Consider the following 129,608-nt stretch of genomic DNA (forward strand, 5'->3'; position numbering starts at 1 on the left):
GGGAACAGTGCTCTTCTGAAGGAAGACTGGACAACTCCCTTTAAACATGCATACACTGACGCCTAGCAGAGATCCTGACAATGGTGGGGATCACCCTCCGAAGTCGTACACGCCTTAGATTTCCCACAGAGGCAGCGACGTGGCACGCTCTTCCGAACGACTTATGGCAGCACACAGATGCATCCTGGGAAAGATCAGGAAGATGCACCCTCCCCCGGTCCGGCATAAAAAGATGCCCCCCCAGGCCGGCACAAGAAGACGCTCCAGACCTGTACTGCATTCATTCATTTATTGCACTTCATAGCTTCCCTTCCACACACCAAGAAGCAGAGAACGAATCCAAATAACCCAAAACTGATAAAATAACATCTTCCTAGAAAAGAAATCCCAATTTACAGCAATTCAAGGCTGGAGTCTGAATAGATCATCTGGGAGCAGCGCGTTATATACAGTAAGGACCTTTCTTTATCTTCTTGTAGCAAATATATCTTATATACTTATTTTACAGGACGACCAAAATATACAGTCAAGGCTCCAGCCAGCAGTGACGGCTCTCTAGATATGTACACAACAGTGGCCAGTGCAGATTCAGCAGCAGCAGCAATAAAATAGGGGGGGCACAGAACGTGGAGTCATGGCTGCAATGCCCCCTCTTACCCTGTACAGAGACCTCCGTAGTGTGCGCTCCTCCGCAGCCCTATAGGAACACCGCAGGCAAAACGGAGACGCTGTGTGGTGCCTGCTCAAAGCAGCGGTGCATAGATCACAGTGTTGTTCGTTTAGTTGGAGTGTTCCTTTAAAGGGTTAGTCCGACCTCTACCTTCTATATCCAAGACAAAAAAAACTGCATCTAAGTCCCGGTCACCAGAGGACTGGGTCCCGGTCACCGGAGAGACTGGGCCCCGGTCACCGGAGAGACTGGGCCCCGGTCACCGGAGAGACTGGGCCCCGGTCACCGGAGAGACTGGGCCCCGGTCACCGGAGAGACTGGGCCCCGGTCACCGGAGAGACTGGGCCCCGGTCACCGGAGAGACTGGGCCCCGGTCACCGGAGAGACTGGGCCCCGGTCACCGGAGAGACTGGGCCCCGGTCACCGGAGAGACTGGGCCCCGGTCACCGGAGAGACTGGGCCCCGGTCACAAGAGGACTGGGCCCCGGTCACAAGAGGACTGGGCCCCGGTCACAAGAGGACTGGGCCCCGGTCACCAGAGGACTTGCGCCCGGTCACCAGAGGACTGGGCCCCGGTCACCAGAGGACTTGCGCCCGGTCACCAGAGGACTGGGCCCCGGTCACCAGAGGACTTGCGCCCGGTCACCAGAGGACTGGGCCCCGGTCACCAGAGGACTGGGCCCCGGTCACCAGAGGACTGGGCCCCGGTCACCAGAGGACTGGGCCCCGGTCACCAGAGGACTTGGTCCCGGTAACCAGAGGACTAGGTCCCGGTCACCAGAGGACTAGGTCCCGGTCACCAGAGGAGGTCAACATAACGGACAAGCGCAGCTGCACCGTTTGCAAGACCCCCATTAATTTATGTGGGATTTTTGCAAACAGTGCGGCTGTTTTAGAAGCCCCTCCACTGGTGACCGGGACCTTAAACCAGTTTTTCCCATCTTGCCATAAAAGGCAGACCTGGACATAACCTTTAAACAGGTTATCCACTTTTAGGGACTTTTTTCACTTAAATGCATGTATCTGGGGAGATAAAAAAAAAAAAATTGCAGTTGGATTTTGTTAAAAATTTCCCATAATTTGCCTTCTATATGCGCTGCATTGTATCACTGGCCGCAGAACGAGTAAACTGACATTATTAACTGAGGTCACTCACTGACCGATTCTCTGTTAACTCATTTTGCAGCCAACGATACAACGCAGCGCATATAGAATCCAAATTATGGGAAATTTTTAACAAACTCCAATTGCAAAATTAATTTTTAATTCCAAATCCATGTGGCTAAAAATTGTCAGCAAAGGTGGACAACCCGTCGATTGTATAATATTATTACAGACGAATGGGTCTTTTTTATCTCTAGGAAAACAGCACCACGATGAGCATGGTTGCATTTGGTACTGAAGTTAAGCCCAATTCCAGTGCTGCAGGGATGCAATACCAGACGCAGCCATTTTTACAGGAGTGGCGCTATTTATGGGGTTAAAACAATAAATAAAAGGAAGCAGACCCCATACAGCTCCATAAACCGTTCGCAGTAACGTTTCCTGGGTCTGTGTCCAACTCATCGTAGTGTCGGATTATTATTTTTGGTATATATATTACATATATCGACTCACATATGTTCACGCTGGTGAAAAAGTGAGTGCAAAGTGTCTGCAGATAACACGGCGCTGTCACCTGCCCCCCTCAGCTCATCCTGTAGGACACCCCTAAAGGACAGAGGATGCTCGGACCCATCCAGTGTAGTTCCATGTTTGCTTTCAGCTTTACCAGTGTCACGGATCTCGGTACCCCTGCACTTTTCGGGTTGTCAGTAATGGTGCACAGACTTATGTGCTCTATGCACGGGAGGCGTGGGACTTCTTCATCCCCGATGGACTGGTCTGGACAATTGTATTTCTAAGGCTTGGTTTGCAAGGTTCGCTTGGATCTCACTTTACGACTGCTGCACAATGATCGGGCAGATCTAGCATTCTCCACCGCACACTTGCTCCTCGCCACTTTAAGGTTCCAGCCATTTCCGGGAGAGAATATGGTAGCGTGATATCGACCTGCTGCTTATCTAATGCCCCAAAACGGAGAAAAGTATAACAAGGGTTAAGAGAAAAAGTATATTGCCCCAAGTCGCCTCCTGTGCTATAGCGCCCCGGTCAGGCACAATAGGACCATGACGTGCAGTCCTATCAGGTAAGTGAGGAACACGTAGCGGGATTTCGACCTGGAGGTCAGCAGCTTCGAGCAATAAAGACTGCGGCCGTGCAGCCATCTTCGTACAGACACGTTGCAGCTCTTGATCTGTAAGAAAAGTTAGAAACAAAGTTTGTTTTTATCCAGTGATGGTGTAAAGCAGATCTCTGCCGGCACGGACGCAGCGGGATGTAAGCGGCGCTGAGGACGGTGCATCGGCACGTGCCTGCCAGGAGGTGAGTACGATTGGCCGGCGTTCTGCCAGGGATCCGCTATCGCAATGCCATCGGCACCGCGGGCTGCACTCATATACTGGAAAACAAGTGCAACGCCACGTCCTAAAAATAATGTAAAAAAAGTAACGGAAGGATATAAAAAAAAAAAAAAACCAGACCCCGAGTGGCAAAATCCAGCACCGTAAGGTGGACCCCGACTTCAGGATGTTTGCCCCCATGGGAAGACACTTACTGTTCTCAGCGCCACATTCTGAGTGGGATCGATGATTAAAGCTTCCCGTTCATCGTCCGACTCCATCTGGAGAGAGAACTCGTAGTCTCTGGATGACGACTTGGTTTCGAGCCTAAAACAGACACAACACATTTGTAAATGAGGACGGCGCTGCCAGGTTTGGCTAATTACGGGGCATTTGCAAACATTACACAAGCAGCGATGAGCTGCAGAAAGACGGATGTAATAAGAGAGGAAAGGAGGAGACGAGGCCTGGAAAGGCCATTTATCTGGACTATAGTGAAAGTGACCGCCATGGGCTCATCGTTAGCTCCGTACAGACTGCAGGAAATGCCAACTAGCATCAAGATGGAGGATTTATACGGCAAACAGAAAAATTCTGCCACTGAAAAGCATTTCTATTTGTGACGGGAGCACAATGTAATGCTGCATCCTTTTTTTGCTCCATTTCATCTTAAAAACAAACGCAAAATAAAACGGCTTGATTAATCATGGACTGAACATAGGCAGCTCCGATGTGTCTTTAGGCTGGGGATACACGGCGTCTTCAGGCACGACAGTTGGCGCGCTGCTAAGGTTCGCTCGGTGTAGCTTTTGTAGTGCAATACAAGTGAATGGCGCCAAATTACAACCCAGGAGGTGCGGAGACCACAACAAGAAAGTCACAAGAAGCCAACTACGTCAGACTTGCTGCGATTTGCTTGTCACAGGACCATCCACAAGTAATGAGCTGCGATGTACCAGCTCCTCTTCTGATCAGTAGGCCAATGCTGTGTCATGTGTACATGGCTCCTCTTCTGATCAGTAGGCCCCCGCAGTGTCATGTGCGCATGGCTCCTCTTCTGATCAGTAGGCCCCCGCAGTGTCCTGTGCGCATGGCTCCTCTTCTGATCAGTAGGCCCCTGCAGTGGCCTGTGCGCATGGCTCCTCTTCTGATCAGTAGGCCCCCGCAGTGTCGTGTGTGCATGGCTCCTCTTCTGATCAGTATAGGCCCCGGCAGTGTCGTGTGTGCATGGCTCCTCTTCTGATCAGTATAGGCCCCCGCAGTGTCCTGTGCACATGGCTCCTCTTCTGATCAGTAGGCCCCCGCAGTGTCCTGTGCGCATGGCTCCTCTTCTGATCAGTAGGCCCCCGCAGTGGCCTGTGCGCATGGCTCCTCTTCTGATCAGTAGGCCCCCGCAGTGTCGTGTGTGCATGGCTCCTCTTCTGACCAGTAGGCCCCCGCAGTGTCATGTGCGCATGGCTCCTCTTCTGATCAGTAGGCCCCCGCAGTGTCGTGTGTGCATGGCTCCTCTTCTGATCAGTATAGGCCCCGGCAGTGTCGTGTGTGCATGGCTCCTCTTCTGATCAGTATAGGCCCCCGCAGTGTCCTGTGCACATGGCTCCTCTTCTGATCAGTAGGCCCCCGCAGTGTCCTGTGCACATGGCTCCTCTTCTGATCAGTAGGCCCCCACAGTGTCATGTGCGCATGGCTCCTCTTCTGATCAGTAGGCCCCCGCAGTGTCCTGTGCGCATGGCTCCTCTTCTGATCAGTAGGCCCCCGCAGTGTCGTGTGTGCATGGCTCCTCTTCTGATCAGTAGGCCCCGCAGTGTCATGTGTGCATGGCTCCTCTTCTGATCAGTAGGCCCCGCAGTGTCGTGTGTGCATGGCTCCTCTTCTGATCAGTAAGCCCCGCAGTGTCGTGTGTGCATGGCTCCTCTTCTGATCAGTAGGCCCCGCAGTGTCCTGTGTGCATGGCTCCTCTTCTGATCAGTATAGGCCCCCACAGTGTCGTGTGTGCATGGCTCCTCTTCTGATCAGTAAGCCCCGCAGTGTCGTGTGTGCATGGCTCCTCTTCTGATCAGTAGGCCCCGCAGTGTCCTGTGTGCATGGCTCCTCTTCTGATCAGTATAGGCCCCCACAGTGTCGTGTGTGCATGGCTCCTCTTCTGACCCCGCAGTGTACTAATGAGAATAGGCGGCGGCGATGCCAATAGGTTTATGGATATTTGCAGAGTTCTGTAGTTTGCAGTCTGTAGCCATGAAAGCCACATACACCTGCACAGGAGCTGCAGATACACAGATAGTAGATATTTAATCAATACTATGTAGGAAAATTGATCAAGGCTGGCCTTTCAAATAAATTGGATTAAGTTGTACCAAATTTATTAAAAAGAACACGCTTCTTAAAGTTTTTGTAGAAAATTTCAACACCCATCGCAAAAGGGCAAAAAGTTTTGCACCAATACCCAGTGCGACAAATTTTGCAACTCTATGAAAACTGGTGTAGAAGAATAAAAAATTCCTCATGTGCAAAAGTTGCACTAGAACAATAATTGCAAAACTATACATACCCGCGTGAGTATCAACTACTAGAAATGTGTTAATAAAGAACCCAGACCTCTTATTCTGCTTCTCCATGAGATGTAGCGCCTCCTCGGCAGCTTCCCTCTGCGCCTTTTCCTCCGTCAGCCGGTCAGACAGCGCGGACACCTCTTGTTGTGTAGCATCATGGCGGAGTTCAGCCTCTGCAAGACTAAGTACATAAAAAACAGTGTCTGGTGAGATTCCCAGTGTATTGGTCTCCTGTAGTAACTGTATGGGATAGCAGTGCACACGTCAGCCATTGTAAGCCGACATTCAATACTATCTAGTTGGGGAATCCTACCGGCGTCTCCAGCACATGTCAGAGCAAGACGACTGCCTGCAAATGTCACCGCGCATCAACCAGCAGGACACGGCCATTATGTGCTGCATTCACTGCTCTATCAAACCCATGATTCCACCTCTACAGCACATGGAAAATGAAATCTATCTCCCGGGGGGAGAAGGATCTCGCCCAGCTCCTCGGTTCTGTCTGAGCGGTGCTACAGGAATCAGGAGGCTTCTGACAGAACATCCCTTTTCTCAAGGACAGACAGATTATATAATAGAGAGGGTCTCCGGAGAGCAGGCGAGAACATTAACAAACCTTCTTCTCAGGTCGGCCAGTTCAGCATTGTCTATTTCCACCAGAACGTTCGCCCGCTCCTGGGGCGCTCCGGGGGGGACCTCCGTCAGGATGTCATTCTGCGAAAATGAGCTAAAAGTTAGCGATTCTGGAAAAAGTGGCCGGGGCGGCTGGAAATCAATAGGCCAATCTTGTGCATTTATCTAGAACGCTGCAGAAAAGGAAAAACGCAGAGTAATACAATATAGCCGGGGATACTACATGTCCTAGCGTGCCTAGCAGGGGCATGCTGAGAGTTGTAGTTTCACAACAGCTGAAGTGCAGAAGGTTATAGACTAAAATATAGCAGTTCCTAGATCACGTTGATCTAGCCAAAAAATAAAATGGCTTTGGGTTGGTTCATATCTGCATCCTTCCATATTTGAAAGGAAAAAAGGTTCCATTTTGCCGGTGAAAAAGATGGCCGCCTTGGCAGAAGCAGGCAGGGTCCACCACGCTCTGGGGGTGTCCATCAAGTAACGAGAAACAGAATTAAATTAAAGTTTGACACTTTATGATTAAAGATCGTTCCACACCAGATTAACAAGAAAGTTCCTGGATTCACGAAGGATCACGAGGTGCGTAGATTGTAGAACGACGCCGGTCATAGATGCACACATATTAGAGCGCGGACAATGTTTTTGATAAATATAACCATGTCATAAAGTGACGGCGTATTCCCAGTGACCCCCATCAATCCTGAGAATGAGGAAGCCGCTGGCTGACTGGTGCTGCGCTGCAGTCTTCTGCACCGCTGCTGGCCGGTAGTACCGGACTGCAGGAAAAATTAGCGAACTGGTGGCGAATCCAGAGGTTGGATCTACACCAATCATAGGTAGCGCGTCATCCGTTTATGAGATGTGAATACAGTCTGAAACACTGACACCCTGAAGATGTGATCCCCAAAACGATGCACTTAATTCATTTGCAGATTTTCCATTGTCTGATCTCCATTTGTGCGCCGTCATTAAGACCTCACCTGGTTTGTGACCTGCAGGTCTCTCTGCAGCTTGTAATACTGATTCTGAAGGTCCGTGTATCTCATCTGAGTATCTCGCAGCCCCTGTGATACGCCCTTGAGCTGAGCAGACAAAACCGCATTCATCTCCATTGATTCCATCGCCTAAAGGGAAAGGAGAATCGATGTCGCTTACCATAGAGCACGTCATATTGTAAAGGCCGACACCTGCTGATAAGAGCGAACAATGGCTGCGCGCTGTTATCTAGCGGCTGTTAATGGATCCTTCGGCTCTTTATGGAGGACGGCAGCGCGTAACACGTATAGGGCATGAATCTCGCCATTACCGGGGTATAAATACCAGGAGGCCGTCGTGTCGCGCTCCCTCACCTTCGTATTCAGCTGCTGAATTATCAGGTCTCTCTGCTGTATTTCATCAAGGTATCGCTGGATTTCATTCCTTGTCTGTTCCTTATCATCCCTCGCCAGATTTCCTTTCTCCGTGGCTACAGGACTCCCGACCAGCGCCGTCCGCTCCACACCCTGACGAGTGATAATAAAGATAGAATGTACTGAAAACCGGGAAAAAAAAATTCCAAGAGCGGTGAAATGGTGAAAAAATACAATGCCATTTTTTTTCTGTTAGTTGCGCTTTGTGTTGGGACTTTTTATTTTGGAGGACGGGGAATTACCATTTTGCGTTACATTTGATGTTTTGCTCACTTTATTGATTTTTTTTTTTACAAAGGAGTTTCAACCAAAAAATGGCAATTCTGCCATTTCAATACTACTGTAAAAGGTTAAATAATATTATATTTTAATAATTCATGTGGCAAAACCAAATAGGTTTTATTTTTATCTTAAACCATCTTTATTTTTTATTGGGGATCAAAACAGGCGATTTGAAAATTAATGTTTTATTTAAAACTTAGTATTTTTATAACACTTTATTTTATTTTTTATTGTACTCATCTGATCGCTTGTTCTATATATGGCAATGCAATTTTATATTGCAGGATGTAGAGAAAATCGTAGTCTCCTATGAAGTGGATCGGCTTTACAGCAGTTTCAACATGGCAGCCCCGGACCCCCAGCTGCCGTGACACTCTATAAGCCCCTTACAATCACATCAGCATGCTTTATTTGCCAATGTCGGACATTGACAGAGACCCTTTACTCACATCTGAGCACTTTAAATGCCTATGCTGGACATAAATAGTGAACATTTAAGGGGTTATAAGCACCCTGTAATCACATCCTCCGCACGCTTTAAAGGCCGATGTTAGACATTGACAGCGACATTTAAGGGGATAGCTGCAGCGAATGGAGCTCAGTTCCTGAGCCCGCTCCATACTCCTGCACCCGACATGCGGCATATATGTACATGGGTGCATGCAATAACCCCCGAGTATCACTGCGGGGTCAATTATGTGCAACTTGCCCCATGTGGCAGAATGGTGAATGCATTGCTAACTACAAAGTATTATGATCCCAAATTAAGAAGAGAATACAAACGTTTCCTCATCGCCTCTCACTTCATATTTTTCGGGTGTCCGTGTCACCAGTTGTTGTGCACGGCCGGCGGGTGTCATGCATGATGATAGGACAAGGGCTCGATACCTGTTGAATGTGCAGGACACCTATGGGTGCCACATCAAAAGCATCTCCTACCTCTGGATGCAGAAGTGATAAGCGCTGGACACGGACATCACAAGGTATTTAATCGATCTCTACACAGGCAGCTCATCTTAAAATCTGCACAAACCGGATGTAGCGTCTTACCCACTGCAAAGCACGAAGAAGGCAGAACACAACGAAGAGTCCCCGTCCTGTCCGCCCCTCCGGCTCAGCACTAGGCCCAACAGTATATCAGGTGTTTGCTTAGTTTCTCCAAACCAAAAAAAAACCCTAAATCTAAATCCATATCCACAGATCGTACCTTCTCTGCATACAAGGTGCGACTCTGCTTTGCAGTTTCCCGGATTTTCTGCAAGTCTCCGATCTGTCGATCTTTCTCTGCAATGATTGTGCTGAACTCTTGACGAGCAGCTTGCAGTTCGGCAGCGAGGACATTTTTTTCGGATCTTGAAGTAGAAAGTGAAAAAAAAAGCAAGAAAGAAAATAAATAAGTCTGAAAGTGTTTAATCAGTTTCTTGTAAGGCGAGTTCAGGTCTTGACAACCTTCAGAGGTGAAGCTTAAACTGAGCCAAAATCACATGCTCCATCCGCACCCTGGACCTACAGAGCCCAGGAAGCCATAAGAGCTGGTCTTCTGTCCCCTGCTAGTAGTCCATACACGAGTCGCTGGGAGAAATGCTCAGCTCTGGTAGAAAGGTTCTTGGTGTGATGACCCAAGGGTGCAGACGTCTGCAAACCAAACTGATCCGGCATTCCCGGGACATGGAGAGGCGCACCTTGCGCTGGTCATAGATAATTGTACTAATGGTCGTGCGAAGTATCTTTGTGTCTAACTGTATCAGCAAATCAATGACATACCTCAGCTCGGACAGCTCGGACTGGTAGCCGGTGATCTCCTTCTCCAATTTCTCCTGCAGAGATTTGGCTTCTAGCAGTAGTTTCTCCAAATCCTGAATCCTTGTCCTAAGTTTTAGCGATTCCGAAGCAGAATTATTGATCAGTTCTGTCACCTAGCAAGAACAAAAAATAGAGACGTAAATCGAAAATCCTCATTTTCAGCAAAAAAAACACATGCAAAGAGTCCGCACAAACCAAGATACATGCCACCGAATAGCACTATATCCACTGTCTGGAAAACCCCTATCCCCAGGCACAGTTTAAAAAAAAAAAAAAACGAAATCTTCTTTACTCACCCTTCCCAGGTCCTGCTCTAGGTCTTCAACATTGTTCCCGGTTTCTGTTATTGTCTGCAGCGCTGATGTCATATTGATAACGCTGCAGACAATGACTGAACTCGGCGGCTCTGCACAGGTAGACAGCAGGAGACAATCAGATTGACGGATTTACTATATCTCCATCAATGTGACGTCAGCGCTGTAGACAACAGCAGACACTGGAGACTTGGCCCTGGACCTGGGAAGGATGAGTAAAGAACTGTTTGGTTATTTTTTTAACTGCAGCTGGGGAAGAGTGGTCTTCTGAAAACCCCTTTTAGGTTGACCAATATCAGCTATTAGGATTGTGGACCAACCTCTCAATTTATTGTATATTAGTTTCTTATGACCAATATCAGCTATTAGGATTGTGGACCAACCTCTCAATTTATTGTATATTAGTTTCTTATTAGGGTCAGAGTTTACAGCTGCCCATACAAATTAGATAAAACTTGGCCAATATGATGAATTTTGACTGGTTCACCAAATCTTCACTTGAAACAAAAAGGTCTTGGATCATTCTGGATTTTTAGGCTGGTCATTAGATGAGATACAGTAGACCAGCGCTCCATTCTGAAGACATGCCAGCTGTTGAAGCTCAGATGGTCTTAATGTTGGTGGCTGATGTTAGTCTAAAGTGTAGGGCCTGCTTTAATTCTTCACTTTCAGCATGCAAAATTTCATCCAAAGCGGTTACGAGTGCAATACATACATAAAACACATATAATCCCAGCCAGGGATAAAACATACCTGTGATAATTTATCTGGCTGCGAGAAACTCATGTTAAGCTCATGCTCTGTGATCACCTTTTTAATAGAAGCACCACCTTGCATAGACTTTTGAACTATAGTTCCTTCCTTGAGCATCTGGAGTAATCGCTCTCGATCGTGCTGTAAGCTTGCCATCGCTTTGGAAAAAGCATCCATCTGTTGAGCATAAGTGGCGCACTCGGAGGATAGGCTGGTGACCTCCAAACCTTTGTTTGTTAAGGAATTGCACAAAGAGTCTATAACGGCTATCAGCTGGTCCATGGTAATCTGGGCTTCGATGGCGAGAAGATGTTCAGTAAGGAGGTTGTTATTTTTGAGAATACCATAGATCTGGGAATTAAAGCTACGTAGCTGACTTTCAAGATCGTCTCCTCGGATCTTCTCAGTTTTTAGCTCAGATGCGTAACGCCATTGCAGTTCTTTAAAATCATCAATCAAGGAATCCCGATTATTCTGTAAGGCTGCCATTGCTTTCCCAAAAGATTCATTTTGAGATTTCAACTGTTTATTCTCATGGAAAAGTCCCCAATAAGCTTCTTCAGCGTTTTCTTCTAACTTTTCACTAGCCCACTGATAGCTATTTTGTTCTAGAATATCCATGAAATCCTCATCAGATTTCTCCTGATTGTCCAAATACTTATTTTTTCTAGATTCATCCAGTATCTTTTCTTTGTTGATGGAAGCAATTAGATCTTCTTGATCTTTAACTTTTGTTATTAATTTCTGATTCTCCACTTCTAAGGCTCCAGCTGAATTATGCAGGGTCTCATTGGCGCTTTGCATTTCTCTACATCCCTTCTCAAGATCACATTTTTCTCGCTCGAGATTTTTAATTAGATCTAGTTTTTGTTTTAACAATTCCTTTAATTGTTCGTCTTTCAGAGACAACACTTGGTTCAGATCTTCCCTATATCGGATGAGTTGTGCTCCCAACATGGCATTTTCAGCATTAAGGTCATCAACTTTATTTAAAGCATTCCTAAGTTCTTCTTTAAGGCTTCCATTCTCATCGGCAGCAGAGGCGATGATGTTGTCTTTTTGGCTTAGGACTTGTTCATTGCGTTGATTGATTATTTGTAATTGTGAGCTAAGTTGATCTCGATCAGTTTGCAGTGAGGACATCGATTTCCTAAAGGCCTCGATTTCACTAGATAGCAAATCTTTGTCACTTACTGCTTTATCATACTTCACTTTAAGAGTTTGATGTTCTCTCTCAACCGCTCGATAATCCAAATTGGACTTTGCCTTTTCAGCTTCGACACAGGACAAACGATTCTCGTAATCTTCCACTTGCTTACGATACTGACCTTGGATTTGTTCCAAGTAGCTGGATACCTCTCCATCTTTGGAGGAGATTAACATAGAGATCTCCTTATCTTTATTGTCAATGATTTCTTTCATGTGCCGAGACATGGTGACCTGTTTCTGTATATCGATTCTAACTCTTTCACTCTCTAATTTAAGCAGTTGTATCTCCTGCTCGTTTTCTGTTATTATGTCCTTTAGTGCCCTCAACTCCACATCTGTAGGGATCTCCTGGGGTGACCTTTTTTCTGATTCCATATCCTGTAGGACTATTTCTTTGGGTTGATAACTTGGCTCAATTACTTTAAGATTGTTTCTTGTAATACCATTTCTTTCATTCATATGTTGTGAGAAATTATTAGTTGACTCTTTGTCTACTAAGTTATCGGAAGACGGCAAATACTTTTTGTCTACCGGCTTCTTGCTCTTTGGGTCTGCAGTTTTCCTGAGCTGAGCAGATGAGTGCTCAAATCCTTTTTTAAGGTTTTCATTTTGTCCATTTGATTTCTTCAAAGCTCCTTCAAGATCTAATATGAGCTCTTGAAATCTTATAGAGTCACGTTGAAGCTGATTGATCTCTTGTTGCTTCTCTTTGAGAAGTTCCTGTAACTCTTTAGATTTGGTTTTGGTTCCTCTGTTATCATCTTGAGCGTATTTAATCTTTTCTTCAAGATCTTGTAGAACCTTTAATTGGTGTTCTTCCTTTTCCCGCATAATAATGTTTTTCTCGGCTCTGAGAAACTCTACCTGCTGACTTAGAGTATTGGTTTGTGCCTGGAGTGACTTAAATTTGTCGGAAAGCAAGCTATTGTTTTTTCCAACTCTCAGTAATTCCATCTCCAAATTCTCCCTCTCATTTTTCACTTTACAATATTGCTCCTGTATATTTTCTATCTCCTCTAGAAGAAGGGCCTTGTCATCTTCCAAAATTTTCACTTTCTCGTCCAAGTTCATCTTATCTACTTCCGTGCTACTTATGTCACCCTCTAATTTCAGAACAGCGCTCTTTTCCTGTTTCAGTAATTGGTCAGAGCTGTTCAATTTCTCTAGGATATTAAGTCTTTCTATTTCTTTCTTTTCCAAACTATGCTCTGTGTCGTGAACCTTCATTTTTAACTCGGTCACCGTTTTGGACAGGGTCTCATTTTCAAAACAGAGCGTAGAGATTTTAACTTCCATATCAGATTTATACATGCTCATGTCCATCTGCAACTTGTCCAGTGCAGTTTTAATGACCGAAATACTAGTATTTTCCTTTTCTTTATTATCTAGAGAGATCTTCAAGTTCTCACATATTTCTCTTAAATGTTTATTTTCTTCTGAAAGCTTCCCGTTTTCTTGGGCTATTTCATTAAAGAGTGACAATTTCTCAGCTGAATCCATAAGCTGCTTGGTTTGTAATTTTAATTTCTGTATTTCAGTCTCTTTGGATTCCAGTGTTGTTCCAAGTGTGTCCATCTCCACGTCGCTATCTTCGATTTGCTTTGCCAAGCCTTGATTTTCAATCTGAAGGTCCTGATATTTCATTACAATGTCACTTTTTTCTTTCTTTGTTATTTCGATGACTTGTCGCATCTTATCAATTTCATCACTAATGTTTTCATACGCTTGAAGAAGGGACTCGTACTCTTTATTTAATTCACCATGTTTAGCTTTCCATCCGGTCAATTCAACTGTCTGGGAATCTTTTAAGGAATTCAACTGGAAAGAAAACGCTTCTTTTTCTTGGACAATAGATTCCATTGTTGATTTCAGGCTTTCACAAGCTGCCGAAAGATTTTCATTGACTAGTAAAAGGCGTTCTTTCTCAGACAGGAGATCGTTATTCTTCTCTTTCAGTAATGAAATCTCAGACATTTGGTTTTCCCGAATTTCAGAAAGTAAACGTTTCATTTCTTCTGTTTCCAAAGTTAAAGATTCAATGTTCTGTTTCAGCATTTTGTTTTCCTTAAGTAAATCTTTACGTGACACCAAAGCTGCCTGCAGCTTTCTCTGAAGTTGTTCTCTAGCGCTGTTATCTTCTGAAACTTTCCTCGCGTGATCTTCATTGAGCTGCTCAATTACTTTGTTGGTGCTCATAAGCTGCTCCTGAAGATCCTCTATCATGGTTTGCTTCTTAGAACAAGTTTTACACACTGGTGGACTATCACAACTTATATCTTGAAGATTATCAAAGTCTGATTTTGTTTCATGAACCACTTGGTTAATACCAGGGCTGTGCAAAGGCTGCATACTTGATTGTATCAACAATACCTCATCTTTTTTGGAGTCTCTTAACTTTCTTCTAAAATCTGATAACTCAGTTTCTGCTGTTTCTAATTTTGACATAGATTCTTCAAACTTTTCTTTCATATGCTTATAATCACCCTTCAGTCTATTTGATTCTTCTTGATATTCTTTCAATTGGTCACGCGTTCTTTCCATGTCTTCTTCATGGATTTTTAAGTTTACGTTAAGAGAATCTTTAGTTACAGCAATTTCTTTATCTTTTTCTAACACTTCAAGAACTTTTAGCTCAAGGCTAAGCTTCAGTTGGGAAATTTCAGACTGACTGACCTGGTAAGTTTCTATGCATGAATCTCTATTGCTGGTTAGTTGTTCAATTGTTGCTTGCTTACTTTCAATCGTTATTCGAGCTACTTCTATCTCTTTCTGCAGCGAAGTAATTTCATTTTCACAGTGTTCTAACTCTGCTGATTTAGACGCAACTACGCTATTTAGAGAACGTATTTGCTCTTCAAATTGCTGAATATCCCTAGCCAGTTTTTGTATTTCTGCTTTCAATAATTGCATTTCACTCAACAATTGCGTGTGTTCTGAATTTACTCTCAGCAGCTCTGCTTCCTTGTCACGGATAAGGCTGGTCAACTCGGATGCTACGTTTTCATGCTCCTTTAATTCTTGTAGCTTGTGCGAAACATCTTCAATCCTCTTTTTATGGTCTTCTATTTCAAGCTTCTTATTATTCAGCTCAGATTCTTTCTGGAAAAGCAACTCCTGTTGTGCTTGGACTTGCTGTTGCAGATTATGCACTTGTTCTTTTTGTTGTTCACACTCTGAAAACTTAGCATCATATGAATGCTGTAAGTCCGACTGTGCTTTCTGTAGCAGCTCAAACTCTTTAATGCTTTTACTAAGACTTTGTAAAAGGCCACCGTGTTTTTCTTTACTCTCAGAACTTCCTTGGCTGCATAAAAGCGATGCATGGACATTATTATGAACAATGGAATTTTCCACATGTGAAAATGAAGCCTCAGGGGAAGTCGAATCTAGATCGACGGTGGACATCTCTACAGACGGCATTGGACAGGTGGTCTGACCTTGTACTTTTTCAAGGCATATTTTCAGGTTCTCAAGACTTTCCAACAAGTGCACATTTTCTTCTTCTACACTTTTTAATTTCTCCTGGAGAGCATTTTTTGTCTGATGTAGATTTTGTTCTATTTCCTGAATGGTTCTTAAATATTCCTGGCACATGTTGTCTTTCTCGGAGAGGTTTTTCTGCAGTTCGGTGACGTTATTCTGGATCTCTACCAGGTGCTGTTCCTTTTCAGTGACAGTGCTGTAAAGTTCACTTATTTTTGCATCCTTCTCCAACAATTCTTGCTTGGCGAGCTGTACATTAGAATGCAGATCTTCATTCTCCATCCTAAGGGATTGTAATTTTCCATTTAATTCTTCCACGGTTCTTCCAAGTTCGGAGGATTTTAGCTCTTCTCCTCTTAATTCTTCTTGTTTATTTTGTTCAAGTTTTTCAATCTTTTGCATTAAATCTTTACGTATAACTAAAGCGGCCTGAAGTTTCCGCTTCAAGTTCTCCCTTTCTTTGCTGAATTTCTCGGATTGCAGATCTTTCTCTTTGGTCATCTTGCTTAAATATATCTCCTTATCAGTTAGTGTCTGTTCTGACACCTGTAATTTTTTCTCGCATGCCTCAAGTTTCTCAGATAGTTCAGATATTTGCAATAGACAAGAATTTTTATCAGACTGTAAACTCTCAAGTTCCATCCTCAAACCATTTTTTTCTTCAGACACTTTAACCATTTCGTTTGACACAGATTCCATAACTTGTATCAGAGAAGCATCTTTTTCTTTCACTTGATCACCGAGTGTGGATATTAACTCTTTCTGCTGACTTAGCTGTACGGTAAGTTCTTGGACAAGAGAATCTTTCTTATTAACATCTTCTAGAAGCTGCCCAATTTTTGTTCTTTCTTCATTCAACAATGTATGGACTTTTTGCAATTCTTCTTTAGATATCATTATTTCTTCTTGGAGTACACGTACGCGACTGTTCAACTCTACAATAACACTTTCTTTTTCTTGTAAGATGATTTGGACACTAGAAGTGTTAACTTCAGCGGTTTTAAGTTCTGCCATTAATGATTCATTATCTAGCTTTTGTTCTTTAACCTTCTGTAACTCTTCAAGAAGAAAGTCTTTCTCTTTCTCAAACGAGAGAACAGCCTGAGCCTTCTGCTCAATTTCTCTGTCTTTTCCCTGAAGTACTTCCGTTAACTCTCCTACTTTCGACTTGTAGTCTGACACAATACAAAGCATTGAGGAAAACTTTTCTAACTTGCTTCTATACTCATGCTCTTGGTCAAATTCATCACATTCTGAGAAATTATCATTGCACAAAGCACATAACCGCTTATCAACAAAATGCAAGTCTTTAAGCAAATTCTGTAGCGCCTCCTTCTTTACTTTAATGTCATTGCCTAAGCCTTCATTCTCCTCTCTAAGTTTCCCATTTTCCTCATTCACTTGTGTAACCTCTTTTTCTGATTGTTGCTGCAGTTCACTAAGATTGAGCTTTAGATTTTCTATATTTACTTTTAAAGCAAAGCTGTCTTCAGCTTGAGCACTAACCTGCTTCTGGAGATCGGTATTTTCGGCTTTCAACAAATTCAGGCTTTCTTCACCGGAGAAAATACGAGCTTCTGCTTCTTGTACTTGACGCTGAAGACTTCCTATAACCGTGTTTTTGTCCATTAACTCATTCTGAAAAGTGGCTAAGGAGGTGTCTCTGTCTACCTGTAATGATTCCAAAAACTTTTCTAGTTGCAATTTTTCCTGAACTGCAAATTCTAATTGCTGGTGTATCTGTTGTTTGTCATGCGCGGAAGTTTGCTGCTCTTGCAATAAACTTGCATTAAAGTTGTCCATGTCTTGCTTCAGATTTTCAATACATTGACCTTGTGAAGAGCATCTTTCCTCTAGGGTCTGAACGAGTGCTTTAGTATCTTCTCTTTCCCCTTTCAGTGCTTGCAGTTGGGACAAAGTCTCTTGGTTCTCTACCTTTATGGACTGTAATTCAATTCTTAAATCTTCCTCTGCTCTCTGATGTCGAGAAATGATATCATCTTTGACTTTCAAAGCCTCAGATATATTTTTGACATTAGAACTACCTTTGTCTAATTCTTCACGTAAAAGAGTAACCTCGCTGGCAAAAGCCTGAACGTTGCTTTCCAACATTTGAAGCTTAGCATCCTTTTCGCCTGTGGAGCCTAGAAGTTTAGAAATCTCGACTTCCTTATCGCTGTTAGACTTTGACAGCTCCTGGTTTTGCTCATACAGGGAAGCATACTTCTCCTGTAGATTTTGCATAGTGTTTTCTTTTTCAGAGACAGATTGCTCGAGGACTTTAACTTTAAGACTAAGTTCATCCACAGTTGTCTGGAGAGCAGAACTAAAATTTTTGTGTTGCTCCAATTCTTCATTTTGGGCTTCCTCCTTTCTACGATGTGAACTTTCTTGCTCTTCCAAAGAAGCAGTCAATTTGTTAATATCATCGAGTTGTTTTGTATTAGTTTCCTTTAAACTAGTTACCTGTATTATTAACATATTGTACTGCTCTTCCTTACTGAGAAATTTCCCATTTAATTCCTCAACCTCCAAAATAGAATTCTTAATGGTCAAATCTTTATCCGATATGGCAGCCTTATATTGGACATTATCATGCAGCAATGTTTCGATGGCCCTCTTCTGCTCTTCCAAAGACTCTTGAAGTTCAGACAATTGGGCCTTTAGATTTGCATTGCTGTCATCCTTCTCTTTCAGACAATCGTCTTTTTTAGCTAAAAACCCATTCAGTTCTTCTACATTGGCCTTCAAGTTTCTGACCTGAGAATGGAGATCAGAAATGATCTCAACATGCTCTACCAATTGAGTTTTTAATAACTCCGCTTCCTCGCTCTTATTTTTTAATAAGTGCATCTGTTGACTCAGTTTCTTCAGTTCCTCTTGTTGGTCTTCAAGTCTTTGCCGTTGTTGTGCACAGTCTGAAATGGAGTTTTGCAGTTCGTTTTGAAGGGTGGAGATAGTCTGCAGATGGTGACTTTCACCTTCTAATTTCTTTTCAGTTTGTTGGATAAGTTCTTCTTTTTGGAGGAGAAGTGCGTCCTTTTCTTCAACGCTACGTAACAGATCCCGTTTCTCTACTTGCAGAAGATCAATTTGATCCTTCAAAGACAAAATAGTATGGCCCTGTTGCGATGAATGAGAGCTAAGAACATTGACTTCTTCTGATTTATTGGACAATGTTGTTTTAAGCAAGTCAAGGTCAGAATTTAGTTTATCTTTTTCTGCTGTTAATATATTTAACTGCTGACTCAGTTTCTGCAGGTCCTCTTGTTGGCTTTCAAGTCTATGCCGCTGTTGAGCACAGTCCGAAACAGAGCTTTGCAGTTCATTTTGAAGGGCAGAAATTGTCTGCAGATAGTGACCTTCACCTTCTAATTTCTTTTCTGTTTGTTGGATAAGTTCCTCCTTTTGGAGGAGAAGTGCGCCCCTTTCTTCAACGTTACGTTGCAAATCCCTTTTCTCTACTTGCAGTAGATCAATCTGATCCTTCAAAGACAAAATAGTATGGCCCTGTTGTGATGAATGAGAGCTGAGAACATTGACTTCTTCTGACTTATTGGACAATGTGGTTTTTAGCAGGTCAAGGTCAGAATTTAGCTTCTCTTTTTCTGCTGTTAACATATTTAACTGCTGATTTAAGGAGTCTACTGCTGACTGACTTTGCATGACTTGTGACTGAAGTGCGTTCTGCTGAGTTTCTAAATTTGATATCGACAACAAGCAGGAATCTCTTTCGCGAGTTAACCTTTCCATTTCCTTGCTACCAACTTCTACTTCCTCCCTAATTTTTGTATTTTCCTCAACTTTACTATCAAAATCCTGCTGCAGTTTGCTAAGAGCTGTATTTAATCTTTCTACATTCTCAATGACTTTTAGATTGACCTCTCTAAGCGCCTGCTCTTCACCTTGTACCTTATCTAAATTCCTTCTCATGTCCTCAATCTGAGTAGACTGTGCAGTAAGTAGGGACTCTTTCTCCTTTAACACCAGTTTGTTACTCTCTACTATTTGTCTTAACTCTTCCACTTTTTTTTGCAATTGCACACTTTTTTTCTCATTTTGTTTTAACTTTTTACTCGTTGTATCGTAGTCCGAAATTTTGGATTTTAGCACCTCATCTTTCTGTTGCTCAATGATCCTGGATTCTTTCAAATCTTGTTCTAGAGACTGAATCTGAGTCTGCAATTTATGAACGACTTCTTGCTCTTCACGTAATCGATTCTCTAAGTTGAGACACTCCTTAGCCTTTTCTACTAACTGAGCGTTGGTACTATTCATATTCTGCACACCTTGAGCAGAAATTAACTCCATTTCCTTCTGAAGATCCTCCTTCTCACGTAAGAGACTTGATGATGTGTTCTGGAGATTTGACAGCTCCAGTTCTTTTTCGGTCACCTTTTTCTGGATATCTTGCATCGATTGAATCATAGCAGATATTTCAGCTTCTTTTTGGCCAACTTGAGCCTGCAAATTTTCCATTTCATTGGAAACGTGTCTATTTTGATCCTCCAAGTGATGAACCTTTTTTTCAAGTTCTTCAACAATATTCATCACTGACTTCAGAGAAGTCTCTTTATCGGCCAGTGAGTTCCCTAAGTCTTTGGTTTGCGCATGAAGTGCTTCTATTTCGGAGTGCAGTTTATTTATCATTTCTGTTTTCGTATCCATCTCCTTTTGAAATTCTTCATTCTTTTCTTGCAACGTTTTTACCACCTCCTCCTTCCTCTGCGTCAGCGTTGTAAGATTTCCTTGCAAAGACGTCAATTCTTCCTGCTTACTGCTGAGCTCTTCATCCAGCTTACTGGATCGATTCTCGTGCTCCGACAGCCGTTTTGATAATTCCTTCATCTCTTCGTCTTTTTTTGCCAACTCGGAAACCAATTTGTTGTATTGTTCCTTTCCTGTTTTTAGCTCATTTTGAAAATCTTGTTCCTGAGCCCTCTTTTCTTCCAACAATACAGAAAGTCTTTCTTTTTCTGAATGATCTGCTTCAAACTGTACTTTTAACCTCTCAACTTCTTTTCTGTACTTCTTTTCCGTCTCATCGACTTTTGTAACAGATGCGTTCATCTGTTCTTTAAGAGACACAATCTGTGCCGAACATTCAGCAAGGTGATTATTGTGAGTTACTGCCTGTGCTTGGATCTCCAGATGAAGGTTTTTGATTATTACGCCGTTCTCGTTTATCTGTCTAATTAGCTCTTCTACTTCTTTAACTTTACTGTCATTTTTATGTTTTGCATTATTTAACTCTGACTCCATTTCGCTCAGTTGCTCAGACAGAGATGATATTTTAGCGCTACTTTCTTGGACATCCAAAGATTGCGTTTCTCTCAAATGGTGAAGATCTCTTTCCGTTTTTAAAAGAGCGTTGGACATCTCGCTCATCTGCTCCTCTTTAAATTCAATTGTTTCCTTAAAGATGGTAACCTGCTCAGAATATTCGCTCAGGCTTGCCGAGAGGGAGGACATTTCTCTGTCCTTTTCTTGCAAGAGCTCCTTGAGAACATCTATTTCCCTCTCGCATCTCTGAAAGTCGTGAAGAAGTTGCGATTGTTTTTCTAGATGACTTGTGTTAAGTCGATCCAGCTCATCATTTGTCTGATCGAGGTCAACTTGGAGCTTTTCCAAAGATGAATCTTGTGCCAATACCTGTAGGCGATAAAAGTATAAATATAGTAAGATTGCAGCTACGGGCACAACAGTACGAGCATGCAACATATATTATTCCATCTCTTTTCTGTCCATCCTTAAGAAAGAACATAATTAAAAAGATCAAAGCCTTTTCCACATTGCTTAAAGGCATAGTGCATAATTAAATGGTGCATAATTAAATGTTCTAATTGCAAAACTTTTCACCCTCCTTATAACCTGGACTACTAGATATGTAAAGGGCAATTTTCATGCAGTACATCCTAAATCATATCAGAATTAGGGTGCATTATCTCAGTGTTTTCAGTGTATATTTGGCATATGCTCTGCTAAATCTTTCGGTGCATACGATAAGCCTAGCTGTAGGCCCCAGTAACCTGACAGTGCCCTGTTATTCTCTGTTAAGTAGATACCGAAAAATGTTCCTTTTATTTAGCTTTATGGAAATGGCAAATAGCATTGTCAACTACACTACTGTTCCTGGAGGCAATACGTACACTGTGCTTTTTTTTTGTCCATTGGATTCTCTGGGTGTAATTAATTTAGCCTTTACTAAAACTTTAATGGCAGAAATTGAGTTCTTTCTTTTTGTAAATTTACGTCCTCCGAACTACAACGGCCAGTATGGCTGTGATGGGATGTTGGGAGTGGCAGAAAATATTGACATTATATGTCTATGGCATAATTATGCCGTGAGTCTTCGCAAAAACATTTTTACGTTAGTGAATTGTTATAGCAGTAGTACATGTGCTCCAGATATTTTAGGTCACCTTGGAGGCCAAATTCCAATATTTCAGGCGGAGATAAATCCATGTTACCTTGTAATGGTTTAGTATCTTCAGATATAATTGTATTATGGCTGTCATCGCTGCTAAATAATAAAATATCCTCCTGCATGAATGACGCACATACTGGCAGCTCGTCCTCAGAGGTCATGACGTATACAGATTATTATAGGAAAAGACAGAACGGAGACCAAAAACATCAAAGGAAATGGAATATTTCCAACTATTCACAGCCTTAAAGCCATCAAAACTGATGCTTCCACCATTGAGACTTCAATATATTCATGATATAGGCAGCCCCAACTGGTCCGCATCATCTATCATCTCGTCTGTACGAGCAATGGCAAGGACTGGGTCCAACACAATTTTTCTACAATGTTGACCCATATCATGCTTATGATGTCTTCTCTCAATGAAACATATGCAACGAACCCAAATCAGCAGTTTCTTAACCCCGTACGTCTTACCCTGTCTTTAAATGCAGACACCTTCTCTGTGAGCTCCGCATTGGTCATTTTTAATGCAGAGTTCTCCGATTCAGATGCCTGCTGCCTCCTTGTGACTTCATTAAGCTAGGGATAAAAAAAAAAGAAAGGGAAAAACAATTAAAATCAGTTTATGAAGCCAAAGAACTTTGCCATAAGAAATAATTACGAGCGTTGTCGCAGTAAGACATACACAAGTTTACAAATCTTTTGGGTCAAGTTATGAACCAGCTTTGGGTCTGTGTGTAGCCCCCTTTATGACATATAAAAAAAAGTTTTATTTATTACTCTCCCAGTAATAGAGGCTGGATGTTAGATCGGTGCGCCCTTCCCAGTAATGTAGGCTGGATGTGAGCACTGTGTGTCTATCACCACAATACAGATGGGATGTGAGGTCCGAGTGTAACTTCCTAGTAATACAGGTTGAATGTGAGATCGGTGTGTCTTTCGCAATAATATAGGTTGGATGTGAGATCCATGTGTCTTTCGCAGTAATATACCGTACTTTTCGGACTATAAGACGCACTTTTCACAAAAAAATTTGGGAGGAAAATGGGGGTGCGTTTTATAGTCCGACCGCAGGCTTACCAGGGGTGGCGGCAGTGGTGTAGCAGCGCCCCTTCCTCAGGGAACCGGCAGAGGCAGAAGTGTGACAATGCTGAAGCTTGGTGTCGGAGGTGAGCAGTGCGGAGTGCATCATCGGTTTCCCTGCGGCCATCTTCCTGAAGCCGTAGGCTGCCGAAGGCGGCGCTGGCGCGGATTGAGATCTCTGCTGGGCCTCTCGTGCTCCATTTTTCTGAGGCTGTAGTCTCCAGGAAAATGTCCGCCGGAGGCCGCACTTGTGCAGACTGAGATCTCGGCGGCCATTTTCCTGAAGTCGGAGACCTTGCGTGCGCAGATTGAGATCTCGGCGGCCCTCGGTTTCAGGAAAATGGCCACCTTAGGTCGCACCTGGGCAGATTGAGATCTCAGCGGCCCTCAACTTCAGGAAAATGGCTGCCGAGAAACCATTGATGCACTCAGCTCTGCTCACCTTGGACACCAGGCCGCAGAATCACCACATTTCTGCCGTCAGCATCCAGAGGAAGGGACCCTGCTGCATGCAACATACGGATTTTTGTATACTCACCGTAAAATCCTTTTCTCCGAGCCATTCATTGGGGGACACAGACCATGGGGTGTATGCTGCGGCCACTAGGAGGCTGACACTAAGTGATACAAAGAAAGTTAGCTCTTCCCCTGCAGTATACACCCTCCTGCTGGCTCTCAGCTCACCAGTTCGGTGCAAAAGCAGTAGGAGATCAATAACAACATATGATCGTATAGCATGTCATATTATATATGAGAGTATAGCATGTCAAATTATAAAAACAAGCACAAGCTAATAACAGGGTGGGAGCTGTGTCCCCCAATGAATGGCTCGGAGAAAAGGATTTTACGGCGAGTACACAAAAATCCCCATTTCTCCTTTGCCTCATTGGAGGACACACACCGTGGGACGTCCCAAAGCAGTCCCTGGGTGGGGACAACAATAGATCAGGCCCTGTGTAACCGCTACTTACAAGTGCGCCACCGCGGCCTGCAGAGTCCGCCTGCCCAGACTCACATCTGTGGAAGTGTGGGAATTATAGTGCTTCAAGAATGCATGCGAACTGGACGAATCCGCAAGCTTGCAGCCGTGCTTGCCGACGACTGGTGCCTAGAGCCCTCAGACAGGGAGATAGGCTGACATCTAGCACGGAAGGACTCTTGTATGGTGAAACGAATCCACCAGGCTAACATGGCTGATGAAACGGCTAAACCCTTCCTGTGACCGTCAGGAAGCCTTCTTCTTACCGTCAGGAAGCCCAAATAAAGTGTCCAACCTTTGGAAGGATGCTGTCCTCGATACATACTTACTCGGAGCACTCACTTCGACCAGATTATGGAGAACCCATTCTGTTTTGTGGACTGGAGCCGAAAGAGACAAGAGAAGGACGATGCCCCTGTAACAGTGGGAATACAATACCACCTTGGTAACAAGGGAAGGGGATGGCCTGAGGACAACCTTGCCTTGATGGTAATAAGGAAAAAAACCTGAAAGAACAGAGCGGCAAGCTCTGAAGACTCATCAGGATGAGAAAAAAGTAGACGACCTTCCCTGATAGTAAAGTCTGTCCGGATCAAAAAAGGAGTCTACTGTAAGATCCCCAGAAGGTCCCAAACATCTAATGGTATGTGGTAGGGAAGAACCACATGTGAAGACTGCCTGCGAGGAAGTCTATATTTGCAGTTGTGTTGCAATAAGACGGAAAAATACTAGTACCGCAAGTGAAAAATCCTGACAGTGGTCAGTGCGGGTCTCCCAGGATCACTGGGGCCCTTCCTGCTTCCAAAAAGATCTCGGAAGTAGTGGAAGAGGGGTTATAGAAATTGGTACCATGGAAGAACAGAGCATGCACTGCGATGCTCTTGGATCTCGAGGCCGAACCATGAACTTAAGTACATTGGCGTTCAGTTTGGACCCCATCCGACCTACATCAGTACTCCAGTGAAGGTAGATCTGATGGAAGACTTTCGGGTGAAGTTCCCATGCACTTGAAGAGAAACCCTGACGGCTGAATATGTCTGCCGCCCAGTGTTCTACTCCAGGGATATGTACTGCTGAGATCACCGAATGATAGATCTCGGCCCATCAGAGAATGTGAGTCACCTCAGATATGGCGCTTGACTGTGGGTACCTGCTAGATGATTGACGTATGGCACAGCCGTGGCATTATCCAATTGAAGTCGGATGGGGTGACCCGCCTGAAGGCAGTGGACCTGCTGTACGATTAGCCGTACTGTTCGGATCCCCAGAGCAATGATCGGGAGAAGAAGACTGGCATTGGTATTCACTAATAACCATTGGACCAGGAGAAGGCCCTGGATGAGGAAAGAGCTCAGAGACTACCCTTTGAAAGCCTGATTGACTTGCCGAAAATGAGCGGAGCGAAGGAAACTGCTTCCATTGTCGTCACCATTTTTCCTCAGAACCCTCCTAGCAAATCGAATGAAATGAGGGGATGAGTTATCAAGTGCGCGAGCTCCCTATTGAAGGGCCACGACCTTGACTCGAGAGAAAATTACAATCCTTCTTGTGCAGGATCATCGTCAAGAAGGATCTGCTGGGCTGGAAATGAGGAAAACTTGTCTAAGTTTAGCTGCCAGCCCAGGAGAGAGGGTATCGCAAGTGATATAGACGACTCAGCGTAGTCCTGGAAGAGCGGCTAGAAAGTTGACCAAATAGGGCAGGACGACCATGCTTCTAGGGTGCAAGAGGAACATGACAACCACCATGACCCTTGCAAACACTCTGGGTGCGGTAGCCAGGCCGAAGGGCAAGGTCGTGACTTGAAAATGCTGTTCGCGAATGGAAAGGGCAAGAATCCCGAATGTCGATGAATGCCAGAAACTCCACCTTTTTCTGTTGAAGTAATGGCTGAGAGGAGGAACTCCATCCGAAAAAGGAGGACCTTGTCAAAGGTTGTTAGAAGTTTGAGGTCCAGGATTGGTCGTACTTTTCATTCCCCCTTTTTGGAACCAAGGTCCCTTAGATCTAGACTGTCCTGGACAACCTTTCCACTGCTGGTTGGGTCTGTAGAAAAAATTCGATCCCTTGTTAGTCTCCCGCTCAGAAGATTTGATTGGCCAACTGTACTGTCTTCGGAGAAAGGTTAGTTGTGTGAATCGAAGTAGTTAAGGTCTCCGACCAGGAGACTATTGCTCAAGCAACCCATGTGGCGGCTAAGGAAGGGTAGAGCGCTGAACCCGAAGCCACAAGACGGAATGAACCAGATTAGCTATCCGACAGTTCGTGGTATTTTTAATTGATGATACATCGGGCAGGGATACTGGTAGGTTTACCACAAGAAATTCTACCCGGTTATTCTGCCAAGTGGCAGAATGCGGGGCTGCATTCAGCAGGTCAGGAAAAAAAACGTCTCTTGCCATTGCCGCTCTCTTTAGACAGTGCAGAGTAGAAAATTAGGAACCCTTGATCCACAATCCTCTTAACAGGGGATCCTCTTAACAGGGGAGTGGAGAGGAATCGTCACCCTTCTTGCATCATCCGCTAAATAGTGGTGATGCAAAGGGAAGGTACTCGGATGCCAAAAAGGGGTGCCTCTGTACATCCCCAGAGTTGAGGTCCCCAGGTGGACAGGGCAGGTTGTCTGGCGTCAGGCCTGGATGTAGAAGGGGATACATGGAGGTGACACTCCAAGTGCTCGTCTGTTGATGGTGTGGGGAGATCAGTGCCCTTTAAAGCAGGGGTCCCCAACTCCGGTCCTCAAGGCCCACCAACATGTCATGTTTTCAGGATTTCCTTAGTCTTGCCCAGGTAATAATTGCATCACCTGTGCAATGCAAAGGAAATCCTGAAAACATGACCTGTTGGTGGGCCTTGAGGACTGGAGTTGGGGACCTCTGCTTTAAAGGACCCGGCGCCCTTACAAATCAGACCAGGTATGGCATCCCACGTAGAGGCTTCTGTCTAGTGAATCGCTCGTTAATTTGGTTGAAGATATAAATAGGCGAGTCCATCCTTTTGTGAAGCTCTGGCAATCCAAGGCAATATCCGATCCATATTCAGAGCCTTGTTCTCAGCAAATCATTGGGGAGAGAGATCAGGAAATGAAACTTCCGTTTTCTAGATGCCTGTACGTTTCTAGATGCCTGTACGTTTCTAGGACACTTGCGGCCCCTGCTAGCCAACGGCTCCCATGTAGGAGAGGGACCATGTAGTATATTGGTCCTGGGAGCACTCCGAGCCACAGAGGGTTCACGGAGGGATTCAATCTCGGTCAGAGAAACCATGGATTGCGGTTAGTGACAAAGTGCACTGAGGGGGACTAGGAATCAGCAGAGGAGGGCTCCTGAGCTCATTTAGGGAGGCCGGCTTCAGATTGATCGTGTGACCTTAAGACCAGTGAATACTGGTCATGTGCCTTTAAAACCAGGGCATACTGGTTATGTGCCTTTAAGACTAGGGCATACTGGTCATGTGCCTTTAAGATCAGGGCATACTGGTCATGTGCCTTTAAGACTAGGGCATACTGGTCATGTGCCTTTAAGACTAGGGCATACTGGTCATGTGCCTTTAAGACTAGGGCATACTGGTCATGTGCCTTTAAGATCAGGGCATACTGGTTATGTGCCTTTATGACCAGGGCATACCCCTTTATGACCAGTGAGGGATGTTGTAGTGGCTGAGAAAATTGAGCGTTCCCGTGGCATGCAGGAAGCACCAGAAAAGCAGGCGGAGCCGCCTCAGGCCTCTTTCACACTTCAGTTGTTTGGCGTCAGTCTAAAACCGCCATTTTCCTCCAATAACGGATCCGTTATTTTTTTGGACGGATCCGTTATTTTCCCATAGACTTGCATTAGTGACGGATTGTGACGGATGGTCGTCCGTTCCATCCGCCATGCGACGGATCCGTCGAAATTTGGCGGACGTCATCTAGAGATGGACGGACATTATAACGTTTTTTGTCAACGCTGAAATGGCGGATCGCGACGGATCCGTCGCGTCCGCCATTCCATAGAATGTTCGCCTATGGGCGACGGATCCGTCGTGACCGTCATTTCGGCGGATCCGTCGCCCCAATCCGCTTTTTCAATTGCCCATGCTCAAAAAAGTAGATACTTTTCCCAGACAGCCCCCAAGTAACGGATCCGTCAAAAAAACGGATCCGTTAGAACAGTTTTCTCAACAAATGTGACGGATCCGTCGATCCGTCACTATGTCGGAAGTGACTGACGCCAAACAACTGAAGTGTGAAAGAAGCCTTAGCGTGCCATAGTGCGGGCACGGCTTGCGGGAGAGATCGGTGCCCTTGAAGGGACCCGTCGCCCCTAAGAATCAGCCCAGGCCTGGCATCCCACGTCGCAGGAGAGTATACGGAGAGGTGACAGTCTCCGTGCTTGCCTGTTGACGGTTCGGGGAGATCGCAACCTTGAAAGGATCAGTCGCCCCATTCGTCTGCGGCCTGCACATTGTCCGGGGGCTACATTTTTGCAGCCGGCCGAAGCGTTACCTCAGGGAGGTGGGCCGCAGGGAAACTGAGGCTGCCTGTTAGCATGTAAATATCCCACTGCAGAGGTCAACCGCTGACTGGATCCACTCACCATGGGTGCACGTCCCGGCATGGAGCCGCCGCAATGACTGGGTTTCAGCGCCGAGGAAAGCGCGCGCGCTCTACTGTTCTGCTGCATATCAGGTTTTGCAGCTTGGGCGGTGCAGGGATAAAGGTGTATGCCTCAATCGACCATCCCTTTGTTAGGGAGGTGGAGAGGAACCGTCCGCCTCCTTGTGCCATCCGCTTTTACAGTGGTGGGACAGTGGGGGCTGCTCAGACGTCATAGAGAGGGGCCTCTGTACATCCACGGAGTTCAGTCTCCGGGTGGACAGGGCCAGTTGTCCGGCATTAGGCCTGGCTGGGGAAGAGGGTACGTGGAGGCGACACTCCATGTGCTCGTCTGTTCAGGGTGCGGGGAGATCGGTGCCCTTGAAGGGGCCCGTCGCCCCTAAGAATCAGCCCAGGCTTGGCATCCCACATTGCAGGAGAGGATATGGAGAGGCGACACTCTCTGTGATCGCCTGTTGATGGTTCGGGGAGATCGGAACCTTGAAAGGATCTGTCGCCCCATTCGTCCGTGGAAAAATAAAATCTAAAATCAAAAATGTAAAAGGTAAAAATAAAATAATACAGAGTTTTGGGTCTGAATAGCAGACTCGTCCGTGTGCCTCCTACGGACACTAAGCAAGAACTGGTTAGCTGAGAGCCGGCAGGATGGTGTATACTGCAGGGGAGGAGCCGAGAGCCAGCAGGAGGGTGTATACTGCAGGGGAGGAGCCGAGAGCCAGCAGGAGGGTGTATACTGCAGGGGAGGAGCCGAGAGCCAGCAGGAGGGTGTATACTGCAGGGGAGGAGCCGAGAGCCAGCAGGAGGGTGTATACTGCAGGAGAGGAGCCGAGAGCCGGCAGGAGGGTGTATACTGCAGGGGAAGAGCTGAGAGCCAGCAGGAGGTGTATACTGCAGGGGAGGAGCCGAGAGCCAGCAGGAGGGTGTATACTGCAGGGGAGGAGCTGAGAGCCAGCAGGAGGGTGTATACTGCAGGGGAGGAGCTGAGAGCCGGCAGGAGGGTGTATACTGCAGGGGAGGACCTGAGAGCCGGCAGGAGGGTGTATACTGCAAGGGAGGAGCCGAGAGCCGGCAGGAGGGTGTATACTGCAGGGGAGGAGCTGAGAGCCGTCAGGAGAGTGTATACTGCAGGGGAGGAGCTGAGAGCCAGCAGGAGGGTGTATACTGCAGGGGAGGAGCTGAGAGCCAGCAGGAGGGTGTATACTGCAGGGGAGGAGCTGAGAGCCAGCAGGAGTGTGTATACTGCAGGAGAGGAGCTGAGAGCCAGCAGGAGGGTGTATACTGCAGGGGAGGAGCTGAGAGCCAGCAGGAGGGTGTATACTGCAGGGGAGGAGCTGAGAGCCAGCAGGAGGGTGTATACTGCAGGGGAGGAGCTGAGAGCCAGCAGGAGTGTGTATACTGCAGGAGAGGAGCTGAGAGCCAGCAGGAGGGTGTATACTGCAGGGGAGGAGCTGAGAGCCAGCAGGAGGGTGTATACTGCAGGGGAGGAGCTGAGAGCCAGCAGGAGGGTGTATACTGCAGGGGAGGAGCTGGGAGCCAGCAGGAGGGTGTATACTGCAGGGGAGGAGCTGAGAGCCAGGAGGAGGGTGTATACTGCAGGGGAGGAGCTGAGAGCCAGCAGGAGGTGTATACTGCAGGGGAGGAGCTGAGAGCCAGCAGGAGGGTGTATACTGCAGGGGAGGAGCTGAGAGCCAGCAGGAGGGTGTATACTGCAGGAGAGGAGCTGAGAGCCAGCAGGAGGGTGTATACTGCAGGGGAGGAGCTGAGAGCCAGCAGGAGGGTGTATACTGCAGGGGAGGAGCCGAGAGCCAGCAGGAGGGTGTATACTGCAGGGGAGGAGCCGGGAGCCAGCAGGAGGGTGTATACTGCAGGGGAGGAGCCGAGAGCCAGCAGGAGGGTGTATACTGCAGGGGAGGAGCCGGGAGCCAGCAGGAGGTGTATACTGCAGGGGAGGAGCCGAGAGCCAGCAGGAGGGTGTATACTGCAGGGGAGGAGCTGAGAGCCGGCAGGAGGGTGTATACTGCAGGAGAGGAGCTGAGAGCCAGCAGGAGGGTGTATACTGCAGGGGAGGAGCTGAGAGCCAGCAGGAGGGTGTATACTGCAGGGGAGGAGCCGAGAGCCAGCAGGAGGGTGTATACTGCAGGGGAGGAGCCGGGAGCCAGCAGGAGGGTGTATACTGCAGGGGAGGAGCCGAGAGCCGGCAGGAGGGTGTATACTGCAGGAGAGGAGCTGAGAGCCAGCAGGAGGGTGTATACTGCAGGGGAGGAGCTGAGAGCCAGCAGGAGGGTGTATACTGCAGGGGAGGAGCTGAGAGCCAGAAGGGTGTATACTGCAGGGGAGGAGCTGAGAGCCGGCAGGAGGGTGTATATTGCAGGGGAGGAGCTGAGAGCCAGCAGGAGGGTGTATACTGCAGGGGAGGAGCTGAGAGCCAGCAGGAGGGTGTATACTGCAGGGGAGGAGCTGAGAGCCAGAAGGGTGTATACTGCAGGGGAGGAGCTGAGAGCCGGCAGGAGGGTGTATACTGCAGGGGAGGAGCTAAGAGCCAGCAGGAGGGTGTGTACTGCAGGGGAGGAGCTAAGAGCCAGCAGGAGGGTGTATACTGCAGGGGAGGAGCTAAGAGCCAGCAGGAGGGTGTATACTGCAGGGGAGGAGCTAAGAGCCAGCAGGAGGGTGTGTACTGCAGGGGAGGAGCTAAGAGCCAGCAGGAGGGTGTATACTGCAGGGGAGGAGCCGAGAGCCAGCAGGAGGGTGTATACTGCAGGGGAGGAGCTAAGAGGCAGCAGGAGGGTGTATACTGCAGGGGAGGAGCGGAGAGCCAGCAGGAGGGTGTGTACTGCAGGGGAGGAGCTAAGAGCCAGCAGGAGGGTGTATACTGCAGGGGAGGAGCGAACTTTCTTTGTATCACTTAGTGTCAGCCTCTTATTGGCAGCAGCATACACCACGGTCTGTGTCCCCCAATGAGGCGAAGGAGAAACACTCTGTTCTGCCTCACCGCCGACACGGACCCGCAGCATCGCACCGCTGGGATATCCTGGGATTGCAGCATTGCCCCACTTCTGCTACCGCCGACTTCCTGAGGAAGGGACTATGCCTCCTGTGACCCCGCTCTATCACCGCTGGTCCTCAGGTAAGATACTTTAAATTCTGCCGATAACACCGACCCCATCTTATAAAACATCTTTTTTTGCTATTTTCCACCCCAAAATTTGGGGTGCGTCTTATAGTCCGAAAAATATGGTAGGTTGGATGTTAGGTCTGTGTGCCCTTCCCCAGCAATACAAGCTAAATGTGAGATTTGTTTATCTCTCCCAGTAATATAGTGTAGAAGTGAAATCTTTGTCTCCTTCCCAGTAATACAAGCTGGAGGTGAGGTCTGTCTCTTGATCCCAGTGATACAGGCTGGAGGTGAGGTCTGACTTTTGATCCCAGTAACACAGGCTGGATGTGAGGTCTCTCTCTTGATCCTAGTAATACAGGCTGAATGTGAAGTCTGTCTCTTGATCCAAATAATACAGGCTGGAGGTGAGGTCTGTCTATTGATCCCAGTAATACAGGCTGAATGTGAAGTCTGTCTCTTGATCCAAATAATACAGGCTGGAGGTGAGGTCTGTCTCTTGATCCCAGTAATACAGGCTCTATGTGAAGTCTCTCTCTTGGTCCCAGTAATACAGGCTGGAGGTGAGGTATGTCTCTTGATCCCAGTAATACAGGCTGGAGGTGAGGTCTGTCTATTGATCCCAGTAATACAGGCTGGAGGTGAGGTCTGTCTCTTGATCCCAGTAATACAGGCTGGAGGTGAGGTCTGTCTCTTGATCCCAGTAATACAGGCTCTATGTAAAGTCTCTCTCTTGGTCCCAGTAATACAGGCTCTATGTAAAGTCTCTCTCTTGGTCCCAGTAATACAGGCTGGAGGTGAGGTCTGTCTCTTGATCCCAGTAATACAGGCTGGAGGTGAGGTCTGTCTCTTGATCCCAGTAATACAGGCTGTATGTGAAGTCTCTCTCTTGGTCCCAGTAATACAGGCTGGATGTGAAGTCTGTCTATTGATCCCAGTAATACAGACTGGATGTGAAGTCTGTCTCTTGATCCCAGTAATACATGCTGGATGTGAAGTCTCTCTCTTGGTCCCAGTAATACAGGCTGGATTTGACAACTCTGTGTATTAAAAGTACTGCTGTCTCCAGTAGCTCATGTATCAGTACAGCTTTTATCCTGCACTTATATCCTTTTCATGTGCTTTTCTTCATGCCTACAGCCTGTTTTCTTCGCCTCACCTGAGACTGTAGATGCTTCCTACCCTGTCCACTCTGTGAACAATCTATTTACAATGCCCTCCTTGCTGCCCTTTTAAACACTGGGAGAGGAGTTTGGGGGGAAAACAGAGAGAACAGTCAGAACTGCGAGCAGGAGCTATGATGGATTTGCATCAGTCAGCAGCAAAATGGTAGAAAAAACTTTTAATATTGACGATTTAGAAAGTTTCTTGATTCTACATTTAGGAAGCAAATGAATAATAAAAATTTAGGAGCAAAGTGGAATCAATAAATGTCGGAGCTTTATCTCGACACCACTTTGTGGCTGGATTTCATCCTTGCTTTGTGTCGTCGGTCGGTTCCTTCTTCTGGTTCATCCATGTAATGGTGGAATGCCTGAACTAATCAGTGGTAGAGAGCAGAGTATCCAAATTGACTGCCAATGCCGATTTCCAGGGTATATACTGTGAATAACGCTTGTGATGAACTGAATGATCACTGACCTGATGCTCATACTGATCCAGCCTTTCCAGCAGATCTTTGTTCGCGGCCTCCTTCTCCTGCAGCGTTCTGGAGATCCTGCTCAGCGTATTCAGCTTTTCGGTTACATCCAGGACCGTTTGTTCCTTTTCAACAATCGCATTTTCCAGGAATGCATTCCTGTTTGTCAAGCTGCAAAATATTAATAGGAAGACTCAGCGCACAATACAGAGAGAAAAAAATGTAATCCATCATTACACAGTGGTAAAGAAAATAATCAATGCAAATATTATAATTAGCAAATATGTTATAAGACATCCTTAGAATAAGACATCCTTAGAATAAGACATCCTTAGAATAAGACATCCTTAGAATAAGACATCCTTAGAATAAGACATCCTTAGAATAAGACATCCTTAGAATAAGACATCCTTAGAATATTCTGTACAACAACGCTGTAGATGAGATACACAGTCATGGCCGAAAGTGTTAGCACCCTTGAAATTATTCCAGAAAATGAAGTATTTCTCCCAGGAAATTATTGCAATTACACATTTTGCTACACACGTTAGAAAATTTGCAGCTAAAGTAACATTTTTGCAAGAAAAAGTAAAACTTTAATCTTTTCCTTCCACATTCCCTTAGTTCCTGAGGAGCACCAGAAGGGTTAACAAAACTTCTTGAATGTGGCTTTGAGCACCTTGATGGGTTCAGTTTTCAGAATTAGGTCAATTTTGGGGTATTTTCTGTCATATGGACCCCTCAAAATCACTTGAAATGTGAGATGGTCCCCTTTAAAAATTGATTTTTTTTGTAAATGTTGTTGAAAAAAAAATGAGACATTGCTGTTAAACGTTTAACCCTTAGAACTTCCGAACAAAAAAAAATTATGTTTAAAAAAAAATTGCGCTGATGTAAAGTAGACATGTGGGAAATGTTATTTATTAATTATTTTCTGTGACACGACTCGCTGGTTAAAGGGCATAAAAGTAACATTTATAAAGTTGCAAAATATTCAAAATGTTTGCCAATATTTCGATATTTTCAGAAATAAACGCAAGTAATATCGAACAAATCTTGCCACTATCATGAAGTACAGTATGTCACGAGAAAACAATCTCAGAATTATTAGGAAATGTTGAAGAGTTCCAGAGTTATTATCTTATTAAGTGACGCTGGTCAGAATTGGAAAAATTGGCCTGGTCAGGAGGTGAAACAGGACCTGGCGTGAAAGGGTTAACCATTACGGAGGTGCTTTAATTTTTTTGGTTTGTTTCAGCGTAGAAAACCAATGGCCGAGCTTTTAGGAACCAAGTCAGATCCTTCTCTCAAATCCACAGGGATCCTATATACGGTACGTATTTCTTTTTATCTCCAGTTTTTATCTATCCATCTCAACTGTAACTTTTATTCTAATCACCTCTGAAGACCGGATCTTTGCTAAATACTGTAAATGTTTGGTATTCATCGTGCAATCTGTTTTTTGTTGGTCTTTATTGGGGGACACAGAAACCAGGGTGCTGTCCACCCCCCCCAATGAAGCGACCGAGAAATGCAGATTTTCTATATCAACGGCCACCTTAGAACAATCTACGACCGCCTTTACAACTATGGAGACAATACCTTTTTAGTTGATCATTCAAGGTGGAGATGAGGTCATGGTGTGTTTCAGCCTCTTGGTTCTGCTGCTGACGAATCTGGGCCAACTGGGTCTGGAAACGCTCGTTTTCGCTCTGCAACAAAGGATTTGTGGAAAAAAGACAGTTTAGAAATCACCTTAGGAAATTGTAAGAATCCATGATAAAGTGGTGTCCCATCATCCTGTAAATCTGTCACCTTTGTGAAACCAAACCCAAATAGTGGCTGTGGAATCGAGAAGAAGAATTATGAAGTTTCTGCTATCTGCAGCCGTCAACTATAGTTCTTATTATGGTCTACTAAGACTGATGAAAGATCGGTATCCTCCTCGTAAGAAACTGCGGGCAAAATGGGGCCGGGACAAAGTAGCTGGGAAAGTCTTTCATTTTCCGATCAATGGTGGTCCACCAGAATAGACAAGGCATAGATCTGCTCTAGTGCTGCAGCGGGAGGAAACGGAGCGCTAATCCATATGATTGAACAGGTTCCTACAGGAGTTTCCAGCACAGCCGGCGATCTCTGCTGTAAACGGGAAACGATGAAGGGAAATGCAAGGCAACGGCCTCTATGCTCTCAAGATCATATCGTTGTGGTAGGACATCGCTTCAGGAGATAGTTAACCCCTTTAATAATTAGGCTGCAATTATCCATGAGACACCAGGCACCCCCCACCCGTCAGTTATTAATGGGTCCTACAACGGCCGGATGTACACGGTGTATAGGACCGGGATAGCACTGCTCCACACCGTGTAGTGTCAGTTCTTGGTACTGAAGCTCAGATCATGTTCACTTCAATAGGAGACGAGTTGCAGTATCTGAGAATGGACACCGAACAGTATACGGCTCTGCATGCTGTATACTTGGACTGGCTCCAGGAATCAGCAGATTAATGGGGGGCGCAGGGTCCCTTCTCATCTGATATTGATTACCCATTAATAGCGCAGCCCTCATCAAACACTATAAAAGCAGATCAGCTCCGTTTTACTGTATTATATAGGTTAGCAGCACCTCAAACACAACGGTAAGGGAACAGCCACACAAAAGCAGTGTTAAGACCCCCGGTTCACACCTCACACGTAAGTGACCGTAGCCAGCCCCACACACCTGGGGAAAGGACGGAGCCTCTTCATCTACATCAAAAGTTACCTGTGTTAAAAGGCTTGGTTACAAGACCTGGTACGGAGCAGATGCAACATCACAATTACTCGGGCATGACATTTATTTTTTATTACCCTCCACTTGCGATTTAGGTCATTAATTTGTGGGCCATCGTTAATACGCTGCACGCCCCTTGTGTCCTGCACCCATGTACGCAGCCGACACTAACCTGCAAGGACTCAATGCGGAGCTGCAGCTGCAGCCGGTCCTCCAGCTCCTGACATCGCTCTTCTAGGCTCATAATCTGCTCCTGCAGCTGATTCCTTTCCATCTCCAGATCTTCCACGACGGCTCGTAATCCAAATCCTGAGCGTAGAGTACAAAGCGTATCAGTCGGGCCGCCCACGGACGTACATGTCAATCAAACCTAATTACGATAACGTCTCACATTTTATAGCAGAGGGAATTAGGAAATGAAGGGGTCATGAAAGTTGCCAAAGTTTTAGATGTTGCAGAAAACTTCCTGCAAGAAAAACCTCAATAAGATGCTAGTATGCACCTTGCAGGTGATGGATTATCAGGATAATTAGATGTTGGGTGGCAGATTCTTATAAATACAATATCACTATGGGCTGTTTATTTACGTGAATGGGGTTGAGCTCCGTTGCACATGTTGCCATTTTTAATGGTCACAATGCTGACGAGCGCATTATCTGCAAACAGACCCATTCACGTGCACAATTTCTGCTCATGTGATTTATTTTCCTTTTTTTTGGGTGTGGGGGACACCTGAAAGACAACCATTTTGGCCGCCTAATAGCTCATAGGAGGAAAATGATTTTTCCGAAGGGCAAAGCAATAATGGCTGTCACTCAAGTGTCTCCTAAGAATGACAGAGCAAAAACGACAAACTGTGTTGCAACTAATGGAAGATGTGGACGATGACTTCAGCTGTGTGACGATATTCGGGGGCAGCTGCGGTGTGATGGCGAGATGGTAAAGAGTCAGCGAGTGCAGTCGTGTGCAATCCATCATGCAATATTTGTACTGAGCAAAGCGAGTCTCAGATGGTCACACAGTGAGAATTACAGGACGGCCATTCATCAGTATATGAACCAGCTGAGACCGCCACACTGGGTCACTTTGACTACCACCTCCATGATGTTCATATATGACCTAATGGTGCATGTAGATGAGATAAGCCATTAAACGGGTTTTCCAGGTTTATAATAATGTCTAGGGCAGTGTTCCCCAAGTTTGGTCCTCAAGAGCCACCAACGGGTCATGTTTTCAGGATTTCCTTAGTATTGCCCAGGTGAGAACTCCATCATCTAGATAGGCAATAATTCCATCACCTGGGCCATACTAAGGAAATCCTGAAAACATGACCCATTGGTGGCTCGAGGACCGAACTTGGGGAACACTGGTCTAGGGCATCAATATTATATGGCTGAGGGTCCGACTCTCAGCAAATCTTCTAATCAGCTGTCTAAAGGGGCAATGTAAACTCTGCAAGCAGACGTCATGACGAGGTGCAAGGAGTTGCAGCGTCACTCCATTCACTTCAATGCTGCACCGCCACTATGGATTACATGGCGTGCGGGTAGATATTAAAAGGGTACTCCAGCTCCACTTACTTCTGCATCAGGAGGTGAGGGGAGCCTGTACTCAACCACAGGGCACGAGCATGTGGCCAATATTGTGCACATATCCCATTCATTAACAATATCTGCCACATCACACACTGGAAAATATCAGCAGATGTGGTGTCACCGGCTTCGCCCCCTGCTGATGCACGGTGCCGGAATAACCATTTTAACAGGTTGGAACTCCAACACCCCTTCCAATAGATCACCACCGATCTGACATTGATGCCCATCCGAACAATATTTGGATCCTGGAAAAACCCGTTTAAAGAAAATTTAGGAAATTAAGACATAAAAGCTAGAGACATAATACCAAAACGATGCACAAAACCCAAGAGCCAAACTAGGCAGTTCATCCAGCTTGCACATGCCTTGAAAACAAAAAAAAACTCAAATGATTAAAACAATGACATAAAACTCATGTTTGACGTGTTAGGAACCAACCACGGAGCTCAAAGTAAAAAAATAAATAAATAATGGTGGCACAAAAAAAATGGAAATAAAACAGTGAAGCAGTGCATGCTCCACCCCTTGTCTGGCGGGCGGCACAGACAAGGGGTCAATAAACTGTCTAGTGGGGTCACACCTGAGTTTGGAGAACCGTATTCAGGCCACCAACCTCCCATGTTCTCGCCCTCTACTATTTCGCTGCTTTCCGGTGTCAGGTTTTGCTCTTCGAAGCTCTTGTCGTTGAAGCTAAATTCATCCTGATGGAAACAGAAAACTGTAGATCAGGCGATTGTCATGTAATGGACGACAGGCATACTGTGGGGTGACTGGCTGGCGGCTCTACCCACCCATGCACCTCCCACCTCGCTATTTTAGCAGCATATATCTTAAAGCCTCCATTCACATTAAAATAATCTGACCTTGTCACAAGGATAACAGGAAGGCTGACCCAAGTGTATGGGGGCTTCCTGACTCTTACCTCGACAGAATAGATCAGAGGAGGGAAGGACTGGGCACGCTCAGCTGCAATGCCTAACCCTTTGTTTCCCTGCTTACTGTACCTCTCTGCACTGACACGCTTGGCTGAACCGAGCATGCATGAGTATGGGGGATTCGAGAGAGATAGCCAATCACCGGCAAAGGAGTAAGGGCAACATTACTTCAATGCAGTTTAGACACCAGTCAGCCGTGACAAGAGCCTTACCCTGGGCACTGCTCACTATGAGGGGGTATTGCAGTCGCAGGAGTAGCTGTGATTGCAATGGTGAAGTAGTGACTGATGTCACAGGTAGAGGTCACAGTGTGTTCCGCCCAGGTTGTGCACGGTGGCGTATGAAGGCCATAGGAGTGCATGGCAGTCACGGGCGTAGCGGTGGCTGCAATGCACACTAGAAATAATAAAAGTGTTGGTCTTGGACATGCTAGTGTCCAAGGCAGATGTATAGGAAACCTGCTCTGGGATGTTGTGTTGTGAAACAGATGGCAGGATGGTAGTCGCGCAGTCCGTTTCATTCCAGGCCCGGGTTTGGGTTTTCCATGTGGCTGAAGGCCAAAGGTTTTTTTGTTAAAAGTCCTGCAGTAAAGGGTTTGGGTGTGTCAGATGTAATGTAAGTGTGAGTCTGGTGTACGGCGAGAGTACAGAGCACAGGCCCTGCAGAGCGCTGGCTGTGTGTGAAGCAACACAAGCAAGCGGAGCCAAACAGCTAACGCAGCTGAAAGGTCTGGCACCAACAACGGACACAGCAGTGCAGACGCCCACGGCAACCGGTCAAAGTTAGTGCCTGCAAACAGGAGGATATGGTTCTCAGCTGCGATCCAGAGGATATCATGGACTGTGTTATGCTGTGAGTAAGAGACATTAAAACGGTGGTGTAGTTGCCCATGGTAACTGGTCAGAGGTAGACTGGTGTGTTTAGTGACTACGATCTAAAGGATACCGTGTAGTTTGTAGTGCTGTGAAATGGACACTAATATCATATGCACTTGCGTGTGAATTGGTCATTTAATGCCGTGAAGTAACACATTAAAGGAGTTTTGTGTTTGAACCTTGTGGGTCACTGCCTCTTCACTGCATTCGTGTGCTACCGCAGCACTAAAGGGGCTGGATGGCTCAAACATCTCCCTGTAAACAGTCCACGTACTAAAAAGGACCAATCACTAGGAAAAGACCACTTTTTAATTGGTAAAAATTAGCACAACCCCATAAAATGTTTATTTTTTATATAATTAATAAAAGAGGTTAAAAAAAATAGAAAAAAGGAGTTTGCGCTTTATGTAGATATGCAACTCGAACCACAGAGAATCCTCGGTGAAGGCCTCCATCATGCCCTGCAGCGCCATATTCCATATCACCCCGTAAGCATCTCTAGTAAGATCACACGAGGTTCGCAACACAGTGATCAGACTGGCCAGCGGCTCCTGAACCAAGCGTGACAGCTGCATAGAAACACAAGCTTGGGTGGGTAGAGCCACCAGCCAGTCTGTTTGGGTGGGTAGAGCCACCAGCCAGTCCGCTTGGGTGGGTAGAGCCACCAGCCAGTCTGTTTGGGTGGGTAGAGCCACCAGCCAGTCCGCTTGGGTGGGTAGAGCCACCAGCCAGTCCGCTTGGGTGGGTAAAGCCCCCAGCCAGTGTGTTTGGGTGGGTAGAGCCACCAGCCAGTCTGTTTGGGTGGGTACAGTCGACAGCCAGTTCGAGCATTGCGTTGCGATCCTCATCCGAGCTATACGGCCGTGTGACTATTTCCAAACTGTAATAATGGCGTAATAATTCATAATTCATGCAACCAGTAGATAATCTCATGGGTTCCTTGCAGGTATGAACTCATGCTCCATTGGCCATAAAATAAGTACTCCCCCCCTTTCCTTGAATGCCATGTAGGGTTGAGCACGCTCGTGGAGGGATCAGGCACTCACCTGCATTTTGGAGGATCCTCTGCTGCCTTTCCTCCGCGCCGTCCTCACTTTCCCCAGTCCTGGAGCTGCGCTCAGCTCTTCCTCCAGGTCCACCTGCCCTGAGTCCATGGCTGGATCGGAGCAGCCAGGAAAGAACCAGTCATCCTCAATCAGTTTTGTGCCACAGGACAGCAGTTTACATCAAAAGCTACACATTCACCTTGTAAGTCCCCAAAATCCCACCTACATCTACTGGAAGAAAACAAACCAAAACTCGTAGAGAGTCGATGTCGCCATAGAGTTCCCAAAACTGAAAACTTTAGGGTTTGTGTTATGAAGTGTTACAACGTGCAAGTAAAAAGGCCTCCGGCAATTTAAAGGGACGTACAAGGGAAGAGATCAATGCAGATGATTATGCAGCCGAGTGAGTACATAAAAGCACCGGAGTTTAGTGCGGAAAACAAGTCACAGAAACATGATGCATCAAACCGTGGAATCACTCACTGACAATTTGATTCTTTTGAGACAAATATGTAATTGGATCACGTAACGTCACATATCAGGGGTAAGAGATCAATAATTGTGCACTTGTCACCAGGACATTCCCATCGGTTTTGTCATCTGACACAATGTTCAGGTGATTCAGTGAGAAAATGTTATCATGCAAAGAGGACAGAAAGAAAAGCTATATATGAAGCAGAAATGACCAACAGAGTTCAGAGAAGGCAACGGCTATAGACAACTGGTCACTGTGTACACACATTACTGATCCTGAGTTACATCCTGTATTATACCCCAGAGCTGCACTCACTATTCTGCTGGTGCAGTCACTGTGTACATACATTACTGATCCTGAGTTACATCCTGTATTATACCCCAGAGCTGCACTCACTATTCTGCTGGTGCAGTCACTGTGTATATACATTACTGATCCTGAGTTACATCCTGTATTATACCCCAGAGCTGCACTCACTATTCTGCTGGTGCAGTCACTGTGTACACACATTACATTACTGATCCTGAGTTACATCCTGTATTATACTCCAGAGCTGCACTCACTATTCTGCTGGTGCAGTCACTGTGTACATACATTACATTACTGATCCTGAGTTACGTCCTGTATTATACTCCAGAGCTGCACTCAATATTCTGCTGGTGCAGTCACTGTGTACATACAGACATGGCCAAAAGTATTAACACCCCTGCAATTCTGTCAGATAATACTCAGTTTCTTCCTGAAAATGATTGCAATCACAAATTCTTTGGTATTATCTTCATTTAATTTGTTTTAAATTAAAAAACACAAATGAGAATGAAGCAAAAAGCTAAACATTGATCATTTCACACAAAACTCCAAAAATGGTCCAGACAAAAGTGTTGGCACCCTCAGCCTAATACTTGGTTGCACAACCTTTAGCCAAAATAACTGCGACCAACCGCTTCCGGTAACCATCAATGAGTTTCTTACAATGCTCTGCTGGAATTTTAGACCATTCTTCTTTGGCAAACTGCTCCAGGTCCCTGATATTTGAAGGGTGCCTTCTCCAAACTGCCATTTTTAGATCTCTCCACAGGTGTTCTATGGCAGGGGTCCCCAACTCCAGTCCTCAAGGCCCACCAACATGTCATGTTTTCAGGATTTCCTTAGTTTTGCCCAGGTAATAATTGCATCACCTGTGCAATGCAAAGGAAATCCTGAAAACATGACCTGTTGGTGGGCCTTGAGGACTGGAGTTGGGGACCCCTGTTCTATGGGATTCAGGTCTGGACTCATTGCTGGCCACCTTAGAAGTCTCCAGTGCTTTCTCTCAAACCATTTTCTAGTGCTTTTTGAAGTGTGTTTTGGGTCATTGTCCTGCTGGAAGACCCATGACCTCTGAGGGAGACCCTGCTTTCTCACACTGGGCCCTACATTATGCTGCAAAATTTGTTGGTAGTCTTCACACTTCATAATGCCATGCACACGGTCAAGCAGTCCAGTGCCAGAGGCAGCAAAGCAACCCCAAAACATCAGGGAACCTCCGCCATGTTTGACTGTAGGGACCGTCTTCTTTTCTTTGAATGCCTCTTTTTTCTCCTGTAAACTCTATGTTGATGTCTTTGCCCAAAAAGCTCTACTTTTCTCTCATCTGACCAGAGAACATTCTTCCAAAACGTTTTAGGCTTTTTCAGGTAAGTTTTGGCAAACTACAACCAGGCTTTTTTATGTCTTGGGGTAAGAAGTGGGGTCTTCCTGGGTCTCCTACCATACAGTCCCTTTTCATTCAGACGCCGACGGATAGTACGGGTCGACACTGTTGTACTCTCGGACTGCAGGGCAGCTTGAACTTGTTTGGATGTTAGTCGAGGTTCTTTGTCCAACATCCGCACAATCTTGCGTTGAAATCTCTTGTCAATTTTTCTTTTCCATCCACATCTAGGGAGGTTAGCCACAGTGCCATGGGCTTTACACTTCTTGATGACACTGCGCACGGTAGACACAGGAACATTCAGGCCTTTGGAGATGGACTTGTAGCCTTGAGATTGCTCATGCTTCCTCACAATTTGGTTTCTCAAGTCCTCAGACAGTTCTTTGGTCTTCTTTCTTTTCTCCATGCTCAATGTGGTACACAAGGACACAGGACAGAGGTTGAGTCAACTTTAATCCATGTCAACTGGCTGCAAGTGTGATTTAGTTATTGCCAACACCTGTTAGGTGCCACAGGTAAGTTACAGGTGCTGTTAATTACACTAATTAGGGAAGCATCACAGGATTTTTCGAACGGTGCCAACACTTTTGTCTACCCCCTTTTTAATGTTTGGTGTGGAATTATATCCAATTTGGTTTTAGGACAATTCTTTTTGTGTTTTTTTAATTTAAGACAAATTAAATGAAGATAATAATACCAAAGAATTTGTGATTGCAATAATTTTCAGGAAGAAACTGACTATTATCTGACAGAATTGCAGGGGTGTTAATACTTTTGGCCATGACTGTACATTACATTACTGATCCTGAGTTACAGCCTGTATTATACCCCAGAGCTGCACTCACTATTCTGCTGGTGCAGTCACTGTGTACATACATTACATTACTGATCCTGAGTTACATCCTGTATTATACCCCAGAGCTGCACTCACTATTCTGCTGGTGCAGTCACTGTGTACATACATTACATTACTGATCCTGTGTTACATCCTGTATTATACTCCAGAGCTGCACTCACTATTCTGCTGATGCTGTCACTGTGTACATACATTACTGATCCTGAGTTACGTCCTGTATTATACCCCAGAGCTGCACTCACTATTCTGCTGGTGCAGTCACTGTGTACATACATTACATTACTGATCCTGAGTTACGTCCTGTATTATACCCCAGAGCTGCACTCACTATTCTGCTGGTGCAGTCACTGTGTACATACATTACATTACTGATCCTGAGTTACGTCCTGTATTATACCCCAGAGCTGCACTCACTATTCTGCTGCTGCAGTCACTGTGTACATACATTACATTACTGATCCTGAGTTATATCCTGTATTATACTCCAGAGCTGAACTCACTATTCTGCTGATGGAGTCTTTGGAGACCCCTTAAATCCACATAACTTGGTTGTGATCGGTTTCTATCATAAATCTGAACTGAGAAGTTTCACTTTTGCTTAAAAGAAAAGAAGGTAGAATCAGTCCGCAGATCAAATCCGCACTCGGTTCTGAAGCCCCAGCCGCTGTCACAGATAATTACATGGGGGCTGCAGCGCCCACTAGTGGCTGAGAGCTTCTGGTACTTTTAATTAAGTTAGTTTGCAGCAATACAGGATTGTGCGGGTCATCCGTCTACAGAAAACCATCTTTTTGGGTTTAAATGATGTATTAATTATAAAGGAACGGGTGACGTCACTGAGGTGCATGTTATAGGGAGTCTGACACAACAAATAACCTTTAAATCGGGGGACAAAATGGAGCTAAAATTCTGCACTAATCAATTTCCCACCATATTGGAAAGTTATATTGCCATCTGGGATGTTCCTGGCCATTATGATGGGAGAATTGAACCCCCCTAATAGAGAGGTGGGCACCCAGTCACGTGAATAGGGGGTCCCAACAACTGCAGAACATCGCAACTAATGGCATGAGCAGCGAAACATTGAGATTTCAGGTCGGAAGCCACAAGTCATCATGTCGCATTAATCATGGCTTTGCTGCAGCATGTCAACGCAACAGCCATATGGGCAAACATAGCGGCACCATAAGGTGGGCTGCAGCCCCCTGGGCTAAGGGACGCTCCCACCCTGGCCCACCACACCCAGATACTCCAAATTTAAAGGTTTTATCTGCGAGCAGACTCCCTCTAAAATACAGTGACATCATCGGTTCCTTGTGACATCATAGGGGACAATCGCCAATATTTACTCCCCCAAGAGATCCGCAGACCACCCCAGCAGACTGAGCCCAAGCACAGAAAAGGAGGATGGAGTTGGTTAAATCAGAATTGGAGCAAAAAAAAATAAAAAAAATCATAAAACGGGTTACGATGTTAATAAAAAAAAAAAAAGTAAAGAAATGGAAACCATAGTGTAAACTAAACGCCGGCAGCGCCGTACTGCTGACTGTTTCCACCGCCAGATAAGTCTCCGGGAGGAACGAGGCAGCAGTACGGCGCCGGCCGCCACAGAGGAACCTGCATGCACAAAACTGATGGGAAACCATGTTCTTGGTGGCTGATCGAATCGCAGAATGAGGTGGAGGAGTGAAGGAAGGGGGCGCTGAGCGCGTCAGCTCGTCCAATGGAGGAAAAGAGAAAAAGAAAACGGGGTCATGCCAGGTGCACATCAAACTGAATTGTTGCCCCCACAAAATCCTGTGCAGATTTCATTGTTCCGTGCAATGAGACTGATCATCACCAAGGAAAGAGTAACACTCCCCATAGTGAATGTTACTGTGACACCGTCCCCCCATTAGACCCCGTGAAGTCCCGACCACCAAGGATTCATTTGTGCGTCGAAATGATTCCAGACGATAAAAGCCAACGCCACTCAGCGACAAATCACATGTAAAGCAGTGTGAACAGATGCAAAAAATGGTGATCTCCTCCCCCACACAGGGACAGAGGGCTCCATCACTGGACGTGGTGGTAATAATCGGGGGATTGGAAGCAGAGGTGGGGGGCTCGCTCTACCAGGGCGTCTTACCTTTAAACCAACCACCAACCTCCAAGAATTTGGTTGCTCCAATGCAGATTCTGAGCAAGACCCTTAGGCTAAATTCAGACAATGCAGTTTGCGGACGTGCCTTGCTCCATGCCCACCGTCCCTTGCTCAAGGAGGGTCCGGCCATTTACAAGCATTAGTCTGGTCCATAAACCGCGTGCTGTGATACGATATGTGTGGAAAATAGCTGAGACTGGTCTGTATGCAGCTGCACGCATAGACTGAAAAACAGGATTTTTGGTTGCTTACCGTAAAATCTGTTTCTTGAAGCCTCCATTGGGGGACACAGGAACCATGGGTGTATGCTGCTGCCACTAGGAGGCTGACACTATGCAAATAAAAAAAGTTAGCTCCTCCTCTGCAGTGTACACCCCACCGACTGGCATTAAACTCTTCAGTTAGTGAGAAAGCAGTAGGAGAAAGAACAAGGTTGAAAAACCATAACCACAAACTTGAGAACTGTAAACGTGAGAACAGTCAGAGAACATATAACAAAAACATTGGGAGGGTGCTGTGTCCCCCAATGGAGGCTTCAAGAAACAGATTTTACGGTAAGCAACCAAAAATCCTGTTTTCTTTATCGCCTCTCATTGGGGGACACAGGAACCATGGGACGTCCCAAAGCAGTCCCAAGGGCGGGAAAAACAGACTTCCATCAGGTCAGAGGACTCACCACTGCCGCCTGCAGGATCCTTCTGCCTAGGCTGGCGTCCGCCGATGCGTAGGTATGGACCTTGTAAAATTTGGCGAACGTGTGGATGGAAGACCAAGTTGCCGCTTTGCACAGCTGTAGGGCGGAAGCCCTGTGGTGCACCGCCCAGGAGGCGCCGACTGCCCGGGTAGAGTGAGCCTTAATCCCAGGAGGGGGCACTCTGTTCTTGACCTGGTAAGCCTCCAAGATTGCCATTCTGATCCATCGAGCAATAGTCGCTTTAGAAGCCGGCTGGCCTCTGCGCGTGCCATCAGGAATGACGAAAAAGGAATCCGTCTTCCGGAAAGTGGACGTTCTGTCCAGATAGATCCTCACAGCCCTGACAAGATCCAGCTTGTTCAATGATCGCTCCAGAGGATGAGTCGGAGCTGGACAAAAGGAAGGTAGAACGATGTCCTCGTTGAGGTGGAAGGTGGAAACCACCTTAGGAAGAAAAGAAGGTGGGGGCCGGAAGACCACCTTGTCCTGGTGAATGACCAAAAACGGAGGACGGCAAGACAGGGCCGCCAGCTCGGAAACGCGGCGAATGGACGTGATGGCCACAAGAAAGGCTACCTTCCATGATAAAGCTGATAGAGGAATCTCCCTAAGAGGTTCAAAGGGAGAAACCTTCAGAACGTCCAGTACCAGGTTTAGGTCCCATGCCTCCACAGGGGCCGTGTACGGCGGGACGACGTGGGCTACCCCCTGAAAGAAGGTCTTAACCTGTGGCCGAGAGGCCAAGGTCTTCTGAAAGAGGATGGAAAGCGCAGCGACCTGACCCTTCAGAGAACTAAGAGCCAGGCCCGAATCCAGTCCTGCCTGAAGGAAGGCCAAAAGAGAAGGCAGGGAAAAAACCATAGGCGGAAGGCGGTTGGACTCGCACCACCGGAAGTAGGCCTTCCAGGTGCGGTAGTAGATCCTGGAAGACGAAGGCTTCCGAGCCTGAATCATGGTGTGAATCACCCGGTCCGAAAGGCCCGACGCTCTCAGAACCGCGGTCTCAACAGCCACGCCGTTAAACTGAGCGACCGAGAATTCGGGTGGCAGATCGGACCCTGGGACAGCAGATCGGGCCTGTCTGGAAGGCGCCAGGGAGCGTCCGCGAGAAGGTTGACGAGCTCCGCGAACCAAGCTCTCCTGGGCCAATCCGGGGCGATCAGGATGACCGGCACCCCTTCCGCTTTGATCTTCTTCAACAGTTTGGGAAGTAATGGAAGGGGTGGGAACAGGTAGGGCAGCTCGAACTGTGACCAAGGAATGGCCAGAGCATCGACGCCCACTGCGAGAGGATCGCGGGACCTGGAGACGAACTGCGGAACCTTCCTGTTGACTCGGGACGCCGTGAGATCCACATCCGGAGTTCCCCATCGAAGACAAATCTGATGGAAGACCTCCGGATGTAAGGACCATTCCCCTGCCGCGAGGCCCTCGCGGCTGAGGAAGTCGGCGGCCCAGTTTTCCACGCCGGGGATATGCACCGCGGATATCACCGGAACCGTTGCCTCTGCCCAAAGGAGGATCTTGGATACCTCGGCAAGGGCCAAGGAGCTCCGAGTCCCCCCCTGATGGTTGACATATGCCACAGCCGTGGCGTTGTCCGTCTGGATCCGGACTGGAAGGCCCCTGAGAATCCTTTCCCAGTGGCGGAGGGACAGGAAGATGGCCCGAATTTCGAGGACGTTGATCGGCAGAGAAGACTCCTGCAGCGACCAGCGGCCCTGGACCGTCAGGTGGCGAAAAACCGCATCCCAGCCGAGCAGGCTGGCGTCCGTTGTCACCACCTGCCAGTGAACTGGAAGGAAGGACCTGCCCTGGGAGATGAGAGGTGACGTCAGCCACCAGTTGAGAGACCGCCTGACCCGAAAGGAGAGTTTGATCTGTCGATCCAGGGAGAAGACCGACCTGTCCCACTGAGACAGAATGGCTTGCTGAAGGGGTCGCGAATGGAGTTGGGCGAAGGGAATCGCTTCCAATGTAGCTACCATCCTCCCCAGAACCTTCATGGCCGAACGGAGGGAGGGAGGACGAGGACCCTGGAGCAAGCGTATGTCTTGACAGAGAGTGGATCTCTTGTCTGTGGGAAGGAAGACTCTGCTCTGACGAGTATCGAAAAGCATGCCCAGAAAGATGATGCGCTGAGAAGGAATAAGGCAGGACTTCTTCCGGTTTACCAGCCACCCGAAACGGGCTAAGGTGTCGAGAACAATGGACAGGCTTTCGTGGGCCTGAGCGAAGGACGGAGCCTTGATGAGGATGTCGTCGAGATATGGAAATAGGACCAGGCCTCTGACTCTCAAGATGGCCATCAGCGCCGCCATGATTTTCGTGAACACTCTTGGCGCGGTTGCGAGACCGAACGGCAGGGCGACGAACTGAAAATGGTCTCGTTGCACTGCAAAGCGCAGGAAACGGTGATGTCCGGGAAATATCGGGACATGGAGGTAGGTGTCCTGGATATCTATTGAGCATAGAAACTCCTGAGCCTCCATGGAAGCAATTACTGAACGAAGGGATTCCATCCTGAAGTGTCTCAGGCGAACTCTCCTGTTCAGCAATTTGAGGTCCAGAATGGGGCGAACTTTGCCGTCTTTTTTCGGTACCACAAAAAGATTCGAGTAGAAACCCGTGAAGCGTTCTTTTTCTGGGACGGGAACGATTACCCCGGATTTGAGCAGAGAAGCGATGGCTGAGAAGAAGCCCGGAACTAGAGCGGGGTCTCTTGGAGGACGGGATTGGAAGAAACGATCCCGAGGTTGGGAAGCGAACTCTATTTTGTATCCCGAGGATACAACTTCCCTGACCCATGCGTCCTCTACTGCGGAAATCCAGACGTCCCTGAAAAGGAGAAGACGGCCGCCCAATCTGGGAGTTGGGCTGGAGTCTTGCCGAGAGTCATGCCGAGGTGGATCTTCCAGTCCTGGGCCTGGAGGATCTACCCTGGGAGAAACGAGGACGCCAGGACGGAGTGGGCCTAAAGGACACCGCCTTCTTCTCTTGACGTGCCTGTGGCCTCTGTTGCTGCTGGGAAAGGGAGTTTGACGCAGCGAAGCGACGAAAAGGCCGAAAAGAACGAAACTGTCGTCTAGGGGGAGGGCGACGAGGCTTAGCCTGGGGGAGAGGAGAACTTGTACCCCCGGTGGCGTCCTTAATTATTTGGTCCAGCTGGGAACCAAAGAGACGAGAGCCCTGGAAGGGCAGACTAGTGAGGGACTTTTTGGAGGACAAGTCCGCCTGCCAGGCCTTGAGCCAAACGGTCCGGCGGATGGCAACGGCATTGCTGGAAGCTTGAGCCGCACAAGACGCGGCATCCAGGGAGGCGGAAACCAGGTATTCACCAGCATGGGAAATCTGGTTGGCAAGTTCCGCTAATTGCGCGGGAGGCGCCCCATCCAGGATACCCCGCCGAAGATCCTTGGCCCATTTTGAGATGGATTTTGAAGCCCAAGTGGACGCAAAAGCTGGACATAGAGCCGCTGAAGCCGCTTCAAAAGCAGATTTCGCGAAGGATTCTATAACTCTATCGTTAGAATCCTTCAGAGATGCTCCGCCGGACAGAGGAAGCACCGTGTTGGTGGACAGCCTGGAAACAGGGGGGTCCACCGAGGGAGATGCTGTCCAATTGGCGGTAAGTTCTGGAGGAAAAGGATATAATACACCCAGGCGTTTTCCCCTCTGAAAACGCCTAGTGGGGTTCTCTCTCTCTCTGGACACGATTTCCTCGAATTCAGGATGAGGAGCGAAAAATTTTGAAGGTGGTTTGGCCCGTCTGAACGAAACCGCCTGATCTGCGGGTTCCGTAGAGGGATCCTTGATGCCACATGTTTGGTTTATTGCCCCAATGAGGTTCTGAACTGTCTCACTCATGGTGGCGATTTGGTGAGGATCCAGCTCCGAAGTATCCTCCGAAGGCGCATCAGATAATGCCTCGCCTGACTCAGGGGAGGAGGATCGGTGGGACACCAACCGCGGGGGAGGGCCGAGCGGCGAGATGGAGCGCGAAGAGGACTCAGACCGACGTTCCTGTCTGGACCTTTTATGGCTTATCAAGGAGGGTTCGGGCGGCGGTTCCTGCGACCCGCTGGCCACTGCAGGGGTCTGCAGGGGTAACCGATCCAGCGCGGACACTAGAGTTTGAGATACCCGTGTTAAATCGGCCACCGATTGTGACAGAGAGGCGGCCCAGCCTGGGATGGGGGGATCACTCTCGGGCGGAACAGCCGGGGGATCCTGGGCGGTGGGAACAATCGGGTTGCTGCAGGACTGACACAGCGGGGAGGACTGACCTGAGGGAAGTTTGCTGTTACAGGACGAACATGCAAAGTACGTGACTAAGGCAGAAGATGAAGAGGTAGGGGGACGAGAGCGGCCCCCTTTAGAGGTAGACATTTTTAGGGACCCTGAAGATGCCAGTGGGTTAGGGGACAGTGGGCAGAGGGGGGTGTCAGTCTGCAGTGCAGCTACTCACGGACCCGGTCCTGGAAGATGTCCCACTTGTCCTCGGCGGAGAACTTCCCTGAGGTGCTGATTCTGCGATGCTGAGCCACAGAAGATGCGAGTGCTGCTGCTGTGAGAAGCGGTGCACACCGGCCGAGGGACCCACGAGGAAGGGGGTGGAGCCAGACGCAGAGGCGCCGGTGGGCAGGGCGCAGTATGTCGGGCGGGAAAGAAGCCCGCCCGCAGAACCGGAAGTGAGGAGCCGAGAAACCGGAAGTAGGCCCCGGCCTAAGCCGGGACCTAAATTAGAGACCGGCGCCGCCGGAGAAGGGAACCGCGGCGCCGGAGCAGTGCGCCGCAGAGTCTGAGAAGAGCGGCAGTCTGCCAAGGCTGTCCGAACGGAACTGGCGGGGTCGCGGCGCCAGAGGTAGGCCCCGGCAGAAGCCGGGACCTAAATTAGAGGCCGGCGCCGCCGGAAAATCGCGGCGCCGCAGAATCGCGGCGCCGGAGCGTCGCCAGAGAATCGCGGTGCCGGAGCGCCGCCTGAGAATAGCGGCGCCGGAGCGCCGCCGGAGAGTGGCGGCGTCGGAGCGCCACAGAAAGTAAGTGGCACGGCATCCTGCCAAGGACGCCGTGCAGACACAGGACGCCGTGCAGACACAGGACGCATTGAGGCCCCCGAGCAGTGAGACCGCAGGGGGAAGCGGCGCAGCAGCCTGCCAGGCTGTGACTCTGTAAGGGGTTGTGCGGCTGCAGGGAAAGAACTGCGGCCGCTAAGGAAGAAGAGCTTATGGCTGTCCCTGGGATCCCACATAAACGCCATGAGGGGAGACAGGGGGACATCTGGAGAAAAGATCCCGGGGGAATGGAGGGGAAATACTCACCTAAACATCCCACGCCGTTACTAACCTGAGGGGAATGCGACGTCACGGAGCTGTGATGGACGTCCTCGTCTCCTCCAACCGACAGGCTCTGGTAGGCGAGTGGGCGGGGGACGGAGCCAGGACCGGACTTCTGAGCACGCTTCTGTGCTAGGATCTTGGTCCTGGAGAGGGATCTATGAGGATACGGGGTGGCAGTACACGCCGTACTCATAGTCCGTATTGTGGGACTACAGGTGTGACTGCTCACCCTGTATCCCTCTGGAAAAAAACCTGAAAAGAAACGACGCACATTGAGGTAGATAAGGGTCTAATGAAAGACCCGTGTCCACCTCCTACTGACACTAAGCTAAACTGGAGAGTTTAATGCCAGTCGGTGGGGTGTACACTGCAGAGGAGGAGCTAACTTTTTTTATTTGCATAGTGTCAGCCTCCTAGTGGCAGCAGCATACACCCATGGTTCCTGTGTCCCCCAATGAGAGGCGATAAAGAAATACGCCCGTGTGAACTTAGCCTAATTCTGATACAAAGCTCCAAATCCTCTGCATAGGAAGGCTACAATTCTGACTGCCTGCAGCCACCACTAGAGGGGGCTTGGTGCATACAGTTGTATCATTACACTCAATGGCTGAACTGTCTGCAGTGAGCGAGAGCGCCCCCCGGTTATTATTTACCTCCAGCCTTCAGCGGACAATGTTAGGCAAGAAAAATGCAAAATGGTTTTGAAGGGTGGACAATGACTTTACATATCAGCCATGCTTTTCTTCACAGGCATTGGTAGATGGTTACCTCCTCTCTACAATTAGCCGATGGGAAAACTAAAGAAAAAACTCGATAGCCAGCACTGAGCCGCCCTTAGAGAATAGGCAGCCAGGGGCGATGGAATCAGACGATGGTAACGGGAGCATTTACCTTCTCTTTCCTCTTCGATCTGCGCCATTCTGAAGACCATAACAGAGGAGTCCTCTCTCTCCTGATCTGTGGCTATGTCAGTCTCGGGGCTCCATTCCAGGAGGGGGTTCTGCAGATCGTCCGCACTGCCGGACTCGCTGGTCTGAAACCATTGCACAAAAGGTCACGGCATGGTAACAATTAGCTAATCAGGTGGGTATTCCCTGTAGACGGAATCCATGAATGCACCAAGATCCTCATCCACTGACTTAGGCTGGTTTCACATTTGCATTTAAAAACGCAGCGTTTTAAACGCAAACGCATGTGGTGAAAAAAACGCATGTAAACGCGTGCAAACGGTGCATTTTTTTGACGCATGCGTTTTTCCATGTGAAAAAAACGCGGCGTTTTGACGCATTTACATGCGTTTTTGCCTGCGTTTGCGTTTTTAAAACGCATGTAGAGAAGTGTGTGACAGCTGCCAATCAACAAAAGCAAGTAAAAAACCCACTATAAACAGAAATAGCTAGGGTTAGGGTTAGGGGTTGGATCCCTATGGATCCTAACCCTAACCATAACGGGATCCTAACCCTAACCCTAAAGGGATCCTAACCCTAACCCTAGGGATCCTAACCCTAACCCTAGGGATCCTAACCCTAGCCCTACCCCTAAAGGGATCCTAACCCTAACCCTAACGGTTAGGATCCCTTTAGGTTTAGGGTTAGGATCCCTTTAGGGTTAGGATCCTTTTAGGGTTAGAGTTAGGGTTGGGGGTAGGGTTAGGATCCCTTTAGGGTTAGGATCCCTTTATCACCTTTATGGTGGGGGGTGGCATATCAGTGTGTTTTCAGTTTTTTCTCTATAAAAACGCATGCGTTTTTAACGCAACCAAACACGTGCTTAAAAACGCATGCGTTTACATAGACAGCAATACGTTTTTTGCGGCAAAAAAACGCTGCTAGAAATTACTACATGTTGCATTTCTGCAACACAACGCATGCATAGAAAAGACGCATGCGGCGGCAAAACGCATGCAAAAAAACGCATGCGTTTTTAATGTTAAGTATAGGAAAAAAAGTGCATGCGGTTTTTTGCGCTAAAACGCAGCAGCAAAAAACGCAAATGTGAAACCAGCCTTACATATATTTTACATGTGGACGATCAAAGGGCAATCCCATCTTATAAAGTGATAATAAAAGATTTATTGATTGGTGGGGGTCTGACATTTGGGATTCCACTGTTTCATAACATGAAGGGGGCACAACATTCCGGCATCATAACAATTCTTTCACTGCTGCCCCGCGTCATCTATCTGTGCAGGGTAATGCAGTCAGACCCATTTACTTTCATGGAAATGTTCAGTAGGTTCCTTGCACAGTAGGTGGGTGAAGGAGGCGACTGTGAGCAGAAAAACGGTAAAAGGGCGACAGCGCTGATTTAGCTCATCCCCGAGTTAGTCTTTGTTACTCCCCGTCACAAGACTACAGACGGGAGGAGCTGACATCAAACGTCCGACACACCTGCCGATGGGGAAGGGTGCAGAGTCGGAATTCCCCCATTAATACTTTGGGCGGCTGTACATAGTACAGTGCACCGTGTGTAGTCACCTGTGAATCAGCTCTTTTTGCGACCTGCTCCAGATCCGCCTGCAGGATCCGCTGCTGTTCTTCGTACACCACAAGCTTGGTCAGCAGATGTTCTACAGAGTCCAGAAAATAAAAAAGATAAGAAAATCACAATTTATTTAAGATTATACAAGGTCAAGGATATGATGATTCACAGCCATTCGCACCTTCAGGATTTTGTTTATTCCACTTTTACAGACTCTGTGCACTTGTAACTCATTTTCTCTGGCTTTCGATGTCGGTGTCGTCCTCCATCATTGATTTTTGGTAAACTAAAGAGTGACATTTGTCTTCTGCAGAACATACAGAAATTGTCCGGCACTACCTAGAGTATTAAATGAATGTGCAGGTGCACAGCTTCACAATAAGCTGCAATACTGCAGTGTACGGACACTAAGGCTATGTGCACACCTAACGTATCAAAATACGGTCCATTTTTTAAGGCCGAGGTACACAGAAAATTTCCTGAACAGTGATCCGTATTCAATGCGAGGATGCGATTTTTTACTCCAAAAATTATCCATTCATTCCCCAGTTTTTACAGCCAGGAGCACAGCTGCATTAGCAGGTTCCTGATTGTAACGTTATTTAACCCCTTCAGATGGATTTACATTGTGGGCCATGACTGTACAGCGGACAGGTATGGGATATTGCTTTTTGTTTTTTTTCCAGAAGATTGAGGGTGGTCAGTTGGATTGAGAGTACAATAAAGATGTTAAAACCCCATGTGTTTATTTACGGTATTTAATTAAAACACTTTACTCATAACGTGTGTGTGTTTATTTAACCCTTTATTTCTATTGGATTAATAATGGATAGGTGTCTTATTGACACCTCTCCATTATTAACCAGGCTTAATGTCACCTTACATTAGCAAGGTGACATTAACCCTTTATTACCCCATATCCCACCACTATTCTGGAGTGGGAAGAGAGAGGCTATGTGCCGAATAGGGGCATCTTACAGATGTGCCTTCTCTGGGGTGGCTGGGGGCAGATGTTTTTAGCCGGGGGGGCCGGGGGGGGGGGGGGGGCAATAACCGTGGTCTCTCTCTAGGCTATTAATATCTGCCCTCAGTCACTGGCTTTCCCACTCTGGCGGAGAAAATTGCACGGGAGCCCACAACAGTTTTTTCCTGATTTGACCCTTTGCTTTAACACTTAGAGCTCCAAAATTTTACACACAGACACTACTAACATTATTAGTGAGGAATATGTAAAAATATAACGGATATGAAATGGTTTACTGTATGTAAACCATGTCTCATATCCTGTCGGGTTTTATAAGGAGATAGCAAAAGCCGGCAATGGAATTACCGGCTTTTCTGCTATCTAGCGCTGTATGAAATATATATATATATATATATATATATATATATATATATATATATATACACATATATATATATATATATATATATATATATATATATATATATATAGTATATGTGTGTCAGTGACAATATATATATTATATATATATATATATATAATGAAAAAAAGAACAGCATCAAAATACTACCTTGAAAAACGTGCAGAGCTTTCCAAACCACTGTTAAGGGTGGTTCTAAATATAGGGCAGCACGGTGGCGCAGTGGTTAGCACTGCAGCCTTGCAGCGCTGGGGTCCTGGGTTCTAATCCCACCTAGGACAACATCTGCAAAGAGTTTGTATGTTCTCTCCGTGTTTGCGTGGGTTTCCTCCGGGCACTCCGGTTTCCTCCCACATTCCAAAGACATACTGATAGGGATTCTAGATTGTGAGCCCCATCAGGGACAGTGATGAAAATCTGTGCAAACTGTAAAGCGCTGCGGAATCTGTTAGCGCTATATAAAAATAAAGATTTATTTATTTATAAAGATGAAAAAAGGAAAACAGCACTACAAAATGAAAAAAAGTGGACTTTAATGCTTGAACGGCGTGGCAACGTTTCGGATATAATATCCTTTCTCAGATATTGAGAAAGGATATTATATCCGAAACGTTGCCACGCCGTTCAGGCATTAAAGTCCACTTTTTTTCATCTTGTAGTGCTGTTTTCCTTTATATATATATATATATATATATATATATATATAATATATATAGACATTTATTCTACCTATTCTATTCTGACAGTGTGATTTTACTGTACACCGCACTGAATTACCGGCTTTTCTATAGAACACCGCTGCGTATTTTTCGCAAGTTACACTGTTGGTCTGTGTGTAATCCGTATTTTTCTCGCCCCCATTGACTTTCATTGGTGGATTTTTTGCGCAATATGCTGACAAACGCAGCATGCTGAGATTTTCTACGCCCGTAAAATACGGCCGAGAAATATACGGCAGCTAGGAGCTGCCCCATAGAGAATCATTGGTCCGTGTGCAATGCGTTGTTTTTGGCCTCTCATACGTCCGTATTCCTCTCTAGTGTGACCCCGGCCTAAAAGTGTAAAAAATATTTTAAAAAATAGGTTTTATATTTTTTTAACACTTTTAATTAGTTCCCCTTAGCAAGAAATCTTAAGAAGATCTAAAATTCACAGTTCTCTGCAGCCATCGACCTTAGTAAACAGGACATGTGCTGCTGATAGCATGATATTCTATGCAAGCAGCACAATCGTAGTAAAAAAAAAAAAAAAAATAGAAAAAAAATGAAACTATGAGCCTGTAAAAGCAAAACGGTGCAGCATTTTAAATGCAACCCAATTGCAAAAAATTTAGCCCTTAACATATGCATTTAAATAACAAAAAAAGTAAAAAAAAATGTTCACAGTGTTATCTTAAGGTGTACTGAGGATTGCACAATGGTATTTTATATAACCGATTTTGCATTGTGTGTAACAAGGCGACTTGTCTCTGGGGTAGTTCCGATGACAAGGCCCAATAAAACGTCAGTAAAGATACTGTGATGTGTGATCATGTGACAATTACTCGGCTCTTACCGTTAATGGACTGCAAATCTGCCACGGATTCCAGCTTCCCCTCCAACGCTTCCTTCTCCTCCTCCAGCTCGCCGATGCGCACGGCTAATGCCGTCAGCTCCTGGTTCTTTGCTTCAGACTATGAAAGAAATTTAAGCAAAAATTAGAAAGGAAAAAGATAAAATAGAAATCTCTGCTCTCAAGAAGACACAGGAAAAGGACAGTTGCAGAGACGGAAATGAGAGGACAGTCAATAGGTAGATTGTGAGAATCAGGCAGGTGGGAAACAAGAGAAAAGATGAAGGACAGGCCAAACGAGAGCGGTACTTGTACAATTTTTAGTTCTTCTTCCAACTGCCTGATTCTGGATTTGGACCATGCCTTCATTTTAAGGAATTTTGCATCGGATCTACTTGCCTCTTCGGTTTTCAACTTTACTTCATCTGAAAAAAAAAAAAAAAGAAAAAATAATGCATTATAAGCAGAAAAAAATATAATTAAAGCTGATTGCAAAGTGCCTCCCTTTCTGCTGGGACCTCCAGTGATCGGCTGTAGGAAACCTGTGAGCTATTGTTCAATTTCCCTGCACCTCCTCCGCAGGACAAACTAAGCATTACACAGCGTCCAATGATATACGTAGATAGTTTGCGCAAAACAGGACAGGACGGATCCTCAAGAGGCAGACACGATCTTTGTAAACACTCAACGATCAGACTAAAAGATGACGATCCTGATCAGAGGACCCTCTACGTTAAAGGTGTTGTTCGAGAGTAAAATACATTTTTTTAGGTATAAATTGATTAAAAATAATAAGCTGTTGCACAGTCACCAACCAGCACCCTCGCAGATCCAGCGCAGGCCGCTCTGGGGGTCTCTGATGCCTACCGCAGAGGTGTCTTTCACATTCGGAAGACTTAGCACCACTGTGGTCAATAACTGACTGAATAACGTGTCATTCAGAGATCCCACCGGGTGACTAGAAAAGCACCACCAGTCACCTGACCGCTGCAGCTAATGACATGCTGCAGCGGTGCTGGGACTTCCCAACAGAGAAGTCTCCACTCCTGGATTTGGCACAAACCTCCGGAGCGGCCTGCACTGATCTACGGGGAGCTGGAAGGCGATTATGCCTCAGTTCACTATCTTCAATCAACCCATGGCGAAAAAAAAAAATGTAATTTACTGTGTCTGCCATGCAATATGGGCCTAATAAAGGAACAAACCCAAACCTGTAGAAAGAAGTAAGAATAGTGCGCCCCAGGTCGGGTGTATGCAGCGGGCTCAAGTACCGGCCAGTTATACAGCAGGCACCTGCCTCTAACAGCAGAGACACCAGCTTATAAAAAAAAAAAAAGAAAAAACACCTAAAAACTGAAAATTAAAACTAATTATTATGTGGATTAAAAAAAAAAGATATGGGGCTCAGACAGAAAGAAAAAAATGAAAGCGCAAAAATTGGCTATAACAGGAAGGGGTTAAACACGGATGTTAAGGGTAATTTGCCAGCAAGACCTGGGAATTTCCCGCTGTCACATTTCCGAATGTTAGAAATGCTTCCGCTACGTGATTTTACTTTTACCTTGTAGTTTGGTAACTGCAGAGTTTGGGGTCGCACCGGTCCCATCCCGGACCTCTCCGGGGCTCGCCAGGCCTTGGAGCTGGTTCTGCAGTTGTCGAATAGTCTGACCTTTCTCCTGCAGTTCTCCCTCGTGCTTCTCTTTGATTTCTTGCAGAGCCGAGCTGTGCCGCACACTGAGTGCTTGCATTTCAGTCTCATGTTTCTCCATCATGTCTTTAAGTTGTGCTCTCATTACATGCTTCTCCGCATCCAGCTTTGATTGCAAGTTCTGCTTTTCAGACTGGAGAAACCTGCACGTCTCAGACATTTCCTACAAAAAAAAGAAAAGAGATGGTCCAAAGTCATGACATGGTATACTATGTTAGCTCCGGTGGTCCCCCAACAATCAATGGTACATTTCGGAGACAGCAGCCGGACCCCAAAGATAACCTATTCTGTGGATAAATGATAATTTACTGAGTTGGGACAACCCCTTTAAATACTTTCCAGACAGAACCTGTCCCATATACAACATCTTAAGAACGGATAATAAATGTATGATTTCTGGTGATCTGATCAATGCAAACCCCACCAATCTCTAAAAATTGGGGTACCACCAGTGGTGCATTCACCATCTGTAGGATTGAGCTTTCGGCCCCACAAATCTAAAGATCAATGGAGGTCTCAGCAGCCGGACCCCCAGCGATCCTGTCCTATTGTAAAATGAATAAAAATAACTAATGAAGTAACCTTCCAAAATAAAAATATCCCGTTTTCAGTTTATAGCTGCCATGAAAATTTATGTGTTTAAAAACAATAAACAGTTGTGCATATGACGTGTGTAAACCCAGAAAACCCCCATACTGGAAATCAGTATGTGACCAATGACTTACGGAGATCTGCCGATCTTTATTATCCAGCTCCTTCTGTAAAACATCGATCACTTGATTCTTTCCGGATAACACCTCTTCGTCCTCGTGAAGTTTCTGCTTCAGGGCCTTGAGCAGCTGAAGACACAGACACTTGGTGAATAATTGTGATTAATGTCATATTCCTCACGTCCTTCCAGCAGCCTGTAGCTGCACTTTGCTTGCCCTTCCCCTTTAAATATACATCTATTGCAAAACAGCATCTAAAAGACAGTGAGGAGAGGGAGGAGGGGGATGCGGCTGGAGACCCTCAGTGTTTTAGTAAAACAGGATGAGGGATAGAAAGAAGCAGGAGAGTAATATTCGATATATCACCGCAGGAGAGAAAATGCACATCTTCAGAAATTGGCAAAGGAAAAGACGGGAGGTTCGGCTCAAGATTTCTGGCTACAATGCATATGGTTCAGAAGTGAAAAATGCAAATCCGGGGTCTTGGTTTTTTTCTTTCTTTTATTTACTATATTGGTTAATTGTATATTTTAGTAGATGGGACTTTTACAGATGGGGACCCGAATATGCTTTTATATCTCATTATTAAGAAGGGGAAAAGTTGATCGGTTATACTACATACTCATGTAATTCTATAAAGCCAAAGACCACTGGCTGCTATGATGACCCATTGGCATCAAGCGATCTCATCATGAAAGGACCCAGTGCAGTTGTGATCCAGCGATCGCGCTATTTAAATGCAGCTGTCGGTGATTGACAGCAGGACTTAAATGGTTAAACATCGGCCATTGAAGCGAGCTCCTGTTGATGCCGTAACATGAAGATGCTGGCTGTGTAAAACAGCGGACAACTCCCAGTTATGCTGCAGGATCAGCTTGTGAGCCCGTTCGGTACACCGGCAGTTGACGTACTATTACGCCACATGTCGGGAACGGGTTATAAAAGGACTTATAAAATTGCTTCTTCCAATAGAAAGAGAACTTTAAGAAGAGGTTATATACAAATCTTTTTTTTAACAATTCTTTAACTACTAGAATATTACCTTGTACTACCGCAGCCATTACAGAAAAGTTTGCTCGCCGTTCGCTTGACTCACCTGATGAAGTTCAGCAGAGGAATCAGACTTGGCTGCAATCTTAAACAGCTCCTGGTCATGCTTCTCCGACAGCAATTTCATCTCTTTGTCCTTTTCCAAAATTATATTCTGGTAAACCCGGATCTGGAAAAAGTGTAATCTGAGTTAATAAAGAGTCTCTCCTTTATAAATGAGCGCATCTCTCATCTTGGGGATTTGAGGGATCCAACCAACATCCCCGTACACTTTACACACTTCCTATTGAAATAGCAGTGTGCAATGCTTCATATCTCCTGCGGTGGGCGCTGCATTCAGATGCACATTGATGGTGATCACTGAGGTTTTCAGCAGCAGGACACCCTATGATCAGATAATGGGGTACTATCTACAGGATAAGGGTCCCATACTGATCCCCGTCTAGCACCACAATGAATCGAGAGGTGGTCACTAGTGATGAGCGAGCATACTCTGGTAAGGCAGAGGTGTCAAACTGCATTCCTCGAAGTCCACAAACGGGTCATGTTTTCAGGATTTCCTTGTATTGCACAAGGTGCTGGAATCATTCTGAGCAGGTGATAAAATTATCACCTGTGCAATACAAGGAAATCCTGAAAACATGACCTGTTTACGGCCCTCGAGGAATGCAGTTTGACACCTCTGCTGGTAAGGTCTTATTCGAGAACGCTCGTGTGCTAGTCGAGTAAAATGGTCGAAAAAAAATGCTCGAGTCCCCACTGCTGTTCAACAGCGGCAACACATGCAGGGATTGCCTGTCAAACAGGCCAGTGCTGCATGTGTTGCGAATGTTGAACAGCAGCGAGACATGCAGATGCAGCGACTTGAGCATTTTATTTGAGCATACCGAAGAAACTCGACTAGGACACGAGCGTGCTCAGATAACACCTTATCCGAGCACGATCGCTCATCACTAGTGGTCACATATGTGCAGCACTACGGAGGGTCTGAAAAATAACGGCACCTCTGTGTTCACTGCGGCCCTATTTTCTATATGATATGCTATAAATGTCCAAGATGGAGATACCCCTGTAAATTGCTGTCACCCAGCTTTTAGTCCAAGAGACATAACTAAAACATTCAAAGACCTGTCGGATGCCTTTATATTGGTCACACAGGGTTAATAGCGGCGGTAACGGAGTGAGTTAACCCGCGGCATAACGCGGTCTGTTACCGCTGGCATTAACCCTGTGTGAGCGGTGACTGCGGGGAGTAAGGAGCGGGCGCCGGGCAGTGAGTGCAGGGGAGTAGGGAGGGACTAATCGGACTGTGGCCGTCACTGATTGGTTGCGGCAGCCATGACAGGCAGCTGGCGAGACCAATCAGCAACTTGGATTCCATGACAGACAGAGGCCGCGACCAATGAATATCCGTGACAGACAGAAAGACAGACAGACAGAAGGACAGAAGTGACACTTAGACAATTATATAGTAGATATATATACAAACACAGAAAGCCTCCTATACAGGTGAAGACATGATCAGATCGGGCACACACAGGGCGAGAGTGTCACAGAAGACTCACGTTTTCCGTGTACATGGCCTCCTTCTCCTGGAAATGGCTCTTCTCTTTATTTAGGAAGGCTTTCAGACTCTCAGTCTGCTCATGAAGGAGGCTGTACTTCTCCTCGCTTTCTTCAACTTTCCTGGTTAGATTCTGGATTAAAACCTGCAGGTCCTGGGCTGAATCATTTGCGGTCATCTAGGACAATATAAATGATGGAATTAATAACTGGATACGGTAATTATAAAACACATACAGTATACATATAATGGCAGCAGTAAGGGGGCAGCCTGCGCCACACACCATCACCACCGCAATCACGTACAAGTATGTGATATTGCATTAAGGAGTTATAGCAACTCTCCATCCTGGGACTAAAAAGTGACAATACTTTCAAGAATGGGCGCACATGCATGCCTTGGATGGATTGGAGATGCAGATGTTCGGCCTCTGCTCCATTTATTGTCTATAGGATCGGAAATAGTGGAGTGCAGTAATTGTCTTCCCCCATAAACAACATGAGGCACAGGATGGATGATCGATGTGGTATGCATGCTGAGACCCCCACATATCAAGAAAACAGGGGGCTCAAAGTGCCCGGTGTGAATTGAACTTGTGTGCCTATCACTCCTATAGACGGTGGATGGAGCCGGACTTTGGAACCCCCGGTCTTGTAATTAGTCGGGGTCCCGAATGTTCAGTCCCCAATCATATATTTATCACCTATCCTGCTGATACGATAGGACATATACGTTGTTCATGGGATTCCCTAATATTGTGAGACCACCACTTAAAAGAGAAGTTTACAATCTGGTCCACTTTGGTATCTTATCTGACAGATTAGCAGATCCCGGTGATACCTTCGCCTCTGGTTCAGCACTGGTCGCCTCTGCTGGGGCTTTCGATGCGGTAGCCATTTGCAGATCTTTAATATAAGCTTCTTTTTTAGCCAGCTTCTCTTCTTTTTCTGCAAGCATGACATCCAGTTCGGAGCCGCGGAGTCGCTGAGCCTCCAGCAACTCCTCCTGGAAAAAACAAGCAGCTGGATGAGTTCAAAAAGGAGACCAAGGGGTCAAGGAGAACACAGAAGACCCCTGTAGGGTGCGGTCACATGCGGCACACTGTCCCACACATATGAATGGGGTATGTAAATAAATTTATACAAAGGTGCTGCAACGTGTCAATGAGATTTTGTGACATTTTATACCCAACGCTGCTACAGAAACCTGCAGAGTAATATCTGCTGCGAATTTGTCCTGTAGGATTGTGCTTTAAAGCAGAAATTATTGCATATATTAACAGAAAGCAGAGGTATTGGAATAGAAATAAACTAAAACAAGTGCACATTAGGAAGTTGCAGAAAACGTCTTCCCTGGAGAGGTTCTGCATCAGCGTTTCTCATCTCATTACATGGAAACAAAGGGGGCGCTTATAGCCTGCAGAGTCTGGGATTATCCCTGGGGATTACTGCAGAGTACAAAGTACACGGCTTATATGTCGCCCCTTCATCAATCCCAGTGAACCCCCACAACCTCACATTATTTCATGGTACCTTTTTCTTGAGTTCTCCATTCTTAAGCGTCAGCTGTGACTCCAATTCCTCCACTCGTTTCCGCAGTACCAGAATTTTGCCTCGGTTTGCAGAAGCGTTTTCTTGGTCGGCATCCCCCGATCCCTAAAATTAAGCAAAGTAGGGTACATAAAAGTGTTCAGACGTATCAAAAATATGAACTAATTTGTGACACCATGAGTTTTTGAGATGTGTGCTTTTACAAAACTCATGTCCAATTCTCGCTACTCCATCCACAGGACTGAGCATGTAAATATGGCAGCAACGCTTGGCCCTCTATGATCTGCCCCCCGGAGCTCCCAGTATAGAACACCCATACATTACACAAAAGCTTTCGTCTTCTATGACAACGACCATATGTGTCAGTACATGATCCGGATATATGGTCAGTCTGCTTTCTTCGTGTCCAATGTAAGTCAATTCGCTCGTGCACTAGCACATTTACACAGACGGCCCTTGGTGTAAAAAGGGCTTGCACCCATCCATGGTGTGAACAAGGGCACAGATGGGGTCACGTCTGCCATTTGAGTCCATGTCAATTTGTGCTCCTGCCTGCATCAAGTCCCCGTTATTGTCTACCAGGCAGAGCTCTGGATTTTCTCGTCGTTGTGCTGGGTATTACAGTTCAGCAGTATTCACTTGAATAGGACTGAGCCGTGATACCGAGAGTCATCCCCCCCATTGTTCTGATCCTAAGGAGGGGCGGTCATCTTTGTTAGGCACTTTTTGTAATTCTAGACCCCCTAGTGATCAGATAACCGTGCATAGAAAGAAAATCCTAAAGGTACCGTCACACTAAGCGACGCTGCAGCGATACCGACAATGATGTCGATCGCTGCAGCGTCGCTGTTTGGTCGCTGGAGAGCTGTCACACAGACCGCTCTCCAGCGACCAACGATCCCGAGGCCCCCGGGTAACCAGGGTAAACATCGGGTAACTAAGCACAGGGCTGCGCTTAGTAACCCGATGTTTACCCTGGTTACCAGCGTAAAAGTAAAAAAAAACAAACACTACATACTTACCTTCTTACCTGTCTGTCCTCCGGCGCTGTGCTCTCCTCTGCACTGTGTAAGCACAGCGGCCGGAAAGCACAGCGGTGACGTCACCGCTGTGCTCTGCTTTCCGGCTGGCCGGCGCTCACAGTGCAGACTGCAGAGAAGCACAGCGCCGGGGACAGACAGCGGAAGGTGAGTATGTAGTGCTTGGTTTTTTTTTACTTTTACGCTGGTAACCAGGGTAAACATCGGGTTACTAAGCGCGGCCCTGCGCTTAGTAACCCGATATTTACCCTGGTTACCAGTGAAGACATCGCTGGATCGGCGTCACACACGCCGATCCAGCGATGTCAGCGGGAGATCCAGCGACGAAATAAAGTTCTGGACTTTCCCCAGCGACCAACGATCTCCCAGCAGGGGCCTGATCGTTGGTCGCTGTCACACACACAACGATTTAGTTAACGATATCGTTGCTACGTCACAAAAAGCAACGATATCGTTAACGATATCGTTCAGTGTGACGGTACCTTAATATCCTGCTATAATCTCAGGGGTAAATCAGAACTCTGTGACAAGGTTTATAAACTCAGGAGGAAACTGACTGCAGAGGAAAAACAAAGTTACTTTCCAGCACAACCAACTGGATAAGTTTATTGAATCAAGTTTAAAGTCTGTAAAAGTTAAAAGTCTCAACACCTTACGCCTTTTTGGTGTAGTAAGATGGCCTAAATTATAGGAGGGATGATTAAAACTCCTATGATTAAGGGCGTCTTAGTATGCCAAAAAGGCGTAAGGTGTTGAGATTTTTAACTTTTACGGACTTTAAACTTGATTCAATAAACTTACAGTTTTTATCCAGCTAGTAGGGCGGAAACTACCCTCGTTTTTTCATCTGTCAGCTGCAATCACCAGCAGGTACGGCACCCACTGGATCATCTATACTACCAGTGTGAACGGCTCCTACCTTCTCCCTCTCCCCTACCTGCTTCTAAAACTAAGTGCACACTGTGTTGTGAGCCATCGTCAGGGGTAAATGCTCATGACATAAACTTCCGAGAGTCTGGATTGTTACAGCAGCGTCTATAAACCAAAGAAGCCTGAAATACGTTTTTTGAGAGTAAAGTTAAATAAACTGTCTGCAAAGCGATAGCAACAAGACGGAGGGCAAAAGAAGACACTTTGGGCCTTCGATTGGTGAATGGAGACCCATGAGATGGTTACAAGCGCCCAACAAACAAGTGTCTAACTATAGGGAAAAAAACAAAGTGATCCGCATGGATGTCAATGAATGTACAGAATAAGATCTCACTGTGCACCGACGCCAACACCTCCAGCAATTCAGCCATTCCTTCCCGTCCACCAGGTCACGCAGGCGACTCCCCGAATCCTTCAAGCCTCCAACCCAACATTGCAAATAATGAAGTGACTTAACAAGCCCGGAGCAAACATTTACCTTCCTGCTCTCGGATTTCTTGACTTGAGCACCGGCCGACGGTAACTGCTTCTTCAGCTCCTCCAGCTGAGCCGTCATCGATGCAATCTTGGCCTTGTTTTGCAGCTTTGCTTTAGAGATCTTGGATTCCGAAGATTCTTTTTCTTCCTGCGACGTCAAAAGATTTCAGTCAATGCGAAAATCGCGAGAAGTGCCCACAACGTTCACACGCTGAGCCGAACTTACACATCCGAAAAAGCTGACAAATAGGAAAAATAAGGTTTATTCACCTGCATTGGAAAGTGAGGCAGATGCATGTACATGCCACTTGGACTGGATGACTAGCGTCATACTGCGTCCTCCAGACGTTGTTAAAGGGGTTTTCTGGGTTTTCGGAAAATCTTTATCCCCTGGCAAATGTTTGATTTTAATAAATTGTGCCCTACACACCCTCCCAAGGTCCATCTTTGGGTCTCTGCCACTGCTCCTGGTGGCTGCTACTGTCTGCAGTGCTGATGTCACTTCAGTGAGCTCAGCGGTTCTGCCCAAGTTAATGAGCTCAGTGATTGGCTGCAGCGCCGTTGATGTCACATCAGAACCATAGGCAATAACAGACACCGGGAGCAGCGGCAGAGACTCCAGCTGGACCTGGGCAGGGTGAGTAAAGCACTTTTTTTTTTAAATTAAATCAAAAGTGCAGCCAGGGAACAAGAGTTTTCCAAAACAGGAAAACCACTTTAATAGGAACATAATACAGGGCAAAACCAAAGCAAGGTAGAGGCCATGAATCAATAATACTTCTAAACCGCCTCGGCTATGTGCGACGGCTCCACTTTTCCTCTGCGTATTGCAGTGGCGCCAACTCTGAACGTACACATAATGCAGCGGGCACACAAATACCTTTTTATTTGCAATGTGTAGCCCCTTCTATAAAACTCTGCATACAGACCTTGAGGTCCTGATCTTTCTTGCGCAGCTCATTGTCCTTCTCGCGGATCAGATCTTTCAGCTGCGCCACCAGCTGCTGAGTGTGCGCCAGCTGCTCTGTAAGGTCCGCCACCGACATGGCGCCAGCACTCTGGTTTGCAGCTGACTGCGGAGACAAATCCAGATGGCGTCATTCCGATAGGACGCGCACATCGAATACAGGGGGAAATAACAGATTATAAGGACTTACCGCGCCCGATGACTGGGAATCGTCCCCAGAATACCAGTTCCACATGGTGTCAGGCGGGCGGCTGTAAAGGAAGCGGAGAACACGTCAGGTTACATGTGTCAGCTTGTAGGATCTGGCGGTGTGTATGGTGGAGGCCGCACTGCTGGGCCCAGGGGCATCTGCTCTGATCTGCGGGGGACGAGCGGCTGTCAGATAGGTTGGCAGCAGCGCGTCTCCTCCTCTAGCGGACATTTCATGGGAAGAAGTGTCGGCACGTGCGAGCGTTTATTCCGACATTATCTGCAGAGTCTGACCAGCTCTGATCCGTGGAGGCCATTCCAGGCTGCTATCGTCTGCCATGTGGCACTGCTGGGATTTCTGCCAGATTCTGCCCTCGTTCACAGTAATCTCAGCTGCATTCCCTCTTTCATTCCAGTTGCTCTTCACATTCCCAAAATTCAGAACCGCGAACTTCTCCTTCCCTTAGCAAAGAAGACCCTTTCCCCAATAGATACAGCAGTCGCCCCTTTCCCCATTAGTCACAGCAGTCACTCTTTTCCCTAATAGTGAGAGCAGAATCGCCCCTTTCCCCACTAGTCACAGTGGAATTGTATATTTCCCTACTAGTCACAGCAGAGTCACCCCTTTCCCCACTAGTCACAGGAGAGTCGCCCCTTTCCCCACTAGTCACAGGAGAGTCGCCCCTTTCCTACTAGTCACAGCAGTCGCCCCTTTCCCCACTAGTCACAGCAGAGTCGCCCCTTTCCCCACTAGTCACTACAGTCGTTCCTTTCCCCACTAGTCACTCCAGAGTCGGCCCTTTCCCCACTAGTCACTGCAGAGTCGGCCCTTTCCCCACTAGTGACAGCAGTCGCCCCTTTTCCCACTAGTTACTGCAGAGTCGCCCCTTTCCCCACTAGTCACTATAGAGTCGCCCCTTTCCCCACTAGTCACTGCAGAGTCGGCCCTTTCCCCACTAGTGACAGCAGTCGCCCCTTTTCCCACTAGTTACTGCAGAGTCGCCCCTTTCCCCACTAGTCAAAGCAGTTGCCCCTTTCCCCGCTAGTCACAGGAGAATGGCCCCTTTCCCCGCTAGTCACAGCAGTCGTCCCTTTCCCCACTAGTCACAGCAGTCGCCCCTTCCCCACTAGTCACAGCAGTCGTCCCTTCCCCACTAGTCACAGCAGAGTCGCCCCTTTCCCCACTAGTCACAGCAGAGTCGCCCCTTTCCCCGCTAGTCACAGCAGAGTCGCCCCTTTCCCCGCTAGTCACAGCAGAGTCGCCCCTTTCCCCACTAGTCACAGCAGTCGTCCTTTCCCCACTAGTCACAGCAGAGTCGCCCCTTTCCCCGCTAGTCACAGCAGAGTCACCCCTTTCCCCACTAGTCACAGCGGAGTTGCACCTTTTCCCAATAGTGAGAGCAGAGTGGCCCCTTTCCCCATTAGCTAGAGCTGAGCCCACAGTTTGTCACCTGGGTACAGGATAGGTGGGGACCGGTGATAGATGACTGCTTGCTTAGGTTGCCACCCAATGATCACGAGAACAAGAGTCCCATTTCCCACCATCTGAATGGTTTGGTATCTATGGTACGTGGCGCTGGCGGAGAGAGCCGAGCGCTGCGGTCTGCATCAGTGCCATAGACTATGAGCAGAGCAGCATCGCACACACGCAGCTGTGGCTCGTGATTGTGGGGGTCTCAATGGTGGCACCGCAGACACTTATCACCTATCCTATTCATACATTATTACTCAGGGTACAACCCCTTTACCGAGGATATCCCGCACTGTCCAGAGCCACTCGCTTCCGGAGCCGATGACGTTACGGGCCGCAGACCTGGCGAGACGTGAGCACGATCTACAGGTATCGCGGTTTCATACACGTCAATAGGGGACGCGCAGAACACTTACCGATCGTGCGTGCGTCTCGTCAGGCGTCCTGGTCATAATGTCATCTGGGGAAAACCTCAAAACTCCCTAATAGATTATTATTTGATTTTTTACCCTTGACAAGCACCTTACACACAAGATTACACCATGGATGCAAGAAATGCCTTTCCTTGACCCCGGCTCCGAGACGTTCACAAGTTGTGACAAGAACAAGGGGCCAACATGACGTTCACAGCCATAAAGTGATATCGTCCCTGTCACCACAGGACAGAATGAAATGTGCGCAGAAAATCCCTTTAAGAAAGTTACTAGACTGGTTGTGTCGGTGATCTGCAGGAAGCCGCCCTACAATCTCCAGGATGCTAATGTCTGCAATCTCTGCATTATCATGACATCTATAACTGCAGGGGATCGAGAGTCGGCCGCACACCGGGTGCAGAGGAGAATGAACAGCGTCCGTAGCGTGCATGCATCGGGGAAAGGGGGCACATGCATCGGGGAAAGGGGGCGCATGCATCGGGAAAGGAGACGCATGCATCGGGGAAAGGGGGCGCATGCATCTGGGAAAGGGGGCGCATGCATTGGGGAAAGGCGGCGCATGCACCAGGGAAAGGTGGAGCATGCATTGGGGAAAGGCAGCGCATGCATCGGGGAAAGGCGGCGCATGCATCGGGGAAAGGCAGCGCATGCACCGGGGAAAGGTGATGCATGCATTGGGGAAAGGGGGCACATGCATTGGGGAAAGGGGGCGCATGCATTGGAGAAAGGGGGCACATGCATTGGAGAAAGGGGGCGCATGCATTGGAGAAAGGGGGTGCATGCATTGGGGAAAGGGGGCGCATGTATAGGGGGAAAGGGGGCGCATGCATTAGGGAAAGGGGGCGCATACATTGGGGAAAGGCAGCACATGCACCGGGGAAAGGCGGCACACACACCAGGGAAAGGCAGCGCATGCATCTGGGAAAGGTGGACACGCACTAGGGAAAGGTGGCACATGCGAGAGACTTGTGCGACTTATAGAATGGCAGAGCCGTCAATCAAGGTGAAGGACCTGGAACACTTCCTGCGAGATTCACAAGAAGCTGATGGTGATGTCAGTCAATCGTGCACAGAGGGGGTGTCCTTACAAGATGGGGGGACAGGACTAGTCCGGAGGAATCCAGACTAATCTCTAGTCAATGCATAAGGCGAGCGCAGAATAAAACTTGATTTTAGGTTTTCTCATTTGTTTTACTAGTTTATTTTTATATGTTGACAACTTTTTTACATATTTTTGGCCCCTGCAATTGTCTCATCGCTTGCACGATTCAATGGCCGCTCAGTGTATGAGGACCAGGATGGAGGGTCCGAGTAACCCCCAGACTACCAGGATAATTAACTGGCTCCAAGTGACTGGATCGCGGTGGAGGAACCAGAGACTGACAGCGGGATCTAACTGGTTAATCATCGCTGCGGCAGACGCTGACTGTACATCACCGCCGGCGCTCTCCATATAAGAAGCGTCCGTCACATTTTGGGGAGGGTTTATTGGGTCAGACACAGATTTACCACAGATGTAATTCGAAATCCGCGCCCTAAAAACTGGGCATGCGAACAAACCCTTAGAGGGACGGTGATGCCACCACGTGCTGGTGTAAAGCCAGCGGCCCCATCCTAGTCTAACTCCGTGCACTCATCTCTCCCCGCCGTGACAGCTGAATGGAGCCGTGTGGGACGCGGATTATTCTGCAGCTGCCGGGAGGAGGAACAATAAAGGGAGAGCGAGCTGGAAATAGCCTGTGCGAAAGGAGCAAGACTCATCATGGCAGACGGCGATCCTCCGCCACATACACCAACGCGGAAGTCCGATAATCCAGAATATTGATAATCCACCTCTGCCAATAATACAGAGCCCGATCCAACCTCATCACAGTGACGCCAGACTATCACCATGGCGACGACCACCATATACTTAACGGATTGGGCACAGGCTGTGGTATACAGCCAGCACCAGGGTCACTAGCGCAGATGGCAGCAGTTTAACCTCTTAAATGGCTGTAAACTCCTATGTGGTTTATAACAAGAAAAAAAATAAACTAAAATTGCCTTTTAAATCTTTACTTATTCAGTCACATTTAGATGACTAAAGGGAAAAATAAATGCTTTTCTGAGAGAACTTTGTCAAAGAAAACAAAAACTACAAGTTCCAGCATGCCTCAGATCGGTTTTAATGGAAAGGAATCATGGGATTTGTAGTTTGACAGCAGTGGCTGGACCACGTGACCTACTAGAGTCGGGGGAGGAGATGTAAGCGTCAGGGGGAGGGGAGGAAGAGGACATGTCACACCCCCCACCCCCTAAAAGGCCAACAGCACCTGTATAAAAGGAGCAGATTAATGGCCGCTCCCGCCTTCCTCACCTCAAGGCTAGGAGCTCACGGTGCAGCCATGACACGGTCTCCCCGGCTCTCAGCTCCCATCACACACACTCGTTCTCTCCCAGCTGCGGCCAGGCTCCGGCGGCCATCTTGGAATAGGATAAGCTCCAGCACAGCTGAGTGGTGACGTCACACGACTGTGCCCGCCCACTTTTGCTGGTTGCCATAGAATGTGCTGGCTGCCAGAAACCAACATGGCGGCAACAAAATATGTTCGTTGCTATGGTGATGCGTTCTGTTAATGTGAAGAGTGAAATCTGTGACACACACACAAAAAAATATTTCTAATATTCCAGTAAAGGAAGAAGCTTTGTTGATTTTTTTTTTTTACTTTTGAGGAGGAGAGAGATTTTTTTTTCATTCATTTTAAATCACATTTAATGTTAACACTATATATTTTTGCATTATAACTTATTAAGGCTGGTTTCACATTTGCGGTTGAGTCCGCATTGTATCGTCTGCAAACGCATGATAAACGCAGTTTTTCTTATCCGCATCAGCTTACGCATGACAGTAAAAAAATGCAGCGTTTGCACGTGTTTGTGCTCTTTATGCACATGCGTTTGATATTTCCAGGAGGGCGTGTCTCAATGGGTGTGTCTAAATCAGTTCCTGGACATGCGCAGTCCGAAGTACGCAAGCGGATCGAACGCATGCGGACGCAAGACATGCGTACGCATGCGTTCCCATAGACTGTAATGCGTTTTTATCGCACTCATGCGCATGCCTGCGCATATTTGACGGAAATTTGCCGCCTTAAAAATTGCCACATGGTGCGTTAGCCCCGCCCCCGCCGCACACCGCGAGAAAACGCATGCGGAAGCAAACGTGGGCAAACGCATGCACCTGCGTCTACAATGTTAAAAATAGGAAATGAAGACGCATGCGGATGTATACGTCAGAAACGCTGCGGACACAACTGCAAATGTGAAACCAGCCGGTAAAAAAAAAAAAAAAACACACCAGAGAAAGAAAAACAGCGGCGCGGTTCAGTCGCCCTCCTGCCGTCTTAATCTGAAACTCTGATTAAAATTGAAGCGTCGCTTTTTCTTTCCTCTTTGATGCTTTATTTCGCGATCGCGATGCTACTTTTGGATGGACTAAATCAAATTTATTTTTATCTAAAGGAAACAAAATCCTTCTATCAATTTACTGTTGTTTGAAACCACAATCACATTTTATTTTCGGGATTTTCCTTCCTTTCCATGAATAGTTTACGTTTCCCAGCACTAGATGGGGCCGCGCTACCACAAACCGTCCGCTTTCTGCGCCTTCTACTGCACGTCCTGAACCGGCAGCCGTCAGGGAATGTTCACACTGCGGTTTGTGACCGGGAGTCTGCGCTGGAATCCTCATTAAAAACTGCAGTGAATATTCTCTTCCTATTCATTTCAATAGGAAAGGCGCCCATAGTGCATATACACATACACACACATTCAGTATATGTATATATAAAGCAGTACATTAAATCTTAAAGCATTTCTCGGGAAAAAGACACACAATGGATTGCACTAATTAATTGACTGATGCAAAAAAAAATAAAAAATCTTACATGAAAAAAAGCACCAAAAGATGGCAACGTTATATATATATTTATTCTATTTTTTTATTTTTATTTTTTTGGCAGTTTTAAGATGTGAAATTTTTAAAGCCTTTGTTAACCAAGTGACAAGTAAAAGAGCATCAAAGTCAAATCGAACACAAGAGAGTGTACCCGACACTGAGCAGAGAACGCTCCACGTCTTAGGCTACTTTCACGCTTGCGTCGGGCCGACGTACCGACGCACGTTGTGAAATTTGTGCCCCGACGTGGGCAGCGGATGCAGTTTTTCAATGCATCCGCCGCCCATTCTGCAGTCTGGAGAGGAGGGGGCGGAGTTTTGGCCGCACATGCGCGGTCGAAAATGGCGGACGCGACGCACAAAAAAGTTACATGTAACTTTTTTTTGTGCCGACGGTCCGCCAAAACAAGACGCATCCGTCGCACGACGGATGCGACGTGTGGCCATACGTCGCAATGCGTCGCTAATGCAAGTCTATGGAGAAAAAAAATGCATCCTGCGGGCATTGCGAAGTACAGCAAACGTAAGTGTGAAAGTAGCCTTAGTTGACACTCGAGGCAAAAAAGATTTTTTTTAATCAATTCGACCATCAATCCCAAATGAAATTCCACAGGATCTTCTGACACGAGATCCCCTCTTGTTCCACGAGGCACCAGCTAGAATATGCAGATATATTATATAATATTATTATTTTTAATGCATAATTTAATGCGTAATTTAGATTTCAGCCAAATATTATATGTAAGCCATGATATAATGAAGAACCTTCGCAGCGTAACCAATGGTTATAGGGTTAGGGTTAGAGTTCAGGTCAGGGTTAGAATTAGGGTTAGAGTTAGGGTTAGCGTTAGGTCAGGGTTAGAGTTAGGTACATGTGGTATCTGTGAAAGAAAAATTATATCACATTACTGGAAATATGGACAAGGGAACTAATTAACTCCTTCTGCCAAATACTCCACCCATTTAGGGTATGTTCACACGTTCAGGATTTCCATCCTTTTTTTTTCCTGACTGTTTTTTAAAAAACTGCAGCTCTTGGCAGAAAACGCAGGTCCTTTTTTTGGTCCTTTTTTGGTCCGTTTTTGATGCGTTTTTTGATGCGTTTTTTGATGCGTTTTTTTGATGCAGTTTTCTAGCCAGAGTCTGTGTGTTTTCTAGGAATTTTTTTAGGGTTAAAATGGCTGAAAATACCCTAACCCTACCCCTACCCCTAACCCTACCCCTAACCCTAACCCTACCCCTAACCCTACCCCTAACCCTACCCCTAACCCTAACCCTAACCCTACCCCTAACCCTACCCCTAACCCTAACCCTACCCCTAACCCTACCCCTACCCCTATTCTAACCTTAGTGAAAAAAAAAAAAAAAAATTCTTTATTTTTTTTATTGTCCCTACCTATGGGGGTGACAAAGGGGGGGGGGTGTCATTTACTATTTTTTTATTTTGATCACTGAGATAGGTTATATCTCAGTGATCAAAATGCACTTTGGAACGAATCTGCCGGCCGGCAGATTCGGCGGGCGCACTGCGCATGCGCCCGCCATTTTGCAAGATGGCGGCGCCCAGGGAGAAGACGGCCGGACGGACACCGGGACGCCGGGTGAGTATAAAGGGGGGAGATTAGGGCACGGGGGGCGCATCAGAGCACTGGGGGGGGGCATCGGAGCACTGGGGGGGGCATCGGAGCACGGGGGGGCGGGATCGGAACACGGGGGGGGCAGCCACACTCCGCCCACGCACTTCCGCCCGCTCCCCGCACTTCCTGCTGCAGCGGTTCTGCACATCAAACCGCAGTAAAACCCGCAGATATATTTTTGATCTGCGGGTTTTACTGCGGTTTGGACCTCACAATGGAGGTCTATGGGTGCAGAACCGCTGCGGCTCCGGAAAAAGAATTGACATGCTCCTTCTTTTTTCCGGGAGCTATTCAGCGCGTCTTTTTTTTTACAATTTCCGGACCATGTGCACAGTGTGTCCTGTTTTCCATAGGGTACAGTGTACTGTACCCTGCATGGAAAACAGCTGCGGAACCGCAGCGGCAAAACCGCCGCGGTTCCGCGGTAAAAAACGCACTGTGTGAACATGGCCTAAGACAAACCAACATTTCCTTAGGTTTAGAACCCACAGCGAGTTTTTGGCGCTTTGTCTTTTCGCTGTGTGAAAATCACAAAGTCGTACAGTTCCAGCCAAGTGGATGGGATTTATAGAGTTTTGGGTTTTCATTGGCTGTAAGCCATAATCATCAACATTAACAGAAATAAACACGTGAAATAGATCACACTGTTAGTAATAACTCTTTATCATTTTTATATTTTTTTCCAGTTTCCACCTTTGACAACCACATCTCTCGTTGGCAAAAATGGCGGCAGATGACTTTTTGTAAACACCTGAAAACAGAATGCGATCCTGCGCAAGAGCATCAAGTGTGGCGATAACCGCAATTATTTATCCACCGACACCGATTCGTTATATGAAATTAAAACGGAGCATCGTCAGGGTGAAAACGGCGCAAAACGGACATGGACGTGTGAATAAAGCTAAAAAGGTTGGATGAGGAGTGTGAAACATCAAATAAGGAAAAGTCCAAAGTGCAACAGGTAAATATGATGCGCAGATAACGAAACCAACCCAGCTGGGAGCCGCCATAGATTTCAACTGCAATGTTCGGCTGTTTTTTGGCATACAATATAGTAAATATGTTTTGTGGCAGCTGGCAACGTCCCTTTTATTATGCCAAATAGATTTTTTGGGGAAAAAGTGCCTAGGCCAGCAACAAAATGTAAAAGGATGCAACATATCTGCTCATAGAGTGGAAAAACTGGCATAAAGGAAAAGAATTCCGTACGACGACCCTTGGTGATAAGTGATTGCTCCAGTCAGATACAAATGTGGTGGTCTTCTGCTGGACCTATACATCACAGCCTGAGCCCCCTTCCCCCCCCCCAAACAAGTGTCATGAATGCAGTGATAATATGGTGTGTGTGAGGACACAGCATTTTATCTTAATTATCCAGGCGTCTATTTTCAGCAAGACTTTTACATTCATGTGTTTCTTTCTGGTTGGTCAAGAAAACGTTTACTCATGTAAGCCTGTAGTATTGACTTGTAAGTTGACAATTTGGTTGTAACTTATTGTTCTTTATCCTGGATGACTAGTAATAAAGGGTCATGGAACAATTATGTTTGCTGATATGTTGATTACACATTGTATAGGCCAGCTAGTTTGTTGACTTTTAAAACAGAGGAGGAAAAACTATGCAAACAGATTAAATAATCAAATAATGCGAATTGATCTTGTCACCATTCTTCATCTTTACCTGTGAACACTGAATGAAAGAAACTCATTAACTATAAAAAGAGGTTATATGCCTTTGTATGAAGAGACAGATATTCAGCTAAAAAACCAAAGGACCAGAGAGTCTTTACAGGACAGAACCCAAAACATCATGGCTCCATCACGAGGGACACAGATTTGTCAGTCTACAGGATGCCAGCTTAGGAGACCACGGCCTTGGCGGGAAGAATGTAGATCTGCTCCATTGACCATAACTGACCCATGAATACATTTGAAGAAAGCCAGGATTGGGACCTGCCGGTCGCTTGGCTCAATGGAGATGTTTGGAGAAGCCAGGTTGTGACCCTCTGGTCAACTGGTCTTGTATCTCAATGGACTGTCATCTTCCTAAGCTTGTTGTTACCTTCTCTCTGTGTGCCTGCCATAGGTGGTAGTAGTTGACCCTGGAAGCTCTGAAGCAGCAGCTGCTCTTATCCGGGCAAGCCATCCAAAGGGTGAGACTCTGTAATTTTGCACCATCTTGGGTATTTTGCTGGGACTGTTCTACGAGTTATCTGCCTGTTTTGTGGTCCAATAAAGTATTGTAACACTGTTTTACCCTCACCCTGTGTTGTCTGAGTAGCATCACGCCCACGGTAAATGGAGAGCAGGCGTTCGGCGGGATGATCCCTGGTCCATGCGGTTTCGGCTAGCGGACTAGGGCACCCGCTGTCTCCCCGTGTCTCCACAGTGCACATTTGGATTGCATTTCTCATGATGATGATTGTCTATTACTGCCTTGGAGACTTAAGCTCTGTTCACTTGTACAATAATTTTACAATAATCATCCGTTAGAACGGATCCAGCAGCAATCCATTGACAAGAAAGTTGTGCAGGCAACTTTTTTGTCCGGCTAAAAAAATTTTCTTTTTTACATTGAAGTCTATGGAAAACGAATCCGATATTTAGCCATCCGTTTTTCTTACATTTGAACAGGATCCATTTTTTTTTTGCATACTGGATCAGTTTCAAATGAATGTAAAGAGATGGATATTTAACGGATTCGTTTTCCATAGACTTCAATGTTTAAATTAAAAAAAAACTGATCCAGTTCAAATTAGATTTTTTATAACCATACATAATGTTGTGTCTAAAAACAGGAAAGTAATACCCCGCACTGCTGATCTAGTTAGACCCTATTATCAAAACCACTCCATGTTCAGGAGAGAAACGAAGAAATTCCTTTATATACCAGACGGGGTGCAACTTTGGCAGTAAAACATGCAAGTCCAAGAAAAAAGGCAAAAAAAAGTGCACTTACCCGTGTTCAGTGGTCACAATTTTTATTCGGACATTTTTCAAAATATGCAGGGAGGGATGTGAACAAAGCGGACGACGGCCGTTTCGTGCCTCAGCACTTCAACGGGTCCTACAACTAACGGGTGTAGGACCCGTTGAAGTGCTGAGGCACGAAACGGCCGTCGTCCGCTTTGTTCACATCCCTCCCTGCATATTTTGAAAAATGTCCGAATAAAAATTGTGACCACTGAACACGGGCAAGTGCACTTTTTTTTGCCTTTTTTCTTGGACTATAATGTTGTGTCTGTGTGACTCTTGCCAATGGATTTATGCTGGATCCATTCTAAAGGATGATTACCTTCATTTGAACATCGTCTTACCTGTAGCTCAATGGAAAGTCATTAATAGTAGAAGACATTCACAGACAGTAGATCAGATGATGCGCACTGATAATAAGCAAGAGACTGATAATAAGCAAGAGACTTTGGACAAAGAAACCCACTAAGGGCAGAGACAGACTGCCGTATTTCTCGTGAGAGAATTGCATCGTAACTGTTGACTCTCCTGACCTGAGCTTGATAGCTGCATAGTAATCCATCAGGCTGTCTTGCTCAGGTCAGGAGAGGTGCCAGGCCAGTCCGTGCAGTGCGATGCGATTCTCGCCCGAGAAATACGGCAGTCTGTCTCTGCCCTAATAGTCAAAATGCATTGCTGATAGTTCTATTAACACCTTAAAGGATTTTTTAAGTAATTAATGAAAGAATAAAAAATATCATAATTGGGTTTTTTTAACCACTAAAACCTAAAAACAAATGATCAGTTTGGAATCGCATAATCGTACCGACTAGTGATGAGCATGCATGATCGGATTAGCTGTTCTCATGCTCGGGTGCTGACCGAGTGACTTTGCCGTGCTCGAATAATATGTTCGAGTCCCCACGCCACGGCTGCATGTCTCGCGGGTGATCGACAGCTGTAACATATGCAGGTATTGCCTGATTGTTAGACACCCATCATCACCAGTGTGGACTGCTAAATTCTCAGAGACCACCTTTCCCGGAAAATAAAATATTTTTTTTTTACAATGGCAGGAGCGATCTTTTTTTTTACGCCTTAGAATATCCCAGCTTCTGAAGATGGGCGGCGCATGAGAAGACATAAAACAGTGTCTAAATTAAACGCTTTATAAAAGTCATGTGAATCAAATCACATTTTAATTACTGCTCTATTCTCTTTGGGGAAAGTCCTGTGTTGTGTCGGCCCAGCCCGGTCCATGGGGAATACTGGGAATGAAATGTGCACAAACTCTCAGGATGTCACTCGGTGGGGCTGTCTCAATGTTGCCAAACACATTAGATCTCAGCAGGACTTGACCATGTAATGGTGAAGATGTAGCAAAGCTGTCTTTGTTGCACAAGACCCTGATTGCCTTTTTTTTCAAGTGATCTTAACTTGCGTAATTTGTTAATCGCAGTAATATCCTTGTCCCGATCCTCATTCGCTAATCTACTCTTTTTGAATGGGTTGTTACTCTACATTAGCATTCTACCACCACTATAGGTACTAGAACTTTTTTCCTTCACTTCTCAGCATGGATTGTGCCTGCCACTGTCCAATGGCCTGTCAGACCAGAAGAGAAAGCGCTGCCTCTCTAATGCCTGTATGCAGCTTGACAGACAGACGAGGAGAAGGAGAGACAAAAAAACAGCCCCCATTTCTTATAGAGATAAAAACCCTACTAATACTATTACTACTTGCACCAATGACCCTATTCCCTCACATCTCCTCCAGTTGATTTCGACAGCTGTTCACCACTCAGCTAAGAAAAATATTCAACCTCTCTTTCTCTTCCGGTACCTTTCCCTCCTCATTTATACCCACCATCATACATCCATTACTTAAAAAAAAATCCCTCCACCAAATCTGTGCTGCTAACTATAGACCTGTCCAGGGCCGGACTGGCCATCTGGCAATTCTGGCAAATGCCTGGTAAAGTGATCTCCTTTATTGCCTTCAGACGTAACATCACTCCCCCTGGTGGAAAAATGACATTACTGCAATGACCAGGACTCTGGGGTGCTGCAGGTAACACTGTTGCTTTTTTTTTTTCTTGTTGCTGTTTTCATTGGTTCAGCTCCGACCAAGAACAATGAGATTCCTCCTCTCAGACACATCTCAGAAAATGAAATCAGTGACCACAAGGGAACCTGCTCTTCCTTTTCATGCCCTTTTGTTGGTTACTGATAGTCATCATGATGAGCTAGCCATCAGGTAATGCTATGGTGGCGCAGTGGTTAGTTCGATTACCTTTCAATGTTTGGGTCCTTAGTTCTACTCTGACTGAGGTTGGAGTAATTCCTCCTCTCAGTTGTACTTTAGAAATTGCAAATGGACCTGCTCTCGTTTTTTCCTGATCTTCCCATAGGTGCTGGTAGTAATATCAAGGGCTTTACCAAAGGTTATCTTCTGAGCTGCCCGGTGGCTCAATGGAAAGCACTATGGAAGTCCAGGGTTCAAATCCCACGATGGATGACATCTGCAAGGAGTTTGTTTGTTCTCCCTGTGCTCCAAAACGCATTTGTTCAGACTGGCCTACCGCCTCACATTAATCTAACTACCCTTGTGTTGCCCATTCAAAATTTTCTTCATAACCAGGTTCCTCGTATCATGATTTCATGCAGTTAATAGCCCTCTGTGTCTGTACTGCTACATACTTAGGCAGTTAACTGGTTCATGCAGCTTTACAGGAACACCCGAGCCTTACACTATGGCCGGTCCGAATAACTAAAGCAATTGTTACCGTCCACCTCTCGTGCCTCCCCTATATCCTCATAGATTGTAGCTCACTCCTCTTTGTATCTCTTGATCTATGTGATTATTGTTATGCTTTATTGCATTTTATTGTCTGTACAAGTCCCCTCTAAAATATAAAGCGCTGCGGAATATGTTGGCGCTATAGGAATTGATTTGTATCGAAACTTCATCCACCACTATAATGAAAACAGCCCACAACAAGGCCTCGCTCTGAGGACAGAGGAGCGGTGGGATCCCCATCATCCCGTCAATATGCCATAACGTTTGAGATGGGAATATTCTTTGGAAGTCATTTATGCCGACTCTTTTTTTTTTTTGTGGACCCTCCTGAAAATAAAGGGAGACCCTTCCGATCCCCTACAAATTGCGGAAATCTACCAGGCATTGCATAACCCCCTAAGGCTACTTTCACATTTCCGTTTTTTTTAATCTGTTGTTTTGGGAAAAAAAATGCATCCTGCAAATTTGCCCGCAGGATACGTTTCTTTCCCATAGACTTGTATTGCCGACGGATCGCGACGTATGGCCACACGTTGCGTTCATCGTGCACTGGATGCGTCGGGTTTTGGCGGACCGTCGTCACAGGAAAACGTTCAAGGGAACGTTTTTCTGTACGTCGCATCCAGTGTTTCAGACTGCACATGCCCGGCAGGAAATATCGCTCTCACGATCTTTCCTCACCTTGCAGTCTGACGGAAATGTGAAAGCACACACTTCCGCCGGTACGTCGCGCCGACGCTTCGTGACGGCCCCGTACCGACGGAAATGTGAAAGAAGCCTAAACCCTCGCAGAAGTCAGCGTTTCTACAAGGTTCCCCGTGATTTGTGCTGGGATGCCTTTTTTTCTAGATGGGGTGGAGAAGATAAAAAAAACAAAAAGGTGTTGACGTTGTTTGTCCTGTGAAAAGGGGCACGGACCAAAGAAAAATTCTAAAGACTTGGTGTCTCTTTCTTGAATCATTGACCAGGAATGTGTTTTCATAGTGCTAGGACAGGACAATAGCAAATCCTTATGGACTTTAGTCAAGGAAAAGTCATAATCATGTCTCTATCAGCTCCGAATCAGGAGGTTCAATGACTGCAAATGTTTACAGATTCCATTATAGAAAATAATCATTTCTGGCGCTGTAATCAGTAAGAAAATAGTTTAATGGGATTATCCAGAATTTGAAAAATCCATCTGCTTTCTTTTAAAAAAATAAATAAATAAATAGCTCCCCCTCCGGCCGCAGGTTGTGTGTGGTATTGCAGCACAACTACATTGACTTCGATAGAACTGAGCTGCAGTACCAGACACAACCTGATGACACGTGTGGTGCTGTTTCTAGTTGAAAGAAGGTGGAAGATCCTTGCCTCAAAAAAGACACCCAAGAATGAAAACCAATGAGTCGGTACAAGCTCCTGCGGTGTAAGTTATGAGCATGAAAAGTTTTTTTGCTTGCGTTTTTGGCGGGTTTGCAGAGTGCACACTCATTTTCTGCTCCAAAAACTCCTCAAAAGACTCTGCACACCTAACCCTAAGAGAATGGAGCTTAACGTCATGGCTCTGCCGCCGAGAACTGCAGCTCAGCTCCTATTCTCTTGGACACATCATCAATATCATTGGCTCAATCGACCCTTTTAAAGGTAATCTGTCAGCAGGTTTTAGCTATGCAATCTGAGAGCAGCAAAATGTAGGGGCAGAGACCCTGATTCCAGTGATGTGTCACTTACTATGCTGTGTTTTGATGTTCTGATAAAATCAGTGTTTTATCAGCAGGAGATTATCCATATAGGACTAGGTGTCTCCTGCCTCCTAGTCCAACCACACCTCCACCACTGATTGTCAGCTGCCAATCAGTACTGTAGGCGGGGTTATACAGGGCTAAGTATTCCGAGGTCTGCCGCAGAGAAAACTGTGATTCTATCACAACTGCTGCACCCAGTAAACTAAAAGACATATCACTGTAATTAGGGTATCACCCCCTATATCAAGGCTGTTAGAAAAACCTGCTGAAAATATTCCCTTTAAGCCCTCTTTTTCCTAAAGGCACACAGGTGTTCATCAATTTTTTTTTTTTTTAGAAAAACAGATGGATCAACCCATTTAATCCTTCACCGCTACACTTATGAGATATTGATAGATTTTATACTCCAGAGGTTCTATTGATTGAGTTACTTTTTTTTGGCATGGATGAAATTTTGGGGGCCAAAAAACCCAGAAATGAATACCATAAAACAATTTAAAAAAATGTCACTTAAGAAAAAAAAAAAACTAAACAAAAAAACAAATGATGAATCCAGGTCAGGCATTGATTTGGTTTGGTACAAATTTATATAGGTTTTCAAACATTGTACAGTTTGGGAGAAAAAAATAATGATAAAATAAAAATGTCAAATAATGAATTAATGGAATAAAAATAAAATTAAGGATAATTTGGTTCATATTGAATTTTTCTCCGGCCCATGATCGTTTTAATTCTCTGTTAATGGATTTCAGTGAGATTGATTTTTGGAGGGGAGAGTTGGAGTTTTAATTATTACCACGCATGCTATGCAGGTTTTTGGTAGTTTATTTTTTTAATTTTTTTAGCAGGTATGGTGACCAAAAAAGGGCAAATATGCAATTTTTAATTTTTGGTTTGCAACTATCAGCACGCGTGATAAATTGTTAAATTTTATGGTGTTTTTTTATTTATTTTAGAAAATGGGAAAAGATGGGAAATTTTAAGGCTTTTTTTAAATATCAAGAATTGATAATCATATTGGGAACATACTTATCCATAATTTTTCTTGAGATACAGCGAACAGGGTAACAAAAAGGGGTTCATCTTAGTGCAACCATGCCCAAAAGTGAGTGTTTTAGGGGTGTTCTCAGAAACTCGGGGGATAGTGTTTCCCACTATATACAAACATGGCACTTACTTGACATACCAGCTTTCATTATTAGTGGGAGTTGGACCGCAGAGACCCATATCCATACTAAAAACAGGGTCCAAAGTGGAGAAGTAGCCACCTATATGCACATTTGGCGCTAGGCATTGAATGTAACATATGGCTGACATATGGGGTCAAGTGTGGCGTCTGGAGGTCCGAAACACGGGTTGGTCACCGCTCCATTTTGAGTATATGGTGTCCATTTTGTCTTGTAACTTCTGTGTAATGGTGATCAAATAACATGGATTGGTAAGGAAGTTTTACATTTCTATTCATGCCTATCTGTAACCCAAATTAAAGTGCCTACATGTTCTAATAAAGAAGAAGTCCTAAGTACACCATACAAGGCTGTGATGTCTTAATTTCCTGAGAGCTTGTAAAACAAATCTAATTCATTTGGGGTTCAAAAGGCATAGAAGAGAGTGGATTTCCCCTCCAAATAAATGGCACCAAACAGAGATCAGGTGCGCATTATTCATTCGCACCCTGTAAGTATTACTTTTATGCTGACGGAAAAGTCAACCAGGGGCGGACATATCATTGGTGCAACCACACAGGGGCCCAAGAGGTAAGGGAGCCTATTTTGACCTCCGAAGCAGGTGGAATTGTGCATTTATGATGAGTTATTGGATTTCAAAAGACCCATATATTGATCTTGCACAGGGGCCCTCTTCTGTCTGTTAGTCTTTTCACACGTCCGGATGACGAGAGCGGTGGACGGAGCAGTGATCGGCCAGGAGCACCTCTTGCTGGATGATCAAGCATGTAAGTAATTGAAGCCAGCGGTCGAGGATTCCCTGTTGGGGGCTTTTCTCCATAATTAAGGGAGCCCACTGGGATACTTAGAAGTGAAATGATTGTTCAGTGATACATCTCATAGTATAATATATATATTACTTGTAATTATTCACCTTTTATGTGTTCAGAGAGGACTAGACACTCCCAAGAACCATTCCACGACTTCTACGATTTGTGTTTTCCGCCATCTCTTTTCCCGTGGAAGGTTAGAAACACGTTGGTTCAGAGGAGACATTGGTGCCCGGAGTCTTCCAGACCATTAGGTTATTTTCACATGTCCTCAATTATTTGAAGATATTTTCTGCAACGAACCTGCAACATTTCAAAGTCAATCCGTTGTGGCAAATCCACATTATTTTTTGCACTTTTCTTGCAGATTTTTGAGATGACAGGTGTAAAGCGATTCATATTTCTTGCCCAAGTTTGAATGTATAGATAAAAGTGTTCGCCCCCCAACCCCCTTGAACACACAGCTGTTCTTGGACATGTTATTATTATTGTCATTAATATTTATTATTATATCTGGGACATTGTGTGATCTCCACAACCCAAATGGCTGAAGCACAACGTCCTGGGTACAGTCGGTCATTTCCCCATCCGGTTTGGGAGGGGTGATTGTGTAAATGCAGATTTTCATGCACCAAAAGTATGGATTCTGATTTCAATATTCATCCCAATGGCAATTTTCTGCAAAAATTCCACAAAAAAATATTCACATGAAATTGACATACCACGGATTAAAACATACCCAAACAGGTTCAAGTTCCAGACAGAAAAACAAAAAAACAAAACATGTGCACGAGAATAGCAAAGACTCATCCAATTTGCTGGTACTATATTTTGTTACAGAGTTACCATTAGAAACGCCCCCAAAAAATCTGGAAGGGGTATTCCTATCTAGAGGCCTCTCGGAGCCAATTTTGATCTCTTGCTTTGCACTGAGGAGAGGCAACACCCTGAAACACGGGTTTGCAAAAAGTAGATTCTGTTTGTTTATTTTTTTAATCCTAAGTCATGTGGTAAGGCTCGTCATAGGGTCGATATTGACTTTGCCCAGCCCCATGGATGTTGGGAAAGGTTTTACTGCAAAACCAGATGTGTTTTATAGCTACTACATACACATCGTGTTTTATTATATCACACAGCAATCACGTCCTATAACCCTGTAGGTCTGAACAGGTTAATGAGCCAGTACTAGTGGTATGGAGTAAGGCGCTGCTCTATAGGTCGTGTCATTATGGAAGATTACGACCAAAAATTACATCAATGATGGACAAGTCATGAGGAGTTAACCTCTAATTACCCAGAGCGTCTTGCATGGGCTGCACTGCACTGTCAGTAATGAAATGTCGGTAGCTCAATGCCAGGCTGCAGGCAGGTAAAGCCAGAAAATTAGGACACAAATTAAAATTATATTCCTTGTTGCAAAATGTCATTCGGTGTTTCACAAAATACCCCGTGGGGAGATGATCGGATGACTGTACGGTCATTCTCAGAGTCTTCTGGACCTACATGACAATAACAATGCTAAGGAGATGTTCACAGGTTGCGGATTTGTCTGCAGAAGTTTGGTGGGAGTGTTGGACATTGGATCCTCACCAATTTTATATCAAAGTCCTGGACAACCCCTTTAAGAAGGGTTAGGCATTATGTCCACATTACTCACTGGCTCCGCTCCGTCCTCGTCGTGTCTGTGATCGCAGCTTGGATATCAGATATGCGGATGATAACGCAGGGCGCGGCCCCCCCTTCCAAGGGTCATGTTTCTGAACAGCTCAGAAATCTGCCAGAAAATCACCGGAAAATGCGAGAACGCAGAAATCCGGAGCAAGAGATTCCTGCGCCATTCACAGAGATTGTATGATGGCACAGAACTTTGTGTAGGGGGTTGGGAACTAATTTAAGGGATCTGTTCTAGGGTTCGTACTAGTTTGGGGTTTGACCCGGGGGTCTGTACTAGTACAAGGGGTCTTGTCTGGGGTCTGTTAGTGCAGTAAGAGGAAATAAGACTAAATTCTGTACTAGTTTAGGGGTCTGGTCCGTGTAGTACAGTATAGGGGGAAGACTAGGACTGTATTAATTTAGGGGGTCTGTGCTAGTTTAGGTGGTCTGGCTGTTATCTTAGATCTGTATTTCTTCAGGCAGAGACCCGCTTCCTCCTTTGTTTCAGGGGTTCTGGCCTTGGGGTCTGTATAAGTACAGTATGGGTATGGGGGGGGGGGGGGGGGTCAGTTTAGGGTCTGTACTAATTAAGATGGTCTAATCTGTACTTGGCAGTAGTTTAGACGGACTGGTGTGGGGTCTGTACTAATATAGGGAGTCTGGTCTTGGTTCTATTAAATGAGGGCATCTGGTCTGGGGACTGTATTGGTACAGAATAGGGGGTCAGTCTAGGGTCTGTACTAATTTAGGTGGTCCGGTCTAGGGTCTGTACTAATTTAGGTGGTCCGGTCTAGGGTCTGTACTAATTTAGGTGGTCCGGTCTAGGGTCTGTACTAATTTAGGTGGTCCAGTCTAGGGTCTGTACTAATTTAGGTGGTCCGGTCTAGGGTCTGTACTAATTTAGGAGGTCCAGTCTAGGGTCTGTACTAATTTAGGTGGTCCAGTCTAGGGTCTGTACTAATTTAGGTGGTCCGGTCTAGGGTCTGTACTAATTTAGGTGGTCCGGTCTAGGGTCTGTACTAATTTAGGTGGTCCGGTCTAGGGTCTGTACTAATTTAGGTGGTCCGGTCTAGGGTCTGTACTAATTTAGGTGGTCCGGTCTAGGGTCTGTACTAATTTAGGTGGTCCGGTCTAGGGTCTGTACTAATTTAGGTGGTCCGGTCTAGGGTCTGTACTAATTTAGGTGGTCCGGTCTAGGGTCTGTACTAATTTAGGTGGTCAGGCCAATGGTCTGTAATAGATTAGGGGGTCTGGTTCTGACCTCAGATCTATATTCTTGTAGGTCTGGCTTCTCCATTTAAGGGGTCTGGTCTGGGGTCTGTATTAGTACAATATAGGGGGCAAGTCTAGAGTCTGCACTAATTTAGGTGATCTGTACTAGATTAGGGGATCTGGTTCTGATCTCAGATCTGTATTTCTGTAGGTCCGACTTCTTTAATGGGGTCTGTGTTTGATTATGGACGGGATGAAGGAAGTGCTGTGAACTCCTTGTGATTCCAATGCCTTTGGTTAGGGTCACGTCCTATATAAATGGGGCATATGAGTTCATAACCCAAAATTTCACATATCAGATGTAATATGCAAATTGCCTCTTCTGAGAGAAAGAGGAAATAAACGCTATAGCGCCACCTGTTGGAAGTACCGATCCTACAAGTCACAATCAACCCTTTTAACGAGTCGTGCAATATGACTTAGGATAAAAGCCAAATCAGTATCTCAATTCGCAGACACCGTGTTTCGGGCTGTTGGCCCTCGTCAGTGCGAAGCATGAGAACTGATTTGGCTAGGTGAGAGGCTCTGGACTGGGGTCTAAGGGGTATCGTTTCTCCTTATGGAGGGTGACATACCATCTCTGGCTTGTCAAGGTAAGGAGGCTTATTCGCCGTGCAATGCTCCTCTCCTCGGACCACATATCAGATGAAAATAAATATAAAGTTACTATAAAATTAATATAATATTTTAATAATTACTCACATTTGAAGATGAAGCTCCAATGTTGTCTTCACGGCAGGAGGTGACTGGTACCATCAATCTTCCTAGGCACTTTGTGTTGTCAAACCAGACAATACCGAAGCAGAAATGTAAAATACCCCTGCCCTCCACTTAACCCCTTATGGCTGGTTGTCCGAGCGCACCATCAAGACACGTAACATAACATTGTACCAAACAGTTCTTTTCATCCTCATCCGATAGTCCAGACATTCTGACAGTCCGGTATATTATATACTCCTCTATGTTGTCTTACGTTTTATTGTGCTTTTGGTCTTTGTACTTTTTTTTTGTGCGATTTGATTTGTCTCATTGCAGTAACTTCTGATATTGGCTTTAAAGGATATGAGTACTTTTTTTTTACTTAAATGTATGTATTTTAGGCTAACAACAATTTTTGCAATTGGGTTTCCTAAAAAAAAATTCAATACTTCTATTACCTCGGTGTTGTTTTGTCTATTGGCTGCAGAATGAGGTAACCGAGAATTCATCAGTGAGCTCATTTTGACTCTTTACACTGGCTTTAACCGAATTCTCAGCTGATTTATGACCACCTCAAACGTAAACCTGAACTTTGATGTGGTCTTTGGTCATAAATCAGTACATAAGAGTTGCAAACTCTTTGAAAGAAATGAATAAATAAATGTATCAATGAAAAAATGGTGTTCATATTCTTTAAATGCATTTAATCCGGCATCAAAGGGACCTGATAAATAATTCAGATTATCTAATAATCCTTTTATTTATCAGAACGGCCATGAAAATACAGAAGCCACATGTGCAGAAAGGCCCAGAAAGAAAGCATCGAAATAATTATCAGATTAATCCCACATTGTAATTACCGTAATCCAATCAGGCCTCCGCAGGGACCGGGGCCCAGCTGCCAAAGCCACCACCATGCTGTCTTCTCGATTCACGAACCAGCTTTATGATCACAGAAAATCACATTTACAGCAATCAAACGAGACTGGGAGACGTTCATTACAGGACAAGACTGACACGTGGCGCTCAACCTTCAATGTGATATTCCCTGTACCAGCTCTACTGGAACATCCCGAAACAAGGAAGACCTTCCAGGGAGATTGGCGAATCCCCTGGACAGAGCATTCTCATTTGCATCTGGATGATACAGGTGAAAGCTATGGTGGAGCAGAGAGCCATTGGCTCCCTGCTCCACCACTTACTCTAATAGGCCACAGGCTATAGATCTGGAACGCCGGAGGACATCAGGTGTTGCCACCTGTGCTCAAAGACACACTGCAGGAAAGAGAAATGGCACTGTTCATGTTAGGAGTGGATCAAGGAAAGTTTATAAAAGGAGTTGTCTGGTGAATACAAGACATCCATAGAAAACTTTGGGCAGGTCCTCGTACCCCCATGAATTATTATTATTATTTATTTATATAGCACCATTGATTCCATGGTGCTGTACATGAGAAGGGGTTACATACAGATTACAGATATCACTTACAGTAAACTAACTAACAATGACGGACTGATACAGAGGGGGCGAGGACCCTGCCCTTGCGGACTTACATTCTACAGGATTATGGGGAAGGAGACAGTAGGTCGGGGGTTGCGGTAGCTCCGATGGTGTTGAGGAGGCCGTGTGGTCATTACAGGTTGTAAGCTTTCTTGAAGAGATGGGTTTGCAGGTTTCTTTTGAAGGATCCAAATGTGGTGGATAACCGGACGTGTTGAGGCACAGAATTCCAGAGGATGGGGGATATTCGGGAGAAGTCTTGGAGGCGATTGGGTGAGGAGCGAATAAGCGTGGAGGAGAGGAGGAGGTCTTGGGAGGACCGGAGATTACGTGAGGGAAGATATTGAGAGATTAGTTTGGAAATATATGGAGAAAGGTTATGGATGGTTTTGTAGGTCAGTGTTAGTAATTTAAACTGCATACGCTGGGAAATTGGGAGCCAGTGAAGGGATTTGCAAAGAGGGGAAGTAGGAGTGTAACGAGGAGAGAGATTAATTAGTCGGGCAGCAGAGTTAAGGACGGACTGGAGGGGTGCGAGAGTGTTAGGCTGCCGTCACACTAGCAGCATTTGGTCAGTATTTTACATCAGCATTTGTAAGCCAAAACCAGGAGTGGGTGATAAATGTAGAAGTGGTGCATATGTTTCCATTATACTTTTCCTCTAATGGCTCCACTCCTGGTTTTGGCTTACAAATACTGATGTAAAATACTGACCAAATACTGCTAGTGTGACGGCAGCCTTAGAAGGTAGGCCACAAAGGAGGAAGTTGCAGTAGTCAAGGCGGGAGATGATTAGGGCATGCACAAGCATTTTGGTAGTGTGAGGGTTGAGGAAAGGACGGATTCTGGAAATATTTTTGAGCTGAAGGAGACATTAGGTGGCGAGAGCTTGGATGTGCGGTTTGAAGGACAGGGCAGAGTTACTCAGAGGCAGTGGATTTTGGGGACGGGGAAAGTGTAATTTCATTTATTTTGATAGATAGATCAGATAGGGAAGATATACGAGATGGAGGAAAGATAACTAGTTCAGATTTGTCCACATTGAGCTTGAGGAGAAGTAGTAGGATATGGCTGATAGACACACTGGGATTCTGGAAAGTAGAGAAATGACATCTGGGCCAGAGAGGTAGATCTGAGTGTCATCAGCATATACGTAACTGAGTCGCCCGCCAAGGCCATGGGGTACTCGGTACCGGGTCCTGCTGTTCACAGGGGGGTGTCACGGTGGCTACGACCCGGTCCGTGGCCCTGGGCGCCCATGTAAAAGGGAAAGGTCTTTAAAGGGATAAAGTTTATGTTAGTGACGCCAACTGTGGTATTTGGTCAGTGGGGACCGACGCTGCTTTAAGGGGTCCACTGAGGTGATGTTATGGCAGCTAGATGGTATATCTTCCCACAGGTGAAGTATATCCCCAGGGCTCCCGGTGTGTAGAAGGTGGTGTGGTGAGAGGTGCAGAGAAGAACGAGGACACAGAATTGCAGTCTCTTTACCTTGTTTACTGTTGGTTTCAGCAGCCACAGTCCAGGGCACTGGATCACAGGGCAAGTAGGGTTCGGCCGGTTAAGAGGCAAGTCCAGAGTCCCCTTATCCAGGTGGAAAATAGAAGCCTTCCTTTGCGCTGTAGTGGTATATTCCCTTACTGCTAGAAGCTTTACATAAGGTCTTCACAGATGTTATCTCTCTCTCTGTCCCCCGGATAGGATAGGACAAAACCGGTATGACTGGTGACTTGAGCCTGTTTATAGGGTGTCTTAGATGACCCGGCTCTATGGGGTGTGGATGCGGACAGGTAACGTGCAATTAGCTGTCCTGCCGGTCTCTGATGTAAGGTGTGGAGGTCCTTACAACCTCGGTGTTCCGGCTACCGGATTTCTGCGCCTCAGAAGGAGGCAGCCTGCTCAGGGTTGGTCCCCTTCTGGTATCCACTCCTGTGCTTCCTCTGCTGCACGCTCACTGCAATCAATTCAGCTTTTTAAAATGTCTCTTCCCAGGAGCTGCAGCACTGTGGCATGCATAGCTCCGTTGACCCTCTGTCTTCCTCAGACTGCTATCTGGAACTCACTGACTTTCCCTACAGACTACCAGTTATATATGTATGGGGCATCACCTAGTAAATAGGATCAAAAGCTCCTCCTGGTGGCCTGGAGTGTGAATGTGTTGCATGTTTGTGGTACCTGGTTACAGTTATCCTTTCTTGCCTCCGAATGTAGCATCACTCTCCCCGGGAGGAAAGTGACATTACTGTGACAACCAGGACCCTGGGGCGCCACATAACACCCCAGGTAACCGGTTGTTACAGTGATGTTGCCTTCCTTTCGGGGAGGGTGATATCATGCTTGGAGGCAAGGAGGATTCTCTTTACCAAGTAACACACCTACATGTAACACATTCTGAATCCAGGCCAGAAGGGGGAGCTCTGAACCCAGATTCAGGGGAGCTTCCCTCAGATAGATATATCCTGGTCTGGAGGAGGAGTTAGACAGTTGGTCCAAGGAGACCAGAGAAGACAGTCAGAGAGGCAGTGGACAGAGAAGGAAGTCTGGAACTGAGTGCAGACAACAGAGCCGTGCAGCCATAGGTGAGCTGCAGCTCCAGGAAAGGAGAAGAACCCGAGGGGTTGTTGAATGTAGTGGAGCAATTGAGGAAATGAGCACAGTGGAGAAAGCAAGGGGCTCAGAGGGGAACTGTGACTGGGCACCCTCAGAGCCAGAGCGCAGTAACCGGGCACCAGGAGCCTGAGGTCGTGTTGTGCTCCAGGACACGTGACAGAATCGGAGGGGATTGAACTGTACGTAATTTGCCCACACCACACCTGAAGATGAAGCAGCACCTGAAGAGCCGGGTCGTGATAGAGACCCTGTAAAACGGCTCAAGCTGTCCGCCATACAGGTACCTGTCCCAGGACAAGGGAAGGAAGGGACCCTGTAAAACGGCTCAAGCTGCCCGCCATACAGGTACCTGTCCCAGGACAAGGGAAGGAAGGGGGTACATTGCCAGCAAGCTTCAGGCAGCAGGGACCCCACACAACAACACAAGTAGTAAAGGCTTACGGACCTCATCTGGGAGAGGGATCTACCTTTGCTTCTAGGCTGGCCGGGCCATACCATCACTGTTCCTGGTAGCCTGGGCTGTGGACTGTTACTGCCAGTAAACCAGGTAAAGACTTTACAAACTCTGTGTCCTTATTTAACGGTCTACACCATCATTGCCATACACCTTGGAAGCTCTGGGGACCCCACTTCACCTGTGGGAAGCGTCACCATCCAGCTACCACACCATCACCCCAAAGGACCCCTTTAAGCGGCGTCGGTCCCTACTGACCGAGAACCACAGGTGGCATCATGAATATAGACTTTAAACCCTTAAAAGACCTTTCCCTTTACTTGAGCGCCCAGGGCACGTACCGAGTCGCAGCCACTGTGACATCCCCTTTAACTGCGACCGGACCCGGTGCCAAGTACCCCACGGCCCTGGCGGATGACTCATATAGATGGTACTGGAAGCCATAGGACCTTATGAGTTGTCCCAGGCCGAGTGTATAGATTTAGAAGAGTAAGGGTCCTAGGACAGAGCCTGCCGCAGGAGTGTAAATGGCCGGTGTGTGTGTTGCAGAGGAAGACACTCTGTGCTGTCAATCTGAAGTTTGGTTGGTGCTCTGGGACCTGTAGTCCCACAAGTAATTGTGTAGTTCTAATGGGAGATTGGCAGGGCTAGTTATGAGAGATGGGAGGGTCAGACTAGCCACACACCCACCCAGGGGAGTGGTTACAGGTATGTAATGTGACCAGGGTGTGGGTCACATGTTCCTGTGTGGTTCCTGTGTTTGGACCTGAATGGTCCAAGTGCAAGGCCCTGGAAGCCTGTGTTGGAAATCCTGGGAATTCCTGAATAGCACATTGTTGAGCTTTGGCACTGAGTAGCCGGTGTGCTGTAGGTCCTGGACGGTCAGTGTTGGAGGCTCCTGGGAGTGGAGTTGTCCTGGAAGCACCGAGACCATCGACCTGGACGGTCCTGTTGTGGACCTTGGACTGACGTGGAGTAAACCTGTGGAGCAAGAGCTCCTAAGAGGTAAGAACTGTGTGCGCCAACATAGGACAGTTGCTGAACTGTGCAGTCACCCGGTGACTGGAGAGATACCAGTGTGACCACTGAAGGATTTGTAAAGCCGTATATGATGAACTAAAGGACTATGTGAGGTCTGTGATATGTAACATGGCCTACAGTGGTTTATGCTGAGTATAATAAACCACATGGACTGTTTATCTGAAAAAACCGTGCCTGTCTGATTATTCTGCTGCCAAGCGAGTGTCCCCCAAGACACGTAGTGGGTGAAACGCTACAGTACACGGTGACTGCACCTGCAGAATAGTGAGTGCAGCTCTGGAGTATAATACAGGAGGTAACTCAGGATCAGTAATGTAATGTATGTACACAGTGACTGCACCTGCAGAATAGTGAGTGCAGCTCTGGAGTATAATACAGGATGTAACTCAGGATCAGTAATATAATGTATGTACACAGTGACTGCACCAGCAGAATAGTGAGTGCAGCTCTGGGGTATAATACAGGAGGTAACTCAGGATCAGTAATATAATGTATGTACACAGTGACTGCACCAGCAGAATAGTGAGTGCAGCTCTGGGGTATAATACAGGATGTAACTCAGGATCAGTAATGTAATGTATGTACACAGTGACTGCACCAGCAGAATAGTGAGTGCAGCTCTGGAGTATAATACAGGATGTAACTCAGGATCAGTAATGTAATGTATGTACACAGTGACTGCACCTGCAGAATAGTGAGTGCAGCTCTGGAGTATAATACAGGAGGTAACTCAGGATCAGTAATGTAATGTATGTACACAGTGACTGCACCAGCAGAATAGTGAGTGCAGCTCTGGGGTATAATACAGGATGTAACTCAGGATCAGTAATGTAATGTATGTACACAGTGACTGCACCTGCAGAATAGTGAGTGCAGCTCTGGAGTATAATACAGGAGGTAACTCAGGATCAGTAATATAATGTATGTACACAGTGACTGCACCAGCAGAATAGTGAGTGCAGCTCTGGAGTATAATACAGGAGGTAACTCAGGATCAGTAATATAATGTATGTACACAGTGACTGCACCAGCAGAATAGTGAGTGCAGCTCTGGGGTATAATACAGGATGTAACTCAGGATCAGTAATGTAATGTATGTACACAGTGACTGCACCAGCAGAATAGTGAGTGCAGCTCTGGAGTATAATACAGGATGTAACTCAGGATCAGTAATGTAATGTATGTACACAGTGACTGCACCAGCAGAATAGTGAGTGCAGCTCTGGAGTATAATACAGGATGTAACTTAGGATCAGTAATGTAATGTATGTACACAGTGACTGCACCAGCAGAATAGTGAGTGCAGCTCTGGAGTATAATACAGGATGTAACTCAGGATCAGTAATGTAATGTATGTACACAGTGACTGCACCAGCAGAATAGTGAGTGCAGCTCTGGAGTATAATACAGGATGTAACTTAGGATCAGTAATGTAATGTATGTACACAGTGACTACACCAGCAGAATAGTGAGTGCAGCTCTGGAGTAATTTTATGCAAGTACTTTGTGTTATATATCCCATTGTCATCTCTCAGAAAAGAAAAAAAAAAAAAAAAGTGAACTATGATAATACCATTTATTAATAATAAATACTGGCGAACTAGCGCAAATAAAAAAACAATATGGCCGTAGTGCTCATTGCGACCAATCAGATGGCAATCGTCATATTTTAACCTACAGCAGGAAATAAATAGCCAAAATCTAAGCAGAAAACGTAATAATTTCTGAAGCGCTGACTTGATTAGCTGCGGACGCATCTATAGAGATGTGAGCGCTGCGGAGCGGAGATCATGAGGACAGCAGCAGAGCCGCAGCCAGGCTCAGGAGCAGGACCGTGCTGGGGGAAGCCACGAGGCCGTCGTTACACAGGTCTTTCTGGCAACATTTTATTGCAAAGTTGTTGATTCCTCCGTTTTCCTGGCTGACCAATTTAGACTCGCACTTGTCGTAAATTCTGCAGCTGTATTTGCTCTCGCCAGTTGATACTAAAAAGGGTGAAATGAATAGCGTTAATGTGAGAACTGCAGCGCGACCATGATGCATTTACTCCGGGAAAACACGGATTTAAGATGTCCTAGATAAGTTTTGAGGAGATTCTGAGAAGGCATGCATGAAAGTAGTTCACCCAAGATTGTAAGTTTTTGCCTGTCCATAGTGTAGAGGAAAAGCTTACTGATCGCTGAGGGTCCGACTGCTGGGACCACCACCAAGCCCTAGATTTAATATGCGCCCCTTTGCTCCACTCATTGTCTATGGGACTGCTGCAGACAGAGTCCAGCGCTTCATTATCTCTGGCAGCCCCCCAGTGTGTCTGCTCCATGTACCATGGATAGGACATAACTTACAATCAACCGATTTAAATTTTTTTTCCTTATTGTTATAACACACATACATTGTCTACTTTTATAGAAAAAGCCACCAACCTGGTGCCTTTAATCAACTTCATCACCCCCCAAAATATAGACTTCTAATACAGACCCCCTAAATACTAAACCAGAAGTCGGACCTCCATCGATCAGTAAGTTATCATCTCTCCATAGGATAACTTACAATATTAGTACAACTGATTGCTATATTATGATTTAATACATCTCTAGGATCATTCAGTCTCTAATAGATTGAATGATCCTATAGATATGGCTGGAAACAGAATTCACAGAAAACCAAGGTTAAAGGAACACTGGTGACACTACCCAGACATAGCAGAAAGAGGAGGTGATGGTCAAAATCCTACAAGTGACTGCAGTAAAATTTGGTGTCAGCAGGCGCTGAGGTTTCCCCTTGCATGGTAAAGCGCATACTAAACACTGAAGATCTCCATGCCTGAACTCCAAGACGTCACCTTTTCTGACCCAACAGCACAAGAAGTGTCGCCTCAACAGAAGTGGAATATTTCAGGACCTATGGATCAGCGGTATGACTAGAAAAAGAAAGCATGCGCTGAAAAAAAAAAAAAAAAAAAAACGCACAAAAAAAAAAACACCCTGCCCACAGTGAGGCACAACAGAGGCTCCAAGGGGCCTACAGTGAGGTGCAACGAGAGCGCTGTTGGGCCCACAGTTAAAATAACAACCTGTGGGGTCCATAGTGAGGCCCACAGTGAAAAGAACACCTCTGAAAATAACACCCTGTCTACAGTGAAGATTGTTGGGGGCTCCACGTTGCTCTAGAGCTGGAAACCTGTAGCATTTGGAGGGCGAGATGAATTCAATAGTCTATCAGGAAATCCTAAGAGAAAACATCATGCCTTTCATGAGGAAGGTGAAGCTCGGTGTCACTGGACCCTCCAATAAGACTTCAATCCCAGCACCTCAAAGTCCACAAAGACTTGGTTTCAGAAAGACCCCTGGAAGATTTTTGAGTGGCCATCTGTTGTGAATTCTGTGGCAGAGTTCACTCCTGTGGTCACAAGTGGTACTTCGGCTGATTCTCTCTGGGAGCTTCCGTTTGTGGAGGAAAGTGGTACTGCAGCTTCTGAGTTTCCTCCCTCAGGCGATCTGGTGAGGTCGTTAGCTGCTTCTCTACTTAACTCCACCTGATGCTTTGATCCATGCTTCCTGTCAATGTTCCAGTGTTGGACTTGTGTTTCTCTGGATCATTCCTGTGGCCTGCTGCTCTGCATAGCTAAGTGCGTCTTTGCTATTTTTTGCTATTTTTTCTGTCCAGCTTGTCTATTTGTTTTGCTGGAAGCTCTGGGACGCAAAGGGTGTACCTCCGTGCCGTTAGTTCGGTACGGAGGGTCTTTTTGCCCCCTTTGCGTGGTTTTCTTTAGGGTTTTGTGTAGACCGCAAAGTTATCTTTCCTATCCTCGTTCTGTCTAGAATATCGGGCCTCACTTTGCTGAATCTATTTCATCCCTACGTTTGTCTTTTCATCTTACTCACAGTCATTATATGTGGGGGGCTGCCTTTTCCTTTGGGGTATTTCTCTGAGGCAAGGTAGGCTTATTTTTCTATCTTCAGGCTAGTTAGTTTCTCAGGCTGTGCCGAGTTGCATAGGGAGCGTTAGGCGCAATCCACGGCTGCCTCTAGTTGTGTTTGGAGAGGATCAGGAATTGCGGTCTACAGAGTTTCCATGTCTCAGAGCTCGTTCTATTATTTTGGGTTATTGTCAGATCACTGTATGTGCTCTGATCGCTATGTACATTGTGTTACTGAATTGTCTAGCATAACAGCCATCCCACTCATCTGACTTGAATCCCATAAAAAAATAAAATCTTTAGTAGAGTGTGAATAAGGTGGCTGCAGCAAACCCGAAAATATTAATGACCTGGAGGTTATTGCCCATGAGGACTGGGCTCAGATTCCTCATGAGTTAGAATCTAGCAATGCATCTTGTCTGCGGCGGGTCGCAACAGCCAGAGGGGCACTATGACAGAGAATAACAGACTGCAGCAGTCAATGTGCTATTTTCTTGTGAATGGAGAGAAACCACTCATTATATTACTTGTCTTGGGCCATTAAACTGTCCGTGTTTCATTGTGGACAGAAGAAAGTTTTTAATATTGCTAATAAATAAAGTTTACATTTGGAGGGGGGGGGGGGTGGAGGTAATTTTTATTGCATCCCTCTACACCACCACCTTCTAATTATATAGTATGGAGTCACCACTATTTGATGACTTTCGCATTGCAGCATTGTCCAGAGCTGTGGAGTCGGTAAGCCAAACCTCTGACTCAATTTCCATGACACTGGCTCCGACTCCAACTCCAACTCACTCATACCAGGGCTGTGGAGTCGGTAACCTAAACCTCCGACTCCAACTTCTCAATTTCCAACTCCACCAAATGGGCTCCGACTGACTCAGACTCCACAGCCCTGGCATTGCTGCCACCTTATTGTGGCACGTCCATTCTGCCTGGCGGGTGGAGGGCAGTGCAAGAACCGCGCAGCTTGCTTCAAAGTATCCCAGATAATAAACATTTACGGCACATGTATACATGGCTCAGATATACATACGTGTGATCCTCATGCAGGCGTTTTCCGAATCTGCACAGGTGGCAATGGTGACACATTTCAAAAAACTCCAATTGCTGCAGGTAAAGCATTTAATAGCCTGGCCTGAAAGAGAAAGAACAGCAAAACAAACAATCAGAACTTATTGGAAAGTAGAAACCCCTTCTGGTTACCCTTTACTTCCCCCTTATAATGTACAATCTTTTATTCTCCTGCACTTTTTTTCTTCACCGTCATCCTTTTTCTTCATCCCGCCTATATGCGACATCTTTCCCGGTGACCACTTTGGTGTACGTAGCTATAGGACATCACCCAGACAGGAACACAAGTTTATCCTATTGGCTCATAGTTCACTGGGAACTTTTCCCTTTGTGACCCTATTTAAAGTGCCTACATGTACTAATAAACCAGAAGTCCTAAGTACACCATACAAGGCTGTGCTGTACTGATTTCCTGAGCGCTCGTAAAACAAATCTAATTTAGGGTTCAAAAGGCATAGAAGAGAGTGGATTTCGCTTACAAATAATTGGCGCCCAAACAGGGATAAGATACCTGCAAGTTATTCGCTCACACCTGTTAAGTATTACTTTTATGCTGCTGGAAGTGTCAGCTCCACACTCCACCATATGCCCCACATAGGATACAGGATACTTAAAAATGTCCATAATTTATGTGCCTTTTCTCCATGGAGCAAGACTTACCTGTAGAGCATAGTGAAAGGAAGACCAGTCCTAATGCAAGGAGAACACAGCCGATCCCTGGAGTCCTCATGATTCCTGTATGTGGGAAAAAAAAAAGTCAGTGACAAGGTCCTTTTTTGCTTAAACATCTATTTTGGAGCTAGAAAAATGTTTACAATTGGTTTTTATTAAAAAATTGCACCGTTTGCCTTCTATAATCTGTGTTTTACACTGTTTATTGATGACTGCAGAATGAGTGAACGGAGGTTCCCATCAGTGAGCTCGTTCTAATTGTCTGACAGTAGAGCTTGTAACTTTTCTATCAGGTCAGGACAGCAGACTGTCAGTCATTACATCTCTCACACTGGTCACGCCCCCTTTGATTTACATAACATCTTTAGGTGGATTCTCAGGAAGATCTATGTCCGGCCCATAGATCTTAACAACTCAATAACACTTTAAGAAAAACATGGATTTATCAGGAACCATTCAAAGAGCAGGGAGAGAGTCACAAACCCCCTCATTACACATGGAGGGCAGGGAGTGAGTCACAGACCCCCTCATAACACATGGAGGGCAGGGAGAGAGTCACAGACCCCCTCATTACACACGGAGGGCAGGGGGGAGAGAGTCACAGACCCCTTCATTACACACGGAGGGCATGGAGAGAGCCACAGACCCCCTCATTACACATGGAGAGCAGGGAGAGAGCCACAGACCCCCTCATTACACATGGAGGGCAGGGAGAGAGCCACAGACCCCCTCATTACACATGGAGGGCAGGGAGAGAGTCACAGACCCCTCATTACACATGGAGGGCAGGGAGAGAGTCACAGACCCCTCATTACACATGGAGGACAGGGAGAGAGTCACAGACCCTCTCATTACACATGGAGGGCAGGGAGAGAGTCACAGACCCCTCATTACACATGGAGGGCAGGGAGAGAGTCACAGACCCCTCATTACACATGGAGGGCAGGGAGAGAGTCACAGACCCCTCATTACACATACATGGAGGGCAGGGAGAGAGTCACAGACCCCCTCATTACACATGGAGGGCAGGGAGAGAGTCACAGACCCCCTCATTACACATCATACATGGAGGGCAGGGAGAGAGTCACAGACCCCCTCATTACACATGGAGGGCAGGGAGAGAGTCACAGACCCCCTCATTACACATGGAGGGCAGGGAGTGAGTCACAGACCCCCTCATAACACATGGAGGGCAGGGAGAGAGTCACAGACCCCCTCATTACACACGGAGGGCAGGGGGGAGAGAGTCACAGACCCCTTCATTACACACGGAGGGCATGGAGAGAGCCACAGACCCCCTCATTACACATGGAGGGCAGGGAGAGAGCCACAGACCCCTCATTACACATGGAGGGTAGGGAGGGAGTCACAGACCACCTCATTACACATGGAGGGCAGGGAGAGAGTCACAGACCACCTCATTACACATGGAGGGCAGGGAGAGAGTCACAGACCCCTCATAACACATGGAGGGCAGGGAGAGAGTCACAGACCCCCTCATTACACACGGAGGGCAGGGAGAGAGTCACAGACCCCTCATTACACATGGAGGGCAGGGAGAGAGTCACAGACCCCTCATTACACATACATGGAGGGCAGGGAGAGAGTCACAGACCCCCTCATTACACATGGAGGGCAGGGAGAGAGTCACAGACCCCCTCATTACACATCATACATGGAGGGCAGGGAGAGAGTCACAGACCCCCTCATTACACATGGAGGGCAGGGAGAGAGTCACAGACCCCCTCATTACACATGGAGGGCAGGGAGTGAGTCACAGACCCCCTCATAACACATGGAGGGCAGGGAGAGAGTCACAGACCCCCTCATTACACACGGAGGGCAGGGGGGAGAGAGTCACAGACCCCTTCATTACACACGGAGGGCATGGAGAGAGCCACAGACCCCCTCATTACACATGGAGGGCAGGGAGAGAGCCACAGACCCCTCATTACACATGGAGGGTAGGGAGGGAGTCACAGACCACCTCATTACACATGGAGGGCAGGGAGAGAGTCACAGACCACCTCATTACACATGGAGGGCAGGGAGAGAGTCACAGACCCCTCATAACACATGGAGGGCAGGGAGAGAGTCACAGACCCCCTCATTACACACGGAGGGCAGGGGGGAGAGAGTCACAGACCCCTTCATTACACACGGAGGGCATGGAGAGAGCCACAGACCCCCTCATTACACATGGAGAGCAGGGAGAGAGCCACAGGCCCCCTCATTACACATGGAGGGCAGGGAGGGAGTCACAGACCACCTCATTACACATGGAGGGCAGGGAGAGAGTCACAGACCACCTCATTACACATGGAGGGCAGGGAGAGAGTCACAGACCCCTCATTACACATGGAGGACAGGGAGAGAGTCACAGACCCTCTCATTACACATGGAGGGCAGGGAGAGACTCATAGACCCTCTCATAACACAAGGAGGACAGGGAGAGAGTCACAGACCCCTCATTACACATCATACATGGAGGGCAGGGAGAGAGTCACAGACCCCCTCATTACACATGGAGGGCAGGGAGAGAGCCACAGACCCCTCATTACACATGGAGGGCAGGGAGAGAGTCACAGACCCCTCATTACACATGGAGGACAGGGAGAGAGTCACAGACCCCTCATTACACATGGAGGGCAGGGAGAGAGTCACAGACCCCTCATTACACATGGAGGGCAGGGAGAGAGTCACAGACCCCTCATTACACATGGAGGACAGGGAGAGAGTCACAGACCCCTCATTACACATGGAGGGTAGGGAGGGAGTCACAGACCACCTCATTACACATGGAGGGCAGGGAGAGAGTCACAGACCACCTCATTACACATGGAGGGCAGGGAGAGAGTCACAGACCCCTCATAACACATGGAGGGCAGGGAGAGAGTCACAGACCCCCTCATTACACACGGAGGGCAGGGGGGAGAGAGTCACAGACCCCTTCATTACACACGGAGGGCATGGAGAGAGCCACAGACCCCCTCATTACACATGGAGAGCAGGGAGAGAGCCACAGACCCCCTCATTACACATGGAGGGCAGGGAGGGAGTCACAGACCACCTCATTACACATGGAGGGCAGGGAGAGAGTCACAGACCACCTCATTACACATGGAGGGCAGGGAGAGAGTCACAGACCCCTCATTACACATGGAGGACAGGGAGAGAGTCACAGACCCTCTCATTACACATGGAGGGCAGGGAGAGACTCATAGACCCTCTCATAACACATGGAGGACAGGGAGAGAGTCACAGACCCCTCATTACACATCATACATGGAGGGCAGGGAGAGAGAAACAGACCCCCTCATTACACATGGAGGGCAGGGAGAGAGTTACAGACCCCTCATTACACATCATACATGGAGGGCAGGGAGAGAGAAACAGACCCCCTCATTACACATGGAGGGCAGGGAGAGAGTCACAGACCCCTCATTACACATGGAGGGCAGGGAGAGAGTCAGAGGCCCCTCATTACACATGGAGGGCAGGGAGAGAGTCACAGACCCCTCATTACACATGGAGGGCAGGGAGAGTCACAGACCCCTCATTACACATGGAGGGCAGGGAGAGAGTCACAGACCCCCTCATTACACATGGAGGGCAGGGAGAGTCACATACCCTTCATTACACATGGAGGGCAGGGAGAGAGCCACAGACCCCCTCATTACACATGGAGGGCAGGGAGAGAGTCACAGACCCCTCATAACACATGGAGGGCAGGGAGAGAGTTACAGACCCCCTCATTACACATGGAGGGCAGGGAGAGGGTCACAGACCCCTCATTACACATGGAGGGCAGGGAGAGAGTCACAGACCCCCTCATTACACATGGAGGGCAGGGAGAGAGTTACAGACCCCCTCATTACACATGGAGGGCAGGGAGAGAGTCACAGACCCCTCATTACACATGGAGCTCAGGGAGAGAGTCACAGACCATCTCATTACACATGGAGGGCAGGGAGAGAGTCACAGACCCCTCATTACACATGGAGGGCAGGGAGAGAGTCACAGACCCCTCATTACACATGGAGGGCAGGGAGAGAGTCACAGACCCCTCATTACACATGGAGGGCAGGGAGAGTCACAGACCCTGGTGTACAGGAATGTTTTCTGGATGTCATTATCCTCTAACACCAGAATGGTGACACTACAGAAACCATTGTTCCCCGGCTCCTCCTGAATATGCCGGAACGTTCCCGGACTCTGTGGGCACAATGGCACAAACAGTACAGGAATATCAGGCGTCATAAGGTTTGGGGGCAAATTCTGGTATTCTTCTTGACATATATTGATGTGTAACTAAAAACACAGAAAAGGCCCAAGTTTAGAGCTAAATGAACAGGGGCGAGTGACAGTCACAGGGAATAAATGAGGAGGTGCTCGGTTTTTGGTTTGTATTAAATACAGACAATAATAAGCCTTTTCTTGACTTCTAACACTGCTGGGATTGAGGCAAAGTGAACGCCTGAGAAGTAAAGATTTCACAGCCCAAAACATGTTGCCCCACAGGAGCTAATAACACTCCCTACTAGGGGTGCAGTATGTGCATGACATGGTGCCAGAGCCAGGCAGCAGCTCCTCCTGATGACACCCACCCTCCTTCCAGCAACTACAGGCAGATATACAACCCTCCCCTCCCCCACAGCGTCCATGCATGCCCTGCAGGTAATGCCCATGCTGTAGGAGCGGTATATAGGGGACACCTTACCTCCAGTGCCAGTCTATGTGCTGGAAGAAGCCAGGGCTGCAATCATCTGCTATCCTCCTCCATTCTGTAGGCGGGACTCCATGTTAACCCCATGACTGACAGATCTACATGAGCTGATCCTATTATTCCAGCACTTCCTCCATAGAGAGCTAAAGCAGGGGTGTCAAACTGCATTCCTCGAGGGCCTCAGACCATGCGTGTTTTCAAGATTTCCTTAGTATTGCACAAGGTGCTGGAATCATTCTCTGCAGGTGATTAAATTATCACCTGTGCAATGCAAGGAAATCCTGAAAACATGACCTGTTTGCGGCCCTCGAGGAATGCAGTTTGACACCCCTGAGCTAAAGCATAAAGTCAAAGCATGTTGCCCAACTATATGCAGACATATTCCCTATAAAGCCTGTTCTTTCTTTTGAAGGTCAACTTAAAGATGGCTGTCCATTAAAATAAATGGGAAAAATCTTCCCCAAAAAGATGCATTTTTGCAACAAAATTGACAAGTTGCAGTCAGATTAAGAAAAAAAAAGTCAATTTCTTTTTTGTTTTTGTTTTGAGGTAACAAATCATTTTTGCATTTGGTTTTCTAATTTTGCACCATTCGCCGTCTACTGCTTTTGTTGCTCTGCATAATTGGTTGCAGATTGGAACCTGTCAGATGATTATTGCAACAAGCAGCATGAATCAGAAATTGGTAGATCTGGGAAATACTCTGGTGTGTTGGAGAAATTATAATTTAAGGCTATGTGCACACATCCGGAATTGCCGCGGAATTCCCTGCGGCAGGAAAAACGCATGAGGAATTGGCATGCGTTTTCCTGTAAACACTAGCGTTTTACAAGCGTAATTAGCTTGCAGAATGCCAGCGTTTTCCAAGCGATCTGGAAAAATGATTGACAGGTTGGTCACACTTGTCAAACATAGTGTTTGACAAGTGTGACCAACTTTTTACTATTGATGCAGCCTATGCAGCACCAATAGTAAAAAGATATAATGTTAAAAATAATAAATAAATAAAAAAAACCATGATATTCTCACCTTCCGGCGGCCTTCGCAGCGTTCCCGCTCCTCGCGATGCTCCGGTCCCAGTGATGCCTCACGGCAATAACCCCAGATGACGTAGCATCTCACAAGACCGCTACGTCATCACAGGTCATTCTCGCAATGCATCACTGGGAACGGGAGCGGGACGCCGGAAGGTGAGAATATCAAGATTTATTATTTTAATTTTTTTTTAACAATTATATGGTTCCCAGGGCCTGGAGGAGAGTCTCCTCTCCTCCACCCTGGGTACCAACCGCACATGATCCGCTTACTTCCCGCATGGTGGGCATAGCCCCATGCGGAAAGTAAGCGGATCAATGCATTCCTATGTGTGTGGAATCCCCGCGATTCCGCACAAAGAATGAACATGCTGCGTTTTTTTTCCGGAATGCGATTCCACCGCAGAAAAAAAAACGCAACATGTGCACAAAAAATACGGATTGCATTCTAATAAATAGGATGCTTAATGTATGTGTTTTTATAGCGAAAAAAAAACACGAAAAAAAACGCAAAAAATCCTGAACGTGTACACGTAGCCTAAAGATAGGCCCGGGGACCATAGGAATAGATGAGAATGCCCGGCGCAGCTAAAGGTGATCGACAGGTATGGGAGAGACCTGTCAATCACATGTAACAGCCCTGGGAGAGACCGGGGACCCAATTAAAAAAATAATTTTTACCCTTAAATACATGCATTTAAATATTACAAAAATTCTGCAAAAGGGGAAAACACATGGGCTCAACAGAAAGCCTGCCCTCAATTTTGGAGGAATTCGGCGCTCAGCAGATTGCGTCTGCTCATGTCTAAATGATCAGTGGGCGTCTTGGCACGCAGTTTCCCGCCCAACAAACCTTCTGGCATCTCTCTGACATGTTAAAAGATTTATTTTTTTTTCTTTTAAAGGGCAGTTACTTTTTAAAGGGAAGAGTCAATTTGTAGGGCTTCCGTCCAGCAGTCATGTAAAATACTGACCGGGCTGCTGGACTGGGATCCTGCTGATTCTCTCCTCTCTACTGACCGATCCTGCTTCTTCCAAAGGCATTGACACGCCCCCATGCACTTCCCATCTGATTTGCATATGACTTCTGTGCTGGATTTCTCATAACTGGCACATCCGATCGCTACATAAAAGGTCTCATTTTCATTGGGGGACAGGCACCTAAGCAGCATCACCACTAAAAATGTTCTGAGAGGTTCCATTTAAGACATCAAAACGTGAGCGATCAAGTGATCCCTACCCCGACATCAGAGCCGACAACTAGCTTTATTTCATGCATTTTGTCTAGTTTCTTATGACATCTGTCTGTACAAGCAGACCCCCTGTGACGGTCATCCGCATTCATCCCTATGAGTGTGTAAGGGGGTCACGTTCTTATCTCACGCAGAGGCAGAGCACGCTTTGTGGTTACTGTCACTTTCGCTTAAGGGTTATACTTGCGTTAGGTGGGAAAAGGGTCCTTGAACAATTGCAAAACTTCAGTATATGTATAAGATTGTTTCTTTACCGGGGTGCAGAGGACGGTGACCCCACTACTAATCCCCCGATAGGTCAAGTAGCACTGAAGATTGCTGGTGGCTCTTTACCCAAACTCACGGTGCCACTGTGTGACTCCCTCATCAGGACGGCGTACTCTGCCGCAGATTATATATCACAAGGTTGCACCAGCCTCTTGCATAGCTACTAGTACAATATTTGCTATATTTCTCAAGAAAATTCTCCTGACCACCAAAATTAAGTGCAGTTTCCAACAACTACGTGACCAACACAGAGCACAGACTTTTGCAAGGGGCACCACCTCTTGCTTCTGCAAGACATTGTGAAACAGGAACACATTGTACACGCTCGTTGTACAAGGAGCACTCAGACTCTTCTCGATAAGGTGTAAGTTATTCTCAAACACATATTGTTAACCGGTTACTTGGATGCAACAACGCAGACAATGAGATGGTAGTGATAGTCAACCAATATATGCCTAACACGGGCATGGGCACCTCTGGTTGTTGTACTGGCCCAAACAGGGGTCACTGGTAGTTTCCGCTAAGTCCCCAATATGTGAGTCACTTGGTACCCAGTTTGTTCATCACACTGGCCGCCTGGGTTCCCTGAAGCACGGCGCCGGCCCACACCCTGTATCGTATGTCTGCGCTGGAAGTAACAGCTCAATTCACCCAGGACTTCTCCTTGTAACGCTAATGCCGACGTCCCTGCATGCTCCCTCCTCCCAGCAGGGACGCCGGCATACTCACCACTCCAGCAGCTCAGAGGTATCTCCATTCCCTTCACGGCTTCCTGGTTCCCCCAGACCCATGCTGGTCTCCCGGTGGCGCACTTAGTGCACCCACTTCCCGATTCTTAAAGTCACACTGCCCCCAGCCAATAGCTGGAAGGCAACAAGTATTAAAGGCACTCCCCTCTGTAGGTAGGTTCCTGTACAACATCTTTTAGGGCTAGTTTGTGTTTGCCCCTGATAGTTGTCAGGTCCCTGAACCTATTCCTGAGCCTGTTATAGATCCCGCTTATTCTGAAGCTGAACCTGTGCCACGTGTTGTCTAACCCAGAACCTGTTCCTGTTGCCTGTGTTCACTGAACCTGAGACCGCTATTAGATTAGGCGGGCTACCCAGCACTATATAAGTGCACCCCATGAGGACAGACACTCCAGTCTACAAGGCCGACCTTAATGGGCCTGGCTGCACCCTGAATATAAATAATGTGCAAAAAATACCGTATATATAATAAATATGAGGTATTGGTCTATATTTTGGCCATGATATGTAAGCTCGCAACCCGCATCAAGGGTCCTCACACTTGTGAGCACCTACACTAAAATAAAAGCAAAGCCTCAATAAGAGGAATTAGAACCCCTCAAACAAATCACACAGCAAAAAAGGGTAGCAGTATTTGCCTCTTAATTCCTAATTCCTCCTAGTGTGGCTTTGCTTTCATCCTGGCGTTCCCGCTTCTCCGTCCTGGCCTTTTATATTTTGTAGCTGTGCCGCAGCTGCCACCTGACCTGGTGTCTCTTTCAAGCTCTTCCCTCCTGGAATACTCTTCCTATCTTTCAGTTCCTGAGTGTTCGGTTCAACCAGCAGATGGCAGCATTTGGTTGCGAATGCTGTGGAACGTTGACTAATTTCATCTTCCACTTCCTACTCCCTTACATAGTTAGCATCAGGATTAAGGATGAGCGGACCCGTGGATGTTGAGGTTCCCTTGGTGTGACCGAACTTAAGTCCAAAGTTTGGTTCGGGTACCCGAACTCTAGCCAAACTTGAACCTGAATCCCATAGAAGTCAATGGAGACCCGAACTTTGGTGCAGTAAAATGGTCATATTAAAGGCAAGAGGTCTCCCTCTCTCAGTTCTCCAGAAACTCCAAGCACTAAAAGCACCATGTCCGGTACGAACCCCCAACTTTACAGTTGTTATTATGATGCAGTCTCAACTGGTTTCGATCAGTAGTAGACTCTAGTAGTAGTAGTAGTAGTAGAACCCATATGATTCCCGGATGGAAATTTCAATAACCAGCACTGCAGATTTGCATGTCAATTTATGCAATGCAAAATTCAGAATAGCATTTTTGCAAACAAATTGACAGCGTATTTTTTTGCAGCTAGAGTTTCATTTGTGGAAATAACACAGTGGATACAGAGGATATGCCATATAGGAACATACCCAGAATCATCCGCCCCTGACGTACAAATTAAGATCACCCTTTTTTTCTTTTAGGTTTGCTTGGGCATGGAGTTTGTTTTCCAGAATTTTGCCACCAATTCATCAAAAGTCACAAAAATGTTACACAAATGTACCCTACTGGCTCCATGGAGTGATTTTTGTATACGCTTTAAATTTTTGCACAAATTTCGTGACAAATTAATGGGACATGTAACTCTTTGCTCTAAAAAGGCACAAAAAAGGTAAGAGATAAAAAAAAAAAGAGTATTTTTATTTTCAGAAAATTCATAAAATTGCGTGTGCTATTTTGAAGAATTTAGGGTGTAAAGCGTAAATGAACAAGCAACAAAAAAAAAAAGTGACATGCTGTCATACGGTGTAAGAAAAAATACAAAGGATGAATTGGGCCCCAAGTCTTTCTTTTTAGGTTCAAAAGCTTTCTGGCTTCTTTAGTGATATATCCGAGGATCCTCACAATCCTGCTGAATACTTCCTTACTTGACAACTGTCCTAAAATTGATGGGACTGTCCCAAATTTTCAGACAGAGTTCTAACAATTTACAGTCCAAAGATTGTGTTTCCGGGAGGGTTGGGTGTTGTGAATTCTGTGATCAAGCTCCCTCCTGTGGTCACGAGTGGTACTGCGGCTTCTGAGTTTCCTTCCTCAGGTTATGAGGTTAAGTCGTTAGGTGCTGCTCTATTTAACTCCACCTGGTGCTTTGATCCTGGCCTCCAGTCAATGTTCTAGTATTGGTCTTGCTTCCTCCTGGATCGTTCCTGTGGCCTGTCTGCTCAGCATAAGCTACGTTCTGCTTGTGTTACTTTTTGCTATATTTTCTGTCCAGCTTGTTTTTTTGGTTTTACTTGCTTGCTGGAAGCTCTGAGACGCAGAGGGAGCACCTCCGTACCGTTAGTCGGTGCGGAGGGTCTTTTTGCCCCTCTGCGTGGTTGTTTGTAGGTTTTTGTGTTGACCGCAAAGCTATCTTTCCTATCCTCGGTCTATTCAGTAAGTCGGGCCTCACTTTGCTAAATCTATTTCATCTCTGTGTTTGCATTTTCATCTTACTCACAGTCATTATATGTGGGGGGCTGCCTTTTCCTTTGGGGAATTTCTCTGAGGCAAGGTAGGCTTATTTTTCTATCTTCAGGTCTAGCTAGTTTCTCAGGCTGTGCCGAGTTGCATAGGGAGCGTTAGGCGCAATCCACGGCTACCTCTAGTGTGGTTTGATAGGTTTAGGGATTGCGGTCAGCAGAGTTTCCACGTCTCAGAGCTCGTCCTATGTTTTGTGGTTTTTGTCAGGTCACTTGTGTGCTCTGAACTTCAAGGTCCATTGTGGTTTTGAATTACCTATTCATAACAGTACTGGAGGCCCAAAGTACTATGCTTCTCAATAGAGGGAAAAAAGAAGTTCTGAGACCATTTTTTTTTCTTTGCACTGTGTTTTGCCTTTTTTTTCCCTAGAAATTTGGGTGGTTCAGGACACAAGTGTGGTGATGGACTTTAAAGGTCTGTCTTCATGTGTGGATCTTCTCACTGCAAGAGTACAAAATATTCAAGACTTTGTGGCTCAGAATTCTATGTTAGAACCAAGAATTCCTATTCCTGATTTGTTTTCTGGAGATAGAGCTAAATTTCTGAGTTTCAAAAATAATTGCAAACTGTTTCTGGCGTTGAAACCTCGCTCCTCTGGTGACCCAGTTCAACAAGTTAAGATCATTATTTTTTTATTACGTGGCGACCCTCAAGACTGGGCATTTTCCCTTGCGCCAGGAGATCCTGCATTATGTAATATTGATGCGTTTTTTCTGGCGCTCGGATTACTGTACGATGAACCTAATTCAGTGGATCAGGCAGAGAAAAATTTGCTAGCTCTGTGTCAGGGTCAGGATGAGATAGAAATTTATTGTCAGAAGTTTAGAAAGTGGTCTGTGCTCACTCAATGGAATGAATGTGCTTTGGCAGCAATCTTCAGAAAGGGTCTCTCTGAAGCCCTTAAGGATGTCATGGTGGGATTTCCTATGCCTGCTGGTCTGAATGAGTCTATGTCTTTGGCCATTCAGATCGGTCGACGCTTACGTGAGCGTAAATCTGTGCACCATTTGGCGGTATTATCTGAGCATAAACCTGAGCCTATGCAGTGCGATAGGACTTTGACCAGAGCTGAAAGGCAAGAACACAGACGTCTGAATGGGCTGTGTTTCTACTGTGGTGATTCCACTCATGTTATCTCCGATTGTCCTAAGCGCACTAAGCGGTTCGCTAAGTCTGCCACCATTGGTACGGTACAGTCGAAATTTATTTTCTCCGTTACTTTGATCTGCTCTTTGTCTTCCTATTCTGTCATGGCATTTGTGGATTCAGGCGCTGCCCTGAATTTGATGGACTTGGAGTTTGCTAGGCGCTGTGGGTTTGTCTTGGAGCCCTTGCAGTGTCTTATTCCATTGAGAGGAATTGATGCTACGCCTTTGGCCAAGAATAAGCCTCAGTATTGGACCCAGCTGACCATGTGCATGGCTCCTGCGCACCAGGAGGATATTCGCTTTCTGGTGTTGCAAAATCTGCATGATGTGGTCGTGTTGGGGTTGCCATGGCTACAAGCCCATAACCCAGTATTAGATTGGAAATCAATGTCTGTGTCCAGCTGGGGTTGTCAGGGGGTACATGGTGATGTTCCATTTCTGTCTATCTCATCATCCACCCCTTCTGAGGTTCCAGAGTTCTTGTCTGATTACCGGGCTGTATTCGATGAGCCCAAGTCCAATGCCCTACCTCCGCATAGGGATTGTGATTGTGCTATCGAGTTGATTCCTGGTAGTAAGTTTCCTAAGGGTCGACTGTTTAATTTATCTGTACCTGAGCATGCCGCTATGCGGAGTTACGTAAAGGAATCCTTGGAGAAGGGTCATATTCGGCCGTCGTCGTCGCCATTGGGAGCAGGGTTCTTTTTTGTGGCCAAGAAGGATGGTTCGCTGAGACCTTGTATTGATTACCGCCTTCTAAATAAAATCACGGTCAAATTTCAGTACCCCTTGCCGCTGCTATCTGATTTGTTTGCTCGGATTAAGGGGGCTAGTTGGTTCACCAAGATAGATCTTTGTGGTGCATATAATCTTGTGCGTATTAAACGGGGCGATGAATGGAAAACTGCATTTAATACGCCCGAGGGCCATTTTGAGTACCTAGTTATGCCATTCGGACTTGCCAATACTCCATCAGTATTTCAGTCCTTTATGCATGACATCTTCCGAGAGTACCTGGATAAATTCCTGATTGTATACTTGGATGATATTTTGGTCTTCTCGGATGATTGGGAGTCTCATGTGAAGCAGGTCAGAATGGTGTTCCAGGTCCTGCGTGCTAATTCTTTGTTTGTGAAGGGATCAAAGTGTCTCTTTGGTGTTCAGAAGGTTTCATTTTTGGGGTTCATTTTTTCCCCTTCTACCATCGAGATGGAACCTGTTAAGGTCCAGGCCATTTATGATTGGACTCAGCCGACATCTCTGAAGAGTCTGCAAAAGTTCCTTGGCTTTGCTAATTTTTATCGTCGCTTCATTTGTAATTTTTCCAGTATTGCTAAACCATTGACCGATTTGACCAAGAAGGGTGCTGATGTGGTCAATTGGTCTTCTGCTGCTGTGGAAGCTTTTCAAGAGTTAAAGCGTTGTTTTTCTTCTGCCCCTGTGTTGTGTCAACCAGATGTTTCGCTTCCGTTCCAGGTTGAGGTTGATGCTTCAGAAATTGGAGCGGGGGCTGTTTTGTCGCAAAGAGGTGCTGATTGCTCGGTGATGAAGCCATGCGCCTTCTTTTCCAGGAAGTTTTTGCCTGCTGAGCGAAATTACGATGTTGGCAATCGAGAGTTGCTGGCCATGAAGTGGGCATTCGAGGAGTGGCGTCATTGGCTTGAAGGAGCTAAGCATCGCGTGGTGGTCTTGACTGATCACGAGAACTTGACTTATCTCGAGTCTGCCAAACGGTTGAATCCTAGACAGGCTCGTTGGTCGCTGTTTATCTCCCGTTTTGACTTTGTGGTTTCGTACCTTCCGGGCTCTAAAAATGTGAAGGCGGATGCCCTGTCTAGGAGTTTTGTGCCCGACTCTCCGGATTTGCCTGAGCCGGCGGGTATTCTCAAAGAGGGAGTAATTGTGTCTGCCATCTCCCCTGATTTGCGGCGGGTGCTGCAAAAATTTCAGGCTAATAAACCTGATCGTTGCCCAGCAGAGAAACTGTTTGTCCCTGATAGGTGGACGAATAAAGTTATCTTTGAGGTTCATTGTTCGGCGTTGGCTGGTCATCCTGGAATCTTTGGTACCAGAGATTTGGTGGCTAGATCCTTTTGGTGGCCGTCTCTGTCGCGGGATGTGCGTTCTTTTGTGCAGTCCTGTGGGATTTGTGCTCGGGCTAAGCCCTGCTGTTCTCATGCCAGTGGGTTGCTTTTGCCCTTGCCTATCCCGAAGAGGCCTTGGACACATATCTCTATGGATTTTATTTCGGATCTCCCCGTCTCTCAAAAAATGTCGGTCATTTGGGTAGTTTGTGATCGCTTCTCTAAGATGATCCATTTGGTACCCTTGTCTTAATTGCCTTCCTCCTCTGATTTGGTGCCATTGTTTTTCCAGCATGTGGTTTGTTTACATGGCATTCCAGAGAACATCGTTTCTGACAGAGGTTCCCAGTTTGTTTCGAGGTTTTGGCGAGCCTTTTGTGCTAGGATGGGCATTGATTTGTCTTTTTCCTCGGCTTTCCATCCTCAGACAAATGGCCAGACTGAACGAACCAATCAGACCTTGGAAACATATCTGAGATGTTTTGTTTCTGCTGATCAGGATGTTTGGGTGTCCTTTTTGCCGTTGGCTGAGTTCGCTCTTAATAATCGGGCCAGCTCGGCTACCTTGGTTTCACCGTTTTTCTGCAATTCTGGGTTCCATCCTCATTTCTCTTCAGGGCAGGTTGAGTCTTCAGACTGTCCTGGTGTGGATACTGTGGTGGACAGGTTGCAGCGGATTTGGACTCATGTAGTGGACAATTTGGCCTTGTCCCAGGAGAAGGCTCAACGTTTCGCTAATCGCAGACGCTGTGTGGGTCCCCGACTTCGTGTTGGGGATTTGGTTTGGTTGTCATCTCGTTATATTCCTATGAAGGTTTCCTCTCCTAAGTTTAAGCCTCGTTTCATTGGTCCGTATAGGATTTCTGAGGTTCTTAATCCTGTGTCTTTTCGTTTGACCCTTTCAGATTCTTTTTCCATCCATAACGTATTCCATAGGTCATTGTTGCGGAGATACATGGCGCCTGTGGTTCCATCTGTTGATCCTCCTGCCCCGGTTTTGGTGGAGGGGGAGTTGGAGTATATAGTGGAGAAGATTTTGGATTCTCGTGTTTCGAGACGGAAACTCCAGTATCTGGTTAAGTGGAAGGGTTATGATCAGGAAGATAATTCCTGGGTCTTTGCCTCTGATGTCCATGCTGCCGATCTTGTTCGTGCCTTCCATATGGCTCATCCTGGTCGGCCTGGGGGCTCTGGTGAGGGTTCGGTGACCCCTCCTCAAGGGGGGGGGGTACTGTTGTGAATTCTGTGATCAAGCTCCCTCCTGTAGTCACGAGTGGTACTGCGGCTTATGAGTTTCCTTCCTCAGGTTATGAGGTTAAGTCGTTAGGTGCTGCTCTATTTAACTCCACCTAGTGCTTTGATCCTGGCCTCCAGTCAATGTTCTAGTATTGGTCTTGCTTCCTCCTGGATCGTTCCTGTGGCCTGTCTGCTCAGCATAAGCTACGTTCTGCTTGTGTTACTTTTTGCTATATTTTCTGTCCAGCTTGTTTTTTTGGTTTTACTTGCTTGCTGGAAGCTCTGAGACGCAGAGGGAGCACCTCCGTACCGTTAGTCGGTGCGGAGGGTCTTTTTGCCCCTCTGCGTGGTTGTTTGTAGGTTTTTGTGTTGACCGCAAAGCTATCTTTCCTATCCTCGGTCTATTCAGTAAGTCGGGCCTCACTTTGCTAAATCTATTTCATCTCTGTGTTTGTATTTTCATCTTACTCACAGTCATTATATGTGGGGGGGCTGCCTTTTCCTTTGGGGAATTTCTCTGAGGCAAGGTAGGCTTATTTTTCTATCTTCAGGTCTAGCTAGTTTCTCAGGCTGTGAGGAGTTGCATAGGGAGCGTTAGGCGCAATCCACAGCTACCTCTAGTGTGGTTTGATAGGTTTAGGGATTGCGGTCAGCAGAGTTTCCACGTCTCAGAGCTCGTCCTATGTTTTGTGGTTTTTGTCAGGTCACTTGTGTGCTCTGAACTTCAAGGTCCATTGTGGTTCTGAATTACCTATTCATAACAGTTGGGGGCGTTTCATAGTGGGACTGGGGGGAGGTTTAAAGGTTTTTTCCCGGAATACGATTTTATAGTCTATTGGCCAGTGCTACGTTAAAATAATAATGAAAGGTGTTATAAACCCTCCCAGGGGTCCAGTGCTGTTTGTGCCCTGCTGCTCTTGTCTTTTTTTATTTTCGGGCTTCAGGAGTGGTCATGAATATTGCACCTTTATAGGCTGAACTGGATGGACAAATGTCTTTTTTCGGCCTTACTAACTATGTTACTATGTTACTATGTTACATGTTACCGCTGCAGCCAATCGTTTGAACCCAAACATACCTATATATTGTAGATGTCCTTCCCATATTGCAGCCACTATAAACCAGCCAGTTGGACATTGCGTATGGGAATTTACAGAACCGTAAAGCTACAAATGTCCCATTTCATGCGGCTGTCACCCTATTAGGGTTCAAGACTGGGATCGATCTATATTACATATGATCCAGAAATAATATATGTACTCACAGAGTTTGCAGTTCACGGGTTTCCTCTTCCAGATGTGTGGCAGAGAATATGAAGAAAGTTTATGAGCTCAGGCACACCTTATTCTTTTGGACAGACGTAGTTTAGGAGGAGGTTTGAGAACACAACCCAACCTACTAAATACGTAATCGCAGTGTTCATAAAGAGGGAGTCAATGTCAGTCTAGTGGAGGTAAAGCTCCCCTCTTTCAGCGTTACGAAATGTGTAATTTTTCATTTTCTTTTTAAAGGGTTCATTTTATTTATTTTTTTAATTAAAAAAATATATGGAAAAGGTGGGATTCATACGTACAACCCATTTACAGTCTTGAATTTGATGGGATGTTCTGGAAAATTTGCATTGTACTGGAGCAAAAAAAAAAAAATCAAGATTTGTACAAATGCGGGCTACGGTCCCCGGGCACTGTGCTTTGGACGCACACACTTCCCCTCTCTTAAAGGGGCTGTGCACGTCCTTCTATAGTGTCCCCAGCCAATTGCTGGAGGACACTTACCATTTAAGGCATCTCCTCCACCATAAGAAGAGACTGGTAAAAATGGCCTGCATGGACGAGTTCCAAGACGAAAACCACTGCTGAGCAATAAGACTTGTCTCAGTTTTGCCAGAAAGCATCTTGATGATCCCCACGACTTTTGGGAGAATACTCTGTGGACTGACGAGACAAAACTTTAACTTTTTGGAAGGTGTATGTCAGTAGAAGTAACACAGCATTTCAGAAAAGGAACATCATACCAACAGTAAAGTATGGTGGTGGTAGTCTGATGGTCTGGGGCTGTTTTGCTGCTTCAGGATCTGGAAGACTTGCTGTGGTGAATGGAATCATGAATTTTGCGGTCTATCAAAAAATTCTGAAGGAGAATGTCCATTCATCTGTTCGTGACCTCAACTGAAGCGCACTTGGGTTATGCAACAGGACAATGATCCAAAACACACCAGCAAATCCACTTCTGAATGGCTTTAGAAAAACAAACTTCAAACTTTGGAGTAGCCTAGTCAAAGTCCTGACCTTAATCAGATTGCAATGCTGTGGCATGACCTTAAAAAGGCAGTTCATGCTTGGAGACCCTCCAATGTGGCTGAATTACAACAATTCTGCAAAGATGAGTGGCCAAAATTCCTCCAGAGCGTTGTCAAAGACTCATTGCCAGTTATCGCAAACGCTTGATTGCAGTTGTTGCTTCTAAGGGCAGCCCAACTAGTTTTTAGGTTTAGGGGGACAATTACCGTATATACTCGAGTATAAGCCGAGATTTTCAGCCCAAATTTTAGGGCTGAAAGTGCCCCCCTCGGCTTATACTCGAGTCACGGTAGCGGTGGGGTCGGCGGGTGAGGGGCTGAGGGCGCTGAGGTATACTTACCTAGTCCCAGCGATCCTCGCGCTGTCCCTGCCGTCCCACGGGCTTCGGCGCTGCAGCTTCTTCCTCTCTTCAGCGGTCACGTGGGACCGCTCATTACAGAAATGAATAAGCGGCTCCACCTCCCATAGGGGCGGAGCCGCTTATTCATTTCTCTAATCAGCGGTGCCGGTGACCGCTGATAGAGAAAGAAGCTGCAGCGCCGAAGACAGGAGGGGACAGCGCGAGGATCGCCAGGACTAGGTGAGTATAGCATATTCACCTGTCCTCGTTCCAGCCGCCGGGCGCCGCTCCATCTTCCCGGCCGGCGCCTCCATCTTCCCGGCGTCTGCGCTCTCTGACTGATCAGGCAGAGGGCGCGATGACGCATATAGTGTGCGCGGCGCCCTCTGCCTGATCAGTCAGAGCAGAGACGCCGGGAAGATGGAGGCGCCGGAACGAGACGCCGGGAGCTGCAATCAAGGGAGGTGAGTATGTGTTTTTTTTTTTTTATTGCAGCAGTAGCAGCGGCAGCACAGATTAATGTGGAGCATCTATGGGGCACAGTGAACGGTGCAGAGCACCGTATAAGGCACAGCTAGGGGGCACAGTGAACGGTGCAGAGCACTGTATATGGAGCACATCTATGGGGCACAGTGAACGGTGCAGAGCACCGTATAAGGCACAGCTAGGGGGCACAGTGAACGGTGCAGAGCACCGTATAAGGCACAGCTAGGGGGCACAATGAACGGTGCAGAGCACTGTATATGGCACAGCTAGGGGGCACAGTGAACGGTGCAGAGCACCGTATATGGCACAGCTAGGGGGCACAGTGAACGGTGCAGAGCACCGTATATGGCACATCTATGGGGCACAGTGAACGGTGCAGAGCACTGTATATGGCACAGCTATGGGGCACAGTGAACGGTGCAGAGCACCGTATATGGCACAGCTAGGGGGCACAATGAACGGTGCAGAGCACTGTATATGGCACAGCAATGGGGCACAATGAACGGTGCAGAGCACTGTATATGGCACAGCTAGGGGGCACAGTGAACGGTGCAGAGCACTGTATATGGCACAGCTAGGGGGCACAGTGAACGGTGCAGAGCACTGTATATGGCACAGCTAGGGGGCACAATGAACGGTGCAGAGCACTGTATATGGCACAGCTAGGGGGCACAGTGAACGGTGCAGAGCACTGTATATGGCACAGCTAGGGGGCACAATGAACGGTGCAGAGCACTGTATATGGCACAGCTAGGGGGCACAATGAACGGTGCAGAGCACTGTATATGGCACAGCTAGGGGGCACAATGAACGGTGCAGAGCACTGTATATGGCACAGCTAGGGGGCACAGTGAACGGTGCAGAGCACCGTATAAGGCACAGCTAGGGGGCACAGTGAACGGTGCAGAGCACTGTATATGGCACAGCTAGGGGGCACAGTGAACGGTGCAGAGCACCGTATAAGGCACAGCTAGGGGGCACAATGAACGGTGCAGAGCACTGTATATGGCACAGCTAGGGGGCACAATGAACGGTGCAGAGCACCGTATATGGCACAGCTATGGGGCACAGTGAACGGTGCAGAGCACCGTATATGGCACAGCTAGGGGGCACAGTGAACGGTGCAGAGCACTATATGGGGCACAGCTATGGGGAAATATGAATGGTGTAGAGCACTATATGGCACAGCTATGGGGAAATAATGATCTATTTTTATTTTTGAAATTCACCGGTAGTTGCTGCATTTCCACCCTAGGCTTATACTCGAGTCAATAAGTTTTCCCAGTTTTTTGTGGCAAAATTAGGGGGGTCGGCTTATACTCGGGTCGGCTTATACTCGAGTATATACGGTACTTTTTCCACACAGGACCCTGTAGGTTTGGAATTCTTTTTCCCATAATAATAAAGACGTTCGTTTATAAACTGTATTTTGTTATTACTTGTGTCTCTTTGTCTAATACTTACGGTATCTTTGTTTGGTGATTGAAAACATTTAAGTGCGACAAACATGCAAAAGAATAGGAAATCAGGCAGGGGGCAAATATTTTTTCACAGAACTGTATATACACATACATATGCCAGAATTGCCGTTTTGTTTGCTTGCCACTCTGCGCTAAAGAAAGACCGCAATAAAAACCCTGTATGTATCCCAAAACTGTACCATTCAAAGCTTTAAAATATGCAAATTTGGTATCGTCGCATTTAGATGGACCTGGGGAATCGTGTTGCCAGGTTATTTTTACTACATAATATTTGCTGTAACAATAACACCCCTCCACCCCCACCGCCAGAAAAGGCAGAATTGCGTTTGTTTTTGTTTTTTTATCAGTTTATCTCACTTGGGATTTTTTCCTGTTTTTCATGTAATTTATGGTAAAAATTAACGCTGCCATTCAAAACTACAACTCATTCCGCAAAAAAAAAAAAACAAGAAGAGGAGAAAGAAAACTTTGCAAAAGCAAAAACTGGGCTTGAATTGACAGCGATAAGAACTTGGTGACCCCCGGTGACTAAGTGATAAATGTTTTTTTTGGGGGGGGCTGGAATACTTCTTTAAAGGGGTATTCCCATCTTCAAGATCCTATCCTAATATGCAGTAGGTGTAATAATAATAATAGGAGACAGTTAGTTAGTGGTCATAACCATGGATACCTTAGCTACTGTAATGCCCTGCATATGGGGTAAGCGACTTAGCTAATCAGAAAGACTGCTACGACCCATGACCGTTTGCTCCCATTCAGTGAACACACAACAGTTATCAGAACTTTAAAACCTTTATTGGGAAATATGCTCACAACATTTCCATCTTTTCCTTTGGGTAAATATTTTTGGTCGCAGCTTAAACCGGCAATATCTGCCAACAAATGGGGTGTAGGGAGATTACTGCCATCCGGTCTCCCGGGCAGGTATCTTCACCACCAACAAAAACTCCACCCTTCCGCAGCTGCAACTTAACCAACCTCTAACAAAAGGGGAGGGAGGGCGGGAAACAGGTCCGGGTCCTGGGATCGGATGGCACATCGGCGCTTCCTGGCGCCAAGAGCAGGGGATAAGCCCCGCCCCCTCCGCGGGGAGTTAACCCCCATATACATCCTGGGTACACTCAAGGGGAGATCTCATACAATAAAGAGCGGGGGGAAGGCGCAGCAGTCAGGGGACAGCGGCTTAAGCCGCAGTGTCCCTAAGACTGCTACGACCCATGACCGTTTGCTCCCATTCAGTGAACACACAACAGTTATCAGAACTTTAAAACCTTTATTGGGAAATATGCTCACAACATTTCCATCTTTTCCTTTGGGTAAATATTTTTGGTCGCAGCTTAAACCGGCAATATCTGCCAACAAATGGGGTGTAGGGAGATTACTGCCATCCGGTCTCCCGGGCAGGTATCTTCACCACCAACAAAAACTCCACCCTTCCGCCAAGGAGGAGCGACTATAGAGAGCTACGACCCCCCCCCCCCCACGAATGCATCGCCTGAACTACCCCTTCTCTAATACCATCGAGGAAAATATCTAGGCCCGCCTCGTTCAAATGGACTCCGTCTGGAAGTAGAAAACCGGAATTGTCCCCTTCCAGCCGATGGTGCCGAACAACTAAACCATTCTTAAATGTTACGAAACGTGATATCCTCTGGTTCAGCGTGCGCCTGGATCTCTCCATAGCATTCAATTCCCTGGCACCCCGCCAAACCAGCCTTGGGATAACCTCGGACCAGACTAGGCGCATCGACTGGAAGAAACTCGGGAACTTGTCCATGTCTGATCTGATCAGCGTAAGTAGTTCAGCCAACGGAGACGAAGCCAGGTCATTTCCTCCGGCATGGATAACCACAATGGTGGGGGATGAGGCCACCCATGCAATGTGAACCACCTCCGGAAGAACTTGGGACCACATCATGCCTCTCAAGCCACGCCATAACACGTCGACATCATTGAAGCCCAAGGATCGCCCTCCTGGGCCCAATTCGGCGCGGCGAGCAGCCCAATAGATGTACGAGTGACCCACTATCCAGACGCTGGGTCGCACCCCATCTAGGAATAAAATATACAGTTAGCGATAAACAATAAATCAACAACCCAACGAAGTACCCCCAATGATACTGAAACTGTTTCGAATGTCATAGAACCGAAACCACTCGCACTTATAACAACAAGTCAGGCCTGATGTATCTAGTAAAGCAGCGGGATCTCCATCTACCCACCCTTTGAATCTCTGATTCAAGCAAACCCGCTCTAGATGCTTCTGTCGCTGCACCTATCCGAAATGAGTGAGTCCCAAATTCTGCCGCAGGCATTCCCAATCGTGACAAAACGCGTCTCAATATAGCTAAAAATTGGCCCGACACTAGGGGAAGCCCATTCTCATGAATGAAAAGCTGGGAACCGTCCTTTCTAACCCGCATGTAATCCTTTATTAACACTAATGGTCAAATGTCCTTGTTGATGGCGAATATCGGGAACCAAGTTCCCCTACCTTCCTGATCAGTTTTGGACTTACATATTCTAATCCTGATACCATCCTCGCAAATTAGTATGTCTTCCCGCCTGAGGCCACCCGGTTTATTCAGAGCCGTAGGTACAATCTCACTGACCCGCATGGCCCCAAAGAATGCTAGGCCAAAGGCCGCTGACATTAGCGCAGCCTCGTATTTAGAATCGCACACAGGTTCCAAAGCCTTAACCAAGCTCACTAGCAAGTCGAAGGATATAGGACGCCTGTTATCACCATGTCTATCCGCTCGCCGCCAACCTTTCAATAACTGACTGACTAGGAAATGTTTCGTGGAATCTGGCCAACCTCGCAGCTTGAAATGGAACGCTAATGCAGACACACGGTTGCGCGCCACTGAGCCCGACACTCCCATGGCATGCATTTTGGATAGAAATGCCATTGTCACCTGCATTCGATCCTCCTCCGAAGACCCCACTGGTTTGCCGTCTGCTAAAAGACACCACTCCTCCCACGCCTTACCATAGGCTTTCCAGGTTGATGGAGCTATCGATGAACGTATTAATGGCATCAGGTCCCCAGGACATCCCAGATCGAATGTGGGCAATCCACCTCCTCCAAGGGCTCCTGAAGGCGCCGTCCCAGTAAATCCTGCGAGTAAAAGCCAGTTAAAACACCAGACACACTCTCATTGCTGACGGTTAGTGCATTTGCTTTAAGCCAAACATTAAACGTTAAACATTTCAATACTATGAACCTAATTAGGTCTAGAACCTGCGGTGAAGGAGATGCTAGGTAGTTAATGGCATGCGCCCCGCCAATGGATTGAAGATGCAAGCGAATGCGCTTATTGGCCAATTGAGGACCCAAGATGTCCATGGCGACTGCCACGGGGACAAGCTCGATCAAGGTAGCCTCTACGTTCCACTCCCTGGAAACCCAGAAGGCAGGCCAACTCGAAGCACACAGTTTGTTACCAAAGCGAACACGGAAACCCGTGTTGCTTGACGCTGCAAAAAACAAATCCATGTCCACGTTAGAGCATTCTGTCTCCTGAAAGCAAGTCCTACCATTGTAATCGCTGAGGAACAGCTTCCATGTGTTTAAATCAGAACGTAGGTGTGCTGTAATCCTGATTCTATGATGACGCTGTTTCACTCCTCTCGTGGCTATCATCAATCTGCGTGAGAAGATCCTGCCCGCTGGCATGACCCTGCAGGCAAAATTTAAGGAACCAAGCAGCGACTGCATTTGAGTTAGTGTTACCTTACCAACCGAAATGCATCCGCTGATGAGATCCAGCAGCTTGTCAATTTTCTCCTTCGGTAACCTAAATTCCATGGCGACCGAGTCGATTTCGATCCCAAGAAATGTGATCACTGGTACTGGCCCTATCGTCTTCTCAGGGGAAAGTGGGACCCCGAACTGTGCCATAGCATCTTTGAATTGGGCAAGGGCTGCGGCACATACATCTGAGCCCGCTGGCCCAACAATCAAAAAATCATCAAAATAGTGAGTGATGGCGGTTAGCCGGGTGATCTTGCGAGCGACCCATTCCAAAAACGTGCTAAATAACTCAAAATAAAAACAGGAAATTGAACACCCCATGGGAAGACATGTGTCGTAATAGTATAGGTTCTCAAATTTAGCCCCTAGTAAGTGGTGACAATCCGGATGTACCGGAAGCAGCCGAAAAGCAGATTCTATGTCCGACTTGGCCATAAGGGCCCCCGGGCCAGCATTTCTAACGAGGTCAACCGCCTTGTCAAAGGAAATATAAGTGACGGCTGTTTCATCACTGGGGATACCATCGTTGACCGACATGCCCTTGGGGTATGAGAGATGATGAATTAATCGATATTTACCTGACTCTTTCTTGGGAACTATACCCAGGGGTGAAACCCGTAAGTTAGGGAAAGGGGGGAAATTGAAAGGACCACGAAAACGACCCAACCTGATTTCCTTCCCCAGCTTTTCTGCTAATACGTTAGGTAATTCCCTCGCTGATTGTAAATTAGGGGCTGATTGTGGCTCGGGTGACCAATTAAACGGGATGAAAAAACCGTAGGAGAAACCGGAACGCAGTTGCCCCGCGGCCGATTTATTGGGGTATTTGTCCAGCCACGGCCCCATTCTTTCTACGCTCACCGGCGTCGTTAACCTCGCCTGTAGGGGGGGTTTTCCCGGAGATAGCTTTTTGGGGCGGACGTGTGCATTTTGCCACTGGGTGGGGGCCTCCGCATGATGAACACTCATGTCTATATTTGCAGAGCCCGTAGAACTTACAGTGCCCTTCATTAAATAACCAGCACGAACCTGGTCTACGAATGGCTGTTGCTGCCGCGTTGTTGTTGGACCCGGCAGCGGGCCCGTGAAAGGATTGGGTTGATTTCTGGGACATCATCAGGCGAAGCCACGAATCCGTAGCTTTCATACCCCAGCCCAATTGCGGATTGGCGGCCAATCGCCGGCGGAAATCTTCATCATATTTCCACCATGCTGATCCCCCGTGGGCCTTATAGGAATTATAGATACTATCTAAGTATATGAATAGCTCGGAGCACCTTTCGGGGTGCTTTTCCCCCATAACGCATCCCAAGACCGTAAAAGCTTGCAACCAGTTATTAATGGTTTTAGCAACTTTTGGTTTACGTTCATATGTTTTATCCCCGAACCGTCTCTCTCTGTCAACCGATTGCTGGTCCGTGGAAACCAGAGACCATATGTCAATGAAATCATTGGCCCAAATTTGTTCCTTGATGTCGCTATTCAAGTGGGCCCCTAAGGGCGGGACACCACAAAATAGGCCATCCTTGTACACATCTGGGCGGGGAGGAGGGGGCTGCCTGCACGACCCCGCTGGTTGTAGCAATTTTGGATTGACATAAATCCTGTTTCCTGTAGTTGCGTCGGCTATTGTGTCTGAAAGGTTGGTGTTTGCTCTCCCCCCTCCCCATGCCCCGATAAAGGGGTACTCACCGATCGGTGCACCGGTATCCGGACCACTTGCTTCCCGTGCCACAGGAGTCATCGGGCCTTGCCGCTCCATGCGGTGTATGGACCTACGACGAGAAGACTCCTGCCTGTGTGACCTGCCTGAAGAACTATCTGATGAAGAAAGCGAGCGCCACCGCGAGGCTCTAGACCGTCTACTACGCCGGCTGGACCTAGATCTATACGAACGCCGTTTGCTAACATGACGATCGCGCTTCCTACGCCCGCTTCTGCGATGCTCTCTGGGGGATGTCGATGATGACGACGATGATCTGCGCGCGGGGCGGATACCCGCACTCTGCCTATTGTCCAGAGCCGGGGTGCCAGCACCCTGAAACGGGGCCCGAACGCTGGTTGCTATCAGAGATCGTGACGCTGGCGCATCCTGGTGTTCGACTACTGCCACCTGAGAGGGAGTAATTTGCCCGCCCGGTATTTGCGAATACGGGGTACTAAAAATGAGTGGGTAAGGTGGAAACTGTGATTCTCCCCCTGTAATAGCCTGGGAGTAGGCACTATGCTGACTTGTTGCTAGTATTATGTGAGGTGAAACCATATTCTGCTGTGCTATGGCTGCCGTGTCCGTGTTCCTATCAGTATTGGCAATAACATCCCCCACGTTCCTTGAAAGTGGAGGGATACCTCCCTGCGGAGCCTCAGTCTCCCTCCCTGCCGTCCCTGAATCCTGTGATGAAGCAGAAGTTCCCTGTGCTCCCCCCATGTTGTTTCCTACTAAGTGCACAGCTCCGCCTAGCAATGCTGGCACTCGCCGACCTACACTCCCTCCTGTTATGCCCGGGGCAGAAGGGGGGATGCAGCTTATACCGCTCGTTGCCGACCCCTGTGTCTCCCCCACCTGCTGTGAAGCGCTCCCTCCAGTCTTCCTGGCGCCTAGAGCAGGAGAAGCGCGCGCACGAGAGCTGCGCGCGCTCTTCCTTGAATAAACTGGCGGGCTCAGCCGTGCCGGAGGCCTGGTGGCTCTGCGAGAACGCCGACCCTCCGGCGGCGCCGCCTGCACTATGGCAGGGAAGGAGTCGCTCCCGGGCAGCAAAGCTGCTAACCATGCGCTTCCTTCCCTGCCGATCCTCTCCCTCACCGCACTCTCCAGCGGGTCCATGATGCCGGCAGCCCAAACAGGTCCGGGTCCTGGGATCGGATGGCACATCGGCGCTTCCTGGCGCCAAGAGCAGGGGATAAGCCCCGCCCCCTCCGCGGGGAGTTAACCCCATATACATCCTGGGTTCACTCAAGGGGAGATCTCATACAATAAAGAGCGGGGGGAAGGCGCAGCAGTCAGGGGACAGCGGCTTAAGCCGCAGTGTCCCTAAAACTATACTACTTATCTAATTGGAGGCATTTGCTAATTTTAATATTATTACACCTACTACATATTGGGATAGGATCTTGGAAATGGGAATATCCCTTTAAGGCTACTGGGTATAATGGCATCCCCTATGGTTGATTCTAACAACATTGGTGAATTTGTCAAGGTTTACAAGAATGCTGCATTAAATCTACATTAGTACTTTGTCTCATCGACATGAATAAAATATGTGCAGTACGCAATGATCAGCGGAGAAATCAAGAACAAATGTCGCTATCTGATCTTATTTAGGGACACGTTTTATCAGTTCACTTTCCTCTGGTCAGGTCAGACTCGGGTTGATTGTTGACACCGAGGAAACAGGAAGGGGAGCCATTGACTGTGACAACCAATCAGGTCGCTTCTACCATTCTGCAAAGGGTTTCTAAGAAACGAAAGAAGCACTCTGATTGGTTGCTATCGGCAACCACTGTGCTGTGGTGATTTCCTTGTCCTTGAAGCGTTTAAGGCAGTGTTCGCACTATGTTTTTTTTTTTTTTCAGGTGTTTTTCTAGAGCATGTTCGCTCCACAAATCGCCTAAAAAAAGATATCAGAAAATACTTGAAAGACTCTTCCTATTCATTTTTGTTGATAAACTACATTATTTTTCATATATTTGGATTTTTCTGTGTTTTTTAGGGTTCAGGTTTCCAAAAGCGCCAAGCGGTTAAAAGAAGTGAGCGGATTATTCTTCAGGAAGCTTCTGCACTATGCTTTACAATAGAAATCAGTAGTTAGGCCTCCCCCCACAAAAAAAAAGAGAAAAAAATCTCTGCTTTTTTTTTTTTTTAGCATTTTCTGACTGTTTTTGCATTAAAATACTCTAGTATTTTGTTCATTGCTTAAAAAACGTTGTCAAAAATTAAGAAAATCGTCCCCTCAACAAAGAAATGGCTTACGGCAACCTAAAAATGAGTAGTGTGAACACACTCTGATCACTTCCCTGATCTTTTTAGAGATAAATTACACTAAAAATAATAATAAAATATTTAATTAAATAAAAATACAATTAGAAAGAAGGAAATGCTATTTTTTGCAGACCAGTTGCAACTAAATAAATAACAATGAAATAAAAACTAAATTAAAAAAGTACAAAGAAAAAAACAAAACGTTTCGGAGACAAATGGCCATAAAATACAAAATAAATAGGTTAGTTATACAATTAAAAATAAAAAATAAATGGAAAAAAAACAAACTACTTAAAAGGTTGCAGTACTTTGTCCCCCCCCCCCCCCATGAGAAAAAAAATGCTGATACTTGTCCTTTTGGATGAATTCAAACAAGTGTAAAAAAAATGGTCTGTTTTGCCTCCTAAAAACAACACCATTTTTTCATGTTGTATGGTACGATATATTTCCAAAAATTACATCGGTATGTGCTCTGGTTTGTCAATTGTTGCTGTAAAAAATACTAGTAACATAGTAACATAGTAACATAGTAACATAGTTAGTAAGGCCGAAAAAAGACATTTGTCCATCCAGTTCAGCCTATATTCCATCATAATAAATACCCAGATCTACGTCCTTCTACAGAACCTAATAATTGTATGATACAATATTGTTCTGCTCCAGGAAGACATCCAGGCCTCTCTTGAACCCCTCGACTGAGTTCGCCATCACCACCTCCTCAGGCAAGCAATTCCAGATTCTCACTGCCCTAACAGTAAAGAATCCTCTTCTATGTTGGTGGAAAAACCTTCTCTCCTCCAGACGCAAAGAATGCCCCCTTGTGCCTGTCACCTTCCTTGGTATAAACAGATCCTCAGCAAGATATTTGTATTGTCCCCTTATATACTTATACATGGTTATTAGATCGCCCCTCAGTCGTCTTTTTTCTAGACTAAATAATCCTAATTTCGCTAATCTATCTGGGTATTGTAGTTCTCCCATCCCCTTTATTAATTTTGTTGCCCTCCTTTGTACTCTCTCTAGTTCCATTATATCCTTCCTGAGCACCGGTGCCCAAAACTGGACACAGTACTCCATGTGCGGTCTAACTAGGGATTTGTACAGAGGCAGTATAATGCTCTCATCATGTGTATCCAGACCTCTTTTAATGCACCCCATGATCCTGTTTGCCTTGGCAGCTGCTGCCTGGCACTGGCTGCTCCAGGTAAGTTTATCATTAACTAGGATTCCCAAGTCCTTCTCCCTGTCAGATTTACCCAGTGGTTTCCCGTTCAGTGTGTAATGGTGATATTGATTCCCTCTTCCCATGTGTATAACCTTACATTTATCATTGTTAAACCTCATCTGCCACCTTTCAGCCCAAGTTTCCAACTTATCCAGATCCATCTGTAGCAGAATACTATCTTCTCTTGTATTAACTGCTTTACATAGTTTTCTATCATCTGCAAATATCGATATTTTACTGTGTAAACCTTCTACCAGATCATTAATGAATATGTTGAAGAGAACAGGTCCCAATACTGACCCCTGCGGTACCCCACTGGTCACAGCGACCCAGTTAGAGACTATACCATTTATAACCACCCTCTGCTTTCTATCACTAAGCCAGTTACTAACCCATTTACACACATTTTCCCCCAGACCAAGCATTCTCATTTTGTGTACCAACCTATTGTGAGGCACGGTATCAAACGCTTTGGAAAAATCGAGATATACCACGTCCAATGACTCACCGTGGTCCAGCCTATAGCTTACCTCTTCATAAAAACTGATTAGATTGGTTTGACAGGAGCGATTTCTCATAAACCCATGCTGATATGGAGTTAAACAGTTATTCTCATTGAGATAATCCAGAATAACATCCCTCAGAAACCCTTCAAATATTTTACCAACAATAGAGGTTAGACTTACTGGCCTATAATTTCCAGGTTCACTTTTAGAGCCCTTTTTGAATATTGGCACCACATTTGCTATGCGCCAGTCCTGCGGAACAGACCCTGTCGCTATAGAGTCCCTAAAAATAAGAAATAATGGTTTATCTATTACATTACTTAGTTCTCTTAGTACTCGTGGGTGTATGCCATCCGGACCCGGAGATTTATCTATTTTAATCTTATTTAGCCGGTTTCGCACCTCTTCTTGGGTTAGATTGGTGACCCTTAATATAGGGTTTTCATTGTTTCTTGGGATTTCACCTAGCATTTCATTTTCCACCGTGAATACCGTGGAGAAGAAGGTGTTTAATATGTTAGCTTTTTCCTCGTCATCTACAACCATTCTTTCCTCACTATTTTTTAAGGGGCCTACATTTTCAGTTTTTATTCTTTTACTATTGATATAGTTGAAGAACAGTTTGGGATTAGTTTTACTCTCCTTAGCAATGTGCTTCTCTGTTTCCTTTTTGGCAGCTTTAATTAGTTTTTTAGATAAAGTATTTTTCTCCCTATAGTTTTTTAGAGCTTCAATGGTGCCATCCTGCTTTAGTAGTGCAAATGCTTTCTTTTTACTGTTAATTGCCTGTCTTACTTCTTTGTTTAGCCACATTGGGTTTTTCCTATTTCTAGTCCTTTTATTCCCACAAGGTATAAACCGCTTACACTGCCTATTTAGGATGTTCTTAAACATTTCCCATTTATTATCTGTATTCTTATTTCTGTATTCTTTATTACCTATGACGGCAGCCTAAAAATGGTATTGCGAACACAGTCTGATTATTTCCCTGATATTTTTAGTGATAAATTTATATACCATATATATATACATGCATATATTAGACTAGCTATTGAACCCGTTCTACGCCCGGGTGGCGAGCATTTATATTGGTATATTGTCTCCATCATGGTATGTGCTGCTCCATCCTGCGTCCCCATCCTGTCATGCGCTGCTCCATCCTGCGTCCCCATCCTGTCATGTGCTTCTCCATCCTGCGTCCCCATCCTGTCATGCGCTGCTCCATCCTGCGTTCCCTTTCCTGTCATGCGCTGCTCCCATCCTGCGTCCCCAT

General features: G+C 46.4%; 3 protein-coding genes across 6 annotated transcripts; all 3 read right to left on the minus strand.

The window, feature by feature from the left end:
• Positions 1–274: 274 nt before the first annotated feature.
• On the minus strand, positions 275–71,834 carry LOC138649639 (golgin subfamily B member 1-like). 2 transcript variants are annotated; one of them, XM_069740196.1, is made up of 29 exons: positions 71,676–71,834; positions 67,413–67,473; positions 67,185–67,328; positions 66,257–66,403; positions 63,791–63,913; positions 63,099–63,263; positions 62,260–62,436; positions 60,741–60,863; positions 59,660–59,773; positions 58,788–59,097; positions 57,542–57,651; positions 57,230–57,347; positions 54,287–54,378; positions 52,701–52,842; positions 40,610–40,719; positions 38,367–38,454; positions 36,331–36,467; positions 34,989–35,098; positions 33,389–33,557; positions 22,451–22,555; positions 10,855–21,198; positions 9,749–9,900; positions 9,192–9,336; positions 7,643–7,795; positions 7,274–7,417; positions 6,277–6,374; positions 5,707–5,841; positions 3,327–3,438; positions 275–2,966 (listed from the first exon to the last, which is right to left on the minus strand). In XM_069740196.1, exons 2-29 carry the CDS (start codon positions 67,455–67,457, stop codon positions 2,808–2,810), a joined length of 13,971 nt encoding a protein of 4,656 aa, XP_069596297.1. In that variant the 5' UTR covers positions 67,458–67,473; positions 71,676–71,834; the 3' UTR covers positions 275–2,807. The 2 variants fall into 2 exon arrangements, with proteins under 2 accessions (XP_069596297.1, XP_069596296.1); XM_069740195.1 differs by having other exon boundaries at positions 38,334–38,454; positions 71,676–71,811.
• A 23,324-nt stretch (positions 71,835–95,158) lies between these two features.
• LOC138648787 (CD59 glycoprotein-like) lies at positions 95,159–115,547 on the minus strand. Of its 2 annotated transcripts, none has more exons than XM_069738676.1 (4): positions 115,526–115,547; positions 99,253–99,327; positions 98,555–98,656; positions 95,159–95,581 (listed from the first exon to the last, which is right to left on the minus strand). In XM_069738676.1, exons 2-4 carry the CDS (start codon positions 99,320–99,322, stop codon positions 95,385–95,387), a joined length of 369 nt encoding a protein of 122 aa, XP_069594777.1. In that variant the 5' UTR covers positions 99,323–99,327; positions 115,526–115,547; the 3' UTR covers positions 95,159–95,384. The 2 variants fall into 2 exon arrangements, with proteins under 2 accessions (XP_069594777.1, XP_069594776.1); XM_069738675.1 differs by lacking the exon at positions 115,526–115,547 and adding an exon at positions 103,985–104,105.
• Positions 115,548–119,672: 4,125 nt separating this feature from the next.
• LOC138648995 (uncharacterized) lies at positions 119,673–125,400 on the minus strand. Of its 2 annotated transcripts, XM_069739034.1 has the most exons (3): positions 124,318–125,400; positions 121,861–121,989; positions 119,673–120,920 (listed from the first exon to the last, which is right to left on the minus strand). In XM_069739034.1, exons 1-3 carry the CDS (start codon positions 125,051–125,053, stop codon positions 120,322–120,324), a joined length of 1,464 nt encoding a protein of 487 aa, XP_069595135.1. In that variant the 5' UTR covers positions 125,054–125,400; the 3' UTR covers positions 119,673–120,321. The 2 variants fall into 2 exon arrangements, with proteins under 2 accessions (XP_069595135.1, XP_069595134.1); XM_069739033.1 differs by lacking the exon at positions 124,318–125,400 and having other exon boundaries at positions 121,861–124,158.
• Between the last annotated feature and the right edge of the window lie 4,208 nt (positions 125,401–129,608).

This window comes from Ranitomeya imitator, chromosome 9 (genome assembly GCF_032444005.1).
Source record: "Ranitomeya imitator isolate aRanImi1 chromosome 9, aRanImi1.pri, whole genome shotgun sequence".
NCBI lineage: Eukaryota > Metazoa > Chordata > Amphibia > Anura > Dendrobatidae > Ranitomeya > Ranitomeya imitator.

Bases quoted from the DNA above. Each gene is read 5' to 3' on its own strand.
- LOC138649639 (XM_069740195.1), bottom strand. From the start codon at position 67,457: ATGTGGAACTGGTATTCTGGGGACGATTCCCAGTCATCGGGCGCG. The intron at 59,098-59,659 runs GTAAGTCATTGG...TTTTTTTTGTAG, and splicing joins ATAAAGATCGGCAGATCTCC to GAAATGTCTGAGACGTGCAG. The intron at 9,901-10,854 runs GTATGTTTTATC...TGTTCTTGCTAG, and splicing joins AGCCAGATAAATTATCACAG to GTGACAGAACTGATCAATAA.
- LOC138648787 (XM_069738676.1), bottom strand. From the start codon at position 99,322: ATGAGGACTCCAGGGATCGGCTGTGTTCTCCTTGCATTAGGACTGGTC. The intron at 98,657-99,252 runs GTAAGTCTTGCT...TTTCTCTTTCAG, and splicing joins CCTTTCACTATGCTCTACAG to GCCAGGCTATTAAATGCTTT. The intron at 95,582-98,554 runs GTATGTATATCT...CACCCTTTTTAG, and splicing joins CGCCTGCATGAGGATCACAC to TATCAACTGGCGAGAGCAAA.
- LOC138648995 (XM_069739033.1), bottom strand. From the start codon at position 123,636: ATGAAGGGCACTGTAAGTTCTACGGGCTCTGCAAATATAGACATGAGT.